Source organism: Spinacia oleracea, chromosome 4 (genome assembly GCF_020520425.1).
Source record: "Spinacia oleracea cultivar Varoflay chromosome 4, BTI_SOV_V1, whole genome shotgun sequence".
In the NCBI taxonomy this organism is placed as follows: Eukaryota; Viridiplantae; Streptophyta; class Magnoliopsida; order Caryophyllales; family Amaranthaceae; genus Spinacia; species Spinacia oleracea.
In genome coordinates this window covers 137,557,087-137,701,265 of record NC_079490.1, presented here as the reverse complement: position 1 = coordinate 137,701,265, position 144,179 = coordinate 137,557,087, and the positions used below count along the sequence as shown (strand labels likewise).

At 38.3% G+C, this 144,179-nt stretch overlaps 8 protein-coding genes and 2 long non-coding RNA genes across 15 annotated transcripts; 3 read left to right on the top strand and 7 right to left on the bottom strand.

Annotated features, from left to right (window-relative positions):
- Nucleotides 1-25,656: 25,656 nt before the first annotated feature.
- On the top strand, nucleotides 25,657-30,540 carry LOC110791026 (uncharacterized). The gene is made up of 7 exons (XM_056842303.1): nucleotides 25,657-25,875; nucleotides 28,380-28,518; nucleotides 28,631-28,649; nucleotides 29,260-29,302; nucleotides 29,412-30,035; nucleotides 30,134-30,226; nucleotides 30,316-30,540. The coding sequence occupies exons 1-7, from the start codon at nucleotides 25,657-25,659 to the stop codon at nucleotides 30,538-30,540; spliced, it is 1,362 nt and encodes a 453-aa protein (XP_056698281.1).
- Nucleotides 30,541-54,787: 24,247 nt separating this feature from the next.
- On the bottom strand, nucleotides 54,788-64,159 carry LOC110780134 (protein FAR-RED ELONGATED HYPOCOTYL 3). 3 transcript variants are annotated; one of them, XM_056827298.1, is made up of 5 exons: nucleotides 63,890-64,159; nucleotides 63,592-63,692; nucleotides 60,095-61,272; nucleotides 59,878-59,982; nucleotides 54,788-59,776 (listed from the first exon to the last, which is right to left on the bottom strand). In XM_056827298.1, exons 3-5 carry the CDS (start codon nucleotides 61,250-61,252, stop codon nucleotides 59,318-59,320), a joined length of 1,722 nt encoding a protein of 573 aa, XP_056683276.1. In that variant the 5' UTR covers nucleotides 61,253-61,272; nucleotides 63,592-63,692; nucleotides 63,890-64,159; the 3' UTR covers nucleotides 54,788-59,317. The 3 variants fall into 3 exon arrangements, with proteins under 3 accessions (XP_056683276.1, XP_056683275.1, XP_056683274.1); XM_056827297.1 differs by having other exon boundaries at nucleotides 63,592-64,159; XM_056827296.1 differs by lacking the exons at nucleotides 63,592-63,692; nucleotides 63,890-64,159 and adding an exon at nucleotides 61,524-61,805.
- Nucleotides 61,693-63,654, bottom strand: LOC130471944 (protein FAR-RED IMPAIRED RESPONSE 1-like). Its single transcript, XM_056842302.1, has 2 exons — nucleotides 63,592-63,654; nucleotides 61,693-63,129 (listed from the first exon to the last, which is right to left on the bottom strand). Exons 1-2 carry the CDS (start codon nucleotides 63,652-63,654, stop codon nucleotides 61,693-61,695), a joined length of 1,500 nt encoding a protein of 499 aa, XP_056698280.1.
- A 2,883-nt stretch (nucleotides 64,160-67,042) lies between the features above and the next one.
- On the bottom strand, nucleotides 67,043-72,936 carry LOC130459776 (uncharacterized). Its single transcript, XM_056827325.1, has 3 exons — nucleotides 72,219-72,936; nucleotides 71,393-71,560; nucleotides 67,043-67,177 (listed from the first exon to the last, which is right to left on the bottom strand). Exons 1-2 carry the CDS (start codon nucleotides 72,522-72,524, stop codon nucleotides 71,399-71,401), a joined length of 468 nt encoding a protein of 155 aa, XP_056683303.1. The 5' UTR covers nucleotides 72,525-72,936; the 3' UTR covers nucleotides 67,043-67,177; nucleotides 71,393-71,398.
- LOC130471943 (uncharacterized) lies at nucleotides 67,072-68,718 on the top strand. The gene has a single exon (XM_056842300.1). The coding sequence runs from the start codon at nucleotides 67,072-67,074 to the stop codon at nucleotides 68,716-68,718; it is 1,647 nt and encodes a 548-aa protein (XP_056698278.1).
- Nucleotides 72,937-80,994: 8,058 nt separating the features above from the next.
- Nucleotides 80,995-84,608, bottom strand: LOC110795056 (uncharacterized). Its single transcript, XR_008918516.1, has 4 exons — nucleotides 84,148-84,608; nucleotides 83,427-83,542; nucleotides 81,957-82,004; nucleotides 80,995-81,321 (listed from the first exon to the last, which is right to left on the bottom strand). It is a non-coding gene; the product is annotated as an uncharacterized lncRNA (long non-coding RNA).
- Nucleotides 84,609-86,428: 1,820 nt separating this feature from the next.
- Nucleotides 86,429-90,405, bottom strand: LOC130471941 (uncharacterized). Its single transcript, XM_056842299.1, has 3 exons — nucleotides 89,160-90,405; nucleotides 88,511-88,866; nucleotides 86,429-88,405 (listed from the first exon to the last, which is right to left on the bottom strand). The coding sequence occupies exons 1-3, from the start codon at nucleotides 90,403-90,405 to the stop codon at nucleotides 86,429-86,431; spliced, it is 3,579 nt and encodes a 1,192-aa protein (XP_056698277.1).
- A 2,172-nt stretch (nucleotides 90,406-92,577) lies between these two features.
- LOC110795055 ((-)-drimenol synthase) lies at nucleotides 92,578-97,223 on the top strand. Its single transcript, XM_022000034.2, has 7 exons — nucleotides 92,578-92,783; nucleotides 93,333-93,603; nucleotides 94,946-95,318; nucleotides 95,422-95,634; nucleotides 95,796-95,937; nucleotides 96,336-96,590; nucleotides 96,720-97,223. Exons 1-7 carry the CDS (start codon nucleotides 92,676-92,678, stop codon nucleotides 97,014-97,016), a joined length of 1,659 nt encoding a protein of 552 aa, XP_021855726.2. The 5' UTR covers nucleotides 92,578-92,675; the 3' UTR covers nucleotides 97,017-97,223.
- Nucleotides 97,224-97,344: 121 nt separating this feature from the next.
- On the bottom strand, nucleotides 97,345-101,637 carry LOC110795027 (uncharacterized). 4 transcript variants are annotated; one of them, XR_008918512.1, is made up of 10 exons: nucleotides 101,547-101,637; nucleotides 101,275-101,358; nucleotides 101,124-101,184; nucleotides 100,934-101,007; nucleotides 100,753-100,847; nucleotides 100,425-100,608; nucleotides 99,635-99,795; nucleotides 99,425-99,536; nucleotides 98,253-98,355; nucleotides 97,345-98,173 (listed from the first exon to the last, which is right to left on the bottom strand). It is a non-coding gene; the product is annotated as an uncharacterized lncRNA (long non-coding RNA). The 4 variants fall into 4 exon arrangements; XR_008918513.1 differs by lacking the exon at nucleotides 101,547-101,637 and adding an exon at nucleotides 98,702-98,771 and having other exon boundaries at nucleotides 101,275-101,510; XR_008918511.1 differs by lacking the exon at nucleotides 101,547-101,637 and having other exon boundaries at nucleotides 100,934-101,025; nucleotides 101,275-101,510.
- Nucleotides 101,638-128,461: 26,824 nt separating this feature from the next.
- On the bottom strand, nucleotides 128,462-130,231 carry LOC110795064 (uncharacterized). Its single transcript, XM_022000041.2, has one exon. It carries the CDS (start codon nucleotides 130,229-130,231, stop codon nucleotides 128,462-128,464), a length of 1,770 nt encoding a protein of 589 aa, XP_021855733.2.
- Nucleotides 130,232-144,179: the final 13,948 nt, after the last annotated feature.

The window sequence follows — 144,179 nt, the reverse complement described above, 5'->3', positions numbered from 1 at the left end:
ATTGTGAGTACATGTTAGTTTTGGTGAAACTCAACGATATAAGTAAGGAGTCCTTTTATGTCGTGGCAAAATCAATAGGTTTACCTAATAAGTTCTTAGACGTGCCTATCAACCTAGAATAGTTTCTAGACTATTAGCAAATGGCTTTGCTTACCTAAAAGATTTTAGAATTGAGTCTAAATACATAATGTGCTTAATTCTTCAATGGATTTTAGGATCTTTTAATCATTTTATTCACACCTGCCGGAACACATAATTTGAATAAAATGCTTAATGAACATTGAATTATGCATGTATGCTAGAATTTAAGTTTATTAAGAGAAACTGTGAATGGTTATTTATTTGTTTATTCTTTTCAATTGTAGTTTTAACTATGGCAGACAACAATCAAAACATCATCATGGGTTCTGAGCTTATGGTCAAGCTGAACCTAACAAATTTTATTGAATGAGAAGCTATAAGCTAGTTGAAATAGTCAGACTCAATGGACTTGAGTATGTACTATTACATCCCATGCCAAGCTACTATGCCAGAGACATGACCCCTGAAAGATTTTCCGCCTGGGATGCGGATCTCAAAAAGGTTATGAGTCTCATGCTGAACAATATCCCTGATGAATGGGCTAGAAGGTTTGTAACTTATGAACCTTTTACGCTCATTAAAAATCTGAGGGATATCTGTCGTGGAAGCACGGAGGACAGGGACCTGAACGTCCATGAGTTGATTGAATCAATGTCTGCTCTAAAGGTTAGTTCTCCCAACAGGTGTTATAGGATGGAAGTCCAAGAAACACATGTTCAGCTCCTTCGCACTAAACAGAGGGTAGGCGTCCCACTGAGGTTCCATGTGCTTTCATATTTCGATCGCCTAAGTCTGCTAGGAACACCAATAAGCGAAAGGATGGCAGTCTATATCTTGCTCAATTCACTGCACAGTGGGTTCGGTCGCTTCAAGCAACTATACCTAAGTGAACCAAGAGAAGAAACAGTTGCAGAATTTGTTCACCTTGTCAGAAAGGCTGAGATAATGCTGGACTGTGAAGCCAAAGATTTACTCAAGGCTAAAGGGAGACCGTTCAAGAAAAGTGGAAAGTCCAAGGGCAATGCTAAATCAAAGCAGGACAAGTCCACATCAAGCTGTCTTTATTGTGATGGAATAGGCCATTACAAAAGAGAATGTCCAAAGCTAAAGGAAGATCAGAAGAACGGAACAGTCGTTCCATCTTCAGGTATTTTCGTTATAGACTGTATACTTGCTAATTCAACTTCTTGGGTATTAGATACAGGTTGTGGCTCACACTTATGTTCCAATTCACAAGGACTAAGAAGAAGTAGAAAGTTAAGCAAGGGTGAAGTCGACCTACGAGTAGGAAATGGAGCACGGATTGCTGCATTAGTTGTAGGAACTTATTATTTGTCGTTGCCCTCTGGGCTAGTTTTGGAACTGGAAGAGGGTTTCCATGTTCCAAGCCTTACTAAAAACATCATTTCAGTTTCTTGCTTAGATGCTAAGGGATTTTCCTTTTTAATAAAAGACAATAGTTGTTCGTTTTATTTTAAAGAGATGTTTTATGGATCTGCTAGATTAGTCAATGGACTTTATGTATTAGATCACGACAAACAAGTTTATAACATAAATACCAAAAAGGCCAAAAAGGATGATTCAGATCTCACCTATCTGTGGCATTGTCGATTAGGCCATATTAACTTGAAACGCATGGAAAGACTTCAAAAGGAAGGAATTCTAGAACCATTTGACTTAGAGGATTATGGTAAGTGCGAATCATGTTTACTTGGCAAAATGACAAAGCAACCTTTCTCTAAAGTTGGAGAAAGAGCAACTGAACTATTGGGTTTAATCCATACAGGTGTATGTGGACCAATGAGTACAAATGCTAGAGGTGGTTTCAGCTACTTTATCACTTTCACTGATGACTTCAGTAGATATGGTTATGTCTACCTAATGAAGCATAAGTCTGAATCCTTTGACAAATTCAAGGAATTTCAGAGTGAAGTAGAGAATCAATTAGGCAAGAAGATTAAGGCACTGCGGTCTGATAGAGGCGGTGAATATCTTGTTAGGTTATGATACATATGACAATTCATAAATCATGCGGAAACAACCATTTAGCCAGGAATACATATTATTTACACATAATCATATAGCATAGTTTAGATGCATACTCTTTGTTGCGTGCCTTCCCTAGCTGCGCCCGAACCGAACAAGAACAAGTCTTTAGGACTCCAAGTGTCGTCCCTCCGTAGGTAGTCCACAGCACGTCCGGATCCGCCTTCAGATTGACCAACTAGAATCGCCCTTAAGGTACTAGAATTTTCGGCACTCTTAGGTAAGAAATATGACTGAATTTTTCTCTCAAAACTCACTTTGAATACTTGAATTAATCTCTGAAAATATGTGACCCTAGGCACGTATTTATAGAGTTATGGAAAGGGAATTGGAATCCTAGTAGGATATGAATTAATTAAACTTAGAATCCTACAAGAACTCTAATTAATTAATTTATCCTTTTAGGAATAGGAATTTAATCATATACTAATTCTAATAGTTTTAGGAATCATGCATGAACACAAACTCACACACACACGGCAGCCACGAGGGCCGCCCATGCGTGTGCGTGCGAGCAGCAGCCCACGCAGCGAGGCCATGGCCTTGGCGCGCGCTGGGCCTGCCTTGCGGTGGGCCTGGGCGCTGCCTTGGCTGGGCGCGCGTTTGGCTTGCTGGGCGATGGCCCGACTTCGTGCTGGGCCTTCGTCCGGCAGGCCTCGTCCGATGCTAATTCGTACGATACGCTTCCGATTAAATTCTTGGTTCCGGAATTCATTTCCGATACGAACAATATTTAATATTTCCGATTCCGGAATCAATTTCCGTTTCGAACAAATATTTAATATTTCCGTTTTCGGAATTATTTTCCGATTCCGATAATATTTCCGATTCTGACAATATTTCCGTTTCCGGCAATATTTCCGATTCTGGCAATATTTCCATTTCCGATAATATTTTCCGATACGTACCATGTTTCCGTTTCCGGCAACATCTACGACTTGGATAATATTTATATTTCCGATACGATCCATATTTCCGTTTCCGGCAATATCATCGTTTCCGGAGTATTCATTTCTTGCCTGTGACGATCTCAGCTCCCACTGAAACCAAGATCCGTCGATTCCGAATATCCATAGATGGAGTATCTAATGCCATTAAATACTTGATCCGTTTACGTACTATTTGTGTGACCCTACGGGTTCAGTCAAGAGTAAGCTGTGGATTAATATCATTAATTCCACTTGAACTGAAGCGGCCTCTAGCTAGGCATTCAGCTCACTTGATCTCACTGAATTATTAACTTGTTAATTAATACTGAACCGCATTTATTAGACTTAACATAGAATGCATACTTGGACCAAGGGCATTATTTCCTTCAGTCTCCCACTTGTCCTTAGGGACAAGTGTGCATTTCCTAATTCCTTTGTCGCTCGATGCTTGCTCTTGAACATAAGGTAAGAGTTGTCATCCTTATTATGTCCAGAGGTGTTCCTCGGTTTCAGAGTTCAACTGATCCTTATTATAGCCTATGATTCATCCGAGCACGGCCATGCATTTCACAGTTTCTAGCTCTCCGAGTGGCCTTGTACAACTTTTAAGCATCTCATCCCGATTTATGGGAGGACAATCCCAATCTTGCGATCTTGAGATTAGACTTCGTTTGATAGGTGATTACCTGAGCGTTGCCTTTATAGCCTCCTTTTACGGTGCCACGGTTGGTCAACGTCAAAGCAACCAGTTCTCAAACAAGTAATCTCAAATCACTCAGGTATTGAGGATTTAGTGTCTAATAATTTAATGAAATTTACTTATGACAGACTTTCATCTCTTACAGTAAAGTTTCATAGGTCTTGTCCGATACTAGTCTTCCCAAAGTAAGTATCTATGCAAATGATTATGACATTGCCATGTCCACATAGTTCAAGAAACAAAACTACTAGTCATCTTGCATTCTAATCGTCTAACGTTTTCTATGCGTCCAATTTTACAGAAAACTCCGACTAGGGACCATTTTCAACCTTTGACATTTAAGTTCACTTGATAGACATTTCTTAGTCACAGGACTGGTCCTGACAGTCTATCTTGAATATATCGTCAAATTGAAGGGACTCATCATTTAATAAACCACAAATTAAATGGAAAAATGAATTCTTTTCATTTATTGTGAATGATTAACCAATAATGTTTTACAAAGATTTAAACTCTAAAACTTTAAAACATTAAACAGAGACATCAAAGCCATTCTCCAATATGTTTGATTCCCATAGCTGCAGTGTGCGAGTTGTGCTTCGCCTGCGGCAGAGGTTTAGTTAATGGATCTGATATGTTGTCATCAGTTCCAATTTTGCTTATCTCGACTTCTTTTCTTTCAACGAACTCTCGTAGAAGGTGAAATCTACGAAGTACATGCTTGACTCTCTGGTGGTGTCTAGGCTCCTTTGCCTGTGCAATAGCTCCGTTATTGTCACAATACAGGGCTATTGGTCCCTTAATAGAGGGGACTACACCAAGTTCACCTATGAACTTCCTTAGCCATATAGCTTCCTTTGCTGCTTCATGTGCAGCAATGTACTCCGCTTCAGTTGTAGAATCCGCAATGGTGCTTTGCTTAGCACTTTTCCAGCTTACTGCTCCTCCGTTGAGGCAGAAGACAAACCCAGACTGTGATCTGAAATCATCTTTGTCGGTTTGGAAACTTGCGTCCGTATAGCCTTTAACAATTAATTCATCATCTCCACCATAGACCAGGAAGTCATCTTTGTGCCTTTTCAGGTACTTCAGAATGTTCTTGGCAGCAGTCCAATGCGCCTCCCGTAGGTCTGACTGGTATCTGCTCGTAGCACTAAGTGCGTACGCAACATCCGGGCGTGTACATATCATAGCATACATTATTGAACCAATCAATGATGCATATGGAATCCCATTCATTCGTCTACGCTCATCAAGTGTTTTTGGGCACTGAGTCTTGCTTAGAGTCATTCCATGAGACATGGGTAGGTAGCCTCGCTTGGAGTCCGCCATCTTGAACCTATCAAGCACCTTATTGATATAAGTGCTTTGGCTAAGTCCAATCATCCTTTTAGATCTATCTCTGTAAATCTTGATGCCCAATATGTACTGTGCTTCTCCTAGATCCTTCATCGAAAAACATTTCCTAAGCCAAATCTTGACAGAGTTCAACATAGGAATGTCATTTCCGATAAGCAATATGTCGTCGACATATAATACTAGGAAAGCAATTTTGCTCCCACTGACCTTCTTGTATACACAAGATTCGTCTGCGTTCTTGATGAAACCAAAGTCCTTGACTGCTTCATCAAAACGTATATTCCAGCTCCTGGATGCCTGCTTCAATCCGTAGATTGACTTCTTTAGCTTGCATACCTTTTTAGCATTCTTTGGATCCTCAAAACCTTCAGGCTGTGTCATAAACACAGTTTCTGTTAAAACGCCGTTTAAGAAAGCAGTTTTGACATCCATCTGCCATATTTCGTAATCGTAATATGCAGCGATTGCTAACATTATCCGAATAGACTTTAGCATTGCAACTGGTGAAAAGGTTTCATCGTAATCCACACCGTGGACTTGCCTGTAACCTTTTGCAACCAATCTAGCTTTGAAAACTTCAAGTTTCCCATCCTTGTCCTCTTTCAGTTTGAAAACCCATTTGCTTCCAATGGCTTGGTAGCCATCTGGCAAACCGACCAAATCCCATACTTTGTTTTCAGACATGGAGTCTAATTCAAATTGCATGGCTTCTTGCCATTGCTTGGAGCTAGGGCTCGTCATAGCTTGTTTGTAAGTCGCAGGTTCATCACTTTCAAGTAATAGAACGTCATAGCTCTCGTTCGTCAAAATACCTAAGTACCTTTCCGGTTGAGATCTATATCTTTGCGATCTACGCGGGGTAACATTTCTAGATTGACCATGATTCTCACCAGATTCTTCTAAAGATCTCTGAGTTTCATCCTGAATGTCATCTTGAGCATTCTCTAGAGTTTGTTGTTCGACTCGATTTTGTTTGAGGTCTACTTTTCTCCCACTTGTCCTTTTGGAAATGTGATCTTTCTCCAAAAAGACACCATCTCGAGCAACAAACACCTTGTTCTCAGATGTATTGTAGAAGTAATACCCCTTTGTTTCCTTTGGATAGCCCACAAGGATACATTTGTCAGATTTTGGATGAAGTTTGTCTGAAATTAATCGTTTGACGTATACTTCACATCCCCAAATCTTACGAAAAGACACATTTGGAGGCTTTCCAAACCATAATTCGTATGGAGTCTTTTCGACAGCTTTAGACGGAGCTCTATTTATAGTGAGTGCAGCTGTATTTAGTGCATGTCCCCAAAATTCTAATGGAAGTTCGGCCTGACCCATCATTGACCTGACCATGTCTAGCAAGGTTCTGTTCCTCCGTTCCGACACACCGTTCCATTGTGGTGTTCCAGGAGGAGTCAATTCTGATAGAATTCCACATTCTTTCAGATGGTCATCAAATTCATAGCTCAGATATTCACCGCCTCTATCAGACCGCAGTGCTTTAATCTTCTTGCCTAATTGATTCTCTACTTCACTCTGAAATTCCTTGAATTTGTCAAAGGATTCAGACTTTTGTTTCATTAGATAGACATAACCATACCTACTGAAGTCATCAGTGAAAGTGATAAAGTAGCTGAAACCATTTCTAGCATTTGTACTCATTGGTCCACATACATCTGTATGGATTAAACCCAATAGTTCATTTGCTCTTTCTCCAACTTTAGAGAAAGGTTGCTTTGTCATTTTGCCAAGTAAACATGATTCGCATTTACCATAATCCTCTAAGTCAAATGGTTCTAGAATTCCTTCCTTTTGAAGTCTTTCTAAGCGTTTCAAGTTTATATGGCCTAATCGACAATGCCACAAATAGGTGAGATCTGAATCATCCTTTTTGGCCTTTTTGGTATTTATGTTATAAACTTGTTTGTCGTGATCAAATAAATAAAGTCCATTGACTAATCTAGCAGATCCATAAAACATCTCTTTAAAAAGGAAAATCCCTTAGCATCTAAGCAAGAAACTTAAATGATGTTTTTAGTAAGACTTGGAACATGGAAACAATCTTCCAGTTCCAAAACTAGCCCGGAGGGCAACGACAAATAGTAAGTTCCTACAGCTAATGCAGCAATCCGTGCTCCATTTCCCACTCGTAGGTCGACTTCACCCTTGCTTAACTTTCTACTTCTTCTTAGTCCCTGTGGATTGGAACATAAGTGTGAGCCACAACCTGTATCTAATACCCAAGAAGTTGAATTAGCAAGTATACAGTCTATAACGAAAATACCTGAAGATGGAACGACTGTTCCGTTCTTCTGATCTTCCTTTAGCTTCAAGCAATCTCTCTTCCAATGCCCCTTCTTCTTGCAGTAGAAGCATTCGGATTCAGAAGTGGGTTGACTGACCTTCCTCTTTACAGATTTGGCGCCAGTTTGCTTAGTTGGGCTGGCCTTGTTGCCACCTTTCTTAGCATTCCTCTTCTTTCCAGATTTCTTGAACTTGCCCCCACGCACCATAAGCACATCCTGCTTATCACTTTTGAGCGTCTTTTCAGCGGTCTTCAGCATACCGTGAAGCTCAGTGAGCGTTTTGTCCAGACTATTCATACTGTAGTTCAGTTTGAACTGATCATACCCGCTATGAAGAGAATGGAGGATGGTGTCTATAGCCATTTCCTGAGAAAATTGCTGATCCAGCCGACTCATATTCTCAATGAGTCCAATCATTTTGAGAACATGTGGACTTACGCGCTCGCCTTTCTTAAGCTTGGTCTCAAGAATTTGCCTATGAGTCTCGAATCTTTCGACTCGAGCCAGATCTTGGAACATGTTCTTCAACTCACTGATGATTGTGAAAGCATCTGAGTTGATGAACGTTTTCTGCAGATCCGCACTCATGGTGGCGAGCATTAGACATTTCACATCCTTGTTGGCATCAATCCAACGATTGAGGGCTGCCTGAGTGACCCCGTCGCCTGCGGCTTCGGGCATCGCCTCATCTAGGACATACTCCTTTTCTTCCTGCATAAGAACTATTTGCAAGTTCCTTTGCCAGTCAAGGAAGTTTTTCCCGTTCAACTTCTCCTTTTCGAGAATTGATCGAATGTTGAATGAATTGTTGTTTGCCATATTAAAAACTACAATTGAAAAGAATAAACAAATAAATAACCATTCACAGTTTCTCTTAATAAACTTAAAATCTAGCATACATGCATAATTCAATGTTTATTAAGCATTTTATTCAAGTTATGTGTTCCGGCAGGTGTGAATAAAATGATTCCAAGATCCTAAAATCATTGAAGAACTAAGCACAATTTGTCGACTTAATCCTAGAACATCTTAGGTAAGCAAAAGCCTTTTGCTAATAGTCTAGAAACTATTCTTGGTTGATAGGTACGTCTAAGAACTTATTAGGTAAACCTATCGATTTTGCCACGACATAAAAGGACTCCTTACTTATATCGTTGAGTTTCACCAAAACTAACATGTACTCACAATTATTTGTGTACCTTGCCCCTTTAGGACCAATAAGTAACACCTCGCTGAGCGAAAACTATTACTAGATTGATGTAAAGGATATCCAAGCAAGTGTATATTTTGGCATGGCACCTTTTAACTCAATTTTTTAAGTTTGGAACTTAAGGCTCTTACTATGTTGGTTAGATTTTAAGTGAACTAAAATCCTTAATCATGCAACATAATCAAGCCACAATCTTACGAATAATTAAGACATATTTAAAGCAATAAATAACTTAAAGCATGCATAAGATAAATGTGATCTAGTATGGCCCGACTTCATCTTGAAGCTTTGACTTCAAAGTCCGTCTTGAAAATCTCCGTGGGAGGCACCATTTTCTTCAAATAGGATAAGCTATAACTAATTACAACTATTTGATGGTACGCAGACCATATTTGAATTGAAAAATAACTTTGGTACTTTAGACCAATTACATTCAAATTAATGGTACGCAGACCATATTTTCTATCCTATTTGGGCCATACTAGTCACTTCATAACCTGCAAAACAGTACATATACAATATATACCATTCACCCATTCATTATCATGAATGGCCCACATAGCTGGTTAGTAAAACACATTATGCATCACGTAAACATTTGCAGCAATTAATCAAGGGCACCAATAATCTACCAATTATTCAGTCCTTATTAATTCTAATCAAGTTGTTTTAACCTTAAGGATTTGTAGACCTAATCAAGAGTTTTATGACTAAAAGGGCTCCCACTTAAACCAATAAATTCATATGCTTTACTAATTTTAAACATAAAAATGTATTTCAAGTCTAACCGAAATCATACAAATTTAATTAAAATTTAAAGCTCATATAAATTTATAATTGAATCCAAAAAGTTTAATTTAATTTCAGTCGTATTTAAATTAATTCATGATTTTAATTTTAGTAAAATAATTAGAATAAATAAAATTTATTATAATTACAATATTCAAAATTAAAATCCAAGAAAAAAATTTAAATTATTAATTTTAAAATTAATTAAAATTACGTAAACTGAAAAATTTCAAATTAAACATTCAAAACGATCTAATCGCAACGCAAACACCCTACGCATTGCACGCCCATGGGCCGCACGCACACAGCCATCGCTGGCCATGTGCGCGCAGCCCATGCGCTCGTCGCATAGCTGCTGCATCTTCCATCGCAAGCCATCGCACGCTATGGTGCTCGCTGCGCGCGCGCCAGCGCTCGACGCACGCGAGCCATCGCTCGCTGTGCGCGCTCGCCAGCGCTCGCTGCGCGCGAGCCTTCGCTCGCTGTGCGCGCGAGCCATTGCTCGATGTGCGCGCGAGCCATCGCTCGCTGCGCGCGCGAGCAATCGCGCGCGATCAATCGCTGGGCGCAGCGCTCGTGGCACGCGAGCTTGCGCTCGCTGCGCGCGAGGCTGCGCGCGCTTGCGCGAGGCAGTGCGCGTCGTGGCGCAGCTCGCTTGCTGCCCACACGCGACTGCCTTGGCTTGCCTTTCGCCCATGCCCATTTGTTCATAGCTCGTGGCCCACGACACAAGGCAGGGCTGCTGCCTTGTGCTCGTGCACCATGCCCTTGCTCATTGCATTCGTGCCGCACGGGTGACGAGCTCCCTTGCTCGTCGTCGCATGCCCGCACTATACAACACCCCTTAAGGGTAACACGAAGCGTCCATTGCTTTGTGCGTGCAAGTTATATGAACGAATCGCATAAAAATTTAAAATTTATATTTAAAATTAATGACAAATTAATAAATAATATTAATTTCATAATTTTAGGGCGAAAAATCGAAAATTTATTATTCAATTGATTTCCGATTGTCATGGATTAAAGTCTAGGTCATAAAAATTTAAAATTTATCATAAATTTACAATTTTTATGGTGGTTTTTAATCATAGGTTCCTAATTAGATTATAATTAATTATGAAAATCAAATTAATTCTAAATTATTCTAATTTTCAACAAATTAATCATAATTACAAATTAGATTGCATAATTAACAAGGCTAGGCATTCAAACTTGTTAAACATATACTGTAGGTCAATCAAAAATTCAAGATTTATCAACAAGAATCGCAAATATTTAATTTAACATCTTAAATTTACGAAATTTTGCATTCGAAAAACTAAAACCTTCGAAAAGTCATAGTTAGGCTTCGAATTTGAGAATTCTGGGTTCGGCAGAAAAAGACTATTTTTGTCAAAATTTTAGAATGCCTTTTACATGAGGAATTGACACAAAAATCACTCGATTTGGATGAGTAACGAAGAAACTGCCGAAAAACTGCGTACGTATAATTAAATAAACGCAATTTGCAATTAATTAACAATTACGAAAATTAATCACCCCTTTTAATTCTTGCAAATTTGTAATATTTAACCATGTTCATGCAATTTAGATTATGAAAATAATAAGAGGCTCGTGATACCACTGTTATGTTATGATACATATGACAATTCATAAATCATGCGGAAACAACCATTTAGCCAGGAATACATATTATTTACACATAATCATATAGCATAGTTTAGATGCATACTCTTTGTTGCGTGCCTTCCCTAGCTGCGCCCGAACCGAACAAGAACAAGTCTTTAGGACTCCAAGTGTCGTCCCTCCGTAGATAGTCCACAGCACGTCCGGATCCGCCTTAAGATTGACCAACTAGAATCGCCCTTAAGGTACTAGAATTTTCGGCACTCTTAGGTAAGAAATATGACTGATTTTTTCTCTCAAAACTCACTTTGAATACTTGAATTAATCTATGAAAATATGTGACCCTAGGCTCGTATTTATAGAGTTATGGAAAGGGAATTGGAATCCTAGTAGGATACGAATTAATTAAACTTAGAATCCTACAAGAACTCTAATTAATTAATTTATCCTTTTAGGAATAGGAATTTAATCATATACTAATTCTAATAGTTTTAGGAATCATGCATGAACACAAACTCACACACACACGGCAGCCACGAGGGCCGCCCATGCGTGTGCGTGCGAGCAGCAGCCCACGCAGCGAGGCCATGGCCTTGGCGCGCGCTGGGCCTGCCTTGCGGTGGGCCTGGGCGCTGCCTTGGCTGGGTGCGCGTTTGGCTTGCTGGGCGATGGCCCGACTTCGTGCTGGGCCTTCGTCCGGCAGGCCTCGTCCGATGCTAATTCGTACGATACGCTTCCGATTAAATTCTTGGTTCCGGAATTCATTTCCGATACGAACAATATTTAATATATCCGATTCCGGAATCAATTTCCGTTTCGAACAAATATTTAATATTTCCGTTTCCGGAATTATTTTCCGATTCCGATAATATTTCCGATTCTGACAATATTTCCGTTTCCGGCAATATTTCCGATTCTGGCAATATTTCCATTTCCGATAATATTTTCCGATACGTACCATGTTTCCGTTTCCGGCAACATCTACGACTTGGATAATATTTATATTTCCTATACGATCCATATTTCCGTTTCCGGCAATATCATCGTTTCCGGAGTATTCATTTCTTGCCTGTGACGATCTCAGCTCCCACTGAAACCAAGATCCGTCAATTCCGAATATCCATAGATGGAGTATCTAATGCCATTAAATACTTGATCCGTTTACGTACTATTTGTGTGACCCTACGGGTTCAGTCAAGAGTAAGCTGTGGATTAATATCATTAATTCCACTTGAACTGAAGCGGCCTCTAGCTAGGCATTCAGCTCACTTGATCTCACTGAATTATTAACTTGTTAATTAATACTGAACCGCATTTATTAGACTTAACATAGAATGCATACTTGGACCAAGGGCATTATTTCCTTCATGTCTGAGCTCTTTTGCCTGTGCAATAGCTCCGTTATTGTCACAATACAGGGCTATTAGTCCTTTAATGGAGGGGACTACACCAAGTTCACCTATGAACTTCCTTAGCCATATAGCTTCCTTTGCTGCTTCATGTGCAGCAATGTACTCCGCTTCAGTTGTAGAATCCGCAATGGTGCTTTGCTTAGCACTTTTCCAGCTTACTGCTCCTCCGTTGAGGCAGAAGACAAACCCAGACTGTGATCTGAAATCATCTTTGTCGGTTTGGAAACTTGCGTCCGTATAGCCTTTAACAATTAATTCATCATCTCCACCATAGACCAGGAAGTCATCTTTGTGCCTTTTCAGGTACTTCAGAATGTTCTTGGCAGCAGTCCAATGCACCTCCCCTGGGTCTGACTAGTATCTGCTCGTAGCACTGAGTGCGTACGCAACATCCGGGCGTGTACATATCATAGCATACATTATTGAACCAATCAATGATGCATATGGAATCCCATTCATTCGTCTACGCTCATCAAGTGTTTTTGGGCACTGAGTCTTGCTTAGAGTCATTGCAAGAGACATGGGTAGGTAGCCTCGCTTGGAGTCCGCCATCTTGAACCTATCAAGCACCTTATTGATATAAGTGCTTTGGCTAAGTCCAATCATCCTTTTAGATCTATCTCTGTAAATCTTGATGCCCAATATGTACTGTGCTTCTCCTAGATCCTTCATCGAAAAACATTTCCCAAGCCAAATCTTGACAGAGTTCAACATAGGAATGTCATTTCCGATAAGCAATATATCGTCGACATATAATACTAGGAAAGCAATTTTGCTCCCACTGACCTTCTTGTATACACAAGATTCGTCTGCATTCTTGATGAAACCAAAGTCCTTGACTGCTTCATCAAAACGTATATTCCAGCTCCTGGATGCCTGCTTCAATCCGTAGATTGACTTCTTTAGCTTGCATACCTTTTTAGCATTCTTTGGATCCTCAAAACCTTCAGGCTGTGTCATAAACACAGTTTCTGTTAAAACGCCGTTTAAGAAAGCAGTTTTGACATCCATCTGCCATATTTCGTAATCGTAATATGCAGCGATTGCTAACATTATCCGAATAGACTTTAGCATTGCAACTGGTGAAAAGGTTTCATCGTAATCCACACCGTGGACTTGCCTGTAACCTTTTGCAACCAATCTAGCTTTGAAAACTTCAAGTTTCCCATCCTTGTCCTTTTTCAGTTTGAAAACCCATTTGCTTCCAATGGCTTGGTAGCCATCTGGCAAATCGACGAAATCCCATACTTGGTTTTCAGACATGGAGTCTAATTCAGATTGCATGGCTTCTTGCCATTGCTTGGAGCTAGGGCTCGTCATAGCTTGTTTGTAAGTCGCAGGTTCATCACTTTCAAGTAATAGAACGTCATAGCTCTCGTTCGTCAAAATACCTAAGTACCTTTCCGGTTGAGATCTATATCTTTGCGATCTACGCGGGGTAACATTTCTAGATTGACCATGATTCTCACCAGATTCTTCTAAAGATCTCTGAGTTTCATCCTGAATGTCATCTTGAGCATTTTCTAGAGTTTGTTGTTCGACTCGAATTTCTTCGAGGTCTACTTTTCTCCCACTTGTCATTTTGGAAATGTGATCTTTCTCCAAAAAGACACCATCTCGAGCAACAAACACCTTGTTCTCAGATGTATTGTAGAAGTAATACCCCTTTGTTTCCTTTGGATAGCCCACAAGGATACATTTGTCAGATTTTGGATGAAGTTTGTCTGAAATTAATCGTTTGACGTATACTTCACATCCCCAAATCTTAAGAAAAGACACATTTGGAGGCTTTCCAAACCATAATTCGTATGGAGTCTTTTCGACAGCTTTAGACGGAGCTCTATTTATAGTGAGTGCAGCTGTATTTAGTGCATGTCCCCAAAATTCTAATGGAAGTTCGGCCTGACCCATCATTGACCTGACCATGTCTAGCAAGGTTCTGTTCCTCCGTTCCGACACACCGTTCCATTGTGGTGTTCCAGGAGGAGTCAATTCTGATAGAATTCCACATTCTTTCAGATGGTCATCAAATTCATAGCTCAGATATTCACCGCCTCTATCAGACCGCAGTGCCTTAATCTTCTTGCCTAATTGATTCTCTACTTCACTCTGAAATTCCTTGAATTTGTCAAAGGATTCAGACTTATGCTTCATTAGGTAGACATAACCATATCTACTGAAGTCATCAGTGAAAGTGATAAAGTAGCTGAAACCACCTCTAGCATTTGTACTCATTGGTCCACATACATCTGTATGGATTAAACCCAATAGTTCATTTGCTCTATCTCCATCTTTAGAGAAAGGTTGCTTTGTCATTTTGCCAAGTAAACATGATTTACATTTACCATAATCCTCTAAGTCAAATGGTTCTAGAATTCCTTCCTTTTGAAGTCTTTCTAAGCGTTTCAAGTTTATATGGCCTAATCGACAATGCCACAGATAGGTGAGATCTGAATCATCCTTTTTGGTATTTATGTTATATACTTGTTTGTCGTGATCTAATAAATAAAGTCCATTGACTAATCTAGCAGATCCATAAAACATCTCTTTAAAATAAAACGAACAACTATTGTCTTTTATTAAAAAGGAAAATCCCTTAGCATCTAAGCAAGAAACTGAAATGATGTTTTTAGTAAGACTTGGAACATGGAAACAATCTTCCAGTTCCAAAACTAGCCCGGAGGGCAACGACAAATAGTAAGTTCCTACAGCTAATGCAGCAATCCGTGCTCCATTTCCCACTCGTAGGTCGACTTCACCCTTTCTTAACTTTCTACTTCTTCTTAGTCCCTGTGGATTGGAAAATAAGTGTGAGCCACAACCTGTATCTAATACCCAAGAAGTTGAATTAGCAAGTATACAGTCTATAACGAAAATACCTGAAGATGGAACGACTGTTCCGTTCTTCTGATCTTCCTTTAGCTTTGGACATTCTCTTTTGTAATGGCCTATTCCATCACAATAAAGACAGCTTGATGTGGACTTGTCCTTCTTTGATTTAGCATTGCCCTTGGACTTTCCACCTTTCTTGAACGGTCTCCTTCTAGCCTTGAGTAAATATTTGGCTTCACAGTCCAGTATTATTTCAGCCTTTCTGACAAGGTGAACAAATTCTGCAACTGTTTCTTCTCTTGGTTCACTTAGGTATAGTTGCTTGAAGCGACCAAACCCACTGTGTAGTGAATTGAGCAAGATAGAGACTGCCATCCTTTCGCTTATTGGTGTTCCTAGTAGACTTAGGCGATCAAAGTATGAACACATAAGATCCACATGGAACCTCAGTGGGACGCCTACCCTCTGTTTAGTGCGAAGGAGCTGAACATGTGTTTCTTGGACCTCCATCCTATAACACCTGTTGGGAGAACCAACCTTTAGACCAGACGTTGATTCAATCAACTCATGGACGTTCAGGTCCCTGTCCTCCGTACTTCCACGACAGATATCCCTCAGATTCTTGATGAGCGTAAAAGGTTCATAAGCTACAAACCTTTTAGCCCAATCATCAGGGATATTGTTCAGCATGAGACTCATAACCTTTTTGAGATCCGCATCCCAGGCGTAAAATCTCTCAGGGGTCATGTCTCTGGCATAGTAGCTTGGCATGGGATGTGAAAGTACATACTCAAGTCCATTGAGTTTGACTATTTCAACTAGCTTAGCTTCCCATTCAAGAAAATTTGCCAGGTTCAGCTTGACCATAAGCTCAGAACCCATGATGATGTTTTGATTGTTGTTTGCCATATTAAAACTACAATTGAAAAGAATAAACAAATAAATAACCATTCACAGTTTCTCTTAATAAACTTAAATTCTATCATACATGCATAATTCAATGTTTATTAAGCATTTTATTCAAGTTATGTGTTCCGGCAGGTGTGAATAAAATGATTCCAAGATCCTAAAATCATTGAAGAACTAAGCACAGTTTGTCGACTTAATCCTAGAACATCTTAGGTAAGCAAAAGCCTTTTGCTAATAGTCTAGAAACTATTCTTGGTTGATAGGTACGTCTAAGAACTTATTAGGTAAACCTATCGATTTTGCCACGACATAAAAGGACTCCTTACTTATATCGTTGAGTTTCACCAAAACTAACATGTACTCACAATTATTTGTGTACCTTGCCCCTTTAGGACCAATAAGTAACACCTCGCTGAGCGAAAACTATTACTAGATTGATGTAAAGGATATCCAAGCAAGTGTATATTTTGGCATGGCACCTTTTAACTCAATTTTTAAGTTTGGAACTTAAGGCTCTTACTATGTTGGTTAGATTTTAAGTGAACTAAAATCCTTAATCATGCAACATAATCAAGCTTTTGATCTCATGCATTTTAAGACATATTTAAAAGCAATAAATAACTTAAAGCATGCATAAGATAAATGTGATCTAGTATGGCCCGACTTCATCTTGAAGCTTTGACTTCAAAGTCCGTCTTGAAAATCTCCGTGCGAGGCACCATTTTCTTCAAATAGGATAAGCTATAACTAATTACAACTATTTGATGGTACGCAGACCATATTTGAATTGAAAAATAACTTTGGTACTTTAGACCAATTACATTCAAATTAATGGTACGCAGACCATATTTTCTATCCTATTTGGGCCATACTAGTCACTTCATAACCTGCAAAACAGTACATATACAATATATACCATTCACCCATTCATTATCATGAATGGCCCACATAGCTGGTTAGTAAAACATATTATGCATCACGTAAACATTTGCAGCAATTAATCAAGGGCACCAATAATCTACCAATTATTCAGTCCTTATTAATTCTAATCAAGTTGTTTTAACCTTAAGGATTTGTAGACCTAATCAAGAGTTTTATGACTAAAAGGGCTCCCACTTAAACCAATAAATTCATATGCTTTACTAATTTTAAACATAAAAATGTATTTCAAGTCTAACCGGAAACATACAAATTTAATTAAAATTTAAAGCTCATATAAATTTATAATTGAATCCAAAAAGTTTAATTTAATTTCAGTCGTATTTAAACTAATTCATGATTTTAATTTTAGTAAAATAATTAGAATAAATAAAATTTATTATAATTACAATATTCAAAATTAAAATCCAAGAAAATAATTTAAATTATTAATTTTAAAATTAATTAAAATTACGTAAACTGAAAAATTTCGAATTAAACATTCAAAACGATCTAATCGCAACGCAAACACCCTACGCATTGCACGCCCATGGGCCGCACGCACACAGCCATCGCTGGCCATGTGCGCGCAGCCCATGCGCTCGTCGCATAGCTGCTGCATCTTCCATCGCAAGCCATCGCACGCTATGGTGCTCGCTGCGCGCTCGCCAGCGCTCGCTGCGCGCTCGCCAGCGCTCGCTGCGCGCGAGCCATCGCTCGCTGTGCGCGCGAGCAATTGCGCGCGATCAATCGCTGGGCGCAGCGCTCGTGGCACGCGAGCTTGCGCTCGCTGCGCGCGAGGCTGCACGCGCTTGCGCGAGGCAGTGCGCGTCGTGGCGCAGCTCGCTTGCTGCCCACACGCGACTGCCTTGGCTTGCCTTTCGCCCATGCCCATTTGTTCATAGCTCGTGGCCCACGACACAAGGCAGGGCTGCTGCCTTGTGCTCGTGCACCATGCCCTTGCTCATTGCATTCGTGCCGCACTGGCGACGAGCTCCCTTGCTCGTCGTCGCATGCCCGCACTATACAACACCCCTTAAGGGTAACACGAAGCGTCCATTGCTTTGTGCGTGCAAGTTATATGAACGAATCGCATAAAAATTTAAAATTTATATTTAAAATTAATGACAAATTAATAAATAATATTAATTTCATAATTTTAGGGCGAAAAATCGAAAATTTATTATTCAATTGATTTCCGATTGTCATGGATTCAAGTCTAGGTCATAAAAATTTAAAATTTATCATAAATTTACAATTTTTATGGTGGTTTTTAATCATAGGTTTCTAATTAGATTATAATTAATTATGAAAATCAAATTAATTCTAAATTATTCTAATTTTCAACAAATTAATCATAATTACAAATTAGATTGCATAATTAACAAGGCTAGGCATTCAAACTTGTTAAACATATACTGTAGGTCAATCAAAAATTCAAGATTTATCAACAAGAATCGCAAATATTTAATTTAACATCTTAAATTTACGAAATTTTGCATTCGAAAAACTAAAACCTTCGAAAAGTCATAGTTAGGCTTCGAATTTGAGAATTCTGGGTTCGGCAGAAAAAGACTATTTTTGTCAAAATTTTAGAATGCCTTTTACATGCGGAATTGACACAAAAATCACTCGATTTGGATGAGTAACGAAGAAACTGCCGAAAAACTGCGTACGTATAATTAAATAAACGCAATTTGCAATTAATTAACAATTACGAAAATTAATCACCCCTTTTAATTCTTGCAAATTTGTAATATTTAACCATGTTCATGCAATTTAGATTATGAAAATAATAAGAGGCTCGTGATACCACTGTTAGGTTATGATACATATGACAATTCATAAATCATGCGGAAACAACCATTTAGCCAGGAATACATATTATTTACACATAATCATATAGCATAGTTTAGATGCATACTCTTTGTTGCGTGCCTTCCCTAGCTGCGCCCGAACCGAACAAGAACAAGTCTTTAGGACTCCAAGTGTCGTCCCTCCGTAGATAGTCCACAGCACGTCCGGATCCGCCTTAAGATTGACCAACTAGAATCGCCCTTAAGGTACTAGAATTTTCGGCACTCTTAGGTAAGAAATATGACTGAATTTTTTTCTCAAAACTCACTTTGAATACTTGAATTAATCTCTGAAAATATGTGACCCTAGGCACGTATTTATAGAGTTATGGAAAGGGAATTGGAATCCTAGTAAGATACGAATTAATTAAACTTAGAATCCTACAAGAACTCTAATTAATTAATTTATCCTTTTAGGAATAGGAATTTAATCATATACTAGTTCTAATAGTTTTAGGAATCATGCATGAACACAAACTCACACACACACGGCAGCCACGAGGGCCGCCCATGCGTGTGCGTGCGAGCAGCAGCCCACGCAGCGAGGCCATGGCCTTGGCGCGCGCTGGGCCTGCCTTGCGGTGGGCCTGGGCGCTGCCTTGGCTGGGCGCGCGTTTGGCTTGCTGGGCGATGGCCCGACTTCGTGCTGGGCCTTCGTCCGGCAGGCCTCGTCCGATGCTAATTCGTACGATACGCTTCCGATTAAATTCTTGGTTCCGGAATTCATTTCCGATACGAACAATATTTAATATTTCCGATTCCGGAATCAATTTCCGTTTCGAACAAATATTTAATATTTCCGTTTCCGGAATTATTTTCCGATTCCGATAATATTTCCGATTCTGACAATATTTCCGTTTCCGGCAATATTTCCGATTCTGGCAATATTTCCATTTCCGATAATATTTTCCGATACGTACCATGTTTCCGTTTCCGGCAATATCTACGACTTGGATAATATTTATATTTCCGATACGATCCATATTTCCGTTTCCGGCAATATCATCGTTTCCGGAGTATTCATTTCTTGCCTGTGACGATCTCAGCTCCCACTGAAACCAAGATCCGTCGATTCCGAATATCCATAGATGGAGTATCTAATGCCATTAAATACTTGATCCGTTTACGTACTATTTGTGTGACCCTACGGGTTCAGTCAAGAGTAAGCTGTGGATTAATATCATTAATTCCACTTGAACTGAAGCGGCCTCTAGCTAGGCATTCAGCTCACTTGATCTCACTGAATTATTAACTTGTTAATTAATACTGAACCGCATTTATTAGACTTAACATAGAATGCATACTTGGACCAAGGGCATTATTTCCTTCATATCTGAGCTATGAATTTGATGACCATCTGAAAGAATGTGGAATTCTATCAGAATTGACTCCTCCTGGAACACCACAATGGAACGGTGTGTCGGAACGGAGGAACAGAACCTTGCTAGACATGGTTAGGTCAATGATGGGTCAGGCCGAACTTCCATTAGAATTTTGGGGACATGCACTAAATACAGCTGCACTCACTATAAATAGAGCTCCGTCTAAAGCTGTCGAAAAGACTCCATATGAGTTATGGTTTGGAAAGCCTCCAAAAGTGTCTTTTCTTAAGATTTGGGGATGTGAAGTATACGTCAAACGATTAATTTCAGACAAACTTCATCCGAAATCTAACAAATGTATCCTTGTGGGCTATCCAAAGGAAACAAAGGGGTATTACTTCTACAATACATCTGAGAACAAGGTGTTTGTTGCTCGAGATGGTGTCTTTTTGGAGAAGAATCACATTTCCAAAATGACAAGTGGGAGAAAAGTAGACCTCGAAGAAATTCAAGTCGAACAACAAACTCTAGGGAATGCTCAAGATGACATTCAGGATGAAACTCAGAGATCTTTAGAAGTATCTGGTGAGAATCATGGTCAACCTAGAGATGTAACCCCGCGTAGATCGCAGAGATATAAATCTCAACCGGAAAGGTACTTAGGTATTTTGACGAACGAGAGCTATGCCGTTCTATTACTTGAAAGTGATGAACCTGCGACTTACAAACAAGCTATGACGAGCCCTATCTCCAAGCAATGGCAAGAAGCCATGCAATCTGAATTAGACTCCATGTCTGACCAAGTATGGGATTTGGTCGATTTGCCAGATGGCTACCAAACCATTGGAAGCAAATGGGTTTTCAAACTGAAAAAGGACAAGGATGGGAAACTTGAAGTTTTCAAAGCTAGATTGGTTGCAAAAGGTTACTGGGAAGTCCATGGTGTGGATTAAGATGAAACATTTTCACCAGTTGCAATGCTAAAGTCTATTCGGATAATGTTAGCAATCGCTGCATATTACGATTACGAAATATGGCAGATGGATGTCAAAACCGCTTTCTTAAACGGCGTTTTAACAGAAACTGTGTTTATGACACAGCCTGAAGGTTTTGAGGATCCAAAGAATGCTAAAAAGGTATGCAAGCTAAAGAAATCAATCTACGGATTGAAGCAGGCATCCAGGAGCTGGAATATACGTTTTGATGAAGCAGTGAATGACTTTGGTTTCATCAAGAACGCAGACGAATCTTGTGTATACAAGAAGGTCAGTGGGAGCAAAATTGCTTTCCTAGTATTATATGTCGACGACATATTACTTATCGAAAATGACATTCCTATGTTGAACTCTGTCAAGATTTGGCTTGGGAAATGTTTTTCGATGAAGGATCTAGGAGAAGCACAGTACATATTGGGCATCAAGATTTACAGAGATAGATCTAAAAAGATGATTGGACTTAGTCAAAGCACTTATATCAATAAGGTGCTTGATAGGTTCAAGATGGCAGACTCCAAGCGAGGCTACCTACCCATGTCTCATGGAATAACTCTAAGCAAGACTCAGTGCCCAAAAACACTTGATGAGTGTAGACGAATGAATGGGATTCCATATGCATCATTGATTGGTTCAATAATGTATGCTATGATATGTACACGCCCGGATGTTGCGTACGCACTCAGTGCTACGAGCAGATACCAGCCAGACCTAGGAGAGGCACATTGGACTGCTGCCAAGAATATTCTGAAGTACCTGAAAAGGCACAAAGATGACTTCCTGGTCTATGGTGGAGATGATGAATTAATTGTTAAAGGCTATACGGACGCAAGTTTCCAAACCGACAAAGATGATTTCAGATCACAGTCTGGGTTTGTCTTCTGCCTTAACGGAGGTGCAGTAAGCTGGAAAAGTGCTAAGCAAAGCACCATTGCGGATTCTACAACTGAAGCGGAGTACATTCCTGCACATGAAGCAGCAAAGGAAGCTATATGGCTAAGGAAGTTCATAGGCGAACTTGGTGTAGTCCCCTCCATTAAAGGACCAATAGCCCTATATTATGATAATAACGGAGCTATTGCACAGGCAAAGGAGCCTAGACACCACCAAAGAGTCAAGCATGTACTTCGTAGATTTCACCTTCTACGAGAGTTCGTTGAAAGAAAAGAAGTCGAGATAAGCAAGATTGGAACTGATGACAACATATCAGATCCATTGACTAAACCTCTGCCGCAGACGAAGCACAACTCGCACACTGCAGCTATGGGAATCAAGCATATTGGAGAATAGCTTTGATGTCCTTATTTAATGTTTTAAAAGTTTTAGAGTTTAATTCTTTGTAAAACATTATTGGTTAATCATTCACAATAAATGAATAGAATTCATTTTTCCATTTAATTTGTGGTTTATTAAATGATGAGTCCCTTCAATTTGACGATATATTCAAGATAGACTGTCAGGACCAGTCCTGTGACTAAGAAATGTCTATCAAGTGAACTTGAATGTCAAAGGTTGAGAATGGTCCATGGTTGGAGTTTTCTATAAAATTGGACGCATAGAAAACGTTAGACGACTAGAATGCAAGATGACTAGTAGTTATGTTTCTTAAACTATGTGGACATGGCAATGTCATAATCATTTGCATAGATACTTACTTTGGGAAGACTAGTATCGGACATACCTATGAAACTTTACTGTAAGAGATGAAAATCTGTCATAAGTAAATTTCATTAAAATTATTAGACACTAAATCCTCAATACCTGAGTGATTTAAGATTACTTGGTTGAGAACTGGTTACTTTGACGTTGACCAACCGTCGCACCGTAAAAGGAGGCTATAAAGGCAACGCTCAGGTAATCACCTATCAAACGAAGTATAATCTCAAGATCACAAGATTGGGATTGTCCTCCCATAAATCGGGATGAGATGCTTAAAAGTTGTACAAAGGCCACTCGGAGAGCTAGAAACTGTGAAATGCATGGCCGTGCTCGGATGAATCATAGGCTATGATTATCTGTTTATTTGATCAGTTGAACTCTGAAACCGAGAAACACCTCTGGACATAATAAGGATGACAACTCTTACCTTATGTTCAAGAGCAAGCATCGAGCGACAAAGGAATTAGGTAATGCACACTTGTCCCTAAGGACAAGTGGGAGACTGAAGGAAATAATGCCCTTGGTCCAAGTATGCATATAATATTAAGTCTAATAAATGCGGTTCAGTATTAATTAACAAGTTAATAATTCAGTGAGATCAAGTGAGCTGAATGCCTAGCTAGAGGCCGCTTCAGTTCAAGTGGAATTAATGATATTAATCCACATCTTACTCTTGACTGAACCCGTAGGGTCACACAAATAGTACGTAAACGGATCAAGTATTTAATGGCATTAAATACTCTATCTATGGATATTCGGAATCGACGGATCTTGGTTTCAGTGGGAGCTGAGATCGTCACAAGCAAGTGAATACTCCGGAAACGATAATATTGCCGGAAACGGAAATATGGATCGTATCGGAAATATAAATATTATCCAAGTCGTAGATGTTGCCGGAAACGGAAACATGGTACGTATCGGAAAATATTGTCGGAAATGGAAATATTGTCGGAATCGGAAATATTGCCGGAAACGGAAATATTGTCAGAATCGGAAATATTATCGGAATCGGAAAATAATTCCGGAAACGTAAATATTAAATATTTGTTCGAAACGGAAATTAATTCCGGAATCGGAAATATTAAATATTGTTCGCATCGGAAATGAATTCCGGAACCGGGAATTTAATCGGAAGCGTATCGTACGAATTAGCATCGGACGAGGCCTGCAGGACGAAGGCCCAGCACGAAGCTGGGCCATCGCCTAGCAAGCAAGACGCACGCCAACACGCACAGCCCATGGCATCGCCAGGCCCACCGCAAGGAAGGCCCAGCGCGCCAAGGCGTGGCTGCGTAGCGTGGGCTGCGTAGCGTGGGCCAAGCGCACGCACGCGTGGGCGCCCTCGTGGCTCCGTGCGTGTGTGTGTTTGTGTCCATGCACAATTCCTAAATCTATTAGGATTTGGTGTATGATTAAATTCCTATTCCTAAAAGGATTATTTAATTAATTAGAGTCCTTGTAGGATTCTAAGTTTAATTAAATCGTATCCTACTAGGATTCCAATTCCCTTTCAAAACCTCTATAAATAAGGGCCTAGGGTCATAATTTATGGACATGGGATTGAAGTATTCTAAGGGTAAGTTTTGAAAGAAAAATAAGCCAAACACTTGCAAACACTTAACCGAATTTCCTAGTAACCTTAAGGGCGATTCTAGTTGGTCTAACTTAAGGCGGATCCGGACGTACTGTGGACTATCTACGGAGGGACGACATTTGGAGTCCTAAAGGCTTGTTCTTGTTCGGTTCGGGCGCAGCTAGGGAGGGCACGCTACAAAGTGTATGCTCCTAAATTATGCTAAATGATTATGTGTAAATAATATGTTTCCTGACATTAAGGTTTTTCCGCATGATTTATGTTTTGTCATATGTATCATAACCCATCAAGTTCCTCGCGTTCAAACTTGATGTCGTTGAAAGCCCTGTCCTTCAAAGGTACCCCCAAGAGTACAGCAGTTTTTTCCACAGCCTCAACGCCGACTCCAACGGTGTCGAATGACGCACCTACAAAAACAAACAAGTGAGACAAAGTCAAATCAACAAGCCCAGAAAACACAAAAAGCAACAAAAATACCTCTAGCCATCCACTCCCCCGTCAGGAAGTCGTAGTCGGGCCCTAAACTAGCCAACTCCACAAAAAAAGAACCGACCCATCCACCCGCGGTCGTTCGACTTGTCCGCACCAAGGAGAGCCTCTCTGGCATCCTTGACATGCAACAAATACCTAACAGCCCCGTAATTCTGGACCTTGTAAGTATAAAACAGGTCCTCAACCCGGAATAGCATGTCCAATTTGACCGGCCAGTTGGTCAACCAGATGCATTACTCGCCAAACTTGCGGCATCAATTGCGTCGGCGGCACCGCCGGGGTTTTCAGAACCCCCCTCACCAGCAGCGTGAAAGGGTAAGTATACCCAATTCTGAAAGGGTACTCATAAAAGCACAGCCAGCCGTTCGATGTCCAGTCGGCCCGTTCATCAGGCTGCGGCAATCGAATCACCGCCGACGGAGGGAAGCCACATTCTTCCCTAAGCGCCGCCACGTCTTGTTTCCCCCAAGTGGCCGGCCGAGCATTTTTCTTATCCAAGATGTGGGTAGGGCTAAAAATCGACCCTTCGTCCAAATCCCACTCTATCACTACCTTTTTGTTCTTCGCACGGGTGGATTTTGTTCCCATCCTCTGCGACATAAAGGAATTTGAAAGGGAAAAGGAGAGAAGATGGAAGAGGAGCAGTTACCTGAGGAAGAGAGAGAGAGAGAAAGGTACCGGTTGTTCTTTCAAGAAGTGAGAAGAGAGAGAGTGAGAAAGCGTGTGAAAGTGGTTGAACGGGCAAGAGTATTTATGGGCATAGATGGGCGGTTGGTCTCTCTAAGGATCATTATTACATTAACGCCGTCAGCATTGGGAGGAACAAGAGGTAGTTTCCACCCTTTTCTCGTAAAACCCTTTCTCCTTTTAAACTTCCCGGAATAAATTCAAAATGGGTTTTGGGGACAATTGTTAGGGGGAAAATACCCTCTTGGTGACGTGGTCAAACATGACAAGTGGAGCATATGTGGCTGCCAGCAAGGCGTGACAAAGCACCCTTCTATCTTGCTCTCAACGGTTGAAGGAAAGGCAACGGTTACGGACCGTTCCTAAAGCAAGCCGTTAATACCTATTTATTACCCAATTATGTACATTTATGTTTGTACGTTACACTTATAATGCCTATAAAATGGCTCATCTAGGTTAGTTTGTACACACGAAATACTAAGTAATAATAATACTCTCATTCTATGCTTTTACGACTTACTCTCGTTACTCTAAGTTATCTTGCTCAATCGATTGTTAGCACCATTATCAAGGCAAGTTCGTCTTTAAGTAGAATTTTCCCAAAATAGTAGATATTATTCATCGCGGGTACAACCGTACAATATTCATCACTGTGATAAACTTCGTTAGATCAAATACAAGTATGTGAAGGAGGAAACCTAAACCGATCATACAAGCTTGATTCTATTCTAAAATCAATCATTAATAGATAGAGTAATATATATGTTAATCTTATACGAATTATATACTCCCTCCGTCCCGGAATACTTGACCTGTTTTTCTTATCGGGCCGTCCCTTAATACTTGACTTGTTTCTAAAAATGGAAATATTCTAACAATATTATATTATTTCTCACTCCACCCCTATTAACCCACCTACCCCCTACTCCATGCAAAAAATAATTAAAAATTCAACCCCTACTCTCCTCAACCCCACCCCTTTACACATTTCCCACTAACAACATTAAAATAATACCCCACTATCAACTACTACCTATTAAATTAAATAAGTCAATTCAATTCTCTTAAACTCTGTGCCGGTCAAACCGGGTCGAGTATTCCGGAACGGAGGGAGTATTAATGATTTTATCTCTTCTTCTTTTTCAATATCATGAAACAACTAGTCTAGACTCGTATGCATGTGAGTTTTTTTTTAATAACATAACTCTTATATGTAAGCCACCTTTAGTATGATAATAGATTAGTTTTTGGCTTGGGCAAATGTTTCGGGCTTGGATAACTTTAATTATGCCTATTTGCAAATTTTAAAAAAAAAAGTTATAATTAACTTATACGCTTATTAAGTTATTGATTTTATCATCACTTATTATATTCATTTGTAAAAAAAATACTTGTATCATGACATAGGCAAGTGGATAAATTACTAGTATTTGAATCAAGTGGTAATCCACATGGAATGACATGTGTCGAATTAAAGGAGAAGATCGTCATATGACATGGTACGTAGACTTTCTTATAAACACTTTTTAATAGATTACTAGTTTTTTGGCCCGGCCGATACCCCTAGTTACTACATTAATAACATCTACAATTTACTTATATATTTTTTTTTGCAATGATAACATGAAACATGTAATAGCTTAGTGGTAAAAGATTCATTGTTTAAATTCAAGGTCAAGAGTTCAAATCTTACTCAAACCAGAAACGTATGACTCATAAACAGAGCGTCACGTGTCTCGTAAAATTTCTTATACACATTTTTTAATATATAGTATAGATTATAGATATGAACAATGTAAACATCTCACTTTCTTCTCCTATAATTTGATTGTAGCATGCATGAATAATTGTTACTTTGAACTATTTTCTCTATTTCAAAAATATTTGTTGTCAAAATTTTTTGCCCATCAACATCTAGTGAAAGTATAAAATAATTGTAAGAGTTAGTACATAGTACTTCGTAATAAATATTCATTATTCCAATTTATATATTTACGTGGAGAAAAAATCATAACAAATAGTTGACTAAGATTGGAAAACTTCTACCTTACATCTTGCTGGTCTCATATTCGAGAATTATGATGCAAAATTTTTGTACGTATATCTCCTTGTAAAGTTGATGACATGTCTTGCAAATTTTTGTATGACTTTGAAAAATGTCTAGGGAAATTATATAAACTTCGTAATAAATATTCATTATTCCAATTTATATATTTACGTAGAGAAAAAATCATAACAAATAGTTGACTAAGATGGGAAAACTTCTACCTTACATCTTGCTGGTCTTATATTTGAGACTTATGATGCAAAATTTTTGTACGTACATTCCTTGTAAAGTTGATGACATGTCTTGTAAATTTTTGTACGACTTTGAATATATGAGTATAGATTGTGATCTTTAGCAGTACCGAGTTGCGAACAAGAGGTTGTCTAAAACGATACTGGGTATACCATAACAATGGTATACTAGGGACAAGAAGGTAATTGTAAGTGGAGTAAAGGTGGGTGGCCCACCCTTAATCACCACTTCAGATATTTTGCAACTTCTCTCTCTAAAATTCTGTTCCAAAATTTGAATTTCAAAATTTTTTTTGACTTTTCAATTTATCTTTAATTTGTATTTTATAATTTGCTGATTATTAATTTAATGTTATGTAAAAAATCAGGTGATGGTTTCATTTTTACTGTTTCTTTCCAAAATACGGTTCTTTAGTCTTCTTCCTCCTTGCGTGCTCTCCCGCTCAATTGATCTCCCTCCAAATTCTCCGTCAAGAACTGCCCAAATTCTCAGTCTCTCGTTAGAAGGTTAGCCACTTCGTGACCGGTTTCCAATTCATACAGTCCAAAAAGGGTGTTTGCCAGGGCGATTATATTTGGTGATATTTGTTAACTAAGGAACTTCTGAATTACTTTCCAGGTGAAGTTAATTTATTTCTGTATGAATTGTTCTTTAGTTCTTGTTTTGGTAATATTTTTTGTATTCACAGTTTTTTGGGGCTGATTTGATTTTTAGGGTTTCACCATTTTGTTTGACAATTGTGTTGCTGATGAATTGAAAGTGAATTTTTTTCACAATTATGTTCTAATTACTTGAAGTAGCTCTTGTTAATGGAAATTTAAGTGTATATTTAATTTAGTGATGAAGTAGCTATTTTTATGGAATTTTCATATTTGGGGTTAATTTGTGGTTAATTTGTGGTTATTATGCGAATTCTATACTGTGATGTTTGTTGTTGAATTACTTTCCAAGTCGAATTAAGTAATTTGATAAGCCTTCGTTTAGGTAAAGTTAAACTGATATGAAGGGGTGCCTGATTAATTTTTAATTCGTGTGATGGCATGCTTTTAAAACTACCTTTGTTTGTTTGATTGTTGTTTGGTACTTGATCTGGTACCAAATGGAAAATATTACATATTTTGATACATTTAGGTAAAGGATATATGATTTGGTATTTTCTTTGGAACCAAACCTAAATTATCAATGTGTTTGGTACTGTTATATCGAAGGTATGCATGGTATAATGATTGGTAAAATTGTATTTGTAGGATGGTTATCAAGGGACAAAGTGGTAGCAGCAGCAAACCTAGGGTGAGTGTCACTGCTCTTTTTATGAGTGTATCGTATTTGCTGATAATTGATAGTATGTATATTGTTATACGTTTATTAACAAGATATGTATTTCAATATTATTTTTAAGGAAAATCGCGTGGAAGTTGCTCGGAATAGTAAGCTAAAGGGCAAAGACCCTGTCGTCGATGAAGAAATGGAAGAAGATGAGGAAGGGCGATCGCTGTCTGGGGATGACAGTGAAGAATCTGTTTTTGACGGGGATGCATATGAAGATGTTGAAGATGATGAATATGAGGATGAGATATATGAGGACGAAGAATTCGAGGATGAATTATGCCAGAGAACAGTGAAACGTGCGCCAAAGAAAAGGCAATCTGCTAAAAGCAGGAGGGTTATTTCATACGATGAAGTAGAGGAGGAAGAAGATATAGAAGACGAAGACGGTGAATATATGGATGGTGGGTATGAAGATGAAGGAGAGGATGTTGTTGTTCGCGTTCAGAAAAGAGGGAAGAGTTGGAAGGAGGTCGGGCAGAATGCTTTGAAGAAGAAGGCACATCTGCAGATGATGCGGAAGAGGCGTAGAGAGGATTATGATGATGTTGACGAGGGAAGGAGACCTGTGAAGAAGACGATACTTCCTGCGACTAAGCAGATGGGTAGGAAGTTTGATGAAACAGGGGTAGCAAAAGGAAAGCCCCCTGCAAAACAGAAGGCAATCAGAGGGAATAACAGGAGGATGTTTGTGCGGGTATATAATTTTGAAATTTATTCATTGTTTTTAAGGATTTTTATGGTATAATAATGTTTTTTCTACGTAGTTGATGCTAATGTTTTTTTCATGTTTAGGTACCGATTCCCAAACATCCTATGTCTAGGGGTGAGTATGCGAAGTTTCACGGCGTGGTAGTTGCTACTCAGCGGGCTAATTGTGGCCGGAAGGTACTATTGATCCTTTATTTAAAGATGAATTGTGTATTTTGATTAGGTTTTGTCAGTTAATTTATTTTTACTTAAACTATTATGTGTAGCAACCAAGCGTTATCTGTCGCACGGATGCATTTTCTAAGATTATTGCTGCTTTTGATGAGTCAAGGAGAAGTTGCGTTAGGAAAATGGGTTTCGGGGGGATGTTGGATTTGAAAATATCCAAGCTACCTAGGAAGCTGTGCTACTGGCTGATGTCCCGGTTGGATGGGGGTAACAGTTACCTTGTTGGAGGGGACGGCCATGTGTTGAGTAATATAGTGTTTTGATGATTATGAACAAATGATGATTATCTAACTAATGTGTGTATTGTTTAGATGTGCATGAACAAGTAATGAAGGTTAATAAAGATCATTTAGTTGGAAATTTCTGAAGATATATACAAGAAGAAGTGAAGTTCCTGAAAGGAACTCAAGAAGTGAAGGGAACTTTAGAAGAGAAATCTAATTATATAAGTATACCATTAGACTTAGAGTTTGTGTCCTTAACTACTGCATACTTGTTTATTAGTTTGGTTTTCTTCATCTTGCTTGTATTGGTTGTCATCACTGACTTTATGGTTTTGATGACAACTAGCAAACGACTAACCTATGTTTGAGTTTCAATATGTATACGAAACAAATATAGGTTTGATGAAGAAACAAACATGAAGAGTTCAAGTCAATAAATCAAGTATCCAAGCTGCAACAAAGTTCTTCAAAGGAACACAAACAGATCAGTTCCTCAGCAGATCCTACGAGGAACAACGAGTATAAAGTTCCTGAGTAGGAACAAGCATGGAGAAGTTCCAGAGGCGGAACTATCAACATGAGGCTCTTGAGTTGGAGCATCATGAAGCATGAAGAAGAAAATAAGAGTTTATTTTCTAGGATTCATGTAAGTATGTAGAAACTTGAATAATTGAGGAACACGGTGCCAAAAGGAACTTGTCGGAACTTATGAGAAATAACGTCAGTTTATCTTCCTAGAATACTCCTAGTTTTAAGGTAATTTTAAGTGTCAATAACGTGGCTTTTAACACTCCTAGTTGTTAGGGATTTACCTTTGACTTTGAGTATTTATCTCCTAGTAAAACTCTGTTTATTTATGTTTTTAAAATAAAAGATAATTTTTATAAAATCTTATTTTAGTTAGGATTCTGATTTTTATATCATATATTTATTTATTTATTATTTAAAATTCGTTTTTAATAATGTCCTATTCATTCTAGGATTTGTTTTGAATATCTTTTGTAGTTTAATGTGTTTAAAATTTTATTTTTAATAAATAAAAAATAATTAATCTTTTTGTAAAATAAAATCTGATTGTTAGTTATTTTATTTTAATAAAATTTATTTTTCTATTTTATTAAAATCAGATTTAAAAGGTTTTGTTTTAGAAAATTAAAATCATTGTTTTACGTTGTTTTGGAAAAACTACATTAGTGGAGAAATAATAGGAGATCATGGAAAACCTGATTATGCTTAGCCCTAACTCCATGATTTTCTCTACTGACTAAAGTCATGGGATCATGCCTAAATTGAAGGGCTTAGTGGTTGTTAGTGGAGAAGATTATGGAGAAAGTGGTTGAGGTTTCTTCCTCTATAAAAGGAGAGCTTTCTCATTCATTCAAGAGTGTCTGACTTGCGTTGTCATTCCAAAAAGGGTCTGGTTTATGTGGAATAATTTTACAGAAATTATATTTTGTTTTCCACGTTTTTAGAGTCAGTTCCTACAGTTCAAAGTTCCTGACAGTTCCGAGTTCCTTTACAGTTATTCACTCTCTACATATTAGAGTTTAATCAATTATCAAATGTCTATATTTTAAGAGTTGTTCAAGGGTTGAGTGAGCTCTTGTAATGGGTAATTTGTCAAGGGTTTGAGTGAATTCTTGTATAAGTTTTGGGCAGGAACTTGAGTGAGTTCCTGATGTGTATGGGGTAGGAACTTGAGTGAGTTCCTGTTGTATTTGGGGAGGCTTTGAGTGAAGTCTATGAGAGAGAAGCTGATAGGCTTTGAGTGAAGCAAAAGAGTCAAGAGAGACTTCTAGGGAAGTCAGTGAAAGCGTAGTTGTTTGAGGAACAACTATTGGAACTTGAGTTCGTAGAGGAACTCAAGTAATGCCCGAGTTCCTTATAGGTTTGTAACTGAGTTGTTGCCCTATAGTGAAAAGAGTTTAAGTTGAAATCCCTAGTGGGTCGAGGTTTTCTTTCTAGTTGGGCGTAGAAAGTTTCCTCGTAAAATCTCTCTTGCATTGTTTCTCTACTTGCTTAAAGTTTCTTTATAATTCCGCAAAATTGGCTAGAAAGTTCCATACTACAATTCACCCCCCCTCTTGTAGTGTTCCATCCGAATAACAATTGGTATCAGAGCCGGAACTCGCTGATAAGCAGGAAACCCTGCTGAGTTAAGTTCCTGGAAGGAGGAACAATTACAAGAAACTTGATGAAAGGAACTCGATCCTACCCATTCAAAGGAACAAGGCAGATCTGACTTTTATTGTTGAATAAAAGTCAGTCAAGGTATAACTGGCGATCTTCTAAGGTAAATATCTATTCCTTTAGACCTTCTTTGTGTGCATACATTAATTTATTGCGTGTTCCTTGCATTGTTTCTAATGGAACTTCTGTTTTGTTTTGATTTAAAATTGAATTTGAAAAATCTAAAATCTATATTTAATAAATGATTTTTCAATTTATTTTTTCAAACTTCAGTACATTAAATTTATTTCAAGGAAACGTATTTTGAAAATGCATATATGTGGAACTCGGAGTTTTTAATTTTTAGGCAACAAAATATCCTACTTATTTTTTCTCTGCCTAAAAACTATTATTTTATATGCTTCATGAATATATTGAATATCATTTATATGAAGGCATATTGTATCTTGGTATTAGTTGTTGTGTTGATTAATTTCTTAACAGTTACTACTAACAAGAAGGGACCCAAATCTGTTGGGTTCCCTCGACAAAGAAATTGGTACAGGAACAAACAAATGTGCACATTAATATGTCAGAGTTCCTGTTAATTTAAGTTCTACATTGAGGAACTCGCTGGATCATTGTTGACCCACGAGTTATACTTAGGAACTCACGAAGGTGCGACATTATAAAAATACATTACATCATCTCCCCACATCCGAACAAGGATCAAAATCCGAAGAGAAACTTTCGAATAAAGGAACTCATTTCAGCACCATTCCAAGGAACAGATAAAGGCTGCAACGAAAAGATCCTTAATGATACAGTTAAGGTAAACATCTAATTTTTGAGATCTTTATATGCATACGCTATTTATTTAAATCAAGTTCCTAACAACGTTTTATGAAAATTGTTCAAATATATTTTAAAATTTGTTTAATCGATTTTGGATTGTCTCAAATATGTTTTTGTGAGACAAATTTCAGATTCTAAAACTGATTTTGCATTCATGCATTATTTGAATGGTTCAAGGAACAAGACAAAGGAACAATGCATATAGCCACTCTTGGAACTTGGTTTCCCTGCAAAGGAAACTTTATTCTTTGGGCTGCATAATTTAATGTTATATCATTTTATTGTCCAAATAACGGATTTTTCATGTATTATGAGTATATTGAATATTTATTATATGTATGCATGTTAAATCTTAGATCTAGCAGTTTAAAATAATCATTTTCTAAGATGCTACTGCTAAAAAGAAAGGAACTGAAATTATGTCAGGTTCCCAAGACCATGAATTGTTTACAGGTCTGTTAGTATACAATTTTTGTATACTTTAATCTTCTAAATTATGCTACCTAAATATATTTACTACTAATGCATGATTTTGGAAGGTAGTAGAAGCGAAATTATTTTTACAGGTTTATAACTCATGATTGAGTGTGTGTATGAGGTAAAGGAACAACATCAGAACTACACCAAGAAAAAATGAGTTGGAAATCCATTAGATTCGTTGGAACAGTGAAGAGGAACTCAGGCTCGGAACTTGGAACTTAAGATGTAAACTAGTTCCAGTTCCACCAACATGTAAGTTCCTTTCAAATATGATGGGTCATATCAACGAATCAACTCACATGAACTATATAATTGGAAGTCACTTTGAACATCTCAAAGGAACTCAATCATGTGAAATGTTAGTAAGGTTGTTCCCTCATTTTACTTGTGTTAATTAATGTTGAATATTTTTTTGATAACCTGTTTCCCTTAAATTGTTGTGCAAACTAACCTTATTTGTGTCATAGGTTTTATTTTGAAATTTAATATTTATAAAATGCATAATAATAAGTTCCATTGATCAAAGGAACTCTTCCTAAGATCTGGTGGAACAATCAACAAACTCAAGGTTACAGTAACTTGATAAATGGTACATAAACTATTTGACATTAAATTTATGGTGTCAAAGTTTTTCATGTACAAGTTCTTGATTCTTGTTAACCTAAGTTCAATGGAACAAAATATATGTTTCATGTTTCTTTCGTGAAGTAAATTTTCCAGGAACATTATATGTTGTTATTATGTTTGAGTATATATTTATTTAGACTAACTTGCTAATCATAAATTTGCACAAAAGTATTACACTTGAGTTTTATTTTTTTTCCAAATTACTCATATTAAAATAGCTCAAGATGGACAATTTTCATGAATACCATAGGAACATGTTCTAGCTTACTTGAAACATGAAAAATGAGGTGGCTCCAACTAAGGGGGAACACCTCGTTATATCTCGACAACGATTGTTCTATGAGAGAAAATTCACTATATTGTTTGGTTCTACCTACAATGGTTGTAACTTTGGACAACTAAAAAGATCAACTCGATCAATCAATATCATGCAACAAGTTCCACTACTTCTCTAGTAGTAGAGAAATTGCCAATTTCAGTCATCGAGTTCCTATGTGCACTACAACTTTCATTTAATCAATTTATCAATGACATCGGCAACGGAACTCGGAGAAGGTTGGTTCTTGAAAGGAACAACCAGTAAAAAAGGTATTGATTTTTAGGAGACTCTCACTCCATTAGCTTGCTTATAAGGTAATTATGTATAATTTTATGTTGATGCACATATGGGACTTAGGTTGTTCCAAACAGAATATGACTTCTTTTTGCCTATAAGGAACAATGTCAAGTTCCTTCTTGAAAAATGATTTTAAAATTACTATTTTTTGTTTTCAAGAGAAACTGATTCATTAGTATATATATTTACAATGATATATATACATAAGTGTAGATCCTAACGAATTTTTTTAAAGGGTTCATGAGCATAAGTGTTTATATTAACATGATGAAGGAACTTTTGAAGAATGATTGACAATATTCGAGTGTAAGTGAAAGTTTCCATAAGATATGAGGGCATCAAGATGATGGAACTAGCACTCAAGGAACTCGAACATAAATTCATCAAAATTAGTCCAGCACCTCAAAGTAATCATACACATGATAAAAAATTATATAAGGTACATTTTTCTTATTCATATCATATCATGTTTTAATGTGTTATATTGTTTACTTATTAATTTAATTGTACAAGTCTTGAAATGCATTATGTGATTATGCTTTCCTTATGATTTCATCTATTCATGGACTGTTTAGAGGATCAATACTTAATGAAGCAATGACATGAGCATAACCTAGTCTTTTCTATGAGTTTTGTTGATTTGGAACTCCTATACATATTTAGATAAGGCAATTATGTATGCTTAAAGTAAATGTGTCGCAGTTATATTTTGTGCTGTAAAAGGCATACTCACTTGCCCAAAGAGTATTAGAGGTCTCATAATAGAACTATATGGATGCTATCAAACAAAAAAATCCTAAGTTGCCAAAGAAACAATGGAAGAAACATTGATGGAACTAGGCAAGTAGATTCCCATAAAAATAGTTCTTTATCTTGCTTAATATTGTCAGAGGGAACAAACCTATATTTTAACCAACTTCCACTTATCCACACCATATGTATTTGAAGAACAACAGCTTTCCACAAGACTGGTTTGTGTGTTCGTGATTGGGTTGAGCATTATACTACATTCGCAAAGAGTGTTCTATTGTGCCGAGCCATTAGCATTATTCTACAACCTTTGGGTTGTGTGTCCGTGCTAAGTACAATCATACTCTACAATCCAGTATTGTATCTCTACGTTGTATTCTTTATTCCTATCATTAACATTTCATAACTTCGAAGATCCTTATTTCCAAAATTATCATTCCACTCATATCCCGACACTTCAAATATACTACTTCCCACGAGCTCTAAGTTAATATTCATTGATTTGTATGGTTTGATGATACATAAAGAGTTATAAATGGATGGATACATTTTGAGGGGGAAGTTTGTGGAAGAAGTGAGAAGCAAGTTTATTATACTTTATCAATTGATATTTCGAGGGAAATCATTAGATGGAGCTACACTTACAAGCTCCAAAATGAAGAGAGGAATGGTAAGAAACTCTGGGGGAATAAGAGAGGAACAAATGTAAATGATTCATATTTGGTGGTGGAACTCAAGTATGTATGAATATATTTTCTCTTTACTGTTGTACTTAAAAACTCTAGGAAAGTGCCACAACGTGTAATGACACCCTTGTTTCAAAAAAAAAAAGGTATGATGAAAAAAAAAATGAAAAAAAAAAGAAAAAGAAAAAGAAAAACAAGGGTGATCAAATCCTTATTATTTCCTAGATGACATATGATTCTGAAGACGTTTACTCATGGAATCAGTTGAAAGGGGAACATAAACAAAAATTGAAAGAACTTGATGAAATACGTTCAAGTTCCTTTTATCAGTGTGTTTCTCAAGGAAAGTTGGTGGTTGAAGAGAAGTGAACTTGATTGGTACATATCATGGTGAACGTGTGTTATGTTTAGAAGAAATTTCAAGATTGTGAGGTAAAGTGATAAACTCTAATGATTGTTAAGAACCTCACTTTGAAAACCTAACTATAGAGCACACTATCTATCTCAAAGTTCCCTCTATTCAAATTGTTCCATAAATTTCTCTCATACTTCTTTGAGCCCGATATTACAATATCATACTCTCTTAATCCATTTTTGACTTTCAAATTTGATCTATGCTTGACTTTAATTTATTATTTGTCAAGTTCCTTCAGTAATTTTAAAGTTGGATCTTTGGATTGTGAATTGGAAATTCGTGTAGCATATGCATCCTAAGTTTGAAAATTGAGCATCTTGAGACTTTTAGGACTAACAAGTGTTTAACCTTTATGGTGGTAATTGTGGCATATAGCAATATGTATATATGATTTACCTAAAGCAAATATGTGTAAGAATGTCCTTTTCGATAATGACAAAAGGGGGAAGATTATGTATAATGCTTATTGTCTAATATAGTCAAGTCTAAATCCTCTTATGCATGACTTGTTCAATAGTTTCCAGTCTGTATTATTAAGGGGGAATTAATGTAAATCTTTAATGTCTAATTTGCGATAAGCATCATTTGTTTGTCATCATCAAAAAGGGGGAATATTGTTGAGTAATATAGTGTTTTGATGATTATGAACAAATGATGATTATCTAACTAATGTGTGTATTGTTTAGATGTGCATGAACAAGTAATGAAGGTTAATAAAGATCATTTAGTTGGAAATTTCTGAAGATATATACAAGAAGAAGTGAAGTTCCTGAAAGGAACTCAAGAAGTGAAGGGAACTTCAGAAGAGAAGTCTAATTATATAAGTATACCATTAGACTTAGATTTTGTGTCCTTAACTACTGCATACTTGTTTATTAGTTTGGTTTTCTTCATCTTGCTTGTATTGGTTGTCATCACTGACTTTATGGTTTTGATGACAACTAGCAAACGACTAACCTATGTTTGAGTTTCAATATGTATACGAAACAAATATAGGTTTGATGAAGAAACAAACATGAAGAGTTCAAGTCAATAAATCAAGTATCCAAGCTGCAACAAAGTTCTTCAAAGGAACACAAACAGATCAGTTCCTCAGCAGATCCTACGAGGAACAACGAGTATAAAGTTCCTGAGTAGGAACAAGCATGGAGAAGTTCCAGAGGCGGAACTATCAACATGAGGCTCTTGAGTTGGAGCATCATGAAGCATGAAGAAGAAAATAAGAGTTTATTTTCTAGGATTCATGTAAGTATGTAGAAACTTGAATAATTGAGGAACACGGTGCCAAAAGGAACTTGTCGGAACTTATGAGAAATAACGTCAGTTTATCTTCCTAGAATACTCCTAGTTTTAAGGTAATTTTAAGTGTCAATAACGTGGCTTTTAACACTCCTAGTTGTTAGGGATTTACCTTTGACTTTGAGTATTTATCTCCTAGTAAAACTCTATTTATTTATATTTTTAAAATAAAAGATAATTTTTATAAAATCTTATTTTAGTTAGGATTCTGATTTTTATATCATATATTTATTTATTTATTATTTAAAATTCGTTTTTAATAATGTCCTATTCATTCTAGGATTTGTTTTGAATATCTTTTGTAGTTTAATGTGTTTAAAATTTTATTTTTAATAAATAAAAAATAATTAATCTTTTTGTAAAATAAAATCTGATTGTTAGTTATTTTATTTTAATAAAATTTATTTTTCTATTTTATTAAAATCAGATTTAAAAGGTTTTGTTTTAGAAAATTAAAATCATTGTTTTACGTTGTTTTGGAAAAACTACATTAGTGGAGAAATAATAGGAGATCATGGAAAACCTGATTATGCTTAGCCCTAACTCCATGATTTTCTCTACTGACTAAAGTCATGGGATCATGCCTAAATTGAAGGGCATAGTGGTTGTTAGTGGAGAAGATTATGGAGAAAGTGGTTGAGGTTTCTTCCTCTATAAAAGGAGAGCTTTCTCATTCATTCAAGAGTGTCTGACTTGCGTTGTCATTCCAAAAAGGGTCTGGTTTATGTGGAATAATTTTACAGAAATTATATTTTGTTTTCCACGTTTTTAGAGTCAGTTCCTACAGTTCAAAGTTCCTGACAGTTCCGAGTTCCTTTACAGTTATTCACTCTCTACATATTAGAGTTTAATCAATTATCAAATGTCTATATTTTAAGAGTTGTTCAAGGGTTGAGTGAGCTCTTGTAATGGGTAATTTGTCAAGGGTTTGAGTGAATTCTTGTATAAGTTTTGGGCAGGAACTTGAGTGAGTTCCTGATGTGTATGGGGTAGGAACTTGAGTGAGTTCCTGTTGTATTTGGGGAGGCTTTGAGTGAAGTCTATGAGAGAGAAGCTGATAGGCTTTGAGTGAAGCAAAAGAGTCAAGAGAGACTTCTAGGGAAGTCAGTGAGAGCGTAGTTGTTTGAGGAACAACTATTGGAACTTGAGTTCGTAGAGGAACTCAAGTAATGCCCGAGTTCCTTATAGGTTTGTAACTGAGTTGTTGCCCTATAGTGAAAAGAGTTTAAGTTGAAATCCCTAGTGGGTCGAGGTTTTCTTTCTAGTTGGGCGTAGAAAGTTTCCTCGTAAAATCTCTCTTGCATTGTTTCTCTACTTGCTTAAAGTTTCTTTATAATTCCGCAAAATTGGCTAGAAAGTTCCATACTACAATTCACCCCCCCTCTTGTAGTGTTCCATCCGAATAACACCATGTGTTGCCGATAACTGCTTCCCATTGGGAATATGTATTCGGATTCCAGAACAGCGGTCTTCCGGTGCCAGTGAAGGAGTCTGATCTTCCTCCAGGCACCCTTAAAGCGATGGCCCTCAAGTATGGTGAAAAGAATACATCAACCTCAAAGAGCACAATAATCATAGCAAAATCTGCAAAGGAATTGGCAGGGCCGGTTGACGGTGAAGGAAAGATAAAGCCCCTGGCTAATCAGCGTGATAGGGCCTTGTTCATGGAAATTTTCATGATTGTGTTGCTGGGGCAGATTTTATGTCCTTCTACCGATGGGGGTAACATGTCTTTAAAATTGCTAGGTGCAGTTTCCGTGGCAAAGAATGCATCACTGTACAATTGGTGTGAGTTTTGTCACACATGGCTTTTAGTCTACGGAGACGCCTGTCAGCGGAAGATAGACCATCAGGGGTATGCCGCTGGGACTGGTGGTTGTGTGTTGTTTTTGCTGGTGCGTCTATCTTACTGAAATATTTAATGTTTTAAATTATATAAAAGGTTAATACTGTTATTGTTGTGGTGTTAGTATCCTGTCTTATATTACAGTGCCTTATCTGAAAGTGGATTTGTTTTACAGATTTTCTACCTAGACCATATATGCAGGCATCCTGTGAGATGGGATGAGTTTCCCAGGATCAAAGTCTGGACACAGGAGGAAGTGGATGAGGCCAAGAATCGGGATAGGAAAGCGAGTGAAGATTATGGAAGGATTACGGTGGGTAACTGGTTGTTAGTCGGTCGTATTTGTCATATTAAATTTTGTATTATCTAATCTGACTGAAATCTATTCCTTTTATAATCTTTCCAGACTGTTGATGTTGTGTACGGGGATCCTCATCCCCTTTACGGCAGGGAGGGTAGACGGTCTCCCGCAGTAGAGGTTGCTGAGATGGTAGCACAGATGACTTCTTCAGAATGGAGACGCACCCTAGCTCAGGAGGTCACAGAGATGGTATGGGAAGTTAAACGATTTCCTCAATTTTATGTTGATGTTCGTGATTAATAGCCATAAATGTTTTAGGGTTTCAAATAGTACTCATAAATGTCTTTAGGTGTACCATATGAATGATATTGATGTTGTTTGGTACTCTTTGTAGTGGGATAATTTTCAAATATTGAGTGTTAGTGATAAACAGGCATATATGTTTAACTAGTAAAAAATAGTACTCACCAAGGTCTGGAGGAGTCATGTCTGTGTGTATGAATTACTTTACCTTTTTTTCTGTTTAGGTTATGGGGCAGCTTGCTCCATTATTGCTAGATCGTCGGGGCGTATCCCGTGAAAGAGGAATGAGGTCATATCATGCTACCGATCATTTGACGATAGATGTTGATGGTGTGGCTATGCCGTTGGACAAGTCTGTCAATAAGGTGCTTACAGAGTTGGATGCCGATGACGATTCCGATGTGGAGTTGCAACCGTCTGATGGGGGACGTGTATTTTTGGGCCCTCATGGGAGTGTGCCAGTTATGAATCCCCTAGACCCGGTCAGCCACGGTGATGTACCTTTGGTCCACACTGCTGATGATGTTGGTGTAGTAGCAATTGACCCAGAAACAAGCAAGCACCCGGTCGACCAGACACATCAGCACGGACAGGTTCAAGCTGGTGACGGGCCACTTCCAGATGGAATGTCATCGGAGAAGGTGGGACAGCTGGGTGTAGTTGAAGACAAAGAGGATGGTGAAGACAATGGTGAGGAGAATGTTGAGGAGCCGGAAGAGCAGGATGGTGGCGTCAAGGATGGGGGGCCGAATAATAGGGATGATGACGATGATGAGGGACCGGCTAATGGTCCTGTGCAAGGAACGGTTGCAGCATCGCCCTTGGAGAACATCGCTCAAGAGAACCCCTCTGAAGATAAGAACAGTGAAGAGAACACCAGTCAAGATAACCCCACTGAAGGGAACACCACTGATGAGAATCTCCAAACTGATGACCAAGAACGACCACGGGAGAAATTGATCCTAAGGATTCCGAGAACAAACCCAAAAACACGCTATCGGCAGACGCGAGTACGAATGAAAAAACTTGAGAGTGACGTAGTAGCTTATGTGGAGTCATACAATCCTAAAGGGAAAGAGCAGTACGTTCTACAACTTTTACTCATGTAACACTTAAGTACGTTGTATACACTAATGTACGTTGTACATTTATGTAATGATAATCACTTGTATCTATATTTTATGTTTGCAGGGGGGCCATGCTTATCGAGTGTGATGGTAATGATGCAAATCGGATGATGTGCTACTCGGTTGTGCGTCCTAGGGAGTACGTGCATTCCCAGTACGTTCGGGCCGTTGCAAACATATACAACAGGGAATGGGCTCTGGAATACCCAACGAATTCTCGCAGAATCATGCTGGACTCCTCATTTGCGGTATGTTCTCCTAATATTCACCATTAATGAAATCAATAAAGTAAGCGTACGAGGTTGCTTAGTTATTTTGTTGTTGTGCTTTACAGTATCAGAAATTAAAGACGAGGGAAACATATGCTGGTCTGCTGAAGAAGTGGTCCACCCCTCTCCAGAAGATTGTGTCAGCTGATATATCTGTGGTAAGTCTAATTAGTCTTTTTACTCCATGTTTATATGTCTGATTATATGCCAACAACATGTGTCTGACTATTTTCGGACTAATAACTGAGTGATGAGGCCGTATTTTAAGGATTTGGAAATAAGTTCCTACATGCCTTTTACTTTGAATGATTGCTCTCTATTTGCTCAGTTCGGGATCTGTCTTCTTTTTGAGGAACGTCCTTGTACAATTTGTTATTTTAGTTTTTGGTGTATTAATTGTCCGCGACACACAGGTATGCGATTTGTAAGAATTTGTAATTATCATGTCCAGGTCTATGTTCCAGTTGTGGACAACGGACATTGGTGGTGTGTTGCTTTTGCACTGAAAGACCAGAAGATATGGTTCATTGACAGCATGTATACTAATCCTGCTTCCGAGCATTCTGGGGATGTTAAAAAATTGGTATCTAATCATGTGATATGTAGTTTTTAATTAGTTTTTACTTAACCTGGTTTGGTGGGAGTTTAAGAACATTGACTTCACTCATTTTATTGTACTAACATAATACGGTCTCCTCATTCCAGATAGCAGCTGTGGAGTTCGTTCTACATTGGAGGGACACGCAGTATAATGCAGCTCTTGTTTGGAAGTTGAAGCAAATGCATACTTGGCCCTTGGACTCCATTAGCTTCCCTGACTACAACGACAAGTACTGTTTATGCTACCTTTTAATCGTCGAGTAACCACCTTAAGTCTTACTGATATGTTTTGTTTGGCTTTGTAGTCATGCGTGTGGAATAGTAATGCTTATGGCTATCCAGGAAAGTGCAAGGGCATTTACAAAGACGATGCAAGTGGTAAGTCCTCTACTACTGTAACTGTAAGTGCTATACCCCCACATTATAAACTTACAGTTGTCTTTTCAAACTTGTTTTGGGACAGGGGGACATCAATGTAGCTCGGAAGGCACTGTTTTTGTCTCACTTGAATTCAGATTTCAACTCCTGCCGCCCGCTTCTTCCCCAAATCGTTGCAACCCACTGCCCAGTTCGTTGATGTTTGGTCGTGCTTCATCTGCTAACGTTTAGGGTTTTTAACCGAGAAAACAATTGCACACTTATCTGGTCAATATTTGAAATGTGATTAACGCGTGAACTAAATCATAGTTGTTGTCTTTTGATACTCACATTATTCCTAGGAGATGGGATTCATTGCTTGCAGGTATGTTTTGTAAGTTTTGTGGTATGCTTTGTATCGTGCATTAAAGATTTACAATACGAGTTTGGTACGTGTTGTGGTACTTAATAGGTTGTTTGGTACCGTTATTAGAAAAGTTTGGGTACAATCTACGAGTTTGGCACAGCCTGAACTTTGTTCCGGCTTTGCATGGTACCAAGCATAAATTTAGTACCAAACAAGATCATATATGTACCACACGAACATTAGTAATTGTTGCTACAAAAGTTGGATGATTAAGAGTTAGAAAAAATAGTACGCAAACACGGTGACCTCAGTAATCAAAATTTGCGGTGTTTATGAATTTAGTCAATAACTACTTTTCATTTCAGCAGTGTTTATTGTTATAAAGGATAAAAAGGTTATATCAAGTCCTAAGTCAGGTCCGACCCGTTCGACAGGCTGGTTAATTCGGTATCAAGTTCGGTAGTTGGGTTTTTATTGTGGTTAATTCTCGTTAATTTGAATTTGAAAATTGAAAAATTTGATCTTGTGTATTGTTTGTAGAGTAATCTGGAATCAACACATAAACATATGTTTAAACTAACCAAATCACACTTTTACATTCACACTAACCAAATCAAAGGAAATATTATGCTGAAGGAGGATGTCAAACACACAGGATAATTAAAAAAATAACTAAAGCAATACATTTGTGAAATATGAAACAATCACACAGCTAACACTATGGCATTGAAATAATAGTATGCAAATGGCCAGACTTCCAGGACATTACATGCCACCACACTGAATCCTCCAACTGTAGTTTGCATTCCCCACACTTGTGTCGAAATTATTGAAATCAATGTCACTCGGTACATTAAGTAGTGGTTCCCTAGGGTTCAAGGTATTTGACCCTTCCCTCCACAGGTCACAGACGCACTTATATTTAAACCTTGTGTAAGTGCCATTTGTTTCTTTGTACTCTAGGGTTTCATAGTATCGAAAATTAAGGGTACGTACTCTTTCGGTGAATTTCCAATCAAAGTCGGGGCGGTAGTATTGATTGATCAATTCCATGGCCCACTTCTTGCATGCGAACACTGAATTAGCCCTAGTTGGCTTGTCCATCTTAGACCATATGACACCCATTATATTAGCATCTCCGGCAACAATTTCGACGCTCTTGGACTTCGCACATCCGTGTTGGTTTGGTTCAACCACCGCATAGCCATACTTTTCCGCGAGGTCGATCTCGAATTGTTGTATGAGGTCGTGTTTGCGAGCAGTTTTGTGTTGTTCCGTATAATCGAAACGGTAACGGTGGTTAGGACAGACTCTGGGGTAATAATTTGGCGGAATTTCCATTTTCTCGAATGAAATGCTTTGTGAAGACAATAAAGTTTATGGAAATGCTTTGTGAAGACATTGAAGTTTATGGAAATAACCCTCACACGAAGTGTTCTTTATAGAGCGCCTGTTTTAACCGTCACGTAACTGCCACCTTATCCATTTAATAAAAAAAAACACCCATATTTCGTTATGCTAACCTTACACTATTCCTTTAATTTGAAAAAATTATACCGTTGGTACCTCTGTCGCAATATAAACAGTACCAAACATGTGTTGTTCATTGGTTTGGTACTACTTTACTCAATGGTACCATATGCCTACGGAATAAGGGTGATCGTAGACCATTCGACGAAATTATAACATGACCTTTGAAACTGTTAGTGTTATTTGTCGTTCGTTATTGAAAACCTAACTACCATTATACAAATTTTAAAAAAATACTTCATTTTAGCAATCATAGTTATTAAACCAAATCACACCGTTACATTACAATAACATAATCTAAAGGAGGATGACAAACACACCAAATCACACTTCACACTAGGGCATTTAAATAAAATTAAGCAAAACATAAGATGAAAAGAAAACAATCACACACCTAAAACTATGACATTGAAATAACAGAACGAAAATGGGTAGAGAATTCCAATTCCAAGACATTACATGGCACCACACTGAATCCTCCAATTGTAGTTTGCATTGTTCCCACTTTGATCGAAATTATTGAAATCAATGTCACTTGGTACATTGAGCAGCGTTTCCCTAGGGTAGAAGAGATTTGATGCTTCCTTCCACAGGTCACAGACGCACTTATATTTAATCCTTGTGTAAGTGCCATTTGTTTCTTTGTACTCTAGGATCTCATAGTATCCAAAATTAACGGTACGTACTCTTTCGGAGAATCTGCAGTCGAAGTTGGGGCGGTAGTATTGATTGATCAGTTCCATGGCCCACTTCTTGCATGCGAACACTGAATTAGCCCTAGTTGGCTTGTCCATCTTAGACCATATGATACCCATTACATTCTCATCTCCTGCAACAATATCGACGCTCGTGGGCTGTTCATCACCGTGTTGGTCTGGTGCAACCACCGCATTGCCGTACTTTTCCGCGAGGTCGATCTCGAATTCTTGTATGAGATCTGGTTTGCGAGCAGTTTTGTGTTGTGCGACATGATCATAACGGTAATGGTGGTTAGGGCAGACGTTGGGGTATGCATTTGGTGGAATTTCCATTTTGCAAATGAAATGCTTTGTTGTGAAGAGATGTGAAGAGAGAATGAAGTTTTTGAATATCTCCCTCATACTAAGTGTTATTTATAGAGGATTTGATGTAACGGTCACAAAACTGCCACCTCTTCGGTTTTATATTATTTAGATAATCAACCGTCACAATATAGATAATCAACCGTCACAATATACTCACACTTACTGACGCCAACATTTACACTTAAGAAACCTTATATCTTCTTCAAACTTTATATCTTCTTCAAACTGCTGACCTTTGTTGTCAGTTATGATATTCAATTCGCGCGATTTTCAACCAAATACCCTTTAATATTTCAGCTTTATTAAAGACCCCCAAAGAAATTACCAGACAGCGTCCCTTCGTTACACTAAATGTTGACGAAAAAATAGGATTGTCGAGTATTAAGTAGCCCGTATGAAAATTTAGCGTAGTCGAGTACAAAGGCGTTTATCGAAAATTACAATAAAATTACCCACAAATGGTAATTACACAATATGGTTCATTAAATAGTTGCAAACACTTAACATACTTGCAATCACTTATCATAAGACACACTTACACACATCTGCGAAGCCTAATTTCATAAACAGAAAGACGCACTAACATTACACAGTTGTACACAATGACATCAATTTTTAAAATAACATTTACAACTTACACTGCGTCACACTAACTTACTATTAATATGTACTACTTATAATGCTTCACACCTTACTTTAGCAAACATACGGAATTGCGTTAACGAAGGGAATAATCAGTCTCACGGAGCAAGCGTAGGGGACTTGATACGCTCAATTCCTATATTAAGATCAATCACCCTTTGTTCTGCATCGTCATATTGCTCAATGATTTCTTTCATATGTTCACAATGATCCCCATGACCACCGATACGCAGCGCCTGGTGTAGCGATGTAAGGAAATGACGTTGCATGGATTTGAGTCGATGTATATGTTCTTTGCAATTTCGTATCCCATTCTCCATTACCTTGTTCATTTCATCAACGCCTTGCTCCACATCGTCATACCTCTGTAGCAAATCTTTGAAAAGGGTCTCAGCCCGATTATTCCCTTCCCACCTCATTCTTATCATTGTTGATTTATGCAGTCACGTTGAGTTATTTTCGCTTCCTTGATTTGTTGCACCTTTGCATTAATTTCTTCCATGGCACGTTCTTCCGCCGTGGGTCTATGAGGGACGCCAGACCATCTTGAGTTTGCGGACGATGCCATTTTATTATCGTATTTCTCCAATACATGCACTCTATAAACGTGAAAGTGTTCTCCTATTTATAGAAGACAATCCCTGGGTCCGTCCTTATCCAAATAATGTGGAAATGAATAACTACCTTTATTATTATAATGAAACCGCCTTTCTATATGTAACTACCCATCGGGGGTATGGTGCGCAATACCCGCCTACAAAACTTAAAAACTACCACGCCAAGTTTGTCATTGTTTTATCCCCATGAAGTACCATTCCCAAGGTTATGCTGTCTCAACCTCCTAAATACAGAGTCCCAAACAATCCACACTCTCAACGATTGTTTATTAACTAAACCTTTTGTATAACACATATATGTTTCATGTATTTATGGTCCAGGTGTGATACGGAGTATTTATAAGTGTGTATATAAATAACTTTGTATTGTTTTGTTTGAGTACATACCGGTTTAAAAAGTATACGGGAATATATCATCGTATACCAAACCTAGGTAATTGGTAGTTTGGGGTTCCAAACGTAAAGATTTGAAGTTCATTTACTAACTTACGTAAAAACGTTGGGAAATGTGAGTCACATTAATTACTTTCAACCACTGTAAGTAATGGCTATCAACTACCTGTTCTAGTATAACTTCATTTAATCTTCTCCCTTTATACAAACTTATAGCCATAAGTGTTTTCCCCCTCACTCAAAAGCCAATTTCTCATTACTACCTTTTAGCATGAAGAAACTGAAGTCGATTTCGAGTAGGGTTGCGCAAAACCAGGTCTCTGGGACTTGCCAAAATTACCTTTCACATCCAAATTGCGTTTTTTATTTCAATCCACCAAAATCAACAAACGTCCCTGAGTTGGAATACAACAACACCTCGTACTACGTCGACATGGAAGACTTACAAATGCTTTTTCCGTTAGATGAAGCAATTAAGACGGACTTGAATTTTCAAGTTAATGCTGTCATGGACAAATTGCCGTACACCCATGAAAATTTCCCTTGTGCCATCATGGCAACAACTGAAGGGAATGCTGCTGCAGCTCACCGTCCTTTAATCAGAGACCAACCGCACATGCATTTGGGCTTCTGGAGGTTTCTCGACTGGTGCTCCAACCAACTGAGGGATTAACTTGACTGGAAGTTGTACCCAATGGAGCTTCTTGCAGTCGTTGACCCCGTCCCAGACATAGATGTCCAGGATCTACCAATTTATAACATCCCCGCCTTCGACGCACACATTTTCATTGCATCCTACTCAGACACTATTCACATTATGAGGGCGGAGGATTTTTTCTATAGCCTAAATGTCAGAGTGAGCCGGCGATTTTTTTGGGGCATGTCTCGTGCTTACACAGACATTTCTGTTGAGGGACAAAAGAAATTCGAGGGGGTACCAAATACGATCCCACGCGGTTTGATTGTGTCAATATGGAACGCTAAGTCCATGACAAGGCCATCATTCAAGGCGACATTCTTGGAACTGTTTGCAACCCACCACCCGGCTCTGTTGATTGTTACTGAAGCCATGATAAGCGACGAACACTGTCAGGAACTGATAACTACCCTACCAGGAAAGTACGAGAGTGCAGTGTTCGATAACATAGATCAGTGTGGAGGGGTGGTTCTTATGTGGCGCGTTAACGATCTATTCGTATCTTACAAAGAAGATGATTCCACGGCAGAAAGCGGGTTGTTCAACTTCACATTTGAGGTAAAAAGCGTACAACATCCCCCTTTTTACATACTCTACTTAGATTAAATGCCCTTTGAAACGACATTGATGACCTTTACATGAAATTTGACCTTAATCTGAGAGTTTAGTACCGTAATAAGGTCGAAAAGGGTTCCATTCCCGTGCATGTAGTTGTACCTTTCTACTACTTTTCTTAATAACTTTTACGAATGTGGTACCAAACACAAACTACACTAGTATCATCTTTGCAATCCACCTTAATATTTCTGGACACTTTTAGATTGTGCGATGGCCTCTCCAAATTAATGTTGTGGGTAGGTAGCTAAGTAAGTACAAGAGTATATAAGTTCAAATGAGGACGCACCCAATTATATTCAATACGTTTCCTAATTCGACGTCTACTATGTAACTCATACTTATAATTTTGTGTACAGCCGGTGGTTTACGTGTCAAGAAATAAAAAAGTAGCCCGTTCGTCGGAGTTGGGTCTATGAAGATGGCAAGGATTGAGGGTGAGTCAACTACAACAATTATAAACAACTAGGGTTCTTATTATATTGGTTTGTATTCGTAGTCGGCTATATTCTTATAATCAGTGTTGTGTAAGCTGAAGAATTAAATTCCTTAAGTGTTGTATTATGATATATAATGTTAGAATTTGTATTAAATTGAACAAGGTTTATTTATTATTAATGCTAGACTATCATGACAAATGTAATGTTAATAACATATTAATTGTGAACTCATATAAATTCACATAAAGTACGAATTGGCTATTTGGTACTACCGTGTGTACCAAATACCGATTACATAGTCCAAATACAGTCTTAGGGCCTTACTGAAAACGACCAAAAAATACAAGCTTTTGGGAGAATTTTGCAAACCTCCTAGGGCTAAATTAATAACACTTTCAGAATAAAAAACATAAACTTACCGAGGACACACCGATTACGTAATGTTTGTGTATCCCAAACCGCATCATTTGGTACCCATATTAGCGAAGTGTGGGTACCAATTAGCATCAAATTTCTTCACTTGCGTCGCTGTTAGAACTATCGTACTCATCAGCTGAGTCAGGGTGAAAGTACACCATGTCCTCGTCGTGATAATATATCTTAGAACATCTCGAAGCGTAGGCCAGTTCCATCTGCTGCTCGTAATGAGCAGGGTAGTTATGCGTAGAGTAAAAAGGGTTTTCAAGGAGTAAATCCAACTCACTCATCGTCTCCAACCCATTCAGATCTATCATTTCGTTCTTGAAATGGAGGTAGTTGTCTTCATCGTAAGAGAGGTAGTAAAAAAGATCCTCGTTTCCGAAATTCATCCACTCGAACGTGGTCTCCCTTTCTTTGAAACCCATGTATTTCCGACCAAGCACTAGTAGGCCGAATGGACCCGACTCTGTCTCATGTACCTGTAACCTGTAATTGACCTCATCCAACCACCCTTTCAAGGGCTTGAACATCTCAAAGAGTTTGACAAGGTAGCGGTAGAAAAGATCATTTTCCATGCACTTAAGGATGATTTTTTTAAGTTTGTTCAGGTTAAAACTAAAAGCCATCTTATACGAATCTAGTAAGTAATATAAAAAACAGTACGCCTCTTTCCTGAAGCGTCTTGCACTAACTATCTTGAGAGGTGTGAGGTACGGCCATTTAGGGTTGAAGTCTATTCCACCTATGGCTTCATCCCCGTTCCTGGACACAGCTGCCAGAAGGTGGGGGAAGACAAGGCTGTCAGCCCTTTTACGTACCGTGTGGATCCCGACGACGTCCTTTACGTCGCGTTGGCCGGAATCAGCCATGACCTTTAACACTTCGTCACTATCCATTACCTTGGCCTTTCCCTTCTCCCTGGCTGTATACCTCCTAGTCCTTGGTGTTTCTTCCTGTTCAGCTGCCTTGCCTTTTCCATGACTGCAAATATATTTACACAAATGTACCATACCAAGCGATTTAGTACACACTCCGTATTAGTAAAGTACGATCGACATTAATAAACTAAAATAAATAGATGTCAATGGTGTAATATAAACATAAACACAACAAAAAAGCCGTATTTATCACATATTTGTCTTTAACAGAACAAGGTCATACATTAGCAGAAGTTACCTTTTATTTTCTTTCCGAGTAGGACCACCCGCCATGACTGGAAGTAGTTTCTTGTTAAATCTCTATAGAAAGTTGGATGCAAAATGAAATAAAACCTAGGAATGCCTCATTTTAATTATAGAAGTACGGGATAAGGAATGCAACAATGAATGATTACCTTTGTTGGTGGTTGGGATTTAAGTCCAAGTACAACTTTAGTAAAGGGTAGTTGGGGTAACTAGAGTATATTAATGAAAAGACATAAAATAAACTTACTTGTGTAATGTACTATTCACAAAAAATACGAGGAAAAAATACAAGGTCAAAGTATCTGAATTTGTATTGTTTATGTATTATAAAATTTTAAGGGGAAATGCAATAACTACAACGTACTTTAACACCAACGTCCGTAATTAAAGTTACCAGTTGCCCTATTTATCACTAACGACTGACTGGCTTGAGGTCCTCCCCTACAATCAAACCCGAAGTCCCCCTATACTGTTAATCAAAGGAAGCCTAATACCAAAATCACCAACCCAAAACGTTTTAAAACAATGTGTAAGCAATGAAACGTCCCCAACCAGGAACCTCCTATATCATCCTCGCGAAGCAATGTACTTCTCCCCGGCTGCGGGTATGCGATATGAGTTGGATATAAATCGGACCTTTTACTTTCAGACCTATGACGAGATCATAGGGGAAGAGGAGTGGAACCCCGTTGATAGGGACACTATCGTACGGGCAATATTTTCAAAAACATCGGACAGAGAAGGATTTCCCGGTAGGTTCATGGTAACGGAGAACAACCGTGTATTACCATTCCACCTCCCCACTCCCGAAGACTCGGGTGGTCGTATTCCAGCTGGTTTGTTAGCTTACATAGAGTGGGAAGCTAGGAGTAGGGCCGAGTTTGAGGCGTTTGAGGTAATCCCTTATAATTACTTACCTTTCATTGATCCCATTCCAGTACTACATATTGACCAAACAACGGTATACACTGTGCCAATCAAAAAAACCCCTATATTTTTTGGTTCTTACACCGATGGACTTCATGTCATGAAAAACTCTAACTACATTCACTCAATTGACGTTGATGTCTTCTACCGTGAAGGGAACCTGTATAAAAAGGGTTACCACCATATTCACCTGGGATCAACAGAACAATACGTCGGTCATACAACACCGACACTACTGGCAAAGGGAATGTTAGTGGTCATTTGGAATGCTAGAGGTGTAACCAGGCCTTCGTTCAAGGAACACTTCTATCGCATATTTTCCCAACTTACACCGTCCATTATCATCGTGACCGAGTCAAGAATAAATGAACCTCAACTACTGCTTATCGCACAAACACTGCCTGGGACGTACCAACATGACTTATTCGGTCCCGAAGGACGAGCCGGGGGTGTTGTTATGTTTTGGTCTGTCAACCAAGTCCAGCCATCGATTACGTACCGGCATGATCCCGTTTGTCAAATGGGGGGAGCAAAACCTAAACACCTTGCGTCGTTACAATTTCATGTAAGTGTCTTCCGTTTTACATAGACATATAGTATGAGATAAGGTTCCAAACGACGGTTTGGTACACAAACAATAACTACATGGTGTACCAAACCATTCAGTTTCGGCCATGCTTTTTCGATCCATATAAAACTGATTTGACCGAGAAAACACGTATTTTGGGGTATTACTATACCAAACGAGGGCATATAAAACACCAAATGTTTGATAGTGTACAAATGGGGTTACAAGGGAGGAATGTATGTTTGTGGTTCATTGTAGCTCAATAATGTTTGATAAAACATACGGTTTTTTCATGAAATACCCCCGAGGTTTACAAAAACGCACCAAATACCCTCGCGTGTTTCGATTAACATAATATGCCCCTATTTATCCGTACTGTTCATGAGATGCACCTAACAGTTAACGGCGTTAGTCTACCGTTAGTGGAGTTTTACTATTTTGCCCTTAATTGTGTTATGACCCCATTTACTTACCTTCCCTTTGACAGAAACTCAAAAAAAAAATCTCATATTCTTCTATTTCTCTCTCCTCTCCCCTGTTCTTCAAGCTTCAACCTACTCGAAACCCAGTAATTCTGGGTAGATCCTCCTGCTCTCTGGTCGCTGGCGACGTCCGATCTCCGCTCTCTGGTCGCCGGCGGAGGCCGATCTCTGGTCGCCGACAGTGATCCGGAGGATCACTTAAATCAGATGTTGATGGTGGTCGACTTGGCTTCGCGGAGGGTGGTCGTTCTCCGGTGGCCGCATTGGGAAGGTTGTCGATTCTCCGGTGGTGCGGAAGTTTCGCGGCGGTGCAAAAAACGAAGTTGTTCTTCCTCCTGCTCTCTGATAGCCGACGGCGTCCGATTTCCGTTCTCTGGTCGCCGGCGGAGGCCGATCTCGGCCCAGGGTTCAACATCCTCGGTTGCACCGTCGATTCATTGACCCACTCAAGTGCAACGAGCAATAGAGAAAGAAGGGATTCGGAGGACGAATCCCTTAGTTTCTGCAAAGGTAAGGGAGTTGAAGAAGATGAAGAGGAGAGAGAGTCTTCAAAAGTTTCTGCAATTTGAAGCACAAAAGGGTCAAAAAGTGCTGCATTTAGGGTTAGAATTGAAGTTGATTTTGACGAAATTGGGTATTTTGATTTGCAATTGAATGAAATTCGAGAAGTTGAGGGTGTTGGGAATTGGGAATTGGGAGAGTGAGTAAAATTGAGTGGAGACTGTTTGAAGAAAATTGGGAGTCAATGTAGAAGCAGACATTGATTATGGATTTATGGTGGTGGATTTCCAGAATCGAATTCTAATTCTAAGGTTTCTGACTTACTACTAAGATAGTATGAAGCACTTAGTTAAGGAATTCTCTGTAAATGTTGTTGTAAGTGTTGTTGATATGAATATCTTTGATAAAGTGGTTTAATTCTTGCAGCCTTTGTGTTTTAAGTAGCTCAATCCTGTATGTTCTTCTCTGGGTCCGCCCTTCTTGTTTCTCCAATCTCAGTCCAATTTGTGGGCGATTAGTGTGAATGGAAGTAATTGATTTTTCGAATTTGATTGTTTGCACGTTGATTCTTATGTTGGCGGTTGTAGAACAATGGAGTGCACCGGAGAAGATGGATCAGGAAAAGAGAAGGAAGGGATGGAGAGAAAAGAAAAAGAAAAAAAAGCAGTTTGGATATTTAGTGCAACTTAGTTTACAAATAGGTGTATATTGTGCAATAAGTTTAAAAATAGGGGCATTCTGTGAATTATAAACATGACTTAACGGAGGACTAACGGAAGGTCGGATTAGGGGTATTTGGTGCAAACTTAGGCAAAAATAGGGGTATATTATGTGATTCGAAAGACACGAGGGTATTTGGTGCGTTTTTGCAAACCTCGGGGGCATTTCATGAAAAAACCGTAAAACATATAACAATTTTTTCCTTTTATTCGTACGTAGGCTGTGATCCCGGGAACGACTTCCCGAGCAAAACGACGTCTATTGATGTGCTAAGCGTTGCAGACGGACAGATCCAATGAAAGGTAATATTAGCTTTCCCTAATCCATAATAACTAAAAACAGTCCCCCAATTAACGCGAACAAAACTTACGGGAATACGACACACAGATGTAATTTACATACGAAAGATATTGATGAAATTGTCCAACTCTTAAAATACGCTTTTTATTGATTATTACGATCTTTTACAAAGGAAACGTCGATTTACTTTGGGAGGAGAAAATACACAAAAACTATAAGACAAACGAAGAATAATTTATACAACATCCAAATGCATGATTCAATCTTGTCGAGGCGGTGGAGGACGCGGTCCAGCCCAACATCAACAAGACGCGATGGCAGCATGTTTTCCTCTGTTATTAAATTGTGATCTTCAACCCACCGGAACCACCCACAAAATCGACATTTAAAATATAATTTATGTGGATTTGTGGTTGTCTGTGAAATCCTTAGTTCAGTTATGCAAGTGATGCATGTTGGACAACTGATCGTCTCGCACCAGAGCATCTTCCGGCCATCTACGCATCCCACGTTTGCCGGCGGTGACCTTAGGGAATTAGAACTATGAGACATTAGCCGGAGTGCTTTTAATTTTAAATTATTTAAAATGAGCTAGGAAGTGGCCAACTTCTTGTGGCTTATATAGCTGTGGTGGTCAAAGTCAAAGATTCTTTGACAAGCTTCCAACACTTTTGAATTTTTACTGAGGGAGGCGGGAAAATTCCCGCTCAATGTTTCAAATTAATTTTGGAATTCTCCTATTACTGCGTTGTTTGGGATAGGCCATTTCGTACGTTTGGGAACTTAATTTAAAATTAGTTTTTAATGTATCGTATTTGTTATTGGTTAATTAATCGTATTGGTTAATTAATCGTATCGGTTAATTAATCGCATTGGTAAATTATTCGTATTGGTTAAGGGACTGAATGTGTACCCGGTCGAGAAGTCGCCCAAATCTCATTTGGGTCTAGGGTTGAAAATCAAACCAATGACGGTATAAATCCTTAGTAGTGTTAAGAACCCGATAGTTGATTTCAAAAATCCATTCAATCCGATTACCTTAGATTTACCTAATTCATTCACTTAGGAGGTAATTATCATTTTATAACCACATATGTATATAATTATGTAGTAATAGTCTTACTAAGTGTAATGTATGGTCGTATGCGTACAGATCGTGGTCATCATGAAATCATAAAATTTCAATTTTCGTATTTGCATAAATTAATAACACTTGATATTTTGAATATAAATATCAGGATAACATCATCGAACATCATAACATACGTAAATTAAGACAACCATGTAATCTTACATTGTTATATTGTTACGTAAACACATTTTATTCTAAGACGTGAGAATTTTCAATTTTAAACACATATTGTAAGACATAAACACATTATATTGTAAGACGTAAACAACCTATTAATGAGGTACTAATACTAATAAAAGTTCACAAATGTAATCATTACATTTTATTACTAATATTGGGTTTGGAGTCATTTCAAATATGAGTTAACAATGTTCGGACACCCTAGTGTCGAATAGGTCACGGCAAATTAAAGACCTATAATATCCGACTTTTAACACATTAAAGTACCCTACACCCTTTACCTTCAAACATATCACTAACTTGCACATAACCCTAAATTCCAATTCTTAGTAGTCTACTGTTCCATACCGACAATATGAGTGTGCCAAACTACTTACGATAACGAAACCACATTTCCCTAAAATTCAATTCTTAGTGGTCTACTGTTACATACCGACAATATTAGTGTCCTACAAGTCATAGTAACTAACCCTAAAATCCGATTCTTAGTAGTCTGTTGTTCCATACGGACAATATTAGTGTCCCAAACTACTTATGATAACGAAACCACATTTCCCTAAAATCCAATTCTTAGTGGTCTACTGTTACATACCGACAATAATAGTGTCCTATACAAGTCATAGTAACGACAACACATAACCCTAAAATCCGATTCTTAGTAGTCTGTTGTTCCATACCGACAATATTAGTGTCCCAAACTACTGAATCAAACGAAAACATCACCAAAGTCGGATAAATTGTGTTCAACATTCAACTATTGATTTCACTCAACAATAAGAACAATTATGCAGATAACGTTAAATTGCAGTAGTTTGCATTTACTGGAAAAGTACTCTGGAGCGGTACCAAGTAATAAGATCAGTAAACCTGGTGGTACCAAACGACGTAATAACTTTTTAACCCACCTAGGTTGTTAGGAATTTATTTCACTACGTTTTTTCACCGACAACTTTAGTGTAGTATTCACTTCCCTTTATAGTTGACAACCTCCTTCCAGTGGGGACTCCTCAAACCAACCCACTTGTTTCTCCTTCTAGCTGTTCAAACCCTAATTGTTTCCAAATTCTCCACCGGCAAACCTGCCAAAAATGGACAAAGGCAAATCTATCCTTGTTTGTGATAGCAGCCGAACACTACTCTGCCACCCAAAAGCCATAATGTACTTCGAGCAGCCAAAATCTTCAAACGGGCCTGAATTGAACTACAACACCACTTACTACTCCATCGACGTCGAAGACGCAGAAAATGGTCTCCGTGTGCCGCACGCAATCAAAACTGACCTGAATATCCAGCTTTATTGTGCCGTTAGTAAGTTGCCTTACCACCCTGTTATGTTCCCTTGTTCTGTGATGGTCACCTCTGCAGGTAAAATCCTGCCTGCACACCACCCTTTAATTACGGACCACCCTAATATGCATCTTGGGTTTTGGGCTTACTTAGATTGGTGTTCCAACCGGCTTGCTGCACAAGGGTCGTGGTTGTTGTACCCGAACAACCTCCTCGCTGTGGTAGACCCTAGACCAGCTGTAGTTGTGGACGACCTCCCTGTGTACAATTTCCCTGATTCCAGGAGCCACGTTTTCATTGCATCCAACGCTCATGCTATTCATGTTATGAGTGTGGAACATACGTTTACTGGGGTGGAAATTACTGTTGTTCCAAGGTATTTTCAGACCAAACGACGGGCTTACACTGAGGTGTGCTTAGAGGGAAAGACTATGGTTGGGACGGAGGTTTCCGCCTTCATACCACGAGGTACGGTGGTCGTTGCATGGAACGCCCTATCCATGACCAGACCCTCATTCAGAGCCACCTTCTTTGAGATGTTTGCAAGGCACCATCCATCACTCATGGTCGTTACTGAAGCCCGAATAAGTAACAACGACTGCAGGGAGCTAATTAGAAACTTACCAGGAGAATATCAATCCAAATGGTTTGAGAATCAATGCGGAGGGGTTGTCCTTATGTGGCGGGGAAACGACTTGTTACCAAATTACAATGAATCTGATTTGGGTTCGGCCAACCTCCTGTTTACTGTCTTATTTGAGGTACTTCATTTAATTTCTTATTTCGGTTCCCAACGCTTTGTTTTACACCGTCTGGTACTTCCATTAGGGTACCAAACAGGTATGCTTACTGCATTGGGTTGACTGCATAGTACCAAACAGGTGTACATAGTACTGCATTACAATGCATACCGATATTTTATGGGTGAGTATGGTACCGTTATGGGTGAGTATGGTACCGCTACCGCTATTATTATGTCTCATACGAACTATGTAATGTAGACAATTAGAAAACATTTTTGTTGATTGTAATCGTTTATTTGATTTATGCAGTCGGTGAAGCTCCAGAAGCAACCACTTGCGCGTAAACTGGAACTGTAAGCGCCAGAGTCTGGAGCTATTATACACAATTTTCCCCATTAGTGTGTGTGTAGTACTTATTATGTAGGGTGGTTTTTACCTATACACAATTTTCCCCATCAGTGTGTGTGTAGTACTTATTATGTAGGGTGGTTTTTACCTATAGTATAAGAACTTAGTTAGGTACTAGCTTAACTACGGCGTAGTATTTATCGGCATAGTATTCATCACCATGACGTATTTAGTTATTAGGTTTGGGTAGATTTTTCTATCCTACTTCTATGGCGTAATAGTAACAGGTAAGTTATTTGTTGTTGTTCAGACATTGCCTACCTTTAGCTCGTAGGAAATGTAATAGGTGTATTTTATAGTTTCAACCTAGGCGGCGCTGCCTTCCATGTAATATTTTGCGGATGATGCTTTTCGTATTACTAGTCTTATTCTTATTCTTCATACGTATTATTCGTCTTTATTTTTAAAAAAAAAGTACTGGTGTTACGACAAGATGTAGTACCCCTATAACTTTAACAAATAGTCGTTCTATAACAGATACCGCAAAAACACTAACACAAATACTGTTAAAAATAGCAAACACGAAGTAGGGTACCAAATTACCGAATTATACATGGTTTAGTACATAGCAAACACGAAGTAATTCAGAGTTCTGTGTCAATTATGAAAATTCAGTTTACGAAAGTATCTAAAGTAACCTTATTTAAGTTACGACATCCTGTAAACCCCAAATTGGGTAACACGCCATAATTCAGACTTATTGGATGGAAGTCAATCAACTTCAAATAACGTACCACAAATGTAGATTTATTGGGTGGATTTCACCATGGAAATCAATTCTAATTCTTCGTAAGGTCATGACAACCGAGCAGGTCTTGAGTGAATACTGGATTACCACTGGCGCCATGTGTAGAATGCGTTCCACACCCACCCTCATTGACTAAAAAACCCGGATTGGACTACAACAAGTGTTTAGTAGTTGGTTGATAACTACGGTGATTCCCATGGGAGGTTTCGTTCACAACCTGGAAACTATGCCGGTGCTGGTTATGATTTGCAGGCATACAATGAGTCCCGGCATCTTGATAATTTCCACCTCTGTTGCTGCTGTTACTGGTGAAGTAACGAATGGAACCAGCATTCTGGGACATTTGCGACATCTGAGATATTTGCACTCCACTCAAGTTTTGCGACATTTGCACACCATTAATGTTCTGGGACATGTGTAAACCGGATAGGTTTTGGGCAATTGGACCACCAGATATGTTTTGTGACATTGATATACCACAACGGTCTTGGGACAAAAGTACGTCACCACCCTCCGGGGTCATACGAATCCCACCCACAGACATGCGAATTTCTGTCTGTCCTGAGGGAAACAAATTTGTGGCAACAACTCCACTTACTCTTCCAGATGACTGTATACATGTCAAACGCTAATAAATACAAGCTAAGTGTTGTTGACGGTTAATAAACATTTAATAACATGAGTGGTACAAAAGGACACGAAAAAAATCACCTGAAACTGTTGAACGGATACCCCATTGTTGTAGTTCTGCTGAGGGTATACCATAGTCCCCCTTACTTGCCCAGCCATTTGAGGCGGGTAATCAGCACTATACCCCTGGAAATATCACAAACTCAAATCAATATTTGTTTAAATAGAATATCACAAACTCACAAACTCACATCAATATTTGTTTAAGTTTAATTTGTAGCGTATGTGATTCACTCACATATTGATCGTGGGATCCCCAACCAGGATGGAAGGTGTTTGGCTGCTGCACGTAGTTGTGTTGAGGAAGGCAAGTGTTCTGACAATTGCTGGTCTCTGGAAAGTCTTGTGGTACAACACTCTTGTTTTTCCTGACTTGCTTCCTTGCGGGGTTTTTATTCTCACCTGGTTGTAAAAATCTTTTTTCACGAGTCCTGTGAGCCTTTAAACCACCGCGCGGAACAGGATCTTTAACCATAATAGGGGGGGTAAGTGTGGTAGTATCATCCCCAACGCTGTTTGGAGGTTTGTTAACGGAGCCTGGTGTCGTAGGACCAACAATGGCCATCCTGTTCCCCCCGGAAGTCAGTGCACCAGCTTCGTTATCACCAACTGCTGAAAGAGCATCACTCTCATCAAGACGTAACACAATATTCATAATACCTTCTATGACCAAATCCAACTTCTGCTCGGAAAGTGATCCACGGAGGGCAGCAGGTTCCACCGCATTCATAATCCGGTCATAGCGCTTAACTTCTTCTGTTTTCTCGGGATCATGATAAGCAACCTTCACAAGAGTGTGCTTGCGTTGTATATCTTTCCTCCATCGGTCAACTATATATCCAGCAGGCACATTTTCCACATCCTCCACGTCCAACACCTTAATGATGTGCCTACACATAATGCCGTGGCACTCGAAATGTTTGCAGTCACACTTTGCAAAAGAGGTCTCCTTGTTGAACATCACGACGTATATACGCTTCCGGCCTGCCAAAGATATTTCCTTTCTCAAGAACTTGGACCATACCCATACTTTGTCAGACACCGTATGCTCAACCTCCACATCAGAAACTAATTTCGAAGTAATAGGTGTTACGTAACATACCCGCATACATTGGATCTGGACTTCAACGAACTTCGCATCCGTATATAGTTTCTGGAACTTCCTCTCCACAGCAAACTCTCCAACCAAAGACCGAGTAAAACGACAGCAGTTCACATCAGCAGCTTTTTCATCATTGGCCCTACTTTCCATGGCCTTGCAGTACCTAGGAGCAAACTGATATAATCTCGTATTCTTCTTCAAGTACCCGTCGAAGAAACTGTTAATACTCTCAACCCTCTGAGTCGTCTGCATCCCCGCCCAAAAAATATGCTTCACATATGCAGGTATCCACATTTCTCGCTGATTATACAACCCTATACATTTAAAAAAGGTCATTAGGTAAATTAACAACAAAGGAATTGAACATGAAAGACATTCTCACCAAAGACAATGCCATATATGAAATACCAACCACATTGCACATGTAAATCAAATATTTATTGCAGTTTGGTACATAATTAAATGAAAACGTGTACCCATCCAAAATGTTATCGCGGTTTCGTATGATGTATACTTTACCATATCACGATTAGAATTAAAAGTAGTACCAAACCATGATAAATACCTACTAGCCACTTGTAGCTTTCCTTAGCCTCCTTCAGCTTGAAAGTTTCCACCACTTCAGCCCAACCTTCTTCGAATTCAACAGGGGTCAAACTGTTGTATATGACATTCTGTAGGGCAACTTTTATTTGGGGAAAATCAGTCATCGAACCCAATTTTCGGCTGAACTTCTACATAATATGCCACATACACCAACGATGTCTGGTTTTAGGCATTGGCATTGCTATTCTAATTGCCTTCCTCATAGCCGCATCCTGGTCGGTCATAATAGCAGCGGGAGCTTTACCCCCCATACAAGACAACCATGCCCTAAAGAGCCAAACGAACGTTTCCGCGGTTTCATGAGACACTAATGCACATCCAAGCAAAATTGTTTGCCCATGGTGATTCACCCCAACAAAGTTCGAAAATGGCAACTCATACTTGTTTGTCAAGTACGTGGAGTCAAAACAAACCACATCCCCAAAATACTCATACGCGGCTCTGCTACGAGCATCAACCCACATTACATCCTGCAACTTCCCTGTTTTATCAAGCCGGTGGAGATGGAAAAAAATTTGATTATCCTTTGTCATTTTATCTAAATAATTTATCATTGCAACAGCATCCCCATCTCGTAGCCTCAATCGCATCCTCCTATTCAAAATATTATGCACGTCTTTTTTCGTAAAACCAATATTCTCTACACCATTCCTTCTTCCCGCTAAGTTATTGAAAATCTGAGCCACAGGTGCACCTGAATCGTGATCATTTTCAATCTGTTTCAGGATTGTCTGAGTTATTTTCCTGACCCGGAACATGGAAATATGGTTGGACTTGGTAGGAGTGGGAATGTGGTTCAAATGTTCAGTAACAACACTCTTCACAACCCATAAATTCTCTTTGGTCCGAGCCCCATATAGCATAACAGGGCAACTACACTTCTTCGTCTTCCTCTTAAGAATTGGTTCCTCTGCGCAGGTAACTACCCTGCCATTCACCATCCGCCGGTATTTTGGCCTTCCATGACACTCACACCTCCAAACATAGGTCCTCAGGGAATTCGATTTGCCCGTTTCACTGTCTTTCACCCCGCTCTTATTCCCTCCCATACACACTACACCAAAACCTTGTTGCTCCCCATAGGATCGAAAATAGTTATTCAATGCTTCCCAATTAGCAAAAGACATTCCAACAGAAGGGGTCGGTAGAACGGGACCTTTGTTCCGCTTCGTAGGAGTTGTATACATATCTGCGTTAATGGTTGAAACCCCATCTCCATCACCAGGGCCGCCAATGTCTCCATCCTCCATACAAGTAGTGTTTCGCCCCACTCCCATTTCTCCGGATTCATCATAATTATCATCATTAATCTCATTCAGGTCATCATCATTTTCAATACACAATTCTTCATCTAATTCATCTCCTTCATCTAATGCTTCATCATAATCATCCACAACATCATCCTCGTCATCTTCCCAACGTTCTTCACCAACTTCTACCTCCTCAACTCCCCCATCTTCAGACTCTACACCATCACCTACCCCATCATCTTCGTCAAACCCATCATCACTACAATATTCCCCTACATCATCCAACAACTCTTCCTCCCCATCCAATTCAAGAACCTACATAATGAAATTTATTGTGTTTAATTTGGAGTATGGTACAGGATTCCGATACCAAACCTTAAAAATGTTTACCAATGAGTTCGTGTTCCCCATTGCCTTTTCCTCTTTTAACAAAATGTTTTCCGTAATTTCACAATTTATCAATAACAATACCCTAAATTTTATTCCAATCATCGTTGAGATCCTAATTATTATCCCAATCATCTTTATCCTAATTTTTTTCCCCATATTTCGTAACCAAATTCAAACCGTAATTTCAACATTACTCAAATTTATAACATGGATAATAAAAAAATTCATACCATAACTAATTCTCAGTCTCTACTCACTGAATTGAATGACCTCGTTTTAATAAATATTTCGAAATTATTTTTCCACTAATAGTTGAATGCATTTATTGTATGAAAAAATGAAATATTTGGTTTATTTACAACTAATTACGGAAACTTGGAAACATACCTGGTTTAATTGCAACCTCCTTTTGCTTCCAACCACTCCTTCACCCTCCTTAGAAGTTCTCATTTCCGGCGCCTACCAATTTTTGGCCAACTTATCCACGCCTACTTCATGACAAACACCATACACAAGGTGAGCCCAGCTTCCACATTCGAGGGCTTCATTCATACGGATTTCAAAATTTTAATCAAACAAACCAGATCTGAAAAATAATTATGAAATTGGGGGAAGAAATTGGGGGAAGAAATTAAACCGAATAGAAATTAAAGTTTACGGAAAAAAATTATGCAAATAATTTCACCATTTTTGCCGCCTAAAATTTCAGCAGTGACATTGGCGCAATTGGAGAAATTTTCACACTCTCTCTAGAATTTCACCAAATTTTCATGGCGCTAAGAATTAACCCCCATTTCCTTTTTCTTTTCTAACTAAAATGACCCCACTTCTGATTTTAGTATTATTCTATTGCTAATATACCATTTAAATGGTATACCTAGTATACACAAAGACTTCCTCTTGCGAACAACATAAATTGATTGAGGCAGGAGTATTATTTATTAGCAAATGCAACTACTCCGATCCACTTTTTCTTTATAATAATGCAAATGCAACCACGAGTATCATGCTTTTAACATCTTCTATCGTAGGATCGTAGCCAGAATTTATCACTGGTGGGGCCGCTTGAAAACCCATACTGTTGGACCGGTTAATAAGTTTTCTCAAGGCTTAATTTTATGTGTGATTGAAACATCAAAACATACACTACGTTTCAACAATAGTTAGATGGTCCAGACAACTGAGACAAGTGCACCATCTTCACCAATACCATAATTTTGGACTATATATTAGAGTCAGGGACGATAAGTGATGTCAAAAAGTGATCCGATCTGAAAAACCGACCAACATTCGAACCGAATAATATCCGAGAAGTAGAGGCTCTTGAAACCGATCCGAACCGATCCGACAACGATCCGAAATCCGATTTGACCCGTGAATCAAAGACCCGAACCCGATCCGCTAACCACACGAGGAGACACGTAACCCGATTAGTATCCGAATATTTTTAACCGAACCCGCATCCGACCCGATAGCAATCCGAAATTTGATTTTACCCGATAACAACTGCAATCGACCCAACTCGATAAAACCTGATATCCGATTTAACTCGCATGTTGTTGACCCGATCGGAATGAACCCGAAATCGACTTTCAACCGAATTTTGGACATAAAACTTTGTGTGAATGTGTCTTTATAAGTGTAAAGATTAATTTTTGACGGAGGGAGTAGAATTCTAAAAGATCATCATTAATTTGGCATGAAATATTAGAATAATAAAGTGATCCGGATTTGATAGTGAACTCGAGAGTGACTCGATCCATAAAACATAAGAATACAAGACAACCAGATCTTAACTCGAACCGCAAACTCAATCCGTAATTGACCCGGATCTGAGGTACGACCGATCCGAACTTGACCCGAACCCGAGATTCACGATCCAAACTTGACCCAAACCCGAGACTTTATTTGATCTAGACATGATCTGTTCCCTCATTAAATCGGTTAAAATAGTAAGCGAATTCGACATACACCTGAACCCGGGACTTAACCGATCCGGACATGACTTGTACCCGCAGTGAACCGGTCAAAAAATCAACTGTATCCGACATACACCCGAACAAAACTAGACCCGAACCAAATTAAACCGATACAAAACCGTTTTAAACCCGAACCGGTTCAAACCGAACCCGAGATTTAACCAAATCGAAATTACCCGAACCGAAACCGACTCGAACCCGTAATAATATATTACCCGACTTTATCCGAAACCGAAGTTAATCGAACCGATCCGAATAGAACCGGATGGAAACATTGAACCGACATTATCCGATTTCGACAAGACCCGAACCGTTTATATCCGATCCGAAACCGATCCGATGATCCGATTTGACACCCCTACTGAGGATAGGGTATAAATATGAGAAATAGTTAACGAAAATTAGGATTCGCGTATTATTAGACCCAAGACACATCGACCCTATCCACTATCATCACTATTCGCATCCACATTTGCGTTAGATATGAATTTAATCTTTATCAATGATGGACGGGACAACGCTTATTAATTGTTGGCCTACTATTAAGTTTCCTAAGGCCTAACTTTTGATGTGTGATTCAAAGTTATCCTACGTTATCAAGCCTCAATCTTCTCTAGTCCAATTCTACAATTGGGATAAAGGTTTTCGTCTATCGCAATTTAAAAGGTAGACTATGGTGCACATAGAGCATGGTGCACCTTAAGAACACTATCATATAATTGAAAGAACTTATGGTTACGAGAAAAGAACATGAGTATTTTTTTTTATTTAGGTTTTTAATAAATAGTAAAATAATATATTATTTTTATAAAAAAAAAGTGAAATATTATATCGCATGTTCTTTTACCGAAGTGTCATGTTCTTTTGTTTATGCACATTGTTCGTTTGGTGCACCATGCTCTATGTGCACCACGGTCCATAATCCACGTATTGGATTCTATTCTAAAATCAATTGTGAATAGGTAGAGTAATATGCCAATCTTATACGAAGTATATATTAATGATTTTCCTTTTCTTTTGTTTCAATGTTGTGGGACAACTAATCTCGACTCACATACACACCTCTTATATGTAAGCCATACTTAATACGATAATATGAATAAGTTGCTAACATGATAAACACAACATAAACATCTATCTCGATCACTTTCTTCCCCCTAAATGACCGAGTAAGTATTAAAGCGACAATTATTTTAAAATGAAGGGATTAAGATAGATGCAAAAAAAATCGACTCTTTGAGAGCAATACCCGACAACAGAAAATAATTGAGGCATTATGATTTATGAGCGAATGCAACTACTACTTGTTTTAATCATTTAACCAAATGTAACTACTCCCTCCATTTCTAAATGTTGTATCCATTTGGAATCTTGGGGGGTTTTTAAGAAAAATAGAATCTTGGTTTGTATGGGTATAAGTGTAATGATTGGGTGTAAGAGAAATGATTGTGTGTAAGAATGTGTAAGAGATTCTTTTTTAAAGATTAAAGTAAGGAGAGAGAAAATATTAAAGAATTATGGGAAAGGGGATATTTTCATTTAATTAATCAAAAATCAGAAAAAATCTGATTGAAGTGGGGACCAAAGTACATGAGGTGGATTTATTTCATCCAATGAGATTACAGCAACAGAAAAAAACGGAGGGAAGACTTCCCAAATTGGGAAAGTCCACTTCCCTTTTTACACTTCCCTCCAAAAACAGAAATTTACCAAAAAGTTTTCCCTCCAAACTTTTTCCCTCCAAACTTTATACATTTACCACCCTTTATAAATAGGGGACAATTTCTACCCAAAAACCCTCATAAATTCCAACTGTTTTAATATCAGTTACAACAACAAAAAACCAAAGGCAATAAATGCACTACAATTAATCAGCAAGGGGACATTAATGGCTTCAGATCAAGAGGAGGACGAGTTCCTCGGTTTTTCCGATGATGAAGGAGACGGGACGAACTCTGATTCAGATTATGATGATGATGAAGCAACCCAAAATGCTGTAAGTGAAGTAAATGCTCATCAAATAGGGGACTTTGAGCAAAATCAACAATTGCCAGATCTGAATGAAGTGGGACAAGAATATGCACAAGAATGTGAAGTGGGACCACAGCATACATCAGGTATATCAGATAACCACTCAGTTCCATTTTTGTTTGATTTGAACATGCCAACACAACAAGAGTTCCCACCATCTCCAATTCATCAAACAGAAACAGAGCAAAATCATCATAAGCCTAGAACCCCAAGGATTAACAACGAATTAAGGTTGGAAATCTTGTTGTTCCTTCTCTTAAGAAAAGAAAAGCATTCAGATGAACTCATTCATGGGACAAATAGGCAGGCTGTTATAAAGTTTGGTTACACAAGGAAGACAATTAGACTAATATGGCAGAGAGCATTGGCACATAAGGCAGCCATGGATTTGTATTTCTATGATAGCAAATATCACAACTGTGGGAGAAAGAGAATTCAAGTAACATATGAGTCTATAGCCTCCATAGCCATGGGGGATAGAACAACCATTATTGATCTAGCAAGGATGCTCAATTTGAGTCCCACAACAGTTTGGAGAATGGTGAAAAGAAAACAGATAAAACCACATTCAAGTCCATTGAATCCAGGCATTTCAGAAGAATGCAAGATGGCAAGGATGAAGTGGGTACTTGGTCTCTTAATGGACTACTCAATACCAAATGATCCCACATATTACAGCATGTATGATTTCATTCACATCGATGAGAAATGGTTCTATCTTACACAAAAAAGTCAAAGAGTTTATTTAGCAAACAATGAACCATTTCCACACAGGAAGGGAAAATCAAGAACTAAGATTCCAAAGTTCATGTTTATGGCAGCAGTAGCAAGGCCAAGGTGGGGACAAGATGGGCAGTGTGAGTGGGATGGGAAACTTGGTATATTTCCATTCACAGATGCAGTGGCAGCAAAGAGAACATCCAAAAATAGAGTCAAGGGGACAATTGAGACTAAACCAATCAAGTCAGTTAATCAGATTGCAACTAGGGCCATGCTAATCAACTACCTAATCCCAGCAATTAAAGAGAAATGGCCACCACATGAGGGGGAAAGGGTGATATACATCATTCAAGACAATGCAAAGGCACACATTTTGCAAAATGATCAAGAATGGCAGCAACATTACAAGCAAGATGGCTTCACATTGATATTGACTCAGCAGCCAGCAAACAGTCCAGATTGTAACATATTAGACTTGGGGTTCTTTAGGTCAATTCAATCACTAATGCACAAAAAGATGCCTAAAACAGTTGAAGATTTAAGTGGTGCTGTGACTGAGGCATATAATGAACTGCATGCAAAGACTCTATCTAATGTGTGGATGTCACTTCAATATGTTGGAAATGAAATTTTGAAACACAAGGGGGACAATGACTACCAACTCCCACACAACAAGAAAAAGATTTTAGAAGATGAGGGGAATCTGCCAGAACAAGTTAAGGCCCCAAGGTGGGCTGTGAATGAATGCAAACAACTTGTTGATGAATGGAGAGCAAATCAGTGAAGTATAGAGCAAGAACGAGAGATTACTTTTTGTGTTTTGGGAACATGTTTTAAAAGTTACAAGAGCAAACAAAATGTCACTTTTGTAAGCTTGAATGAAAGCATCACATGTATTTAAAACATTTTGGAAGCAACATATCAACTGGAAGAATGAATGAATCAATTTGTTGTTGTTAATCTTTAGTTTTTGTTCATCATACTCACATATTTGTAGTTATTCATGTACATTGCATATTAACATATGATTTCAGGATTATTCAAAATCATAAGGGAACATGTACATTGCATATTAACATATGATTTCAGGATAAGTCAAAATCATAAGGCAACAATGCACAAGGCAATATGAACAAGACAGCATCAACAAGGCAACAATAACTAGGCAGCAATGCACAAGGCAATATGAACAAGACAGCATCAACAAGGCAACAATAACTAGGTTATCACAATCATAGTTTAGTTTTTGTTCATCATATTCACAATCATGTTTCTTATTTGTAGTTGTAATTGAAACACAAAACACCAATTTAATGAGTCAGCCATTCCTTAAACCATTAAGGGGACAACTTTATGTTTTCAAGGCAACACATGAATTCATTTTCAAGCCAAGGCAAAGCATGGGGACATGTTGTTCTCAGTTTGTATGTGTTCATCATCATTGAATCCTAAACTTTAATATCCTCCTCCCAAATGGAGTGAATGACTAACACAAACAGAAATGGGAAAGGAAAGTCACTCCATTTGACAGAGGATACTAAAAGTGTAGGAAACTCAGGACATGCAAAATCACAACTCTAAACACATCAGCTTCAAAATGGAAAGAATGAATATCACATCATTTTCAGATGGAATTTATTCCCATTTTGAAACCGATGCGTCAAAAGATGTAATATTCGAGTTACTAAATCATTTCATCATTGAACAACTCAAAAAAACAAGGCCATGAGCAAGGCAGCAAAGGCAAGGTATTTACTTACAACATACTTAGAAAGTCATATGCAAAATCACTTCTCTAAACACATCGGCATCTAAGTGGAAAGAATGCATATCACATCATTTTCAGATGGAAAATCTTACCACCTAGATACCGATGCGTCAACAAAAGTAAAATTCGATATGCTTAAACCAATTCATCATTGAACAAAGCATGAAGAAGAAGGCATCAAGTACATAGAAGCAAGTACACACAACCATCTCAGAATGTCCCCAAGCATCCCTCACACAAACCCCATCCACCAACACTTAGCTCCTGAGAAGCATTATTCATGCTAATGGCGCATGAGTGTTAATGGAATATAGGGTTTGAGTGTCAGCAAATGAAGACTCATCATAGATGACTCAAAACAAATAACAAGGCAGCAATGGACAAGGCACAACAATCTCAGATAGGTTGATTTACAGCATATATGTAGTATGTTTCCAAATTTTAACAATGACCAAACTCACACATGGGACATTAGCAAACATTAGGGTTCCAATCTCAGAGTTGTTGAATAGCATCATTGATCTATTGTATCAATATTTTCTCAACTTTAACATCCTTTTGCCGAACGGAATGATTGATATTCACTACTGATCATGTGAAATGACAATCACTCCATTCGACAAAAGGAGTTAAAGGACAAGTATTGAAACATAAATCTCAGGATATCAACCTTTAACATCATTGATTATCATTAACACCACAATCAAACATGTTGTTTAAGTGTCATGGTGGTCCTTCCAAAGGGAATTGACAAATTGTGAACTATCGCATTGGATATTTAAAAATAAGTCAATCCCCTTTGAAGGACCACCTAACTAACAAAAGTAAAACATGCATGACATCAAAATTCATCTCAGATGTCCCCAAGCATCATTGAAACAAATTCAACGTTAACCTACACACACTTAGCGCCTGAGAAGCATCATCACTGATACTAATGGCAGCACGAGTGAGTGTAGGTAACTTGAATTGTTTCTCAGCATATGAAAGACTCATCATCGATGTAACTTGAAAAAACACATCAGCATATGAAAGACTCTGCATATGAAAGACTCATCATCATGTTAAATTTGGTCTCAGATGTCCCCAAGCTTCATTGAACCACACCATGTTCACAAACCATTAGCACACAAAAGCCTCATACAGCCTACGGCTGGATGCTAATCGCGCACTGTGGTTTATGAAACATGGATAGTTTCTCAGCACTGAAAGACTCATCATAGACCTCATTCAAACCCTAACATCACAGACCAAGCATTCAGGAAAGACAAACAATAAGAGGGGACTTTAATGAAACTGTATTTTTCCAATCACATGTTAAAATTTTATTCATAAACCCATCCCATATGCTTTCACCCCTCTCAAGGCAACACTAATCAACCAGCAAACATATGACAGTTTCAACAGGCAACATTATTAAATCAGCAAGCACACAAGGCAACATTCATCAATCAACAAGGCAACATTCATCAATCAACAAGGCAACATTCATCAATCAACAAGGCAACATGTTTCAAGCAACAAGGCAATAATAGAGGACATGAATACACTCCAAACCCTATCACATCATCAACAAAACAACAACACCCCTTGCCAACAACAGATCACAGTTGTTGGCTACTCCACCTTATGTCTCCACAGCTAACCAGCAATCCAAATATAATTAAAAGAGGGTTTATAGAAGACACACTTATCTCTAAGCATCATCAACACCCTTAGGTGGCTTTTTTTTTATTTCATCTTCCTTCACGTTTGGGGACGAAACCGAACATTGCCCATCAGAAACCTCTGGACCAGCAGTTGTGTTCTCACACTCACCCACATAGTATAGGTCGAATGAATCAGAGTGATTGGGTTCCTTGCAATAAAGAGGGGACATAAAATATGTTTAATATATTTCACATCAACTTAACAAGATCAAAGAACAACATCATCAAAGTAATCATGGAATTGAACATCCAAATCAACCAAAACAGACCAACATTCATGGTATTCAACATGCAATTTAAATAAACTCATAAAAATCGAGAAAAATCAAGGGATCTCTAACATGCAATTCATGAACTTCATCATTTAACCAAAAAAATCAAGGGATCTCTGACATGCAATTCGAAAATTTATCATTTAACAAAATAAATCAAGGGATCTCTTACATGCAATTAGAAAACTTCATCATTTAACAAAAATTATCAACGAATCTCTGACATGCAATTCGAAAACTTCATCATTTAACACAAAAATCAAACATTTATGGGACATGCATGATCACAAAAAATGAACCAATGTTAAATCTAAAACAATTCACAAAAATCATCAACAAATGAAAAAAATCATTAAAATTCACAAAAAATCTCAAAAAATCAGAACATGCAGAGTAACCCTAATTTTATTAGAAAACCTACGTTTCAACCAAAAATCACAGATTTTCTCCAAGAAACACAAAAAATCCCAAAAACAGAGTAAACCCTAATTAACTCGAAAAATCAGGAAAAAAACCCAAAAATAAGGAAATATACCTCATCAGATTCGTCTCCTCCAAAGAATCTCAGATCTGCTGGTGTGGGGACTCGATCGTCGTATTTGGACTCCACCTCTTCACCAGGCTCCACTTCCATTTTCTCAAACCAAGCTTTGAGATAATTTCGGGTACTCGTGTTCTCCTTCTGGGCCAACCTCAAATTATTCAGATACTCGCCAGAATACGAGTGCTCGTTGTTGGGACAAATGCATTTCGAGCCCCAATCACAGTTTGAGTCAGGAATTCGTTGCCCAGAAGTACCAACCGAATAAGTCGGAAGATATTTGGAGGAAGAGGATCCCATTAAGAAATTAATAAAACCCTAATAAAACTCCGATTTTATCCCCAAAAAAATTTCACCAGAGAATCGATTACCAACCGGGATTTGGGACGACAAAGGGGACAAAACTAGAGGGGATCTCACCGGAATGTCGTTCCGGTTAAAGTTTGAGAACAATTTTGAGCGAAAACCCCAAAGATCTGAGAGATCTCACCAAAAAAAACGAAGAACAGGGGCGGAGAAGGTTAGGGTTTTTAGAGAAACAGAGAGATTTCTTGAGGAGAGAGAGGGAGACAGGAGGAGAGAGGGATCCGAAGAGAATGAGGAGAGAGAGGGTGAGAGGGACGGGTTATAAGGAGAGAGAGGTGAGAGTGACGTTAGGGTTTTATTAATTTAATAAGGGAGGTGGGTGGGTTAAATGAATAAAATATTATGGGTGGGGAAAATTAGGTGGAAATATGGGTAGATTCTTTAGGTTTTTTGGTTATTAGATTGAAATATAAGGGTATTTTAGGAAAAAAAGTATGTCCAAAAATGGAAAGATTCTAAGTGGATACAACATTATGAAACGACTAAAAAGGAAACGGATACAACAAAAAGAAACGGAGGGAGTAGTAAATATCACATTTTAAAATTGTCATGAATCTGCAATAGCCGACAACAAAATAATTGAGGCTTGCATGCATTATGATCTGTGACGACTGCATGTGTGAGCAAATGCAACTACTTTTTCTTTATCATGCAAAATTGCAAATGCATTAACCACGAGTATCAGGGTTTAACATATTAATTAAAAGCATCTTTATTCAAAGTCTTCATCTCAAGCTAAATGTGAAAAAAAAATCTCCATTGAGTACAAAATTGATATAAAGATTACTCATAAAATATTGAAAAATATTTGATTTGGATGTTCTCTTAGTTTTTTAAAGAAGAGTTACACTTGTTATAATAGATTGTAGGTAAAATATTGCAATCCATCCAAAAAAATCAATTAGTAACTACAACTTCTTTTTATTTATATAATTGTATACTCGTATATGGGCCATATGGCATGAACCATGTGGTAAGGGCTGAACGTCATGGCCGTATTATTATTATTATGGCTTTGCCTCTTCTAGCTCTTCGGCAATTCGGCGACTTATTGTATAGGACTGTTGCACCAAAAGTTCGAATCGCATATAAAATAAATACTCACATATAACACAATTGATCCCTGAATTTATGATGTCACGCGTTCATATTATATAATATATACTCCGTATATACGTAATATCTATATACGTAGTATGTAGTTAGCATGTAAGCTTTAATATTTTATGGTCCTATATATTCTACATTTGGTATCAAAGTTTTCATCGTTACTGAAAAGTAAAATAGGACGTAGCTGTTTAATTTATTAACTAGTTTTTGGGCCCGGGCGATGCCTCGGGTTACTATATTAAAATATTTTCATTTACTTATTAATTGGTATTTTCACAATGATGACATGAAACATACCATGTCTTAATGGTAAAAGCTTTATTGTTTAAACACAAGGTTGTAGGTTCAAGCCTTCTGCAAATCATATTTGAATTTCTTTTTATGTATGTGAAGATCGCATGGAATGAATGATTCATAGGTAGAGCGCCACACGTCACATAAACATTTTTAGAAACGCCTTTTAATATATAGTATAGATTACCGCATGTACTGTTAGATATAATAATATGTAAATATTATTTGTCCATATTTAGGTTTGTATTTATGGTAATATGTAACCCTTGTTAGCATTGTACACTATATATATGTTAATGATAATACATAGCCTCGTCAAGGAGAATTCATCCAAGTTTACATGGTATCAGGCCTAAAACCCTAGGTCGCTTCTTTTCTCTTCCGCTCGTACTTTCTTCTTTCTCTCACTCTCTTCTTCAATGGCTGCTGATGATTCTCCTCCTGTCCACACCACCATGTCCCATGCTTATCATCCGGCTCTTAACGCCACGAACGTTAAATCCTTGATCCCCTAAATTCTTGATGTAGACAATGTCCAGTATTCACCTTGGGCCACCCTCTTTCGTAATACGGCTAAAGTTTACACAGTTTTGGATCATATTGACCCAACCGTCCCGTGGCCGAAGGATGTTGATGATGACTTATGGGATCGTTTAGACGCGATTGTCCTTCAATGGATGTATGGAACTATTTCCAAAGATCTGCTACTTAAAGTTCTGGACGACAAATCGTCTGCTATGGCCATCTGGAATCGCATCCGCAAGATTTACCAAGACAACAAAGGCACTCGTGTTGTCCTCTTGGAAAATCAATTTGGTAACACTCGGTTGTCAGATTTTTCTTCTCTGGATGATTACTATCAGGCCCTCAAGACCATAGCCGATCAACTAACCCGCGCTCGATCATCCTGTCTCCGAGGAACGGTTAGTTCTTCAATTGGTGAGTAAGTTAGATGCTGAGTATCGTACAATCGCTACTATAATTCGCCAAACGAACCCATTCCCTTCGTTTGAAGAGGCATGCTCGTCCCTTGACTTGGACAGGTTGGGACGTGAGGATGAACAAGCTAATTCAACAGCTCCGTCTACTGTTCTCATTGCTGCTGAGAAAACATCCCATTCATCTCACTCACAGCCGCAAAATACGTATGGTGGGGGCGGTGGTAATCGTGGTGGTGGGGGTAAGAAGGGCTACAAAGGCAAGAAAAACCACAATCGTGGTTCTGGCTCTAACTCAAATGGGCAGGGGCGTGGTTCTGGGTTTAATTCTAATGGGCAACAACAACAACATGGCCCACAACAGCAACATGGCCCACAACAAAATGGCCAGCAGTTTTGTTTTCCTTGGACTCCTTGGGCCCAGCAGTTTTGTTTCCCCCCATGTCCATTCCCTACTCAGAATGGACCACAGTGGCGGCCCACAGCAGTCCCACAACAAGGAATATTGGGCCCAGCGCCCAAAATTTATTTCCAGCAGCCCGCTAGTGCCTTTCTGACTCTGGGAAGAAATTATCAACCCACAGATCTTCCCGCTTTCTTTAATGCTATGTCTATGCACCCTCCCGACTCAAATTGGTACATGGATACAGGTGCTACTTCTCATCTCATGAATTCTTCAGGTATTACTTCTTCTATTGTCAATTGGCGTAATTTAAATTCACATATTATGGTTGGTGATGGCACTAAAATACCAGTTAGCGGTTCGGGCACGACCATTCTCCCTAAACCATTCCCTTCCCTTGCTCTCAAAAATATTCTTTATGCTCCTAAAATCATTAAAATTTTAGTTTTCGTACGTCAATTCACTTCTGATATTTTAGTGTCTGTTGAATTTGACCCCTTTGGTTTTTCTGTGAAGGACCTCAAAACGGGGATGATATTGACGAGGTGCAATAGTGTCGGGAATCTATATCCATTGTCCTCCCATTCTGCCTCTTCAACAAATTCTGCTTTTACAGTCTTGTCCTCTGCTGTCTGGCATAACCGGTTGGGTCATCCGGGTGATCAAGTTCTTAGTTTTCTTAGACATAATAGTCTTATTCGATGTAATAAGGGGAATAACCCCGTAGTTTGTCATGGCTGCCAATTAGGCAAACATTGTCGCCTCCCTTTTTCGATTTCACATACTAAGACTTATGCTCCTTTTAATATTATTCATACCGATTTGTTTACATATCCTATTAATAGCAATACGAGATTTCGCTATTATTTGCTTTTTCTTGATGACTATTCGCACTATTTATGGGTGTTTCCTATTAAGTCAAAATCGGATGTATTTGATGTTTTTTTGTGCGATTTCATACCTATGTCAAGACTCAATTTGGGGTTTCCATTAAAGCATTACAATGTGATAATGGTCGTGAGTATGACAATGATCGTTTCGTTCTCTTTTCTCACACAAATGGCATGATTTGGCGTCATTCTTGTCCTCATACGTCGCCTCAAAATGGTAAAGCCGAGCGTATGATACGTACTCTAAATAATGTGTGTCGTTCACTCCTCTTTCATGCCTCTCTCCCTCCTTCCTTTTGGGTCGAATCCTTGCATATGGCGGCTTATTTGCTAAATATTCGCCCAACTCGTCTTCTTCATAATCTCACTTCGGTCCACATTCTTTATAACAAAGCCCCTTCCTATGATCACCTTCGTACCTTTGGGTGTCTTTGCTATCCGAATCTCTCGGCTACGTCCCCAAATAAAATGAGCCCACGATGTACCCCGTGCATTTTTTGGGGTTACCCTAGCTCACACCGTGGATATCGGTGTCTTGATATACAAACTCGAAAAATAATCATTTCTCGTCACGTAATTTTTGACGAATTAAACTTTCCTAATTCGTCACATTACACTCCTAAATCAAGGGATTTTGATTTCTTGTCATCTGAAACTGGGTCTGCTGTCTCTCCTCCCCTAGTCCACGCTACAAATCTTCGGTCCACTCCCCTAGGCCCAATCCCGCAGCATGTCAGTGAGGAAATCTCACCCATTTCGGTCCCACAACAGCTCCATACTCCACATCTTGTGCAGCCCGTTCACGTGGAGCCCAATCACGTGGAGCCCATTTTAGACTCCATTCCTTCCTCTCCCTTGAACTCTTCTGATGGGCCAACTCCACACTCCAAGAGCCCACTTCTCCTTTCTTCTTCTCCTAACAACGTTTTTGGGCAGAATAGGTCCCTGGTGGACCGTGGGTCTGTTCAATCAGCCACGGGTCACCAGGTGCCTACCCAATCTCTACGTTTGGACTCCTCCACCCCGGCCCAGCCCCATATTCCGTTACATTTGCCTGAACCACTGCCCAATTCCCCAATGCAGCCCGCCAAATCCATTCACTCAATGCAAACTCGTGCCAAGACAGGGATTTTTAAGCCTAATTCGAAGTATGCCAGCCTAGCTCTTGTTACTTCCTTTATGCCTAAAATTTCTCCTATTCCAAAGTCTCCTTTGGTTGCCCTAAGGGATCCTAACTGGTATAATGCAATGTGTGATGAGTTTAATGCCATGATTGAGACCCATACGTGGGATTTGGTTCCCCGTCCTTCGGATGCCAATGTTATTTGTTGTTTGTGGGTTTTCACGCATAAGGAAAAATCAAATGGTGATTTCGAACGACATAAAGCTCGATTGGTGGCTAATGGTAAGGGTCAGGAGGTTGGGATTGATTGTGGGGAGACATTTAGTCCGGTTGTGAAACCGACTACGATTCGGACAGTTCTCAGTTTGGCTTTTTCTAGAAATCGGTCTATTCACCAATTGGATGTGAAAAATGCTTTTCTTCATGGTCACCTAAAGGAGACGGTATACATGCATCAGCCACCCGGGTTTGTTCATCTGACAAGCCTAAGCATGTGTGTCTTCTTCGCAAATCTATTTATGGGCTGAAACAGGCCCCTCGTGCCTGGTATCAAAGATTTGCGACCTATATTCTTTCGCTGGGGTTTGTTAACAGTAAGAGTGACACTTCATTGTTTATCTTCCGCAGAGGTACGGAAACTGCTTATCTTCTATTATATGTTGATGATATCATTCTTGCTTGCTCTTCAGACACTATCAGGCAACATATTATCACTCTTCTCAGTTCCGAGTTTGCAATGAAGGATCTTGGACCCTTGGTATATCTGTCACACGTACCAAGGAAAACATGTTCCTTTGCCAGCGCAAGTATGCTCAGGAGATTCTCGCTCGGGCCGATATGTCTTCTTGTAAATCGGCTGCCACTCCTGTTGATACTAAGTCTAAACTTAGTGCGAATGGTGGGAAGCCCATTGATACGCCTTCTTTCTATAGGCAACTTGGAGGGGCACTTCTATACCTTACCTTCACTAGACCTGATATCTCTTATGCGGTTCAACAAGTGTGTTTATTCATGCACGATCCTCATGAACAACATTTTCATGCCTTGAAACGTATTCTGCGATACGTTAAAGGTACTCTTGACTATGGAATGCATTTCTCCTCTACTCCTGCTACAGGTCTTTTTTCTTATACTGATGTAGATTGGGGTGGTTTCCATGATACTCGCCGTTCTACTTCTGGGTTTTGCATCTTTCTTGGTGACAACCTCATTTCGTGGTCGTCTAAGCGTCAGGCTACTTTGTCCCGGTCCAGTGCTGAGGTCGAGTATAGAGGTGTTGCAAATGTCGTTGCCGATACGGCATGGATCCGGAATCTTCTTCTAGAGCTTTATTGTCCTTTACGGAGGGCAACAATTGTTTATTGTGATAATATTAGTGCGGTGTACATGTCTCATAACCCGGTGCACCATCAACACACTAAGCATGTGGAGATGGACATTCACTTTGTTCGTGAGAAGGTTGCTCTTGGTCATATTCGGGTGCTTCATGTGCCTTCATCTTTTCAGTATGCTGACATTTTCACCAAGGGTCTCCCTTCACCATTGTTCATAGACTTTCGTAACAGTCTGAGCGTCCGTCCTCCTCCCGCTCCGACTGAGGGGGTGTGTTAGACATAATAATATGTAAATATTATTTGTCCATATTTAGGTTTGTATTTATGGTAATATGTAACCCTAGTTAGCATTGTACACTATATATATGTTAATGATAATACATAGCCTCGTCAAGGAGAATCATCCAAGTTTACATGTACAATAAGTAACTATTGATAAAATTCGTAGATCATGTGAAAAGTCCATGAAAGAAGAAACTTAAACTCATAAAATCAACTTTTAATAGGCAGAATAATCTCTTAATCTTATACCAAGTATATTAGTAATTTTTTCCCTTTTTATTTTATTTTTTTTAAATGCGGAACATTTAGTGTCTACTTACTACCTTCTTACCAGGAATGTGCATGAGGCGGGTCCGGGGTGGGTCTAGTGAGACCCAGATTCATAATTTTCACGTGGATTCAGACCCGCCCCAGCTCCAATGGGTTTTAAAAATTCAGACCTTACCCATATATAACGGGTCTGGCGGGTCTTGGGTCTAAAATGGGTCTTGATATTTTTTTTTTGTGACTAAAATTTTTTCTAGGCTATTAGTTTGCCATCATTTATCATCACATTCGTATATAAAATATCATAAGTTATTACTCCCTCCGTATTTATTTATGGGATACACTTGTCTTTTCCGGCCGTATTTATTTAAGAGATACACTTGTCATTTTTAGTAACTTATCAACCCCACCATCTAATTAAATAATAAATCTAATTTAACCTATGACCCGCCATCCTATTAAACAAATAATTTCATAAACTTACCCCACCTCCCACCCCCTAAAATGACATGGTCCATACTTGTTTACTTATAAAAATATCTACCTAACCCTACTTGCTTTATTATTTTATTTCATTTAATTTTTCTTCTTAATACTCGTGTCCAGTCAAGTGTATTCCTTAAATAAATACGGAGGGAGTATATATTGCTTCTCATACCAATAATGTCAAAAATAGGCTTAAAAATAAGTTAAATTAATATATTTGTTATTTTATTAATTAAATGGGTCCTTGGGTCGTATATAGACCGGATCTGGGTCTAAAATTATATATTGGACCCAGACCCGTTTATTGACAAATAGATCCAGATCCGCCCTAAATCCGATCCAATGGGTCTAGAAAACTTAGACTCGTACCATGAAAAATGGGACGGGTCCAACAGGATCTGGATCTGGGTCGGGTCCTAGACCCATACACATCCCTACCTCTTACATGTAAGTCACATTTAGTATGATAATATGAATAAATCACTATCAGCTTTGTTAATTGGGCTCTCTCCAAACCTCGACCATAAGATCAAAGGAGTAATGCTCGGCACAATCAAATTATATTAGTTAGGCTACTTGCTCTAACCAATCTTCAAATTAAGTCATCTTCATCTTGCACATCTAGATTACTCTAACAAACACCCATATGCTGTATTATATTTTTTCCTTAAAAAAAATCACAAAAAATGGTGTAAAAAGGTGTGAATAGTGAAAAAACCAAGTATATAAAAAAAGGAAGAAGTATATACAAGTGTACATATGTATTTAGCTAGGATTGAGACTTAAGAGCCAAAATAATTCTTAACTACTCCAAAAAAGGACAGAGACTCTTTTAAAATGGCTTAAGAGACCCCTTCTAAGGAGGTCTCTATCTCAGAGGTCTCTTTGATAAAGAGACCCCCTCGTCATGAGGAGGTATCTTTGTAAGAAAAAAGAGACCTGTCAGGTAAGAAAAGGGGTCTCTTATGTAAGTCATATGAAAAAAAATTCCAAGGGGAAGAGACCCCTCATTAGAGATATGGGGTATGTTTCGTAACAAGTGGAGACCCATATATAAGAAAGGGGGTCTCTTTGCATTTTTTTAATTTTTTTAATTTTATAAAATTCAAACCCCATATTTAAGATATGAGGTCTCTTTGATATTTTTTATTTTTTTTTATTATTAAACGTAAGAGAACTTTTTTTCATCTACTGGTTTATTTTCGTAATTTTTTTTATAGCAGCATATACAAGACAAATTTTAGGCAAAAAAAATTAGCATTAAACCTTCTTGATAATTTCATAATAATTCATACTATTGATATATATAAAAATCTCATATTACATCAAATGTATTCTCCAAAAAAATTAATAAAAAAAAAGTAGAAAAAAACTATAAGGTCTGCATAACTATGACAAGATCCTATAAGGGACAATAATACATATTATTAATGTGGGCACAAACAACTTGAGTAAAACAAAAAATGGTTGTCAATAAAGAGCAACGCATCGTGTACTTCAATATGAGAGAAGCTCTCCGCAACAAGCATAAGAACAAACGGGCACGAGCGAGCACCTAGGGGCTCATTCATCCCACTGTTACCGAGAGCACACTTGGTTTCAGACTACAAAAAAAAAAATGCAAGCAAAGAGTGAGCCAAATGTTCAAATAAATATACAACAAAATTTCCTACGATGCAAAAGTGTGACCGACTGCATGCTTTCCAACAATAGAATGCAATACTAAGATGAAAAGAAAACAACTCAGAAAGATAAGTCAAAACAATCTCCAACTAGAATTGAGCATTTCATATTAACTTGTACACATTGGTAAGCTATCGAGTATATAAGCATGGACCAAAATTAGAGTTTGTGTTGATTTGGCTGACAAAAAAATAAATACTTTAAAATGTAACTTTCTCGCTATTGCAGGGTAAGAAACTTGATGGATATATAAATGAGTTTGTTTTAATTAAGGAATTATTTTAATGACATTTTTTAATTGGAAACTCGGATGTATTGAGTTCCAGCTACTACACTTATATTATCTAATGCCATGACATAGGTAGTCATATCAACTTTAGAAGTCCTTGCAAAGACAAGAGGTTTATGAATTTTAAATCATTTTGTTCATAAATAGCTGCTACACCCTTTCAAAGTGAAGCTGGAAGATTTAACAGAGGACTAATGAAATAGGCAGACTATATTAACATAATTTAGATCAAGCAATCTACAAGCACAATTAGAGGCGTTAAATTACCTGTAGTTCATCGGTATCCTGCAACAACAACAACGCGTAAAGCTCCAACTAGAAAAAGGTAGCAAACAGGGTGTAGTCAAGTATTGAACTCAAGAGGGAAAACAAATTAAAAAGGGGATAAGTATGTATTATTCTCGATTGTGGGGCAGGTGATATAGAATTCTATTACTCACATTAGCTAATCGATCAATCAACTGGTTTTAAGGTAAGAAATAACTTATACAAAAGAAATAATGTCGGGACAAAGTGCCACATGCATGTAGAAGAACTCTGCACTTGCTACTACTTTTATCAACAATGGTTACAAAATATCTATATGATGGAATGAACAAGCCACCAGCAACATCAAAGACATTTGTTGTATTGCTGTAAGTTTAAAAAACGATTAATCAGTTATAAAAATGCTACTTATGTTAATGTTGACAGTGCTTCCATCAAATTCTACAAGAAACTTTTTCTAATGATGAACATTTATAAAATTTCTTGTGATGAATAAAACAATTTCAATCAAAGATGGCCACATAATTAGCAGGTTACCAATATTTATTTAGTGATATAGACAATTTACCATCTACTTCACATGAAAGCAATTAACCGTTTGAACGTAAAAAGAGCTCAGATTTTGTTCGAAGCCAAAAGAACTAAAAAAGACAAGTTCCACACAAGAGTGGTGAAATCATAGTTCTATTGCTTGCCCGAGTGGATACCACGAGAAATAAGAATTTTTTCAAACAGACGTGTGAAATAAAATTGTTCTACATTATCATGGAGGGAGGAAAGTTGCATTATCTCATTCAATGTAATCATAACAGTTTAAAGGCCTGCAAGGGATATAGAGAGAGAAAAGAAGGAATAACTGTTTGTTTATACGAATATCAGACTGCTAAACATTATCATCAAAGCCTAACAAATTGGAAAGAGCAAGGAAATCATAATTTTAGTCTAGTTTGTTGAAAATAACATATCTGACCACCTGTTTTGCTGACTTAGGCTTAAGGTAAAGGGTACAATGAGCAGACACCATCATTCCATTAAAGAAAATATGTGCTACCAGAGTACTAGATAGTTGGTTAGAAAGGTGTAAGAAGTTGTGATGAAAATGTAATAAAAGGGGAAGAGAGGAGAGAGAAAGAGAATAATGTTGATTTTGAATGTAATTTTCTGTTTTGAGAGAGACCAAAGAAAAAAGAAGATTGTACAAGCCTCTCAAATGCTTAGACTGGTGTTCTCATCTCTACTATCTTTAATCTTTAACAACTTCCTCTATTGCTCAATTTTGATCCATTTGTCTTGCTTAAATTCTGGTTAATTGCTTATATTGAATATCTGATTCATTACAACCGCACCCCGCAAATTTAATCTCCCACTATTTGACTAAGGATGTGCAGAAAAGAAAAATTAATATTCTTATTTCGTGCTCCATTATGATAATAAAATGATACTGTATTGCTCACCAGAGCTTATACTTACTTCCCTTTTGGTAGTTGAATTTCAATTTCAAATCTTGGGCCTCCTTTGTGCACTGCCTTAATTGGATCTTTCCAATTACCGGTGAAATCCCTGACCAAGCACACATGATCTTCACCCTGCCATTAAAAACAAATCAGCAAACACTCACAATTAGTAAATGTAAAGAGCCATAGACTATTTGATAAAACATGAAATTGGAGTTACAGAGATAAACAAGAGGGATAACACAGACCCTGGAAAAGAAAACTACCTCTTGTCAAAAGGAATTTTCCAACTCAAGACAATAATCACAGTAATTCCTACTTCCATAAACACAACACATCAATTTATTTCTAAAGAAATATTCACAGCCATACATATTACCTAATTGTCCAAAACAACTATGAAAATCACATTGGTCAAAATATTGAAGATAGAATATCTTGGTAGCAAAAACAAGACTGTGCCTAGAGAGAAAAGGCGGACATGATAGATTCAATCTAATGCACAAATCAGTCGGATAATGCCAGTTAAAATAAATATCCAAATTAAAGCACTAAAAGATGAAGAAAAACATACTTACAATGTGGAAGAAATTTGTTCAAATGTAAGAGTTTGCAGGGCCAAATTTCATAGAAAAACTTTGCAAATACCTAAATATTCAATTAAAAGTAGAACACCAACTAAACCCAATAAAAATTGAAAATGGAGAGAGAGAAAGTGAGCTTTACTAATTCGTTACCCAAAATTTCTTCAACTTCTCTTTGAGCTTGTGATTATCCTTTGTTCTGTTAGATCTATTGTTTGAGCCTTGCGACTAGAATCGCCATACAAAACCTCCATGGCTAATATAGATTTTGATGAAGAAAGTTGCAGTATTGAATCGATTGAAGCTCCATAACTGAAATTCAGATTTCCGAAATTAGGGTTTGTTTATCAATTCTAATGAGGTGCAGGAATTAGTATATTAGGGATTGATTGAGGAAGAAATTTGGGGTTTTGATTGTGAACAAAGAAGTGAGAGTTTTGGGTTGATTGACTTTGGATCTGAAACGGGGGAATTGGGGACTAGTTTTCGCTGGTAGGAAGGGAGAAAGAAATTTGGGTATTGTTTCCATTTTTTTTCTTGGACGAAATAATTCCAAGTTCTATATTCGTTTTAATTAAATTAGGAAAAGATCCTCAAACAAAAATTTGGGAAAAGACCGGTTATCAGAGCTAACAGGGTCTCTTCTTTATTCACCTAGGGGACCCAGTCCACATAAGAGACCTCCTATCTATGTCATCGGGTCTCTGCTTTATATTTTGTTGTCTTTAAGTTGGACCAAGTTAATATAAGAGAGTAAAGAAACCCGTTATTTATAATATGAGGTCTTTTAAACTAAAGAGACCTTTTAATTAAGATAAGAGGTCTGTTTTTAGAGATCTCTTTGGACATTTTTGTAGTAGTGCAATTTTAATTTTACAGAAATTGTTTACAACAACATTCTCGTATAGGACAATTCAATACTTGATAAAATCCATAACTTATGACCCATTTAATAGTATGTTTCGTAGTAGTTCAATCCTTAATGTGTAATTTGAAATGATAAATAACATCATAATGTTCATGATAATGAAATTTCATCCCTACTTTTTACAGAGTTTTCATCTGGGGGTAATGGGTGATAATCAATATTTAGAAATTAAGAAAATGAGATACTTGATGTACCACGGTCCACGGGTAATGTAATATGACATTTCCAACACATTTACAATGCAAATTTATTTCGATTGCCACTAGTTATCGAGGAAATATTTTCGGATATCAGATATGTGCTTGCAAGTACATATCATAGCAAAAGACAAAATAGGAAAAATGACAAAAAAGAAATTAAATATATGGTACTTTTTAAAACAAAAATGGTACTTTTTTTCTTACAGAATGGTACTTTTTTTTGTCTTTTAGTTATTTATCTTTTAGTTGATATATGTGTTGCCACACATATCTAATATGCGAAAAACAACCTCCTAGTTATCATCTTCTACAGTTCTACGTAGTACCAAACAACATGTGCATTCATATGCTATTTAATTTCCCTCTAGACGAGGTTGTCTACATCGCTGGTCACCAGCGAAATAAGGACCCCATACCCACCCCAAAAAAAAAATTGGAAACATGGCCCACCCTTAAATAAATGTGTAAAAGTGTTGCTAACTTGTTATATACTGTCAACGGTAATATAAGTATTGTCATTGTTGTATATATACAGTCATTGTTGTATTAAAATACTGTCACAATCACCCAAAAAAAGGAAATTATGTATACAACTGTAATGAAATATAAAAAGTAAAGAGACCACTTAAATGAATGGATAAAAGTGTTGCATATTAAACGAATGGGTAAAAGTATGTATACAAGTGCATGTTATATAAGTATTGTCATCGTTTGCATAAATACTGTCATTGTTATATTAAAATACAGTCATTGTTGTACTAAGTACTGTCCTTGTTGCCTATACTTAGTAATTTGTTTGACTTTTCACCTCATGAGAAGAAATTACCATTTTACCCCGGGTATGGGGTAATTGTGCCGCTGTCCACCATCGATTAGGGATGGCAATGGGTCGGATCTGGATCGGGTCCGACAGGATCCAGACCCAGACCCGCTTGTTAAGAGGTGGATCCAGATCCGACCCAGATCCGTTGGGTCTAAAAATATCAGACCCAGATCCGTTGGGTCTAAAAATATCAGACCCAGACCCAGATCCACTGGGTCTAATGAGTCTAGGGTCGGATCTGGGTCCTAAATGGGTCTAAGCGTATTTGTTTTCCAAAAAAAATTTGTCCCTCATTTTTCTTATATTACGTAATTTTTTTCGCCCATTTTTTTAACGTAATGTTTCTTTAATAAAACCACTAAATATGGAATATTCATTAAATTTGTTTAGGGAAAAATTCATATTATCCTTGTAATACAATAAGTATTTAAAGTTTCCAATATTATGTTTTTTTTTTTGATAGAAACGTTAGGCCGACATATATTATATTAAATCAAGTCCCGCCAAAGTGGTGAGACTTTGGGGGAAATTGTCCTCAAAAACAAGCTCTCGGACATTGGTACTCCATCTTGCCATGAGATGAGCCACCGTATTACACTTTCTACTAACATGATTACAGCTAAAAGACTCAAAGGAGGTTTTCAATTTAGCAATATCTTCATAAAACAGCATAAGAGGGGAGAAGCCAGCAGCTCTATCGTTGATAGCACGCACAACATTCATTGAATCACACTCCAGCACCACCCTTGGGAAACCCAACCTGTGAGCAAGCTGTAAACCGTATTTCGCCGCAGCCACCTCGGTTTGTTCCACACCCCATCTAGCATCCAACTTTCTCACACCTGCAGCCACAATCTGCCCCTCCGAATCCCGCAGAACCACACCCAATCCTACACCAGAACCGCCCGCGATGTGGGCGTCAGAGTTGATTTTGATGTGCCCCTCCATAGGTGTATTCCACCCTAACGCGCTACCTCTAGCTGCACCAGGAGCTGGTGTGAAGACCAACTGTGCGTACTCGACGTAGTCTGACACCAACTTTGCAAAGTTCGCAGCTATTTGGATGGGGTTAGCCACGCCATTGTTATTCAGCTTATCATTCCTACAAAACCACGCAGCCCACGCTATTGTGCAAAACCATCTCAACTCGTCTCCGTTCAACCTGCTTGCTACCCATTCGAACATCGTGGGGAAAGAAGTAGAGGGGGCCTCCGCTATTAAGTCCGCGAACTGACTTTGTGACCAGATTACACGGGCAGCCGTACATTCAAACAAAGAATGGAAGATTGTTTCACTAGAGCAGTTACATACCTGACAATTACTATTATCCACCACATGCCGATAATGTAGCCGCTCCTTCACCGCAAGGCTGCCTTTGCAAGCTCTCCATATAAAGTGTCGGAGTTTTGGAGGTCCCGTAAGTTTCCACATACATCGCCATAATCTTTCCTCCCTTGGACCGTATAAGGTAGCCCACGCTCGAGTCTTCCCGAGCCTCGCCAACCAGTACCCACTTCTCACAGAATACACCCCATCTTTGCAAGGCCACCAGTAACGTTGGTCGGACGGCATATACTCGGATACGGGGATATCAAGGATTAGTGCAGCCTCTTCCTCATTAAAAATCTCCCTTACTGTCTCTTCATTCCAGGCCCCCACATTCGTATCAATAAGATCACTCACCCTTAGCTCACTGTCAAAATTCAGGTTTGGCGTTGGAACCAAACTTGTGCCCTCGCCGGGTAACCACGCCTCTTCCCACACACCAATGTCTAGTCCGTTCCCAACCCTCCACTTAAGGCCATCGAGCAGCAGCGATTTTGAGCCCCATATACTTCTCCATGTATAGCTCGGATCGTACCCCCTTCTTGCATCAATGAAGTCACCGTTTTTAAAATACCGTGCCTTTAGGACCGAGTGAAGCAGTGAATTGGTATCAGTTAGAAGTCGCCACGCCTGTTTTGCTAGCATAGCTTGATTGAAGCATTTAAGATCGCGAAAGCCTAGGCCGCCCATTGACTTTGGTAGACACATCGATTCCCAATTGTGCCAATGCATCTTTCTACCCGTATCCGACGAACCCCACCAAAACCGGGCAATAAGTGCTTGCATCTCATCCAACAAACCATCCGGGATTTTAAATACACTCATCATATAAGTGGGAATGGCTTGAGCAACTGCTTTGATCAATACTTCTTTGCCAGGACGGGACAAGAGCTTTTCCTTCCATCCATTCAACTTCTTCCACAACCTCTCCTTTAAGCCCGCAAAAACCACCTTTTTGGATTTGCCTATGATTGTCGCTAAGCCCAAGTACTTCTCATGCCTCACCACCTCTCGTACTCCCAAGGTCTCCACAATAGCCTGCCTTCTCTCAAAGCCCACCCGCTTGCTAAATACCACATCCGTTTTGCTTAAATTAACTTTCTGACCCGAAGCTCTTTCATAAGTACTGATGATCTAAGCAATCTTAGAGCATTCTAGCAAATTGGCTCTGGCAAATAGAATACTGTCATATGCGAAGAACAAATGCGACACTCTAGGAGCGCCACGACAGATGCGTGCCCCGTGAATGCTATTTTCTCTAGCAGCCTTAGATAACAAGGTAGAAAAGGCGTCAGCACATAAGAGAAACAAATATGGAGAGATAGGATCACCTTGGCGCAACCCTCTTGTCGGATACACGGACCCGGATATTTGCCCGTTGATCTTGAAAGAGAAGGAAACACTTGAAAGACAATCCATAATTCGCCTTACCCAGTTGTCGCTAAAGCCCATACGAAACATAACCCTTTCCAGGAAACTCCATTCCACTCTATCGTATGCCTTGCTCATATCAAGTTTGAGAGCAATCGTCCCATCCTTCCCCTCCCCCCTTCTTTTCATTGCATGGAAGATCTCAAAAGCCACCAACGCATTATCTGTAATAAGTCGCTTCGGAACAAAAGTGCTTTGATTAATAGAGATAATCGAATCCAAAAAAGGTTTTAATTTATTAGCCATTGTCTTTGAAATGATCTTATAAAGAACGTTACATAAGCTAATCTACGAAACTCGCTCATCAATTTTGGATCATTGCACTTGGGAATGAGGACAAAGCATGTTTTATTAATCGGCCACAAGTCTACGTTACCCCTCCACCACCCTTTCACAAAGTTCACAACATCAGACCCAATTATATTCCGGAATTTTTGAAAGAACAAGGCATGCATACCATCTGGTCCCGGAGCTTTGTTCGGGTGCATTTGAAATAGAGCCTCACGAACCTCTTCCACAGTTGGCTCCGCATCTAGCCGTGCATTCATCTCCCCATTGACAACCGGTTCGAGGCCCGCTAACGCCTCCTCACCTCCATTTGAAGGTTCTGCTGCAAATAAACCATCAAAGTATCGAGCAACGATTTTCTGTACCTCTACCTTTTCCGTTGTCCACACCCCTAGCTCATCATTCAAGCCCGCAATATAGTTCCTCCTCCTCCGCTGACTCGCTTTGTGATGAAAATATTTTGTGTTTTTATCACCATCACGAAGCTCGTTAGTTCTAGCTCGAGCATGCCAGTAAGACTCCTCAAGCATATGCAACTCGTCCAACCTACCACAAATCTCCGTACTCCTCTCGATCACCGTAGCATCAGGTGACCTGTTTTGCAGCTCCTTGAGCTCCTTTTCCACCTCCCTGATCTTCTTTTTAATACTACCAATGGTACCCGCAGCCCACGCAGACAAAGCTTGAGAGCAATTTTCTATCCTCTCCGTCACTGACCCCCCTGCTTGTTCGTGCCATGAGGCTGCTACTACATCACCACATTCTTCCTTCGAGAGCCAAAGGGCCTCGAATTTGAACAACCTTTCGACCTGATGTCTACCACCCAAGTAATCGGATTTCAGAAGTAATGGGGTATGATCGGAACGGTAACGAGGCAAGTGAATTACAGCCGCGTTGGGGAAAAGGGTGGACCATGCAACGTTAGCCAGGAACCTGTCGAGGCGTTCCCGTACAACAGTAGTTGTAGATAATCCCCTTTGCCACGTAAAAATGCTTCCTCTATAGCTCAAATCCCGCACCCTACATTGATCCATAGCAGCCCTAAACGCGTCCATTTGTCTCTCCCCTCTACTCACCCCTCCCTCCTTTTCCGATGGCCCTGCAATTTCATTAAAATCCCCAAATAAAACCAACGGACTCATACACTCACCCCATAAGTTCCCCATCATTTCCCACGTTAAGTGTTTCCTCTCCCTCTCTGGCCACCCGTACACCCCCGCCGCTTTCCATGCCACATCGCCGTTGTGATCAAGAATCTCCGCATCAACATGATGGTCCGAATACGACGCGACCCTCACATTGATATCTCTCCACCAGAATGCCATACCCCCCGACCTCCCGTCACTGCTCATACACACCCCATTTGTATACCCACACCGCACCTTTATTCTCTCCAACTTCTGCGCATCGATCATCGTCTCCATCAAGAAGAAAATTTCTGGCCTATCCCTCCAACACCTGTCTCGGAGGGCTGTTACTGTCGGGGGTTGCCAAGCCCCTGGCAGTTCCAGCTTAATATTTTCATTGGTATTCGCGGGGTTGGTGAAGACCAACCACCGCTACTTTGACACACCCCTCACGGTCCGCCTGTTTTGTTCTCTTCAAACCATCCTCCTCTTCATCGATCTCCATACAATCTTTGCGCTTCCCCCCCATGAACACTGCCTCTCCATCCACCCCCTGCGACCCTATTTCCCCTCCTTCACGCCTAAATTTCCTGTACTTACGTCCAGTAGTTGATGATGAGCATCCCACTGAAAAGTTCAATGGGGGTAGGAGCGAAGCTCCCGTTGGTTCCACCTGCCTCACTACATTGTCTCCCGTTACCTCTGTCACTTTCCCCACCTCATCAGTACCATTCCCACCCACCTTTTTCGTGTCTTGCCCTACCTCGCTCCCAGGGAGCAACCCTTGTTTCGTCACTCTAGTTTCCTTGCTCTCCCCATCCGATCCCCTAGTCTGGCCAGCATGTGTTGCTATTTGTTTCACTCCCTCCCCTTGGACCTCCTCTTCAACACATAGGGACACAGTTTCTAGCTTTTTCATCATCTCGTTTACACACTCCACCTCCCCTTTCTCCACTTCCTTCTTCTTCTTGGTAATGAACAATTTCTTTGCACACCCCATATTAGCAGAGTTTTGACCATCATCCCTCCCTCCTCGGTTCGCCTTCCATGGTGAAGCACGCAGCTCATCAGAGAATTGTAGAGTTACTGGCGCACCTCCCTTAGTCGCATCGCAATCCTTCTCTCCATGACCAAGCATCCCGCACACATAGCAAAACAATGGAAACTTCTCGTATTTTATTTTCACCTCGAACTCCCTTCCCCCTTTCATTTTCAGTAAAATTTTGTCCCGAAGAGGTCGTCTTGCATCTATCAGGGACCTCACCCGCATAGACTTGTTGATGCCTATGATGTCAGAAGTGTCTACCTCCATGAACGTACCAACCTTGTTCCCTACAGTCCTTGCATTATCCACATTTGTTCGGCCCCTCAACGGTAAATCGTATGCTCTAACCCAGAAAGGTATTGAGTGCAAAGGTATGTCAGACGGTTTCGCAGTACCTTGGATTTCACTGAGTATGAGAGCATGCCTGTCAAAGTGCCATGGTTGGGCCTCAAGAATCTGCTCCTTATCCCTCCAATGATAAAATTGGAAGAAGAAGACATTCTTCTCAATCAAATTCGCTTCCATTCCATGCCTAGGGTTCCAAATCCTCCTCATGGTCGAGATTAGGGCATTTGCATTTACATTACGTTCCGTCCATACACGGCCCACAATTCCCAACGTAACCCTAGCGTCTTCCTCCTCTTCATCCTCAATCACCCAATCCACTTTCTCCGTATCTCCTGTAATCTCGAGCACCGTACTGGTGTCTCGCTCCTCCTCGTGTTGTGGTTTGGTAGAATTTGTCGCCATAGCCCTCGGAAAATCGAGAAAAAACCTTCGAGAAGGAAACCCTAGCAGTACTAGACAGAGCCCTCCCAAGAGAAAACTCTAGAGGGAAAAAAAAAACTCTAGAGAAGTTTCTAATATTATGTCACGTCAAACAATATTTAAATAGTTTAGCATCATAAAAACTAAATAAAGTTTAGCACATAAACATTGAATCATATTTAAATTTTAATAATTTTTTTTTATATATATGGGTCTGTGGGTCGGATCTGGATCTTTAATTCTTAGACCCAGACCCAGACCCGCGCCATTAAACAAAGACCGAGATCCACAGGGTCTAATTTTTTTGGACCGAGTCCAACCGGATCTGGGTCAAGTCTTGGACCCATTGCCATCCCTACCAGCGATGTAGCCTCCCTCCTAGACGAGGTTGTCTACATAGAATATAAGAAAAATACAAAGTAGATATTTATCTTAGGATGGCCACCATTAGTACTTTGAAAGATATGATTTTGAATGATGATGCATTTAAAATTGTCAATACTAAAAATCCAAAGTGGGTAGAATAGTGCGTCACTTAAGAAATCAATTATTGTTTATCAAAAAAAAAGAAAAAAAAGAAAAAAAAGAAATCAATTATTGATTCAAGCCTTTAAGGTTGCCTTAATTAGTGCTATATAAGGAGTAGGTGATTATAGCATAAAGACTCACAAAACCAAAACCAAAACCAAAACCAAAACCCAAACCCAAACAGAAACCTAAACCCAAACCAAGACTAAAACCAAAAATGTCAGGTGAAAACTCTGAAAACCAAAAATCTCGTCCCATTGCCAACTTTCATCCATGTCATTGGGGTCACCATTTTCTTAATTTCGAAAATCCTCATCACGACGAGGTAATTAATAACTCCCAAATCTTTATTATATGATGTATTCCATATAGTTTTTATGTTTTGTCAAAAATCGATTTTATAATATATTCCCTCCGATCCATTTGAATAAAATGATTAGACATTGTGAAATAACCAAAACGGAAATTAAAGGAGTAAAATATTAACGAATGTATGCATGTCAAAGTTTAGCATTATTATAATCCATGAAAAACCAATTACTTTCTCCGTTCATTTTTACTCGCAACGTTTGTCACTTTCACGCAAGCCAATGAACAACTTTGATCATTAATATCTTTAATTATTTTTAAACAATAATTATAAACAGTAAATATTTTAAAAATATATATTAAGACGAATCTAACAAGATATCAATGACTATATTTTAACTTACGTATAAATCTCCAACAATAGTCAAAGTATAACATGTGAATAATGTAGAAATCACAAACGTTACGAGTATTAAAAATCGGAGGAACTATATTTTAGTGAAACATATGTAGTAAATACCTATGGTATCCCCTGCTGAGAAAATCTTACATATTGATGGTTTAGGAAATCCAAGCTCAGAAAGAGCAAGAAGTGAAACAACTGAAAGAGGAAGTGAAGAAGGAGTTGGAGGAAACTAAGGGCAACTCAGTTGAGCAGCTGAATTTCATCGACGGCATCGAACGTCTTGGGCTAGAATATCACTTCGAAAATGAGATTGAGGATGCATTAAAGCTGGTGTTTGAGAGCTTCCATGACCAATGTGTCAAAGACGATCTATACCATGTTTCTTTGCGATTTCGAATTCTAAGGCAACATGGCTTCTTTGTGCCTTGCGGTATGTTTTCTTGTACAACTGCGGAAACCATATGCATTTTTATTTACTACGACAACATGGTAATGCATGCATTTAATTAAACTTAATTCCAAAACTACGTATGAATCATTTATATTAGTGGTAAAGGTACTTTGGATCCCCACTTGAAGCTTTTCTATGATCTTACTAATATAATTGCAAAGTTTGACCTTAAAAAATTTGAATGATTAACCTAAAAATGAATAAAGTATTACTCTATCTGTTCATTTTTTATCTTTCTATTTGGGAATCGGGGAAGGATTAAGAATTTATAGAATCTTGTAATTATTAGGTGTAAGAGAAACTAATAATGAAATGAAGGAAATAGAATACGGACTATATTTTTTTTTTATTAAAGGAATAAAAAATTAGAAAAGGGAGGGTGCATATGGGTGGGTGAATGGGAAAATGTGAATGAGTTAAATAAGAGATGGTGGAGAAATTTATGGTAGAATATGTAGAGATTCATAGGTATTTTTGGGGTAATTAGAAAGATAAAGAAGGGGGATTATTCTTGCGTAGACCTGGTCCACAATAATATTAGTGTAGACCAACAATCAATAATTTTCTCTAGCACCATTTTTACACTCATAGTGACATTTATTGTTCATATAATAACTATAATGAATTAAGCACTGAAATTCTTAGACATAGTAACCATTTTTTAAAGCATAGTAACCCTATGTTTTAAAAGCAAATTGTGACTTAAAATCACATTATTCAAGCACAACATGTAACGACGACACTAATTTGATTTTTTTCTTCATAATAATCCTAATAAAATGCCAAAATAAATTAGGAACAAGTTGTTGACTTTATTTTAAGGCATGGTCCACAATAAATTTAGTGTGAACCAAGTCCATTTAAGAATTGGTAAAAGGGGGTTATGTTGGTAAAAAAATTTGTCCAAAATTAGAAACATAAATAACAAAAAGGAACGCTATTTCGGGAAAACGGAAGATAAAAAAGGAACGGAGGAAGAAATAATTAATTAATCTTCCTAGCTATGTAAAGTAATTAGGTTGCCTTATAAGGTGGTTCTCTTCACCTGGTTGAACTTGATTTGATGTAATTTCAAGTTACTTTCCCTCATGGGACCTTATTAGGCGTGTAAAATATATGTGATTGGAACTTATTGCATTTCATTAAAACTTATTAGAGAGTAAAAGTCATGTTTGAAAATTTGAAACTCATGTGAACTTGTAAGGATTTATTGGACTTAGAAGTAATTTTTTTAATGGTGAATAACACGCAGCCTATAGGCGTATAGTATAGACAAATTATTGTATTAGATGTCTACGTTGACAAAATGATTGGCTCGCAGATGTGTTAAACAAGTTCAAGGATGAGAATGGAAGCTTTATGGAGTCCATAATCAAGGACGTTCGAGGATTGTTAAGCTTGTATGAGGCCTCCCATGTCCGAGTTCATGATGACAAAATACTCGACGAAGCCCTTTTTTTTACTACAACTCATCTCAACGCTGTGGTTGACGAGTTAAGCTCTCCACTTGCGGATCAAGTTGCTCATGCCCTTCACCAACCTCTTCACAAGGGGATGCCCCGAGTAGAGTCTAGGCATTACATCTCCATTTATGAAAAGGATGCATCTCATAATAAGACTCTCCTCAAATTTGCAAAGCTAGATTTCAATTTGCTCCAAGCCTTGCACCAAAAGGAGCTAAAAGATTTAACAAGGTACGTAATCACTTTCATAACAATAAGTCAATAAGTTTAACAATTATTTGTGATAACTTAGTTTAATTTTAATGTAATCCCAATTGAATGATTGATAATACAGTTGGTGGAAAGGACTACATATGAAAGCATCATTTGGTAGAGATAGGTCAGCAGAGGCGTATCTTTGGATTTTAGGTTCCTACCACGAACCCCAATTTTCTTTTGCAAGGAAAATTTATAGAAAAATATTCAAGGCAACTGTACTATTGGACGATACATATGATGCTTATGGGACGGTTGAAGAACTCCAACCCCTTACTGAAATGTTTCAAAGGTTGGTTTTTTTTTTTTGGGTGTAGATCTTAGCTTAATTGTAAACTGAACGTACTTTGCTAACCCTTATCTTTCATGAACTGAACTTATTTTCCCGAAATTTATTAAGATCAATATATAGGTAGAAATGAATACTGAGATGCTTAAGTAATTGTAATTCAGGTCATGGGACAAAAGTCATGTGGACCAACTTTCGGAGCATGTGAAATGGGGTTATTGCGCAATGGTTGAAGCATGTGAGGAAGGTGAGGAAGATCTTGCCAAACTAGGAAGATCATTTTGCGTTAACTATACAAGAGAACAGGTATATATTTAGCTTATTTTAATTAAAAACCTTAACGACCCGTTTGGTAGCCGGCCATAAATGGTGTAAATGGGAATGAATTTGTATGTAAATTTGTACGGAAAATCAACATCCATTCCCATGGTAATGCTAATTCACTCAAAATTATCCTTTTTCTTTATAAATTTCCATTACCATCCATTACCATTTGGGGAGTGGTATTAGATGGGAATGCAAATCTATGAAGAAAAACACCAAGCTTAAGTCAAAATTTCATTACCATAGGCCTCATGATGTTAATTTCTTGCCAAATAACACTAGAATTTATTCCCATTCCCACCGTTTATTACCGACTATCAAACGGGCCGTAAATACTTGGTATTCAATTAAGTCCTGTGGAATATAATATTTTTTAATAGGTGAAAGCTTTAAGCCAAGCCTATTTACAAGAGGCAATATGGTGCGACAAAAAATATGTTCCTACATATGATGAGTATATGAAGATTGCATTGGTAACATCTCCCTATCCTCATGCCACAGTTGCCTGTTTCCTAGGCATGGGAGACATTGCAACGAAAGAGGTATTTGAATGGGCATGCCAAGATCCTATGCCTAATGTCATTAAAGCTGCATCTACAATTCTTCGACTCATGGACGACTTAGGTGGCCATAAGGTGCGTACAAGCATGTACTTTTATGCTGGAAAATTAATTCATCACATGCATAGATCGATCGATCGATCTCCGTTAAGTAGGTTGTTTAAATCTAATTTGTATTAATTAATTAATTAATTGCATGTTTAGTTTGAACAAAAAAGGAAGCATGTGGCCTCGGCTGTGCAATGCTTGATGGAGAAACATGGGATGTCTGAGGAGGAAGCAAAAGAGAAGATAAGTGTAGAAGTTGAGGATGCTTGGAAAGATATTAATCAGGCGATGCTTAAACCTTATGTTATCCCAAAGCCTTTGCTAACTCGGATTCTAAACTTGGCTCGTTCTGCCGATGTTATTTATAAGGGTACATCTGATGGTTTCACCCAAGTCAACCAAACTTTTAAGGACAAAGTTGCTTCCGTTCTTGCCCATCCGGTTCCCATTTGATTTATATTTTTCCTTTGGATTAATATTTCCCCTTACATTTCGTATGAACACTTATGTGGTTGGATATGGTATGTACACTTTCTGTTAATTTAGGTGATAACGATCCTCTCACACGTAGGGGTTCAAGTCGCTTAAAAATTAATGTTAAAGTTGCTTTGTTTGTTTGATTACTTATGAATAAATGATTCAGAGTACAATGCTTGTTCATTTTAAGGGAATCGATTTCTAAAAATAATGAAAAATATATAGATATATAGCCCATTATTTAGCTTATAGAATTGTCTAACATGTTATTGGATAATGGAACCCAAACATTAAAGCTGATACATAACCACTACTACAAAAAAGGAATAGAGAACTGTTGAAATAGGCTTTAGAGGACGCCTGAGGACCGTTCTCCCGCTAAGCGATCTCTATAGTTTAGAGGACGATTGGGATAGGCGTTCTATATACATGTGAATAGAGGACGGTGGTCTCCTCTAACCGTCATCTATTCCCTTCCTTAAATCAGAAAATTAAGAAGGAATAGAGAACGGTTGGGACACTTAAATGTTATCTATTTAATAAAATAGAGGACATCTTGCTTAGATAGGCGTACTATATTCTTCTTTTTTACATAAACATAGAGGACAATTGTCTTAGATAACCGTCCTCTATTCCACCTTTTTTTAATTTTTTTTTCTTTTTTTTCGCATAAACAAGTATTAAGTATATTAAAAAATAATGTATCTTTTACAAGTTACTTTTATGCGTTTACAAAATGGAAATGGAAAAAAATAAAAAAATTGCAACAATACCCTTCCCCTTCTTCGTACTGGTTCAGTAATAAAGCAAAGAAAATCAGTATGTGGTGTTCTTGAATGAGCCAGCTGCACATCAGTAGGAGCAGCACTTCAGCTTGCACCACGGAATATATTCCCTGAAATTCTTCTTGCTCAAGCGCACTTGATTTTCAATAATTCGAAAAAGAACTCTGCAGACCAAAGTACGACAAAACTCTAGATTCAACTCCACCCTCTAAAGGTAAGATGCATGGTTTAAAGTACGACAAAAATTTGTCAGATTCAAAACCCTGGAGCTCCCTATGCTGCACAACCTTCCCTCCAAGAGCTGCATCTAGCTCGACTGTTTTAATAGCAGTTGTTCCAGCCACATCTCTATTAATTTAAACACACAAGAAATGTCAACTCCATGGTAACCCAAAAATGAGATTACAATAAATAGAAAGATTAATACCTACGCAGGTGATGCTAGCTGCCAGTGTGTGTTCAGCGGTCTCTTCTTGAGGAGATGAGCTTCTGTGGTTTCATTCAGCACATCTCTAGCTCCTCTCTGTTGCCTGTGTGAATATTAGGACAAAGCATGTTTTCAGTTCAATGCTAGTGCTCAAGGATAACATCTGCAGGAGTACATAGATACTAACGCACATCACATCTGAATTTTATTTTAGACTAGAAAAGAAACTAGCCCTGATACTTAGAAACCCCAAGAAGTTTAAATCACACTCAACACATTAAGTTTGCACAACTAAATGCCTAAATGCGGTAACCGAAAACACTTGTCAAAGGAGCAATCATTTTGAACAAAGTTCATCTAAATTTTGATATCTGATTCTAACAATTCATATAGATCAAACATCCAATCTTCAACTGATTTCTCTAGACTGCAATGCAAAACTCACTTACAGCCACTATGAGTGTTGAACTATTTGCAGAAATCACTTTACACATATCCGAAATCGGCACCACATCATATCTACAACACCAAATTAGGTAGCAACATTAATAATGCAAAACATCATATCTACTAATCACATATACTGTCTGACCCACAACATATCTATCATGAAGTCGGTTTTTTCTAGCTCCACTTACATTGTATACCCTAAATACTTACATTACAAACAAGGAATTCATGTTATATCACTTTATTCAACCACCATACAATGGGTAACCTTCTGCTAACATTTTCACTAGGGCAGGTTTGATTGTACTTATTGAACATAACTAACTCTCTATTAATTTTTATCAGAACCTGCTACAGATACTACAATCCTTGATCCCACACAAAATTTTCTCCTATCCTAAATGGCAATAATGCCTTCCATGAAGTTAAAGTCTCTTGTGGTTTCTGCATGATACTGGCCTCAAAAGCTCAATCAAAAGCCCATCATCCTCTACGTAAATAATAAGTGAAACATCACCTGAATGGTCTGCTCCTATATGTGTAGCTGCTACCTTGCTGAAACTAAGTGCCACAGATTATTATGCCCATAATTCTAGAAAAAGCATGAGGTCTATTCTTGACCTCAGGAATAAAATTTTAACACCCAATAGAAATTGAGCAAGAGCAGGACAATCCAATATTTTAAAACATGACTTTACAAATGGAAAATCTGAGAATCTCACCTCACGGATTGGGGTGTTGCTGGAGCATCTTTGTCCACAAGAAGCAACCTTTTCAGTCAGGTCCGAGATGGGTGAGGGTACTCCTTGACGAAGACAGAACTCCTTGTGTACACTGATATATTATTAGAAAATAATCAAGAACATAAGAGACAATCACTCATATATAGTCAATGTAAATAAACCAGAGCTTTAGCTAGAAAGAAGAAAAACCTTATCAAGAATCTCAATGTCATTGAGAACAAAGGACCATGCGCCTACTTGTGAAGAGTATCAACCATGGCTTCTACTCCAATCTAAGACATCTATTTCTTTCTGTAACCATCAGAAGAACAGAGTAATCTTGGAAAAGGCGGTAATAACAAATGAGCAACCTACATTAGTAGTTTAGTACTTATTAGTTGGCCTGAAATATGCATTGTGGGAGTAGAATGAAAGAAAAAAAATATTAGCTCTATAGACCATACATCCACACACACACACACACACACACACACACAAACATATACTTAGATGTTAGGATTTGAGTGAGGATTGTAAGGTAAAACATTAAGTTTCAGCATCTAAATTTCTTAGATGTTAGGATTTGTTTATTCATTCCGACTTCCGAGTTACAACAATCTAAAAACGCGTCTTTCATCCTTCATTTACTTTCGTCTCTTACCCACCATGACTCCTCGTATGAAAGAGGAAAGGATTGATGCTATTTTTGTTTTTGCTTTTGAAGAAGGGTAGCTCCTAATCCATCTCAAGATGAGCAATGGAGATAATGATGTTGCAGAGAAATGGTATATTGTGTTAGGCCAAAGACCCAGAAAGTCAGGTTCTGGACAAGCTTAGCTTTGGGATCCTGGTAAGGGTAAGTAACCCTCAAACCTTTTAGGCACTCATTTCTTCAGTATGTTTCTCTACTGCGTATGAAACTTTGGTATATATACATGTTATGGCAGACTGAAGTTTAATTCTTAGAGCACTGAAAATTGTGTAGCATTAAGCAAACCACCTTTTGCTGATACCACGAGAAGGACTCCAATAAAACCGAAGGTGAGAATGGCCGAAGCTCCTATCCACACTCTCATGGCAGACATGCTTGGGACAACAATATCAAATATGCAGTATACTACTCCTGTGATAATGATGAAATACTGGAGCCTCATGGATGTGTCACTGAACACCAGATTTATCTCCTGTAAGAAGACCATTAGAAGTTTAACTAACTGGTAACAGATTCTTGCTTTATATTTGCATAGATGTTCTTTTTGCAGTTGTATTGTTTCTATTTTTTTTTAATATCTTTCACTAGTATTGATGAGGTAAAATGAAAGACATACCTTCAGTGCTCTGCCTCCGAGAAGGATGAAACCAATATTTACCAAAATGAAGGTTAAAAATTGGAGAAACCATGTTACAAAGTACATTTTCTTCCCTGCACAGTTAAGTGTCTGCTTCAATATACACTTTTGAAAGACTTCTGAATAAAGATGAAACTTATGGTTCTTTGAGAAAACTAACCAAATAGATGTCCCATCATGTCTCTATATCTGATGAATCTCTGACCTTGGATGAAATGAAAACCCGCTAATAGCCTGCATCATGAGTAGCAACTGAAGAACCCGACAAAAAGTAAGCAGATCATAAAAGGTTATGTTCTGTCTTGCCTTTCATCAATACCATATAAAAGCCATGAATAGAACGCGCTCACCTGAGTCACCTCTCTCAAACAACCTAGTATTTGTGTTTTGCCCTTTGTACGGAATCCAAGTCTACAAGGAAACACACAATAAAAACTTAACCAATTCCACGATAATTCCAAAACAAAGAGTAAAAAGAAACAATAACCACAACAACATTACCAAAAATTAAGAATCTCCTTGTTTGATCAACTTCAATCTTCCAGTAATCAGTTCCAAGAGAAAGTTCAGATAGCCGGTACCACTCTGCAAAAAGTAGAGAAACGAACACTGTAATATCTAACTTGTGATGATGTGATCATCTGCTAGCTAGGTCTAACACATATATAAAAATTTATTGATTATAAATAATTTCAGTAGCAGCATCACAAAGCACCATCAAGTATGATATGACAATACAGAATAAGCAAACAAAAAAGAGAAAGTAAACATACTGCGGCACAGGTGTTCAGCATTATATGACAGTAAAAAGTGAACATACTGCGGTGCAAATGCCTGCATAAATGATAAAGTTAGCAAGTGAAATAAATGAGGTTACCACCCTGACAGTGGAAAGTCCATTGTGACATTAGCAAGTTCAGGTTAACTATATATTATTTGAGGATCCCTTTTACCCAGAAATCGCAAAGCTGAAACAATACCTAGAAACATGTAAGAAATAAGTGCAATGAATACAAGTAGTAATTCGAATTTTCAGCAGGTGTTGCAGATGCAGAAGAAGCTCCAACTGCAACACAGAGGTGAAATGGTAAGCCGGGACAATAAAGCAGCCAAAATTTAATAAATATCTTGTAACACCCTAATAATTCCTTGCTTTTATAAAACCATTTTCCAACTTAAAATAAAGGAATTACTAAAGCATTACCGCCACCGTGATAACGGTTAAGGCTATTACCAGAATTACGCAGCGGAATTAAATGTCAACTAACTTTTAAAAACCATAATTAATAAAATATCGAGGCCTCCTACAATTTGGAACCATAATGGCCCAAAGCCCAAAGTATAAGTAATTCAAAGATTTCAAACATAATTAAAATAAAGTTAAACAAAATAGTTTCGAGGAACGAGAACATGCAACTCTCTCAATCATCCCAAGCCACATGATTTCGATCGTACTTGATCTACCAACCTGCTATATTATTCTACTCCCCAACAATGCAAGTGCAAATGATGGATCATCATAGGGTCATTAAGGCAAAGGCCATGACCGGAAACACACAAAGCACGTAGTCAGCAAAAGCTGAGTACTTACAAGCATAGAGTAATGAAACTAAGCATGCATCACTCACTATATACTAATCAACATGCAAAAGCCATATAATAACAAATCAAACAATCATGAGATACAAGACTCGACTCTTGACTCACAATTTAATTAGAATAAGCTTCGAACGGGCCAAAAGAATAATCCACAAAGGGAAAAAGGTGATAGGAGCCAACCATACACCAAATATAATAATAATAATAATAATAATAATAAAATCGGGCCATACCGAGTGTCGGGCCATACCGAAGGAATTCCTGCGCATAATTATAAATGAAACAACGTCTTGTATCATTAGTAGGAGTACGAGCTTTCCGGCAAGACTCCCCCCATTGTTCATACTCAAGGTATATACGTTCCAAGAGTTTTGAAGCTTGTTCCGGTTGCACTTTACGTTTATTAATATTTTAATAAAGGCGAACTCAAGACTCGATAACATGCATACATACAATTAATAAACAACAACCAAAACAATCTTATTTTAATGCTTTAAGACTTGTGATCAACCAAGCAAGACACTTGTGATATTACTACCATGTTCCTCCTCACCAAAGTGAGACTCCACATCATGCATATTAACATGAGGGTTGTGCCCTTGCACGACAAATCCTAATTCATTTCATACATAATACTCCCAACTGAACCCTACATGTGCGGTGGCTTACGTGAGCTAACCCTTCACATGTGGTAAAATAAATAGTACAACGAGGTACAAATAAATGGCTCAAAGTATGCTAGACATCCCGTACAATAGCATACAAATAATTAATCCATCCCTTGCATGTGAATTGAACCATACATGCATAAATATTGAACAACATGATTGACAATGAAATCCATACTCATAATAATCTTAACATGCTTGTTCAACAATTAATTCAATAAATCCAACATCACAAAACACATGCTCGTTCACCAAAATAAACATGATTTCACATAATGTAATTCACATCATCAACAATCATGTAATGTCATTGACAAAAAGGTGTGGTCGCCCTAGACTTGTACGTACCTTGAATACCTAAGCGTAGGGGCCACTTTGCAATAACGAGCACTCAACTAGAAATCACCTCCTATCATCAAAATAATGAAACTTAAATTATTTCCATGTTCATTAAATTTCCAGCAACTGTATAAAATTTAAAACTTCCTTTAGACTTTAGAATTCAATCGTTTTTCAATAATAAAGTCGTCTCAATTTGCAAAATCAATCCCTAGTACAAAAACATACTTTTTCCGCCTTTAAAATCAACAAAAATCAACACTTTAAACCTTTATTCAAATCTGAAAATATAATTGATTATCATAATTAAAATCATCACCTAATTATGCTAATCAATTGACTCATTAGGTCTTGGTTAAAACCCTAACTTGAAAATCCCAATAACACTAGTTTAATATCATAAAAATCCATGCTTTATTAAATAAACAAACCTGAAAATTCATCCTTTAATAATTAAAACAAACCTAATGAATCACAACACACAATTCCTCAAACTACGGTATTCATAACCGGTTCCCAGCATTTTAATTTCTCAAAACAATATTAATATAATAATTTAAAATACGGAATTTAAATAGAATAGGTAAGGAAGAAGAGAATTATACCAATCCGGCCTATAGCACGGAACAATCACGAATTAGGGTGATTGGGCGAAAAAGGAATTGAATTACGAACACGAACAACACACACACACACACACACACACTTCGTGTGTGCGCGCGCGCGGGCGAAGGAACAAAGGCAGCAGCGCTTGCGCACAGGATAGGGCACACGGCACGCTGGGCGTGCGCGCGGGAGCAGGGGCGAGAGCAAAGGCGTGCGCGAGCACGCGAGCAACAACAAGGCACAGCAGCAGCGCAACAAGGCTGCGGGCGAGGGACGAGAGGGACAACGCGCGCTGGCGCGAGGGAGAGCGAGCGAGCGAGTGTGGGTGCTGGCGCGCGAGGGCGAGAGAGGGAGTGAGGGAGTGCTGGGCGCTGGGCGCAACAACACACGAGGGCACGAGGCAGCGTGCGGGGCGTGAAGCCGAGCGCACGAGGCACGAGCACGGATGCGTGCGTGCGGACGAGAGAAGAGAGGGAGAGGAGTGAGGTGCAAGAAATCAAAAAGGGGCTTTATGAAATTTTGGGGGTTTATTTAATGATGGGGAGTCCTATTTATAGGCTCCCTAATCCCTTGATGGGCTAGGCTTAGGATATTTGAGTTGGGCTTAGGAATTAAATGAATTGGGCTAGCTTAGGATTTAAATTAAACTGTTTGGATTGGGCTTGATTAATAAAACGAACTGGACTTTTATTTAAAACCCGAAGCTTTTAAAAATCATTTGCAACTCATTTAATTTCCCGACTCAAGAATTAAATTCGTTTCGTAATTAATTAAAATAATAAATATTCTAATTAATTAAAATACATTAAATACATTTAAATACTATTTAAATGCTAATAAATCGTAAAATGATTTATAAATATAATAAAATATATTTATAAATATTATAAAAATACGAGGTATTACAGTCTACCCTCCTTAAAAGAAGTTTCGTCCCGAAACTTGGGTTCGGAAATCCAAAATTCAACTCAACTTGAGACTTTCTGAGACTTTTTAATACGTTCATTTACAAAAGTTTTAAGTTGATGTACTCTTTACATGATTAAACAGGACAATAATAAGTGCAAATTCAATAGATCGAAAGCACTAAATTAAGTATAAAATAGGGGAAAACAAGGTAAAAAGCGCGAAATTCTACCGCACTCTACCCCCCTTAAAAGACACGAGTTACGACCCCGTAACTCAACTAACCTCGGGAAAAAGCTCGGGATATTTCTTTCTCATTTCGTCCTCCGCTTCCCAAGTGGCTTCCTCAGATTCTTGATTAGACCACAACACTTTGACAATTTTCACATCTTTAGTACGCGTACTACGCACTTTGCTATCAAGGATTTTGACAGGTCTTTCCTCAAAGGTTAGACTTTGGTCTAATTCTATGGTCTCCGGTTGCAACACATGCGATTTATCCGGGATATATTTCCTTAACTGAGATATGTGGAACACATTATGCACTCTATGCAAGTCCATAGGCAAGGCTAGTCTATAAGCTACCTTTCCGATTCTTTCTAAGATCTCATATGGGCCTATGTACTTAGGGCTTAACTTCCCTTTCTTCCCAAATCTCATGACACCTTTCATTGGTGACACTTTGAGCAACACTTTATCACCTATGTTGAACTCTTCATCCCTACGTTTCAAGTCTGCATAACTCTTTTGGCGATCCTGCGCCGCTTGAATCTTTGATTGGATGGTTCGGATTTGGTTCATGGTGTCCTCTATCATTTGAGGTCCCAACACTACGGTTTCACTAATATCGTTCCAACAAAGTGGACTTCTACACTTTCATCCATACAAAGCCTCAAATGGTGCCATTCCAATGCTAGCATGATAGCTATTGTTATAGGAAAACTCAATCAAATCTAGGATATCTTCCCAACTTCCTTGGAAATCAATAACGCATGCCCGAAGCATGTCCTCCAGGGTTTGGATAGTCCTTTCGGTTTGGCCATCCGTGGCTGGGTGGAAGGCTGTACTCATTTTCAATGTCGTACCAAAGCTCTTCTGCACACTTTTCCAGAAATTCGAAAGAAACCTTGAATCTCTATCTGATACGATATCCTTAGGAACTCCATGTAACCTCACCACATTCTTAATGTAGGCTTTAGCAAGTTGTTCCATTTTCCAGGTTTCCTTCATTGGTATAAACACTGCTGACTTGGTCAACCTATCTACCACGACCCAAATTGTATCATTCCCAGTCTTTGACTTAGGTAAACAAGTGACAAAGTCCATAGAAATACAGTCCCATTTCCAGCTTGGAATCTCTAAAGGTTGGACCTTCCCTTGAGGTCTCCTATGCTCAATTTTAACCTTCTGACAAGTCAAACATCTAGCCACAAATTCAGCCACTTCGTTCTTCATCCTTGGCCACCAATAGACCTTTTTCAAGTCCTTATACAACTTGTCACCCCCTGGGTGCACAGAATATGGCGTATTATGCCCTTCTTTCATCAATCTCTCTTTCAGTTCTCCACACTTTTGAGGCACGCACCACCTGCCTTTGTACCTCAAGCTTCCATCATCATGGATTCGGAAATCTACCTCCTTACCTTGCGAAATCTTTTCCTTGATTCGCTCCAACTTCACATCACCAGCTTGATTCTCTCTAATCTCATCAAATATTGACGGTTGGATGGTTAAGGCATTCATTATTCCCACAAGGCTTTCACCACTTACTATTTCAAGGTTCAAACGCTGCATGTCCTTACACAGCTCGTTAGCAACTAGTAACGCATTGACACTATAACTTAATTTCCTACTCAAGGCATCCGCAACTACATTGGCTTTTCCCTCATGGTACTGGATATCCAAATCATAGTCCTTAATTAACTCCAACCACCTTCGTTGGCGCATATTCAAATCCTTTTGTGTGAAGATGTACTTCAAACTCTTATGGTCCGTAAATATCCTACACTTCACACCATACAGATAATGTCTCCATATCTTCAATGCAAATACTATAGCTGCTAGCTCTAAATCATGGGTAGGTTAATTGGATTCATATGGCTTCAATTGTCTTGACGCATACGCAATAACTTTCCCGTTTTGCATCAATACACACCCTAAACCATTCTTAGAGGCATCACTATACACATCGTATGCACCACTCTCATCTGGTAAGGTTAACACTGGCGCGGTTGTCAATCGCGTCTTTAAGGCTTGGAATGCTTCCTCACACTGGTCACTCCATTCAAACTTGGTTTCCTTCTTCATCAAGGTAGTCATGGGCTTGGCTATCCTAGAGAAGTCTTGAACAAATCGTTTATAATAGCCAGCTAATCCCAGAAAACTACGAATGTCAGTCACACTCATGGGTGTAGGCCATTCACTAACAACTTTGAGAATTTGGAATACAACTGGTTATCTCTCAAGGTACTCAACACCGATCTCAAGTGTTCCGCATGATCTTCTCCACTCTTCGAATACACTAGGATGTCATCTATGAAAACCACTACGAACTTGTCCAAATAGGCATGGAATACACGGTTCATTAAGTCCATAAATATTGCAGGGGCATTGGTTAACCCAAAAGGCATAACAGTGAACTCATAATTTCCGTATCTAGTTCTGAATGCGGTCTTTGGTATGTCGTGGTCAGTGATCCTCAATTGATGATAACCCGAACGCAAATCGATCTTTGAAAAGATTCCTGCTCCTTTTAGTTGGTCAAATAGGTCTTCTATCCTAGGTAATGGATATTTGTTCTTGATTGTGACCTTATTGAGCTCCCTGCAGTCTATACAGAGCCTCATACTTCCATCCTTTTTCTTCACAAACAACACTGGTGCTCCCCAAGGCGATGCACTTGGCCTAATATAGCCTTTCTCCAATAGATCCTCTAGTTGGCCTTTTAACTCATTCATTTCTGCTGGAGCCATTCTATAAGGTGCTTTTGAAACAGGGGCGGTTCCAGGCACTAAATCTATGGTAAAGTCAATAGGTCGATTGGGAGGCATCCCCGGGATCTCTTCTGGAAATACATCAAGGAATTCATTGACTACTGCAATATCCTCAGGCTGATCCTTGATCACATGCTCTAGGTTCCTCACATTACATAAGAAGGCTGGGTTCCCTTTACTGACTAGCTTCACGAGTTCCATTGCCGTGATGATTCCTATGTTCTTAGGCTTACCAAAACGACGATATGACACTACTTTGCCTAGGCTAGACCTCAAGTGAACCTTCTGCTTCTCACAATCTATTTTGGCTTTGAACTTGGCCAACCAATCCATTCCTAGAATTACATCTAGCTCTCCTAACTCGAATTCGATTAGGTTAGATAAGAATACGGTCTTGGATATGGTCATAGGCACATCTCTATGGATTTTGGTACACTTCACTATACTACCAGTAGGTATGACTATAGGTACTTCAATCGATTCAGGCTCTTTCAACCCTAATTTCCTCAAAGCATCAACTGATATAAAAGAATAAGTCGCACCAGAATCAAATAGAACTTTAACTAAAACGGAATTAATAGAAAAAGTACCCGCTATGACGTCAGAGGAAGTCTCAGCTTCTTGCCTAGATATCACATTCAACTTTCCTTGGGCAACTCCTTTGTTATAGCCACCTCCATTGGTGTTCCCATTGTTGTTTCGATTCCCATTCTGCTGTTGGTTCCCTCCAGGCTTTCCATGGTTCTGGTGATTGCCATTGCTATTGCCATTGTTACCACTCTGGTAGTTCCTTTGATTTCCACCTCCATTTCCCCCGTTCCGGTTCTGACTATTCCGGTTATTGCCTTGGTGGTTACCTTGGTTAGGCTTTCCATTCTTTGAATAGCATTCATACTCCCTATGGCCTAACTTCTGACAGAACCTACAAGTCACTAAGTTCCCATCACAATCCTTTCCAGGGCGATTCATGTTATAGCGCCTACATTCGTAGGTCCGTACTCCATTCCTTCCAGACTGATTTCCACCACCTTGGTTGTTGCGATTACCACCATTGTTAGCCCTAAACTGGAAATTCCCATTTCCTTTGTGCTTCTTAAAATTCCCCTGATTCTGATGGTTATTTCCTTGATTCGAGCTTCCACCATCCTTTATCTTTTCAGCACTACCATTCTTCCTTTGCTGTAGCCCATATAGGTGAGCAGCTTTTCCGTACAGGGTGTCTAATGAGGTAAAGGTCTCTCCAGACAACAACAGCTGTAAGTCCATGGTCAAACCATTCTCAAATCTTTGAGCCCTGAGCTCTTCCGTTGCCACCACTTCAGGTGCAAACCTAGACAGCTCTATAAACTTAGAATAGTATTCCGTCACAGATAGACCTCCCATTTTGAGTTCAATGAACTCTTGCGCCTTTTGCTTCTTCAGGTAGGGTGGGTAAAACTTGTTCCTTAGTGCAGTTTTGAATGCTTCCCATCCAAAGTTAGGTGTGGCTCTAAGGGTATTTTCACATCGTTGCCACCACAGATCAGCTTCACCTCTCAGGTAGTACACAACACTATTCACCCAAAGGTTTTCGGGGCAATTCACAGCTACAATGAGTTTATCAAACTCTCTCAACCAGTTCTCCAACACACTTGGTTAAATCTCTTCGCTATAGAGTGGAGGCTTGCTTTGAGCTATTTTCTTAAACATTTCCCCAGCCGGGTCATGCATTGGGTTTGCTCTGGTTTGAGCTAGGTCACGAACTACCTCAGCTAGTTGTCTAACCACTTCAGAAATCTCTTGGTTAGCCATATCCCTTCTCCTAAATAAATAAAAAGGCTAACTTCAATATTGGTTGGACACGACATTACTAAGGTACTGGTTCTACAACGAACCTACTCACAACAAGAACACACACTTAGGCGCCACCTAGGGGAAGAGTTGGCGCCACTTTCGGGCCTTCTCACCCCACTATTCGATGCAAGTAAATTTAGATGGTTGCTACTAAACCACCTTGCACATAAAAATTTCATTGAAGAAATAACAAATAATCCCTTTGCGATACCCACACGACTTAGAATTGAGAATTAAACTTAAAGGATAACGAAAAGGAAATTCTACTTTTATTAAAACTCCAATGAATAAGTCTTACATCCACTAATGCCATAACATTTATTCTCCAACTATAATAGACTAAAACCATAAATAGTAGCTTTGCCACTTTATTACTTCAACGAAAAGAAAGAAACAAAAGAAATAAAACTAAGGATTACATTTCTCTAGAGACTAACGTCATCACGACGATCATTTCTTTCCTTGTATTGCTCTGGAGTAAAGTCTTGATCATTAGGATCATCCAAGTCTTCTTCCGGATCCGAGTCTTCATCCATAGCCTCTTCATTTTGCTGTGGCTCACTATCAACCACATTATTCTCTTCAAGCTCATCTTCAGATCCACTGGATATCTCAATGGTTGGTTCAGGAACTATAGGGTTAGGATTCTCAATCTCTACCACATCATCATCACTATCCTCCTCAACATCACTAGCTTGCTCATCATGGATCATATCATCCTCACCATCACTTTCTATTCCTCCATAGCCCATACCTAGACCCGCAGAATACTTTCCATCCTCATAACTAATTTCCGCAACCTCTAGTATAGTAGCAAGAACCTCAGAATCATACTTCCACCTACCATCACTAGTCCCATATTTGTACCGATTAGGGGTACCATCACCATAATGCATGTCACTGAACCTATTTTTGAGGTCTATGTATGGGTTCTTATGGGGTAAACAATGTATAATCATACTAGCCATCATATCTTTGTGCCTAAGGTGGGGCATGTTCTTGGTCGAAGCCAAATAGTCACAAGCAAACACGATCTTCTGAACATACGTGCGAGGAGTCTCATTATCCATCTTCTCTAAGTATCCTAAACTGGTGAACTTAGAAGGTAGCATCCTTAATTCCTGAAAATTCACAACTCAAAAGTCTTACTAACGCGTTTCCATAGAAATTCCAACCCCAAAAGGATACAATAAATAGTTCGTGGAGCCATACAATTTCAATGCACAAATATATGCTCAACATGAAATATGATGCAATTAATCACATGAAGCAAGATAAAACATGGTTAGAACATATACATGGCACTTAATAATCACATTGTCACATAATATGCATTCTTAGACTAATATGCCCTTCGCAGTCTACCCATTTCTCACTTTAAAATAATATTAATTTTCGAAATTAATTAAGAAATAACTCCCAACTTAGTTGAAATTATTTAAATTAAAATCGAAAATTAATAAAAAATATCGATTAATTAAATAAATAAATGAATAATTTTCGGATAAAAAAATAAATAAAAGAAATTCGAAAAATTTTAAATGTAAATTCGAAAGAAAAAAAATATTCGAATAAAAAAAATAGAATAATAAATAATTAAAATAATTCGGATAATTAAATAAATTAATTTCCGAAATTAAGAAATAAATTCGAATTTAATTCAAAATTTTCGAATAAATAAGAAAATTAGATTCGGAAAGATTAATTAAATTAAATAATAATCCAAACTTTTCAACTTATTTCAAACGACCCAAAATAATTGGTATTTGACCTTTAAAATATTGAGTACTCAAAATAATACGTTTTGACTTTAGGAAAAGTAATTTTCAAAAATCCTAAAGTTCCGCAATCGTAGTTTAAGGATTTACCTCTTTGCACTATTAATTAATGCAAAGCAGCTCTCAAACTAGAGCTCTGCAAATACCACTTTGTAACACCCTAATAATTCCTTGCTTTTATAAAACCATTTTCCAACTTAAAATAAAGGAATTACTAAAGCATTACCGCCACCGTGATAACGGTTAAGGCTTTTACCAGAATTACGCAGCGGAATTAAATGTCAACTAACTTTTAAAAACCATAATTAATAAAATATCGAGGCCTCCTACAATTTGGAACCATAATGGCCCAAAGCCCAAAGTATAAGTAATTCAAATATTTCAAACATAATTAAAATAAAGTTAAACAAAATAGTTTCGAGGAACGAGAACATGCAACTCTCTCAATCATCCCAAGCCACATGATTTCGATCGTACTTGATCTACCAACCTGCTATATTATTCTACTCCCCAACAATGCAAGTGCAAATGATGGATCATCATAGGGTCATTAAGGCAAAGGCCATGATCGGAAACACACAAAGCACGTAGTCAGCAAAAGCTGAGTACTTACAAGCATAGAGTAATGAAACTAAGCATGCATCACTTACTAAATACTAATCAACATGCAAAAGCCATATAATAACAAATCAAACAATCATGAGATACAAGACTCGACTCTTGACTCACCATTTAATTAGAATAAGCTTCGAACGGGCCAAAAGAATAATCCACAAAGGGAAAAAGGTGATGGGAGCCAACCATACACCAAATATAATAATAATAATAAAATCGGGCCATACCGATCGAGTGTCGGGCCATACCGACGGAATTCCTGCACATAATATAAATGAAACAACTTCTTGTATCATTAGTAGGAGTACGAGCTTTCCGGCAAGACTCCCCCCATTGTTCATACTCAAGGTATATACGTTCCAAGAGTTTTGAAGCTTGTTCCGGTTGCACTTTACGTTTATTAATATTTTAATAAAGGCGAACTCAAGACTCGATAACATGCATACATACAATTAATAAACAACAACCAAAAAAATCTTATTTTAATGCTTTAAGACTTGTGATCAACCAAGCAAGACACTTGTGATATTACTACCATGTTCCTCCTCACCAAAGTGAGACTCCACATCATGCATATTAACATGAGGGTTGTGCCCTTGCACGACAAATCCTAATTCATTTCATACATAATACTCCCAACTGAACCCTACATGTGCGGTGGCTTACGTGAGCTAACCCTTCACATGTGGTAAAATAAATAGTACAACGAGGTACAAATAAATGGCTCAAAGTATGCTAGACATCCCGTACAATAGCATACAAATAATTAATCCATCCCTTGCATGTGAATTGAACCATACATGCATAAATATTGAACAACATGATTGACAATGAAATCTATACTCATAATAATCTCAACATGCTTGTTCAACAATTAATTCAATAAATCCAACATCACAAAACACATGCTCGTTCACCAAAATAAACATGATTTCACATAATGTAATTCACATCATCAACAATCATGTAATGTCATTGACAAAAAGGTGTGGTCGCCCTAGACTTGTACGTACCTTGAATACCTAAGCGTAGGGGCCACTTTGCAATAACGAGCACTCAACTAGAAATCACCTCCTATCATCAAAATAATGAAACTTAAATTATTTCCATGTTCATTAAATTTCCAGCAACTGTATAAAATTTAAAACTTCCTTTAGACTTTAGAATTCAATCGTTTTTCAATAATAAAGTCATCTCAATTTGCAAAATCAATCCCTAGTACAAAAACATACTTTTTCCGCCTTTAAAATCAACAAAAATCAACACTTTAAACCTTTATTCAAATCTGAAAATATAATTGATTATCATAATTAAAAGCATCACCTAATTATGCTAATCAATTGACTCATTAGGTCTAGGTTAAAACCCTAACTTGAAGATCCCAATAACACTAGTTTAATATCATAAAAATCCATGCTTTATTTAAATAAACAAACCTGAAAATTCATCCTTTAATAATTAAAACAAACCTAATGAATCACAACACACAAATCCTCAAACCACGGTATTCATAACCGGTTTCCAGCATTTTAATTTCTCAAAACAATATTAATATAATAATTTAAAATACGGAATTTAAATAGAATAGGTAAGGAAGAAGAGAATTATACCAATCCGGCCTATAGCACGGAACAATGACGAATTAGGGTGATTGGGCGAAAAAGGAATTGAATTACGAACACGAACAACACACACACACACACACTTCGTATGTGCGCGCGCGCGGGTGAAGGAACAAAGGCAGCAGCGCTTGCGCGCGGGACAGGGCACACGGCACGCTGGGCGTGCGCGCGGGAGCAGGGGCGAGAGCAAAGGCGTGCGCGAGCATGCGAGCAACAACAAGGCACAACAGTAGCGCAACAAGGCTGCGGGCGAGGGACGAGAGGGACAGCGCGCGCTGGCGCGAGGGAGAGCGAGCGAGCGAGTGTGGGTGCTGGCGCGCGAGGGCGAGAGAGGGAGTGAGGGAGTGCTGGGCGCTTGGCGCGACAACACACGAGGGCACGAGGCAGCGTGCGGGGCGTGAGGCCGAGCGCACGAGGCACGAGCACGGATGCGTGCGTGCGGACGAGAGAAGAGAGGGAGAGGAGTGAGGTGCAAGAAATCAAAAAGGGGCTTTATGAAATTTTGGGGGTTTATTTAATGATGGGGAGTCCTATTTATAGGCTCCCTAATCCCTTGATGGGCTAGGCTTAGGATATTTGAGTTGGGCTTAGGAATTAAATGAATTGGGCTAGCTTAGGATTTAAATTAAACTGTTTGGATTGGGCTTGATTAATAAAACGAACTGGACTTTTATTTAAAACCCGAAGCTTTTAAAAATCATTTGCAACTCATTTAATTTCCCGACTCAAGAATTAAATTCGTTTCGTAATTAATTAAAATAATAAATATTCTAATTAATTAAAATACATTAAATACATTTAAATACTATTTAAATGCTAATAAATCGTAAAATGATTTATAAATATAATAAAATATATTTATAAATATTATAAAAATACGAGGTATTACATATCTGCACAAGGGTCTTAGGCAATACAAAAGCAGACATCGTATACCAGCATCAACGTTCAGTAAGTGGGATTGCCAAGAAAAGACCATTGATCTAAAGATGTAATTTTGAACCTGGAAAAGACTGCATACATCTGATAAACAATACAACCTGCAAATTAAAGTTAGAGCAAGTAGGCCAGCAACCCAACAGAATCATCAAGCTAGTCCAAGGAAGCTTCGGCTAAAACTGTACCAATACCTGAACAAGCAGCCTTCAACCCTAGTTTACTAAGCATGTAAAAGAATCCTGAAACCCAATAGCTTGTAAAAGAAGGTGAAAACCAATAAAAAAAACACAACGAGTACAAGAAAAAACAAGCACATAGACTTCAAAAGATAAAATCTGTTCAGTAGATCCACTCTACCCAAAAATTCTTTCACTCACAAAATTATCCAAGCGTACAAGGTACGGTAAAATAAATAATCAAAGACATGTCTAATGTTCAAAGAAAGGAAATACAAAATAGGCCGGTAACCAATGTCATTGAGCTAAACTTCACATAGGTCATCATCATCATCTTCTTCTTCATCGTTATTCTCTTGATGATATCCGGTAACATATGAAATCCACCTCTCCCTAAGCTCGTCAATCACTTCTTGATAATATGTGGGAGGAGTTTTGTTAAAATACTGCAAGAAAATGTAAAATATTAACTTAATATACAATATTTGTCATAAACAAACATGGTTAATATTGTGCACTGTACTTAACTAACCTAAAATGCCCGTGACAAAAAATATGCACCATAAACAATACTTTTTCAGGAATGAGCATTTGTTTGGATTTTATTATCTCGATCATGTAGCGGCAGACATAATATCCACTATCATTGGAGCCTGGAGGTTGACGAGGGCACTATTACACATGAAAGTTTAAATCAGACACATAATCATACATAGTATTAACGTATAAATTTTAAGAAATTGTAAATAAAATCAAATACCTCTATTTTTTTCCACTTAATGTAAGGATTCTTCTTCATTTTCGTGATCTCTTTTCGGTGTTCTGTGCTAAACTTGATGATTGTCCTATATAAATTTCAATGTTTTAGTGAAATAATGTTATAATACTTTCAATAGGAAGAACAACAATAAGTAATTTGTTCAATACTTGTTGATTATTGCTTGAGCAAAACCACTAGGTTCATTTTCTGTTCCAGCCGGATCTAGCCAATGCACCAATCCAACCCATGGACAAACAACAGCTAACATCCAATGTTGACTACACGCATAGAAAAAATAATGTTATCAAATATTTGTCCTTGCTAAAGTCCTTGTTGAGAAATATGTGACAATGTACAAGTATTGAAACGAATCACTTACTCTTCATTATAAGGCACAAAGAATAGTTGGTTTTTATTTTTGACATCATTGCACCCGAAGACCCTAGCCAAATAGTCACAATGAAAATATTCTTTTTCCATAGGAGTTAGCGGCGACAAGCAGTTGCAGTCACCAAATCCATAAAGCCCCGAGATACCTTCTCTATAAACCGTCTCACTCAAATGCCTTGCACATAAAAAAAATTAACTCATTTTCTAAAAAGCAATATATTTGTTTACGTGAAATGCCAAAGGGTACATCACACTTTCATCATTAAAATAGACATGTGAGATGATCTTATCTCTCTTTGGAAGCACCAATCAAGCATTTCTTCATAATCAAGGCTAACAGATTGCTCATTTTGAAACACTCTAGCCGGAATTCCAAAGGTTTTGGTGTTTCCTCTCTTTTTCATTTCCACGGCTACACCCTTGAAAACTTGAATCAATCTAGAAGTTAACTTTAACTTATCTGCAGCAGTGATCGTATACTTTCGAGTGGATGATGGTTGTGATGATGGAGAGCATGGAGATGGTGTGATTAATTCCTTTGTGAACTGCTTATCAGGTTTGTTATGGGGTGACACGAAGAAAAAAAACGTAAAAGACTATAGGATGAGTGAACTCAATATATTCATTTTGATAGGTAATTGTAACACATAAATGTTTGGTAACACATGCACCTTCTGTATTGGAAAAACCAAGTGTGCAAGCCAAATAAAGAATCTATCCTTGCCTTGACAAACAAATCGTATTTCCCCATCGGGAAATGGCAAACGTGCATTTGGGTTGATCTCTTCCGTACTACAAACTCGATAATAACCACTAGGCACAGGTTTGAAATGATTCTTGACCACTTCTCCTTCTATCCCAACGTATACTTCTCCATTGGCAACTATTTGGACACCTTTTTCATTCTCAATTGCCAAGGAACAGAAACTGTTAACACCCTATTCATGAAACGATATTAGTACTCATGAAAAATACTTAATTTAGCATGATATCACAAAAGTTTGAGGAACAATATGTGAAAATAGGGGATTAGAGTTAGAGGTCAGAATATAGCCTTAGTAAAACTTCAAAAAAGCAACCTACACAGTAATTTAAGAATTTAATGTTACCTCTGGAAATAATGGCGAGTGTGAACTTGGTGCGATGAATTCCTTTGTGAATTTCTTATCAAGCTTGTTATACAATGAATGGAAAAGAAATATACATAAAAGACTGTAGGATGAGTTAACACAATATATACATTTTGATAGATAATCGTAACACATAAATGTTTTGTAACGCACCTGTATCGGAAAAACCAAGTGAGCAGGCCAAATAAAAAATTTATCCTGGCCTTCACAAACAAATCGTATTTCCCCGTCAGGACATGGCAAAGGTGTGTTTGGGTTGATTTCTTCTTTAATACAAACTCGATAATGACCACTCGGCACAGTTTTGAAATGATTCTTGACCACTTGTCCTTCCTTCCCGACGTACACTTCACCAACAACAACAATTTGGACACCTTTGTCACTCTCAATTGCCAAGGAACATAAACTATTAACACCCTAATCATGTCACGATATTAGTACTCGTAGAAAATACATAATTTATTCATGACATCACTAAAGTTTGAAGAAGAATATGCGGCAGTAGGGGGGTCATATGCAGCAGGGGGTCAGAGGCCGCATCTGGGTAAGAGGGGTGAATACAACCTCACTAAAACTTCAAAAAAAGCAATCAACACACTAATTAAGAAACTGCTCTTACCTTTGGAAATGGTTGATCGGTAATGACATGGCTTGAAATAATATTGTTTTCTGAAATGTATCCTTCCTCAAGCTCAGGTTTAGGCTCAGGCCAGGCAACATGGTACACCTCGGTTTGATGCTCTGGTTCTTGAACTTTTTGTTTTGATGCAAGTTGGAAGTGAGAACCTTGAAGCCTTTGGTCAGTCATGTTATGAAGCCCTTGGTCAGCCATGCTATGAAGCCCTAGGTCAGCCATGGTATGAATGTGAGCATAGGCACGTCCTACCGTCTCTGTTTGAACCTCTAACTCTTGAACGTTTTTCTGTTTTGAAGCAAGTTGGATGTGGACACCTTCAAGTCCTCAGTTAGTAGATTTATGAATGTGAGCACCTCCTGACCCTAACCCTTGAATTCCTCCAGAATTACCAACACCTACACGACCACCTGACACGCCACCCAACCCTTGGTTGTCATTTGTAATAATTTGTTTCAAGTGTTCTTGGTTAAACAGACCACTAGACAAGTAAGACAACAACAAAGTCTGAGTGTTTTTCACACTTGCTAATTCGGATTTGACACTTTTGAGTTCGGATTGCAATTGACTGGGTGCTGTTGGTTTGTTATATCCAAAGTATTGCTTGTTTGTAACACCTGATCCTACGCCTCGAACACAACCACCATGTTCGGGAGTCTTTAATGCTCTCGCAAGAATATCATTCCGGCCGGTTGCATCAATTTCTCCTTGGATTTGTTGAGTCCCTAACGTTTTCTGAAATTAATAATGAGCAACCAAATTAAGTTAGCATAATTGCATAATAACAAAATGAGTTATTTGATTTAAATAAAAATATATTCTCACAGTTGCTTGAGCTACTTCATAATCGGCAGGATTATCAAAGGTTATCACACCATTTTCTTCTGTAGAACGGGATCTTATCAAAACCAAATGTCGAGGCACGTCTTTGGGTTGGATTCCTTGCTTCTGAAGTTCTTTGGCCTAACAATGCATATAATAAAAAAAAAAGGTTTCAAATACATAAATTTTCAGTGTTATATTAATTTCAATTGATTGAGCTAAACTTACAATCTCTTCCTCATAATACAAGTATCCCTTTCGACCTCCTCGTTAGAATGAAGTATTCTTTTTTGCCCTTTCACGATTCAAGTCACTCAATTCCTTTCCATATAATGTACATAAAATGTTATTACATAAAATAAAATGTAAGTTCAGTTACTATTCATTGGTGATATGGATCATTGAAAGATTACCTGAACTTAGGATCGGTAGCATGAGGCTACAATCTCTTCCTCATAATCTTCCTACATTGAAAGATTATCAAAGGTTATCACACCATTTTCTTCTGTAGAACGGGATCTTATCAAAACCAAATGTCGAGGCACGTCTTTGGGTTGGATTCCTTGCTTCTGAAGTTCTTTGGCCTAACAATGCATATAATAAAAAAATAAGGTTTCAAATACATAAATTTTCAGTGTTATATTAATTGCAATTGATTGAGATAAACTTACAATCTCTTCCTCATAATACAAGTATCCCTTTCGACCTCCTCGGTAGCATGAAGTATTCTTTTTTACCCTTTCACGATTCAAGTCACTCAATTCCTTTCCATATAATGTACATAAAATGTTATTACACAAAATAAAATGTAAGTTCAGTAACTATTCATTGGTGCTGTGGATCATTGAAAGATTACCTGAACTTAGGATCGGTAGCATGAGGCTACAATCTCTTCCTCATAATCTTCCTACATTGAAAGATTCTCAAAGGTTATCACACCATTTTCTTCTGTAGAACGGGATCTTATCAAAACCAAATGTCGAGGCACGTCTTTGGGGTGGATTCCTTGCTTCTGAAGTTCTTTGGCCTAACAATGCATATAATAAAAAAAAGGTTTCAAATACATAAATTTTCAGTGTTATATTAATTGCAATTGATTGAGCGAAACTTACAATCTCTTTCTCATAATACAAGTATCCCTTTCGACCTCGTCGGTAGCATGAAGTATTCGTTTTTTCCCTTTCACGATTCAAGTCACTCAATTCCTTTCCTTATAATGTACATAAAATGTTATTACACAAAATAAAATGTAAGTTCAGTAACTATTCATTGGTGATATGGATCATTGAAAGATTACCTGAACTTAGGATCGGTAGCATGAGGCTACAATCTCTTCCTCATAATCTTCCTACATTGAAAGATTATCAAAGGTTATCACACCATTTTCTTCTGTAGAACGATATCTTATCAAAACCAAATGTCGAGGCATGTCTTTGGGTTGGATTCCTTGCTTCCGAAGTTCTTTGGCCTAACAATGCATATAATAAAAAAAAAGGTTTCAAATACATAACTTTTCAGTGTTATATTAATTGCAATTGGTTAAGCTAAACTTACAATCTCTTCCTCATAATACAAGTATCCCTTTCGACCTCCTCGGTAGCATGAAGTATTCTTTTTTTCCCTTTCACGATTCACGTCACTCAATTCCTTTCCATATAATGTACATAAAATGTTATTACACAAAATAAAATGTAAGTTCAGTAACTATTCATTGGTGATATGGATCATTGAAAGATTACCTGAACTTAGGATCGGTAGCATGAGGCTACAATCTCTTCCTCATAATCTTCCTACATTGAAAGATTATCAAAGGTTATCACACCATTTTCTTCTGTAGAACGGGATCTTGTCAAAACCAAATGTCGAGGCACGTCTTTGGGTTGGATTCCTTGCTTCTGAAGTTCTTTGGCCTAACAATGCATATAATAAAAAAAAAGGTTTCAAATACATAAATTTTCAGTGTTATATTAATTGCAATTGATTGAGCTAAACTTACAATCTCTTCCTCATAATACAAGTATCCCTTTCGACCTCCTCGGTAGCATGAAGTATTCTTTTTGGCCCTTTCACGATTCAAGTCACTCAATTCCTTTCCATATAATGTACATAAAATGTTATTACACAAAATAAAATGTAAGTTCAGTAACTATTCATTGGTGATATGGATCATTGAAAGATTACCTGAACTTAGGATCAGTAGAGGCTACAATGAATTTTTCCTAGTTAGCTTGAAGTATAAATGGATATGGCGAAGGTGGATTCTTCATTATCACAGTTTATCCTTTCCCTTGGAGCCGTACTTGAACTTTTTACGTAATCTAGCCTTGAAAGCTCTCCACCGAATCGAGGCTCGATTTAACACATAATCTCTACGTTCTTCAGGCACTTCGAATCCCATCTGCAAATTTAAAGAGAAAGTTATCATCAACACAAACAAACCGAACAACCAAAAAAGACATGATTCATTAAATTTAATTCATTAAAGAAGAATATAAAACCACCTTATCAGCTAAAAGGATACTTAATTAAAGCAACCAACAAACTACAACAATCCAACAAAAGCTACTAGAATTGAATAACGAGGATTCAAAGTCAATAAATTACTAAAGTCAAAATAAGAGCAGAAAAGAAAGATAGAAAAAATAAAGCAATAAACTTGTATGTTTTCTATTTTTTAGAGAACATAAGTATTGCAACAGTTCGGTTAAGGCTTTGTGGATATAACATAAGCAGGCAGCAGTACTGCAGAACCTGCAGCACAACAACATAGTAAAAAAAAACCAATCATCAGACTGTCGAACTAGAACCAGTCGATGATTAGGCCAAAGGTTGAGCCTGCAGAACAACAGAATCTGGTAGAGGGTGCAGGGGATGAGCAAGATGACTCTAGCGTAAAGGCTAAAGCTTCAATTTTAGGAGGACAAATGATAGTGACATAACCATAGCCATGAATATGTCCAATGACTCTAACTTAAGCCAGTAACACGGCTAGGTTCTTTTTGGGTCGTCAAACCAGAATATAACTTACTGACGAGAATTTAAAACAAGTTGCTATAAATAGCAAGACCAATATAAGTCTCATTCATCAAGCATTGGAAGTTGAACAATACATCAGTTGTAGTCCTATATGTAATTTAAATTGCTCAGATGAAAAACCAAGGACTCAGTTTGGGAAATACCCATAAATTTTCTTTACCAACTCAAGATAAGACCTTTATATACATCATCTAGATGGTTGAATATTAACTCTTACAAACAATAACAGACTCCTGAACTTTTAGGCTAAAAACAATGGTGGAATTTAAGCAGATCAGAGCAGTAGCAGATCAAGGCAGTAGGCGGATCAGAACAGCAGCAGATCCCAGCAGTTAGGGATGGGCATGGGTCCAGGACCCGGTCTAGACCCGCTTGGACCCGACCCATTTTTAAGGGTATGGGTCTAGTTATTTGAGACCCAATGGATCTGGGGCGGATCTGGATCCATGTGTTTAAAAATGGGTCTGGGTCTGGGTCCAATATCTTCAGACCCAGACCCGGTCCAGATCTGGCCCATGTGCCCGGTCAATTATTAGAAATTAGAAATAGGATAATTAAATACATTCATGCATTAGTATTTTGGCACTAATTTGCGAATTGTGATATTTTATGCATCGAATGTGAATATGAGATGGTAAATGACGGTTAAATTAATGGCGCAAAGAAATTTTCTAAGACAAAATTTTTAAAAATAAAAAAGTAACACTAGACCCATTTTTTACCCGAGACCCATTAGACCCATTGGATCTAGGTATGGGTCTGAATTTTTCAGACCCAATGGATCTGGGCGGATCTAGGTCCTCCTAAAAACTATGGGTCTGGGTCTGGGTCTCACCAGACCTGGCCCAGATCTGGCCCATGCCCATCCTTACCAGCAGTAGCAGATCACGCAGCAGGACAAAACAAACAAAAAAACAGAAACTAGGCATCAAAATTTTCAGGTTCACTGCATGTATACAAGCTTACCGTGATACACTCATAAACTTCATTGATGACTTCTTTTGGAACTTCCTCCCATTCAAGATAAGTGATACTCACTCGTTCACGAGCAACTACACCAATATAATTGACGAAATTGTCTTTGTTATCCCTAGTAGGCACCTTATTATGATTCCATTCCAAGGGGATTTTGGTGCCGCGTTGAGTTGCTGTTCCAACTGTTGCAATTACTGTACGACCCCTTCGATTCCCACATTCGGCCGAAATCTCATCAGAGTTGAGGCCACTTACTTGCTTTCTCTTTTTCCCCATTAACCTACAAACATACAAAAATTATTAGATAACATAACTAATCCTTGTAGTCAGAAAAATATAAACATTTATTATAAAATAAGGCATCAGTTTATTAATGTAGTAACAAAAACCTTTACGCCGACGTTTTTTAGCTCGAAATGTATTACTATTTTCCTCCTCAACCCAAATCCCTTCTTCATGGTCACTACGTACATAGGCCGAAGTATCATCAACACTATCATTCACATTTTGCACCTCACTAGGGGTAGAACTTTCCTCAAATACAATATTGTCGTCATGGTCATTAATGGTATATCGAGGTTTTGTTGTTAGTACAACTGACCTTCTTTTATCACTTGGGTCAGTCACATAAAACACTTGTTTAGTCTGACTAGCCAAAATATAAGGATCTTCCTTGTGACCGAGTTTGTTAAGATTCAATGAAGTATGCCCTAAGCCATCAAAAACAAAGTTATTGTTGACTGCCCATTTGCAACCAAAAACAGGTATCCAAAAACCCAAATAATGCAACTCACAAATCTCATCAATTACCCCACAGTATTGCATTTTACTATAGACATGACGATTGTATTTAACACTAGAAAAATGCATTGCTTCCGCTTCAAGAGATACCCCACTATTCTGCACAGTACTCTTATCATCTTGCTCCTTTGTATAAAACGTGCAACCATTCATGGCATATGCAGAATAAAACGAGGCGGAGAAACTAGGACCATATGCTAAATTCTTAAGTCGATAAAAAAAGGGTTGTGATGAATTTTGGAGCTCTAGCATTACTTGATCTTTGAAAAAAAAACGAAATGATTTACTATGTTCAGTAGCTAATGCTTTCTGGTTAGCCTTTCGATTCCGCGACTTCAAGAAAGATATATGTCGGTTGATATAAGGAGAAACTTCATCTTCATTGAAAAGAATATATGTGTGGGCCATGTGCCACTTGTCAAGAGACATGTCAAGTTCACTACGACCTATGGTTCCCTTACCATCAAATCGGTCACTGTGTCGAGATTTAGGAAGCCCTATTATCTTCACATGATCTATGTGTTCAAGACAATATTCCATAGCTAACTCATACAACATTCTCTTTGCGATACAAGCCTCAGGTCGATAAGCATTCTTAACATATCCCTTATAGGTTTTCATTTGCCTTTCAAAGGCCCATTGATCTCTCATGTGCACGGGACCACAAAATCTAATCTCTCTTGTCGTAGGATCTTTTACGGTGATGACGTGTCACGCGTTCCTCGGAGGTATCAAGTATGAGCTGGCACGATCCTCTGGCAACCTGCAAAACACGAATATTCCGTAGGAATATTCCCTCCGATGCTTAAGTAAGTATAAGCTAGAGAGAGAAGTAATTTGTAGAGAGAAGGCAGAGCAAAGATAGTTTTAGGTTGGTGGGAATGAATTGAATGCCCCCCTTACCTTGGGATCTGAGCTATTATAGGGCTAGGGTTTCTTGGGAATTGATCCCACAACCATATCCTAATGATTGGGTGGTTTCCCATATTTGGACATGTGTTCTATTAATAACAGATCTGATTAGACCTGTTGGGCTCTTTGCATGTTTGGGCTTTCGGACATGTTTTGACCAGGATTTCTCAATGGGCTTAGCATGTGTTGTGGAGATCCATGAAAGGATCTTTGTCTTCTTAATTTGACCTTTGTAGCAAATCCAGGTGGCAGTCTACTATTTCTGGCCACATCATTTGCCCCTCAAGGAGGGTGCCCTTGGCCCATGTAGGGGAGCCTTCTTGTTAAGGTGCCACGTGTGATTTCTTTTTTGGGAGTCGGGTTTTTGCCTTTAAAATGTTTCAGAAACCGTTGTTTTTCCTTCATTCGCCTTTTGTTAATTTTCCAAGAGACTTCTAGAGAGAGAAAGAGCAACTTTCCTTCGACGATTTTCCTGTGTTCGTGTTGAGTGTTCTTGGATTCTTCATTCATTGTGTTTGGGGTTTAGACAACTTGCCTGATCATTTTAACAGTTTGATCACTCTTTGGTAAACATCTTCGATAACTTCTTGTTTCTGCATGTTTCTAAAATTTCCTTTACTTTTGATGCTTTGATTTCTCGGAGAGGCGTCCTGTCAGTTGCTGCGTTTTCTGGTATCCGGACGGCGTACCTGTTTTTTTCTTTTTCCTTTTTTCTTAAGTCAGACGTCCTGTTCCCTATGCAGGACGGCATGGCTCGTATTAAGCAGACATCCAATGTAGGTGCATGGACATCACCACGAGAGAGGGACAACAAGGTTCCTTTTTCGAGCCCGTCCCAAGGAAATAGGGGTGGAGTTAGCTTTTCCCATCATTCAGGAGACGGGGCTTCTAGGGCGGCATGTTCTTCAAGGAGAAGAAAAAGTGTTGCTCGCCGTCCTTGTGTCCCGCGTGAGGATTTTGAAGATGATTCCTCCAGCTCTTCTGGCGAGGAGTTTGGAAAAAATCTCCCTCCTATGGTTCGTGGGAAAGAGGATGTGGATTTTCTTCCTTCTGACATCCTCCCCAGCATGAAATGGTTGAGGTATCCGAGGGAGCAGGGGCATGACTTTGAGCGTTTCTTACTCTTGCCTCGTGGTTTTAGTTTTAGGTGCCCTCTTCCCCATTATAATGTAGACCGACTCTCTTTAGGCGAGGTTGCCGTCTATACTGCCGCCTTTAGATTGGGTCTTAGGTTTCCTCTGCACCCTTTTGTAATGGACATTTTGGAGGGTTATGACATTGGCCTAGCCCAGATGACCCCTAACTCTTGGGCGAACGTCTTTGGGTATATTTCCAAGTGTGCATTGAGTGACGTCACTCCTTCCTTTCCTACTTTTGTTAGACTTGTAGATATTGTCCCCTCCTCTAGTTCTCCCCAAGGATGGTTCACCCTGTATAGCCGGCGGGTTTATAAGACGGTAGTGGGTAAGACCTCTAGCTGGGTGTGGTGGAGGAAAAAGTGGTCTATTATCCGAATGGAGGACCACCCTCTTTCAGAGCGTCTTTCACGCTGGAATTATCGAGCCCGCTATTTGTCTAGGGATGACGCCTATCCTCGTCTTTTGTCAAGGGATTGGAGGCTCATAAAGCCTTTATTTCAGGCGAAATGTATCGGCTATCTGCGAAGAGTCACGCATGGGTTCCCAATAATTGGCTTCCCCATGTGGGTCAGTTCACCAACATGGTCTTCCTTGTGGCCGTTGGTCTCTGCCCCTACTTGAATAGAGGTAGTTTTTGCATTGACTTTCCACTAAAGCCTTGTTTTCTTATCTTTCACTAATCCTCTTGGTTTGTGTAGATTCTGCCATGAGTCGTCTGTCCCCTGAAGACAAGGGTTTGGTGGACGTACCTACCTGGTTGTCCCAGGTGTATACGGATGATATCTTCAAGGCCGTGGAGGCTAAGAAGAAAGAGTCCTCGAAGAAGTCCGATGAGGGTGCCTCTGGTGACGCTGCCAAGGTATATTTTGTTTAATTTTGACGTATTTCTGTATTCCTTTATCTATGCTTGGTTGTTCACCTTTTTCATTTTTAGGAGCCTACTTCATCGGCCACAAAGAAGTGTCCTGCATCTTCAGCGATGGCCCCTAAGCCCAAGCATCAGCAGCGTCCCTTCTTCAAGAAGCTGGGCACTGCTGATGCTGCAGCGATGCCGTTGCTGGCGAGGCCGTCAGCCCCTTTGGCTGGGGGAGGAGCCCCTATTCCTCAGGCGTCCACCCTTCCACCTGAGCCAAAAGAGACGTCTCCCAAAGTGACCGTCGAAGGAGATTCCGCGGCCAAAGCGGCCGTTGCCGAGGTGGTCACTGACCAGGTTGACGCCCCTGGCGCTGCTGTGAATGTTGGGGAAGCTACCACTTCCTCGTTGAGAGAGGGGAAGGGTAAAGAGTCCCAAGGTCCTCCTGTTGGGGATGCCTCTATGCCTCCGCCAGCTCTATCGGCTGGTTAGTTGTTTAATACTTAGGACGTCGTGATAACTTGGTAGTTTTGGTATATTTAATTGACGTATTGATCATGATTCAGGCGACATGTTCAAATGAATGCGGCGTGCTGAAGTGGCGAACATTCCTCCATCAGGCGGGTTTAGTTCAAAGGAAAAGGATAAGATCCTTTCAGCCGTCTATGATGCAATTCATGAGGAGTATGTAAGCTCGCTTCCTGGAATTGATATGGGGTACTTTGGGGCCATGCAGTCCCTCATATTTGATGTAAGTTTTTTTATTTATTATTTTTTTTTTGAGAAAAATTAAGTCTATTTTTGGTCACGGCAGCTCTTCATCCGTTGTGCCGAGGGTAGGCATTACCGCTTTGATATGCATAAGGAGATGCTAAAGCATAAGGACCAGATTGAAAATCATAAGAAGTATGCTAAGAAGAAGGCTAGACAGATCAATGAGGATGCGGATATCAAGATCAAGTCAGAGACATACGCTTTAAGGAAGGCTGAGGTGGACGCCCAGGACTATGAGAATAAGTTGCTGGAGCATGAGGAGAGGTTGGCCGCGCTAAAAAAGGGGTATTCCGCCGTCTCAGAGCGGGTTACCAATTTCTCTTCCAAGGTGGACGCCTTGGAGAAGAAACTCAAGGCTACCCAGGACGAGATTGAAGTCGTGCGGGGGGGGAAGCCGCTAGCTCCTTCAAGCTTGGGGAGGATTCCATTTTGGAGAATGCTTGGCGGGCCTGGGATCACTCGATGGACGGGAAGGACTTCTCCGGGTTTAAGCGTCGGATCTCATACCATATGGCCGTCTCGACGGCTCGACGCCTTGGTTTGGATCCTCCTGAGTTTTTTTAGTGAGGGGGAGGATGAGGACGCAGAGGAAGAAGAGGTGAATTCCCTTGAAAACCAGGACGTCCTGGACGGAAGCTCCACGACCCCTCATTCATAGACGGCTTTTTCTTGTTAGTTGGTTTTCGTGGTGCCGTGGGCGCTTGTAATAACATTGGTGCCTTTTGACATTATTTTTGTTTGGTTTTGTTGCGCCTTGTGCGCATGTATGAATATTTTGTGCCTCCTATGCACTTTGTGTTTTATTCCATTTCAGTTTATTACTGATTTTTAGGAACATACTTTTTTGGTCCATTTGTGGACGGTTACCCCGGTGTTTTAGGTGATCAGCCTAATTTGGGGCGCTAATCTAGGCCACTTCTTAGGCCGTCAACCGATTAGTCTTTTTGTGACGCCTTCAAAGGAGAAGGCGTCCTTTTAAATGACTGCTCTGTTGAGTCTTGTTTTGCGTTTTCACGTCTTTGTCAGTTCAGGCCACTTTTAGGGCTGTCGTTCAGTTAATCACTCGTGACGCTGTCTCTTAGGGTTCGCTAATGTGGGGGTATTTCACTCTAGTTTTTTGCTATGTAATTTTGAGTGGCTTTATTGAGCCATGAGTTCATCAGATAAGGAAATATTATCATGAAGCTTATCATTTTACTAACATAGCTAAATTGGCCGTTTTGTAGGCAAGCATTACATGCCGTTTTGTGGGCTCTTGCATAATTGTTAGGCCGTTTAGTAGGCTCGTATTACATAAAGTATCCTGACTAATCTAATGACATTCAATTTTTTAGCCACTTTTTTCTATCTTGGCTGGGATACTCTTATTGGCAGTAGGTAGCTCTTCCTCATGCTTTCTTTTGCCTCTTGCTTCGGCCAAATCTTTCTTCCATGATGACGGATTGAGGGTCGTGAGGTAGCAGTCTCTTGCTTGCTGTTGGTCTCCATGTATAGTCCCTATCGTCCCATCGTCGCATACGAACTTCAGGAGCATGAGATGGGTGACGACTATATACTGCTTTAATTTTGTTCAGGGTGGGACGTCCCAAAATGACATTGTATGCTGTCAAATCTTTGACGATTAGGAAATCCACTCCCATCTTTCGTCCATCTTTTTGATTTCCAATTCGAACCGGCAAGTTGATGACGCCTACGGGATGTATGATGCTTCCTCCAAAACCAATGATGGGATAGTGTATGCTCTCTATGGTTTTGGGATCGTGGGCTAGGTGGCTGAGGCACTCCATGCTCATTATGTCAGATGAACTTCCAGTGTCTATCAGGATACGCTTCACTCTCATGTTGGAAATTTTGATCTCGACCACGAGGGGGTCATCATGTGGAGTGGCTACCCGTCCACCATCCGATTCACATATCTCTATCGGAGGAAATGGGTCCACAGGTGATTTCCCTGACAACATTACTTGACCTAGGCGGCGGGCATAGTCTTTTTGTCCCCTCATGGTGGGTCCTCCAGCGGCTAGCCCCCCGGATATGACGGCTACAAATCCCCCTTCGCTGTGATTTCCCTCTGTAGGTGAGACAGGTGACTTGTTCTTTTTGTACTGGTTCTTCCCTGAGCCGTGAGCACTCCTTTGCAGGTAGTTCTTTAGGTTTCCTTTGGAGGCCAGGCCGTCTAGGGCTCTCTTCAAGCTTCTGCAGTTCTTGTTGTCATGCCCTATATCCTCGTGGAACTGGAAATACAGCTTAGGGTCTCGACTCTCAGCAGGAGACTTCATGGGGAAATGCCGTTCAAGATCAAACCTGGTCCAGACGTCCACCAGTATTGTGAGGAGGTCCGTGTTGTACTCGAAATATTCTCTTTCTTGTGGACGTTCTCTCTTGTGTCCAGGAGAATTGGTATCATGCTCTTTCCAAAGAGCCCAAGTACCATTTACTCGTGGTGCTTTTCGGTCTGTCTTGTCTTTCTTTCCCGAGGAATCTGTTGCCTCACCAGTCTTTTCATCTTTGGACGCGCTGCATATTTCTGTTGCGTGGATAAATGCTTGAGCCTTATCTAATACTTCAGCAATAGTCCGAACGCTCTTTTTAACTAAGTCTAACTTGAATGATCCTTTCTTCAGTCCCCTGACAAAATTATCGAAGGAGACGCCGTCGGGAAGATCTGGGATCTGTCCAGCCTCTAGATTGAAGCGCTTCACATAGCTTCTTAGTGACTCATCTTTTCCTTGATGAATGCGTCCCAAATGCATGCTTGTTTTCCTTTCTTCCTTGTGTTCCATGAACCTGGTGGAGAATAGGGTTTGTAATTCGTTAAAAGAGGCAATTGATCCCGGGGGCAGCCGTTCAAACCATTTGGACGCCACTCCTTTAAGGGTAGCAGGAAAGTATTTGCACCAGGTGGCTTCATTGGTTCCTTGAACATACGTATGATGAAGGTATGCAACTAGGTGCATATCTGGGTCGGTGGTACCGTCGTAGGCTTCAATGGTGGGGGTTTTGACTTTAGGTTCTTTCAGGGCGTTCATTATGTCCTCAGAAAAGGGGGTGCTCATGTGCCTCAACGTCAGGTTATTAAACCCTTGTTGGATATGATAGGTTGGTTCACGACGGCTGGAGACTATACGGGGACGCATGCTCACTCTATTAGGCGTCATCTAGGTCTGCCCTCGAACAGAGGGGTAAAATGGAAGATCATCCATTACTGGGGTGGATCCGGTGTCTGATAGTTCAGATTCAGCTTCATAGTGTTCCTGACGTCTCGAGGAGGGCCGCAAGATGGCCGGTGGGTTTCCCCTGGAAGGTGGCCGCGTAGCCTGCTCTCGCCGAGGCTGAAAGGCTTGATGGCCGCGGTCAGTCTCCGAGCGTTCTGCCAAAGGACTGGCTCCACGGCTGGCTTGTGGACGGGAGCTTTCTCCTGCTCTCCATACATTGGATCTAAGTGGAATTCTGTTTATCCGATTGACACCCAGACTGAGGGGCCTCTGCGGGGCCGTCCTTTCAGTGCTGTAGATTAACATGTTCCTTCGTATTTCATCTTGCAACGTGGTGCTAATCTGCTGTTGAAAGGTTTGATTCACTTGCTGTTGGAATCCTGCTAGGATCTCGCGCAACGATCCCACCGAGACTGGAATATTCCCTCCGATGCTTAAGTAAGTATAAGCTAGAGAGAGAAGTAATTTGTAGAGAGAAGGCAGAGCAAAGATAGTTTTAGGTTGGTGGGAATGAATTGAATGCCCCCCTTACCTTGGGATCTGAGCTATTTATAGGGCTAGGGTTTCTTGGGAATTGATCCCACAACCCTATCCTAATGATTGGGTGGTTTCCCAGATTTGGACATGTATCCTATTAATAACAGATCTGATTAGACCTGTTGGGCTCTTTGCATGTTTGGGATTTCGGACATGTATTGACCAGGATTTCTCAATGGGCTTAGCATGTGTTGTTGAGATCCATGAAAGGATCTTTGACTTCTTAATTTGACCTTTCTAGCAAAGCCATGTGGCAGTTTACTATTTCTGGCCACATCATCTCTTACCAAGTGAACATGCAAATGTATCATGATATCAAAAAAAGCCGGGGGAAAATACATCTCCAATTGGCACAAAATGACAGAAATTCCAATCTCCAAAGAATCCAAATCTTTAGTTTTAATGACTTTACTGTATATTGACTTGAAGAAAAAACATAACCTAATAATCGCATATTGTACATTTTTAGGTAAAATTGAACGAATAGAGATGGGTAAGAAATCTTCCATCAGAACATGGCAATCATGAGACTTCGGCCCCACAAGTTTCAAATTCTCCATTGAAACAAGCAAAGAAATGTTTGAAGAATAACCCTCAGGCACTTTAACTCCAGCTAAGGAAGTACAAAGCTCGACTTTCTCCTTTTTGGACATTGTATAAGCAGCAGAGGGTAAATACTTGCGCTTTCCGACCTCCTCAACAACATGGAGTTCCTTTCTAATTTCCATTTCCTTCAAGTCACTTCGAGCATTAAAACTGTATTTTGTCTTCCCCGGCATATTCAATAATGTACCAATCAGACTATCAAACACATTCTTTTCAATATGCATCACATCTAGAGAATGCCTAACAAAGAGAAATCTCCAATAAGGAAGGCGCCAAAGATATGAACACTTCTTGTATCCCTGTTTAAGGATAGCAGCTTTAGTTTTCTTCAACTTGCCAAATATAATTTGAATGTCTTTTACCTTTCCAAACACTTATTCGCCAGTAGAGACTCTTGGACGGCTTTCAAAATTTTGCTCTCCAGTAAAAGCCTTTTTTAGTTTGCGGTACCCATGATCCTCGAGAAGAAAAGGACGATGATCATAGTAGACCGTCTTATTTGATGCGGATAACCACCTCACCTTCCAACCATCTTCACATATAGGACAAGCACATCCCCCTTTCACGGTATAACCAGAAAGATTACCATAAGCAGGATAATCTTGGATAGTACAGAACAACATGGCTCTTAAATTGAACATTCATTCCGACTAGCATCAAACACTTCTACCCCTTTTTCCCACAACCACTTTAAATCTTCAATAAGAGGTGCCAAGTACACATCGATATCATTTCCCGATTGTTTTGGCCTGGAAATAAGCATTGACAACATAATGTACTTTCTTTTCAAACATAAGGAAGGAGGTAAATAGTAAGCCACTAACATGACCGGGCAAATACTATAAATGCTGCTAAGGGAACTATATGGATTCATACCATCGGTAGACAATCCAAGGCGTAGGTTTCATTCTTCTTTACCAAAATCACTAAACTCTGCATCAATAAATCTCCATTGCGGAGAGTCAGCTGGGTGCCTAAGTATCCCATCTTCTTTTTCTCGACCAAATTTATGCCTTGTCAGCCTCTTTGCATCTTCTGGATTTGAATACATCCTTTTGAACCTTGATATTATTGGAAAATACCACAAAACCTTAGCTGGAACTCCTTCCTTTTTCTTGTACCTCGAAACATTGCACTGGGGGAAATTCTTTAAAGATTCATATTCATCTTTATACAGTATGCAATCGTTAGGGCAAGCATGATTTTTTTTCATTTCAAGTCTGTTGTGCACAACATCGTTTTTGCCCTATATGCAACGCTAGGCAACACATTGTCCTGTGGAAGTATGTCTTTAAACAACTTAAGGAACGAAGAAAAACACTCATCTGTCACACTATGACCCACCTTTACATTGTATAGCTTAACTGTAGCGGATAACTTTGAGTACTTACAATCTATGTATAAGGGCTTCTCAGAATCAATCAACATTTCCACTACCACCTGAGGATCATCATTAACTCTGTCATGAAATTGATCCATCATTTCCTCCAATCTATTAGCCTCATCAGTATTATGGCCGTGATGACCAGAAGTTCCCTCTCTTTTTTCACCATGACGATACCAACAAGTATATGTTATATCAAATTCTCATTTACGCAAATGACTGAGTATTATGTCAACTTTGTGACGCATAAGATTATGACACATATAACAAGGACACAGAAACTTATCACGGCCTTTACTGTTATTTTCCAAAGCAAATTTAATGAATTGCATAACTCCAGCATCATATTTTGGTTCCCCTATTTTTGTTGTTGTTATCCAACTACGATCCATTTCTACAAGATAGCATGTTAAAAAAAATTACACATAATTGTTTCAACAACATTAACTAATATACAATTAAAGACACATAGTCTTTACCAAATATGTTTTACGTATTCACACAGAATTTTATGCCCGTGTATAGTTGTATAAGCTACACATTAGAAAGAACTTAACATATCACCTAAAGGTCACACCACTAGCAGTCTTACAAACATTACACAAACAACCAAATGTAAAAGACCCTAATATATAAAAGGCTGACAATAAAACCACAAACATAAGTTCTAAAAAAACGCTAAAGAAGCTTTTCAAACACAAAGTGGTATAAATTAGAATTGAACCAAGAAGCCCCACTTAAGGGCGGATTTAGGGGGTACAAGGGGTATACGTCCCCCCATTCCCTGAGACCAAAAAAAATGAATACAGTGAAGATAACTTTGTCAAACAGACAGTAAATATGCTTTAATGCGTTCACTATTAACACAAAATGATGATCATCCCAGAATCCATGATTCATGCCCGGATTTATCCCTTATGCAATTTAATTTTTTATCTTAGCATTTTTCAGTTTGCTTATTTTTGTTGGCACTGCACACTGTACATATGAACTTCATGCCTAGCAAAATATGGTTGTACTATTTTTAAAAAATTAAAATCTTGAACACAATGCTAACATATGTTGTATCTTATTTTACTATTCTAATTTTTATTCTTAATACAATACCTTTCAAATTTTGTATAAAATATAATTACAACCTTATAACCACCTGCTGCCAAACTAAGACATCTATTTACCCTACCCCCTCTTTCTTTCTGTAACTGAGAATTTCAATCAGTTTAGCTAGAACTTAGTGCAGCAAATTCATTCGACTATAATTCAGTAAGCACCAATAATTTGATTAAATTTATTCGACCTAATATTGGAGGTCACAATAAGAATTCTGTTAAGATATATATTGTAGCATATATTATTAAACCATCCTAGGCTGATCGATCGTGATTGGAGACTAAACAATTTTTTACTCTTTTTTTTTGGCAATCAACAAACCGAATTCATTAGTCACATATTACAGTTAGATAATTACAAATATTCATAATCACTGGGTTATACGTGAAGGAAATAATGCCCTTGGTCCAAGTATGAATTCAATGCTAATTCTAATAAATGCGGTTCAGTATTAATTAAATATGCAAGTTAATAATTCAGTGAGATCAAGTGAGCTGTATGCCTAGCTAGAGGCCGCTTCAGTTCAAGTGGAATTAATAATATTAATCCACAGCTTACTCTTGACTAAACCCGTAGGGTCACACAAATAGTCCGTGAACGGATCAAGTATTTAAGTGAATTAAATACTCTATTTATGAATATTCGGAATCGACGGATCTCAGTTCCAGTGGGAGCTGAAATCGTCAAAAGACAAAATATGAATACCCTGAAAATGATGATATTACCGGAAACAAAAATATGGAGCATAACGGAAATATAAATATTATCCAAGTCCTAGATGTTGCCGGAAACGGAAACATGGTACGTATCGGAAAATATTATTGCAAATAGAAATATTGTCGGAATCGGAAATATTGCCGGAAACGGAAATATTACCGGAATCGGAAATAAATTCCGGAATCGGAAATATTAAATATTGTTCGAATCGGAAATGAATTCCGGAATCGGAAAACGAATCGGAAGCGCGACATACGAAACGATCGTTGGACGAGCTTGCTAAACGCAAGGCCCAGCACGAAACCAGGCCCGCGCCTAGTGAAGCCCGCGCTCACAGTAAGCAGCGAGTAGCCCAGCGCTCAAGCAGCGAGCTAGGTAGGCCCAGCTGCAAGCACGCCAGGCAAGGCCCAACACCAGCGCCCACGGATGGTCCGCGTGCTGCCAGCGCCCTTCCTTGGGTCGAGCCGCGCACCAACGCCCTTTGTGGGCTGCGTGTGTGCAATGTTATGTACGACCGATTCCTTGGTCGTTTAGGATTGCTTGATTAAATCGTTTTCCTAATTCCACACGAATTAAATGTTTTTGTGTTTGATTAAACATTAAATTCTAATGGATTAATTTAACTAGAATTCTAATAGATTTAGTTATTTGAATTCTAGTGGAAATCTAAGTCCGTTATTTCCTCCCTATAAATATGTGGTTCATAATCACAATTTTACACAACAATTCAATAAGTATTCATATAGTTTAAGTTCAAGTACGAATTTAATAAATTGCCTAAATATATAACTAAGCTTTCGAATAAAAATAATACCTTAGAGAATATCCTAGTTGGTTGAATCTAAGGCGGATCCGAACGTGCTGTTGACTATCTACGGAGGAGCGACATTTGGAGTCCTAAACTTGTTCTTGTTCGGTTCGGGAGAAGCTAGAGCGACATTTGGCGTCACATGTATGTATCCTAAATTATGCTAATTGACTATGTGGCAATTAATTTGGATTCCTAGCTTTATGGTTTTTCCGCATGAAATATATGATTTATATTTGTCATAACCTAACAGTGGTATCACAAGCCTCTAATTAATTCCACAATCAATTATAGTTAACATGGTTAAATTTTTTAAATTTGCAATGAATTAAAGGGGTGATTAATTTCGTTGTATGTAATTAATTGCAAATTCGTGCGATTATTTGATTATATGTTCGCAGGATTTTTAGGCAGTTTTGTCAATAATGATCGGAATCGTATAAATTTATAGTGAATTTTGCATGTAAACGAAGTTTTAAAATTTTGACATATATTAGAGATTTGTCGCCGAACCTAAAATTCCCAAATTCGAAGCCTAACTATGAGTTTTCGGAGGTTTTAGTTTTTCGAACGCAAAATTTATAATTTTTATGATGTTAAATGAAATATTTGCGAATCTTGTATGTAAATTTGAATCTATGATTGACCTACTGTATACGTTTAACAATTTTAAAGCCTAATCTTGTTAATTATACAACCTAATTTGTAATTGTAATTAATTTGTTGAAATTCGAATAATTTAGAATTTGTTTTGATTTTCATAATTAATTATCAATTTAATTAGGATCCTATGATTAAAAACCACCATAAAATTTGTTAAAATTTAAAAGTTTTAAAAGTTTATGACCTAGATTTGAATCTATGAAAATAAATATAAACGGAAATTAATTTGAATAATAAATTTTCGATTTTTCGCCGAAATTTAGAAATTAATATGAGCTATTAATTTGTCAATAAATTTAATTATAAAAGTTTTAATTTTTATAAAACTGATCACCATTGTTGCACGCATGACGCAATGGAAGCTAAGTGTTACCCTTAAGGGGTGTTGCATAATGCAGGCATGCGACGAATAGCAAGGGAGCTCGTCGCCCATGCGGTACGAGGCAAAGTGCAATGAGGCATGCGCGGCAGGCTAGTCCTGTGCCGTGTGGATGGTCGAGCAAAATTGGGCAGCGATGCATCCTAGCGCAAGGCACGAAGCAAGGCAGCAGCAAACGAGCAAGGGAGCTCGAGTGCCGTTGCGCATGCCACTGCCCAGCGCAGGCAGCCATCGATGCACCGAGCAGCCATCGAGCATGCGAGCAACAAGCGCAGCGCAAGGATGTGCGCAACGATGGGCATCACTCGGCCACACAGCGCGGGCCTGGGCGCTGCTTCGTGCACGCGGCCCATGGCGCTGCAGCTGTTATTTTTCTTTTGAAAACGATTTTAATTAAATTTGAATTCGTAATTTAATTTTTTCTCAGAATTTATTTTTGATTAATTTAATTATTATAAACTTATTTATACTAATTATTTTACTAAAATTAAAACCTTGATAAAATTTAAATTAATTAATTTTAATCAACTGAAAATAAAATTAAAGGATTTAAATATTACTTTATATGAGCTTTAAATTTTAATTAAATTTGTAAGTTTCCGGTTGGACTAGGAAATACAATTTTATGTTTAAAATTTGTAAAGCATGTAAATTTCTTGGTTTTAGTGGGAACATTTTAGTCATTAAACTCTTGATTAGGCCTACATTCCTTTAAGGTTAAAACAACTCGATTAGAATTAATAAGGATTGAATAATTTGTAGATTATTGGAAGCCTTGATTAATTGTTGCAAATATTTATGTGATGCATAATATGTTCTACTAACTTGCTATGTGGGTCATTCATTGATAAATGAATGGGTGAATGGTATATTGTAAATGTACTGTTTTGTAGGTTATGGAAAGTGACTAGTATGACCCAAATAGAATAGAAAATATGGTATGCGTACCATTAATTTGAATGTAAAATTGGTCTAATGCACCAAAGTTTTTAATTTTAAATATGGTCTGCGTACCATCAAATAGTTGTAATTAGTTTCAATTATAGCTTATCCTATTTGAAGAAAATGGCGCCTCCCATGGTGAAATTCAAGACGGAGTTTCCAATCCATTTTCAAGACGAAGTTTGAAGTTGAAGCTTCAAGATGAAGTCGGGCCATACTAGATCAAATTTATATCTTATGCATGCTTTAAGTTATTTATTGCTTTAAATATGTCTTAATTATGCATGAGATTATGGCTTGATTATGTTGCATGATTAGGATTTTAGTTCACTTAAAATCTAACCAACATAGTAAGAGCCTTAAGTTCCAAACTTTAAAAATTGAGTTAAAAGGTGCCATGCCAAAATAACACTTACTTGAATAACCTTTACATCAATCTTAGTAATAGTTTTCCGCCATAGCGAGGTGTTACTTATTGATCCTAAAGGGGTAAGGTACACAAATAATTGTGAGTACATGTTAGTTTTGGTGAAACTCAACGATATAAGTAAGTAGTCCTTTTATGTCGTGGAAAATGAGATAGGTTTACATAATAAGTTCTTAGACGTACCTATCAACCAAGAGTAGTTTCTAGACTATTAGCAAAAGATTTGCTTACCTAAAATATTTTAGAATTGAGTCTAAATACATAATGTGCTTAATTCTTCAATGATTTAAGGATCTTGGATTCATTTTATTCACACCTGCCGGAACAATAAATTCGAATAAAATGCCAATGACTTGTTTAAAATTGCATGATTGCTTTAATTTTCAAGTTATTACTCATGATAAATGTTTAGACTTTGCATGCTTCAATGTATGTTTTAATTATTGTTTATAATTAAATATCTTGCACTGCAGTAAATCCTTTTAGGAAGGTAATAGTATATTTCCTTGATTGGTAGTGAATCCAAGAACGATTCACGGAAATGAGAGAAAGTGAGCAATTTAAAATGTACGTTTCTTTTAGCGACTTTTTTTTGGTTGTTTTCGAGTATCAAAGTCGAATGGAAAACTGATTGGTGCTTGTGAATTCAAAATACAATGTAGTTTTGAGATCATAAAGAATTGAGTTTAAACACTCAGCTTTACCAATGGTTAACAACCTAATATCTTTGTCCATTTAAATTAGTCTAGTCCCTAGACATTCAAATAGATCGATGCTTAGAGAACTTTAGAAGCTTCTGGTAAGATCATCTAGTTGAAGCAGAATATTGAACATAAATAAAATGGTAAGAACTTTGTCGGAGTGACATTGGACATGTCTAACAAAGTATAAAAGTCAACACTAAAGAATTCAATTCTTAAGACTATAAGAAAGGGTACAAGAAATAGGAAAACAAGGAACGAGTGAAAGGAATTTACAACTCCGTTTCTACCTAAAAGTTAATGATTAAAGAGAAGTGACCTAGCAATCAAACTTCCTTGGTATCATATACCGCTTGACGTTCTTACTTCGGTAATAACTCAAACAATGGAGGCTAGGCTACACTAATGACGTACAAGTGGGAAATGAAGCATGGCATTGCTACATTCGTTTTAGGGTTATATAAGTTTCTTTTAAGTCTTTTCAAGGATTGAACTTAATGGCTATTTTGTTCCATAATCAACATACCTAAATTTCTGCTTCAAACACAAAATGACTCACATTCAAGAAAAACAAAAACATTGTTTGTTTGTTTATTTGAATGAAATGGTCATTTATGGTTTGAGTCATGTATTCTTGATTAAAACAATCAACTCTTTAACAATAAGAACTTTACTAGGTTCAAATCAATCTGTTGATTTGAGTTCCACAAACCTTTAGCATTGTTACTTAGACCATGTCAACAAGTTAACATTCAAAAGCTCTATTTTGATGGAATTTTGAAAGTTGATTGATTTCTAGATCATTCAAGACAAAGAAAATCTTACTTGTTGAAAGTAACAAAAGATATGAACTATTGTTAGAACACCTACACAATAGAGTTCAAAGCTAAAGAAAGATTTTATGACTTTATTATTTCACCTAGATTTGAGTGAAAATTAGTTTATTTACTCAATGTAATATAAGCTTGAATCCGTTTGGCTAGTTCAAAGATTCACAAGTATAAAATCCACTTGGCAAGAAATAATAAAGATCTAGGTTAGATTACGACGATGATTACTTTAAGACCAAAAATGATCATCAATGATTGTGTGTTGTATTTTCACGATCTAGCTCCATAAGATATGGCATATCTACGTTGGAAAGATCGAAGTCAATTAGTACTTGATTCGATCAATGATGAATCACAAAGACTCTTCCTATAATTTCTAAACAAAATGCTCAACTACCACCAAACTAAACCAAATTCGTCAAAGCTATTGAAAAGTAATTTCAGAATATCTTTTCAATAACATATATCTAAAGAGTTGCTAAACTCAGTGGGAGCTTAGTGTTTGTTATTCAACAAACTAAGGCCCAAGTGTATATATATGTTTTATTGTGATTTATTTAAATGAGACACAAGGGTATTGTTTCTACCACGAATTTTGAGGACATAATGTTTGTTTGCTCGAAATAATGTCCTTTTGGAGATTCGTTTCCAAAATGACAAGTTGGAGAAAATAGACCTCGAAAGTGTTCGAGGCGAACAACAAACATAAACGGACATTCCAGAGGCTTTTAGAAGTTGTTCAGAAAATCCGAATACTTATTCTTTAAGGACTTTAGAAGTGGCTTTAAAGAATAGACATCTCTTAGAAGACTTCACAAGTGCTTCAAGGAGAACAGAATATTCAAAGGACTTTCAAGTGTCTGTTGATATTCTATTGTTTGATGTTCTATACCTAAGTAGGCATAGATTTCAAGTCACTGAAACTATGAGATTCTTCTATTAGATAGTGAAGAAACATAGAGTTCAGGTCACTGAAACTATGAGATTCTTCTATTAGATAGTGAAGAAACCTACAACTTACAACCAAACTATTATCATGTAGATTAATGAGTTTGTGACTTGTAATAAAGCTATGACGAAACCCACATTCCCTAAAATGGTTAGTGGCCATATATAGACTCAAATGTTTTAGATGGTTAAAGGCCATAAAACATACTCAATGTTTTGATGACAAAATTGAAATTTTGTTGATTTGCAAGAATGGTTTACATCTTTTGGTTGCAAATTGGTTTTAAGAATAAAAACCATCAAACATGGAATTGTGTTCACACAAAAAGCTAGATTAGTTTCTAAAGGTTACAAGAAAATTCTTGGCGTGGATTGTGTTGAAACCTCATGCATAATCGTAATTGCTCCAGTCTATAAATCAAGCAATGATTGCATATTGGTACATATGACAATTAGATGACAAAACTTATTCCTCAATCAAATGTTGGAAGAAACTATGTACATGGTATGTCATAGGATTTGTAGATCCAAGTAATGCTTAAAATGAAAGCTAGCTTATGAAATCTAAGTACAGATTTAAGCAAGCAATTGGGAATTGGAACTGTATTTTAGTGAAGCTAATAAGTACTTTAGTTTCATAAAATGTACATGATTCTTATAGATATATAAGAAGTTTAGTGGGAGTACGTAAATCTTAACTGGTCCTATGTGTATCACACACATATCTCTCTATTGTCAAATGACATTCAAATGCTAATGACTTAGATTTGAAATTATTCATCAATGATGGACCAAGGCGAAACTTAGTACATACCGTGTATTAAGATCTATACTCAAAAGATCATAGAATATTGTTTAGGATTAAGTAATGTCATTTACTAAATCAAACAAGAAAGACTCCATTGGAGATATTCGACCCATGTGAATAAATCTATGTAAAGAATGTTTGAACTATGTATAAGCATTTACTAAGTTAAACATCAAAGAATCTAATGAGATTCTTCAGCTATATTATATGTCAAAGAATTTTGCTGGATTAAGTATCTACTGAAACTGAATGAGCTAAAGTTACATGAATAGAATTCAATTGGGAATATCTGCAAAAGAATTTATCATGTATATGATATAATATGAAGATCGCCAAAAAAATATCGTATGGCTTTAGGCATAACGAACATATACCAATCTCTTTTGGTCTAAGTAAAGATCAAGTAAATTGAGATCAAGAAAACTTATGGTACTTGAAAAGGTACATAAGAATAGTTCTTGATTCATGGAAATTAAGATATGCTAAATATTGATGCTACACGCATAAACACTAGCAAATGATCAAGCAAGATCCCTTTGGAGTTAACCATTGGCAAGGACGAGCTACAACGCTTCGTGTTTAGAAATGGCAACATGGATTAAAGACCATGAGTTGTTGCGTGGGAATTTAAACATTAATTTCTATGTTATGAGATACAGATGGAAAGTATTCCACATATCTATGAACTGCTTGGATAAGTAAATCCAAACAAAGCATCACTAGGAACCTATAAAGTTGAAGTAAAAGTACTTATTGCCTAAGAAGCAATAAAACATGGTTTTTTTATGTTAAAGAGTTCTTCACTAAACTTGGGTAGATCACATGTATGCTGGCTTGATGGTTCTTCATCGCAAAATGCGTAGAACCAATCTTGAAGCAAAAGACTAGATCACAAAATAAACATGCTCAAAAGATCTGATCATCCTATCTCGAAAGGCATTCGATGAATGGGATATTAAGATTGGCAAAGCATGATAATTAAACCTGTGCAACAAGTGAGGAGCAACACTCACATTGTAGCACTAGAAATCAAGCATAGCTTTGAATTCCATGAACTGTTTTAAAGATGGGTTAGAGGCCCATTGTTGTAAAACATTGGGGTTGAACATTTATCATATATGAAATGTATTCATATTCCATTTAATCTTGGTTTAGTATTAAATGACGAGTCCTTTCAATTTGACGATATATTCAATATAGACTGTCAAGACTAATCCTGTGACTAAGAAATGTCTATCAAGTGAACTTGAATGTCAAAAGTTGAAAAATGGTCCCTGGTCGGAAGTTTTCTATAAAGGTGGACGCATAGAAAACACTAGACGACTAGAATTCAAGATGACTAGTAGTTCTGTTTCTTGAACTATGTGGACATGGCAATGTCGTAATCATTTGCATAGATACGTACTTTGAGAAGACTAGTATAGGACAGACCTATGAAACTTTATTGTAAGAGATGAAAATCTGTCATAAGTAAATTTCATTACATTATTAGACACTAATCCTCAATACCCGAGTGATTTGAGATTACTTGTTTGAGAACTGGTTACTTTGACTTTTTCAACCGTCGCACCGTAAAAGGAGGCTATAACGGCAACACTCAGGTAATCACCTATCAAACGAAGTCTAACCTCAAGATCACAAGATAGGGGTTTTCCTCCAATAAATCGGGATGAGATGCTGAAAGATGTACAAGGCCACTCGGAGAGCTAAAAACTGTAAAATGCATGGCCGTGCTCAGATGAATCATAGGCTATAATTATCTATTTATTTGATCAGTTGAACTCTGAAACTGAGAAATACCTCTGGACATAATAAGGATGATTACTCTTAACTTATGTTCATGAGCAAGCATCAAGTGACAAAGGAATTAAGCAATGCACACTTGTCCCTAAGGACAAATGGGAGACTGAAGGAAATAATGCCCTTGGTCCAAGTATGCATTCAATGATAAATCTAATAAATGCGGTTTAGTATTAATTAATTATTCAAGTTAATAATTCAGTGAGATCAAGTGAGCAGTATGCCTAGCTAGAGGCCGCTTCATTTCAAGTGGAATTAATAATATTAATCCATAGCTTATTCTTGACTGAACCCGTAGGGTCACACAAATAGTACGTGAACGGATCAAGTATTTAAGTGAATTAAATACTCTACTTATGAATATTCGGAATCGACAGATTTCGGTTCCAGTGGGAGCTGATATCGTTAAAAGGAAAAATATGAATACTCCGGAAATGATGATATTACAGGAAACGGAAATATGGATCATAACAGAAATATAAATATTATCCAAGTTGTAGATGTTGCAGGAAACGGAAACATGGTCCGTATCGGAAAATATTATTGCAAATAGAAATATTGTCGGAATCGGAAATATTACCGGGAACGGAAATATTACCGGAATCGGAAATATTGTCGGAATCGGAAATAAATTCCAGAATTAGAAATATTAAATATTTGTTCGAATCGGAAATAAATTCCGGAATCGAAAATATTAAATATTGTTCGAATCGGAAATGAATTCCGGAATCGGAAAACGAATCGGAAGCGCGACGTACGAAACGATCGTCGGACGAGCTTGCTAAACGCAAGGCCCAGCACGAAGACAAGCCCGCCTAGCAAAGCCCGCGCGCACATCATGCAGCGAGCAGCCCAGCGCGCAAGCAGCGAGCTAGGCAGGCCCAGCCGCAAGCACGCCAGGTAAGGCCCAACACTAGCGCCCACGGATGGGCCGCGTGCTGCCAGCGCCCTGCCTCGGGCCGAGCTGCGCCCCAACGCCCTTTGTGGGCTGCGTGTGTGCAATGCTACGTACGACCAATTCCTTGGTCGTTTAGAATTGCTTGATTAAATCGTTTTCTTAATTCCACACGAATTAAATGTTTTTGCGTTTGATTAAACATTAAATTCTAATGGATTAGTTTAACTAGAATTCTAATAGATTTAGTTATTTGAATCCTAGTGGAAATCTAAGTCCGTTATTTTCTCCCTATAAATACGTGGTTCATAATCACAGTTTATACAGAACAATTTA

Coding starts and splice junctions, on each gene's coding strand:
- LOC110791026 (XM_056842303.1), top strand. CDS start 25,657: ATGGAAGAGGAGCAGTTACCTGAGGAAGAGAGAGAGAGAGAAAGGTAC. Junction 25,876..28,379: donor GTAGTTTCCACCCTTTTCTC/GTAAAACCCTTT, acceptor GTAAAAAATCAG/GTGATGGTTTCATTTTTACT. Junction 29,303..29,411: donor GTAGCAGCAGCAAACCTAGG/GTGAGTGTCACT, acceptor ATTATTTTTAAG/GAAAATCGCGTGGAAGTTGC.
- LOC110780134 (XM_056827296.1), bottom strand. CDS start 61,668: ATGACTGATTTTCCCCAAATAAAAGTTGCCCTACAGAATGTCATATAC. Junction 59,983..60,094: donor GGGGATCCCACGATCAATAT/GTGAGTGAATCA, acceptor TGATATTTCCAG/GGGTATAGTGCTGATTACCC. Junction 59,777..59,877: donor TATCCGTTCAACAGTTTCAG/GTGATTTTTTTC, acceptor ACATGTATACAG/TCATCTGGAAGAGTAAGTGG.
- LOC130471944 (XM_056842302.1), bottom strand. CDS start 63,654: ATGAGAACTTCTAAGGAGGGTGAAGGAGTGGTTGGAAGCAAAAGGAGG. Junction 63,130..63,591: donor GGAGGTTGCAATTAAACCAG/GTATGTTTCCAA, acceptor TTCATTATGTAG/GTTCTTGAATTGGATGGGGA.
- LOC130471943 (XM_056842300.1), top strand. CDS start 67,072: ATGGCTTCAGATCAAGAGGAGGACGAGTTCCTCGGTTTTTCCGATGAT.
- LOC130459776 (XM_056827325.1), bottom strand. CDS start 72,524: ATGGGATCCTCTTCCTCCAAATATCTTCCGACTTATTCGGTTGGTACT. Junction 71,561..72,218: donor GAGGAGACGAATCTGATGAG/GTATATTTCCTT, acceptor CTTTATTGCAAG/GAACCCAATCACTCTGATTC.
- LOC130471941 (XM_056842299.1), bottom strand. CDS start 90,405: ATGATCGATGCGCAGAAGTTGGAGAGAATAAAGGTGCGGTGTGGGTAT. Junction 88,867..89,159: donor CAAAGCTCCGGGACCAGATG/GTATGCATGCCT, acceptor GACTTATTACAG/ATAATGCGTTGGTGGCTTTT. Junction 88,406..88,510: donor GAGAAAATAGCATTCACGGG/GCACGCATCTGT, acceptor AAGATTGCTTAG/ATCATCAGTACTTATGAAAG.
- LOC110795055 (XM_022000034.2), top strand. CDS start 92,676: ATGTCAGGTGAAAACTCTGAAAACCAAAAATCTCGTCCCATTGCCAAC. Junction 92,784..93,332: donor AAAATCCTCATCACGACGAG/GTAATTAATAAC, acceptor TTGATGGTTTAG/GAAATCCAAGCTCAGAAAGA. Junction 95,938..96,335: donor TTAACTATACAAGAGAACAG/GTATATATTTAG, acceptor ATTTTTTAATAG/GTGAAAGCTTTAAGCCAAGC.
- LOC110795064 (XM_022000041.2), bottom strand. CDS start 130,231: ATGACGCCTAATAGAGTGAGCATGCGTCCCCGTATAGTCTCCAGCCGT.